General features: G+C 47.6%; 3 protein-coding genes across 8 annotated transcripts; 1 reads left to right on the top strand and 2 right to left on the bottom strand.

The window, feature by feature from the left end:
- Window positions 1-6,967: 6,967 nt before the first annotated feature.
- Tfcp2 (transcription factor CP2) lies at window positions 6,968-51,589 on the bottom strand. Of its 2 annotated transcripts, none has more exons than XM_028874562.2 (15): window positions 50,928-51,589; window positions 31,676-31,827; window positions 31,141-31,217; window positions 28,998-29,103; window positions 27,282-27,388; window positions 25,457-25,609; window positions 23,895-24,005; window positions 23,485-23,573; window positions 20,330-20,378; window positions 19,662-19,755; window positions 18,843-18,933; window positions 15,681-15,814; window positions 15,130-15,272; window positions 9,515-9,566; window positions 6,968-7,876 (listed from the first exon to the last, which is right to left on the bottom strand). In XM_028874562.2, exons 1-15 carry the CDS (start codon window positions 51,047-51,049, stop codon window positions 7,839-7,841), a joined length of 1,518 nt encoding a protein of 505 aa, XP_028730395.1. In that variant the 5' UTR covers window positions 51,050-51,589; the 3' UTR covers window positions 6,968-7,838. The 2 variants fall into 2 exon arrangements, with proteins under 2 accessions (XP_028730395.1, XP_028730396.1); XM_028874563.2 differs by having other exon boundaries at window positions 6,968-7,873.
- A 25,777-nt stretch (window positions 51,590-77,366) lies between these two features.
- Window positions 77,367-97,982, bottom strand: Pou6f1 (POU class 6 homeobox 1). Of its 4 annotated transcripts, none has more exons than XM_028874557.2 (11): window positions 97,729-97,982; window positions 92,697-92,853; window positions 90,254-90,449; window positions 87,632-87,753; window positions 86,248-86,473; window positions 85,456-85,718; window positions 84,757-84,885; window positions 83,909-84,112; window positions 80,910-81,051; window positions 80,002-80,170; window positions 77,368-79,299 (listed from the first exon to the last, which is right to left on the bottom strand). In XM_028874557.2, the coding sequence occupies exons 2-11, from the start codon at window positions 92,742-92,744 to the stop codon at window positions 78,954-78,956; spliced, it is 1,845 nt and encodes a 614-aa protein (XP_028730390.1). In that variant the 5' UTR covers window positions 92,745-92,853; window positions 97,729-97,982; the 3' UTR covers window positions 77,368-78,953. The 4 variants fall into 4 exon arrangements, with proteins under 4 accessions (XP_028730393.1, XP_028730390.1, XP_028730392.1 ...); XM_028874559.2 differs by having other exon boundaries at window positions 92,697-92,789; XM_028874560.2 differs by lacking the exon at window positions 97,729-97,982 and having other exon boundaries at window positions 77,367-79,299; window positions 86,248-86,376; window positions 87,632-87,748; window positions 92,697-93,320.
- Window positions 97,983-111,792: 13,810 nt separating this feature from the next.
- On the top strand, window positions 111,793-116,650 carry Dazap2 (DAZ associated protein 2). Of its 2 annotated transcripts, none has more exons than XM_028874552.2 (4): window positions 111,793-111,910; window positions 113,149-113,267; window positions 113,833-114,001; window positions 115,256-116,650. In XM_028874552.2, exons 1-4 carry the CDS (start codon window positions 111,898-111,900, stop codon window positions 115,576-115,578), a joined length of 624 nt encoding a protein of 207 aa, XP_028730385.1. In that variant the 5' UTR covers window positions 111,793-111,897; the 3' UTR covers window positions 115,579-116,650. The 2 variants fall into 2 exon arrangements, with proteins under 2 accessions (XP_028730385.1, XP_028730382.1); XM_028874549.2 differs by having other exon boundaries at window positions 111,799-111,910; window positions 113,833-114,078.
- The last annotated feature ends 491 nt before the right edge of the window (window positions 116,651-117,141 follow it).

The raw sequence follows: 117,141 nt of genomic DNA, 5'->3' as shown, positions 1-117,141 counted from the left end.
CTGTAGACCAGGCTGGCCTCGAACTCACAGAGGATCCGTCTGCCCCCACCCCCCACCCCCACCCCCGCATGCTGGGATTAAAGGCATGTGCCTCCTTGTCTGCCGATTTCTCCGTGTTCTTAATTCTTTGCAGCTCATCTTTAGAATGGGCACGATAAGGACCAAGAAGTTATTTGGGACTTGTCAGTGACTTATAGCTTCCTTTCTTACCGTTTCTCCGTTGACACAAGGCAAGGTCTAGGTCCATCCTGGGGTTCCGCCTCCCATAATCTCATCCTATCTCCGGCTACTCTCCTCTCTTCATACTTCGCTTCGATAAACTGGCTTTTCCTGTAGCCCCTTCAATAGTCACGCTTCTACCTCGAGCTTTTAGCTTCAGCGGTCTTATGCCAACCAGCCATATGCTGGTTCATTGGTAACTATTCAAATATCTCCATATTAGAGCTTGCTCTCGCGCGCGCGCGCGTGCTCTCTCTCATACACACACACCATCCACACCGTTTTTGTTTTGAATAAGGTCTGTATAGCTCAAGATGGCTTTGAACTTTTCTTTTTTCTTTTTTTCCTTTCTTTCTTCTCAAGTCAGGGTTTCTCTCTGTAACAGCCCTGGTTGTCCTGGAACTCACTCTTTAGACCAGGCTGGCCTCGAACTCACAGAGATCTGCCTGCCTCTGCCTCCCAAGTGCTGGGATTAAAGGTTATGCGCTACCACTGCCAGAATCAGCTTTGAATTCTTAGTGCTCCTGCTTCATCTTCTTGAGCACTGGAATCATAGCCATAATTTGAAACAACTGCTTCTCCTGGGCTCTTTCTCTTACTGCTCTGGCATTTCTACTGATTGAGTTTGTTATTTTTTAGTCTTCCATCACATGACTAGATGCCACAAGACTAAGCAGTTCTTTGTGTCCTTTATTCCCAATACCAAGGTGGTTTTTTTTTTTTTTGTAAGATTTATTATGTATACAGCATGTATTCTTGCAAGCCAGAAGAGGGCGCCAGATCTCATTACAGGTGGTTGTGAACCACCATGTGGTTGCTGGGAATTGAACTCAGGACCTCTGGAAGAGCAGTCAGTGCTCTTAACCTCTGAGCCATCTCTCCAGCCCCCCAATACCAAGTTTTAAAATATCTGGTTCTGTGATGTTTAGGAGCACAGTATATATTTATTGGCTCCACGGATGGATGGCAGGATGTAGGTGTGTGTGGTGGTTCTAAATCCTAGTGCATTCTTCCTGTAGCCAAGAAACTATGAAACCAGCTCTACTGTCTCCCAAGCCATCTCCCTTTTGGAACTCAGAAGTTAAGTGGCTTTGGAAAAGTGCTGTGGATTCTAATATTCTTCCCCAGGTGACATGGGAGACTTAAGTTGTCTAGGAGACAACAGCCCAGGGGAAAACAGCAGACCATGGAAAAGCATCTTTAGGATCGCATGCACTGATCATCTACCTGTCAGAACTTCAGAGGAGACATGATGAAAACCATGAGATTTTCATCTCATGCCTGGAGATGAACCTGTGTGCTCGACTCTGAACAAGCTTCTCTATCTTAACACCCACATGGTGGTTACAAGCACCTGAAACTTCCAGTTCCAGGGCATTGAATACCTCTGGCCTCTGCAGGCACCTGCACTCATGTGCATACCCACATGCATGTGATTGTGTACCTGTGTGTGCACACACATCTATACATAATTAGAAATAATAAAAATAAATCTTAAAACACACACACACTACACAGAGAAACCCTGTCTCGAAAAAACAAAAAACAAAAAAACAAAACAAACAAACAAAAAAAAAACACAAACAAACAAACCACACACACACACACACACACACACACACACACACACACACACAATTGGGTGGCGGTAGTGCACACCTTTTATCCCAGCACTCACAAGGCAGACACAGGTGGATCTCTGAGTTCGAGGTCAGCCTGATTCACAGAGTGAGTTCCAGGACAGTCAGGGCTACACAGAGAAACCATCTCGAAAAATGGAGAAGAAAACAAAAGAACAAAAGCCCCCAAATATCGGGCTGGGAGTGGTGCTACACGTCGTTTAATCCCAGCAGAGGCAGATTTCTGTGAGTTTGAGGCCAGCCTGGTCTACATAGTGAGTCCCGAGCCAGCCACAGCTATAGAGTGGGACCCTAAATGAATGAATGAATGAATGAATGAATGAATGAATGAATAAAATAACCACCATTTACATGAAAGAAGGGCTGGGGAGATAGCTGTCAGTGAAGTGTTTGCATTGCCATTATGCCCAGCTAAATCGTTTCTTAGTCATTTACGTGAGGAAACATTCTCTTTTAAAAAAAATATTTTTCAGATTTTTTTTTTTTTTTTAAAGATTTATTTATTTATTTATTATGTATACAGTGTTCTGCCTTCGTCCCTGCAGGTCAGAAGAGGGCACCAGATCTCATTACAGATGGTTGTGAGCCACCATGTGGTTGCTGGAAATTGAACTCAGGACCTCTGGAAGAGCAGTCGGTGCTCTTGACCTCTGAGCCATCTCTCCAGCCCCCAAGATTGTTTTTAAGGATTTTATGTTTCTGGGTTTGCCAGCACGTATGCACACACAGAGGTCAGAAGAGGTCATGGGACCCTGAAGCTAGAGTTATAGATGGTTATGGTCTGTTGTGTGAGTGCTGGAAACCAAACCCCAGTCCTCTGTAAGCACAGCAAGTGCTCTTAACCATTGAACCCCCTTCCCAGCCTGACAAGGGAGTCAGACCCCCAGAGTTGGAGTTGGACAGCTGAAAGCCACCAAGTGGGTGCTGGAGGAGCAGCGAATGCTCGCCACCGAGCCAACCCTGCTGTCCCTGGGTAAACAGTCTTATTGGGTCATAAAAATCAGACAATCTTAATACTGACAATCAGTACACTTAGTGACAGTGATGGGCAGTTTGTGTCAACTTGACACAAGCTGGAGTCATCAGAGGAGAGAACCTCAAAACTGAGGAAATGACTCCATACGATCAGGATGCAGGCAAGCCTGTAGGGAATGTTCTTAATTAGCGATCGATGGGGGAGGGCCCAGCCCATGGTGGGTGGTGCCATCCCTGGGCTGGTGGTCCTGGGTTCTAAAAGAAAGCAGGCTGAGCAAGCCATGGGGAACAAGCCAGTAAGCAGCACCCTCCATGGCCTCTGCATCAGCTCCTGCCTCCAGGTTCCTGCCCTGTGTGAGTTCCTGTCCTGACTTCCTTCATGGATGAACAGTGATGCTGAAGTGTAAACAACGTAAACCCTCTCCTCCCCAGTTTGCTTTTGGTCGTGGTGTTTCCTCACAGCAACAGTGACCCTAAGAGAGTGACTAACAATTCTTAAAGAGCCCTGTAATGACCCTCTTCTCCCTTTTATTTCCCAGTAAGTCCCATTTAACTATTATGTTTCTATACATGTATTTCTACAAGGATCCCATTCTATTCCGGGGGAAATAGACAACAGTAAGTCAAACAGGGTATTTCATTTTTCACATGCTCTCTTTTGAATGGGATGGTTAAACTTTAATATCTATATCAATCATCAGTCACATAAACATAAAGTCCCACTTTTCTTTAAAAGCAGGGGCTCACTAGAGCACAGGATGACCTCAAACACTAGCTGCATTTGAGCTTTTTGCCTTTCTGCCTCCATCCCCAAGTGCTGGGATAACAGGTATGCCTGCCGGATTATATGTGATGCCAGGGATTGAACCAGAGCTTCCTGGATTCTCTATTTTATGTAGAAGCCACCATCAAATCTTGCTTCCAGAATATATCTGAGATATGTGGAAAATGTATGAGGAAATCTTTCCAAATGTATTTAACTTAAATGGCATCCTGAGAATCTGCTCTTTAAAAAACAAAAACACAAACAAACAGAAAACCCAACAACCCACTCAGAAATAGGGGCAGTTTACTTAGAAGGAAAAGAGGTACCTTCAAGAAGAGAGGTGGGTTAGTGAGCCAGGAAGACAGGTCCTCAGGAGCACAGAGAATTCACTTCACAAAATAATGCAGAACTATCAATTCTGGTATAGACAGATGTTCAAGACACGTTAAATACTAAAACTAAATCACAGTTTATTAGCATCTCTGAGATTTATATATGTGCATAAATGTGTTGAAAATTTTCTTGCAATTTTTAATTTTTTTTTTTTAAATTTTGAGACAAGGTCTCTGTGTTGGCTCGAATGGGAATGGTCTCCATAGGCACCTACGTTTGAATGTCTGGTCCCCAGTAGTGTGGCCTCGTTGGGTGGGTGTGGCCTTGAAGGAGGTGTGTCACTGTGTGGGTTTTGAGGTTTCAAAGCCCACATCATTCCCAGTTGGCTCTCTCTCAATGCTTCCTGCTTGTGGATCAGAGAAAGCTCTGAACTGTGGCCCCAGCCCCATGTCTGCCTGTCTGCCGCCATGCTCCCTGCCATGACGGGCATAGAAAACCTTCTGGAACTGTGAGCCCCCAAATTAAAGGCTTTCTTTTACAAGTTATCCTGGTCATGATTGTTTTGTCATGACGATTAAAATAAAAATTAAGACGGTCTCATCATGCAGCCTTGTGCCTGTTTCCTGAGTGTTGGGATGAGGAAACCACCCCAGTCAATGACTACTTCTTTACAGTAGGATGAGGAGAAAAGAAAAAGTTATAACCTTATTATCCATACTTATAATAATTTTACAATGGAAAAGCCAATTAAAATTGTTCATTGAACTGAAAAGGTCAGTCATGGAATGTATTTTGTGAGCAATCACAATGGTCTATCACTAAGCAGTTACCCAGCAAAGGTACAGCAAATACCTTGGAAGAGGGATTCAAAAGAAGCCCAAGGGGGCTTCTGTTATTTTAAAGATCTGAGCCAGATGAGACACAAGTGAGGAACCCCAGAATCTGGGCAGAAGAGATAGAGGGTCAATGCAAGTTTCAGGCCCTTCCTAGTCTACAATTGCAATTCCAGGCTGTCCTAGCCTTAAAAAACAAAACCAAAATCTAACAATAGTATATACATTCACTTCTATCATTTTGAAGACTACTCCAATAAGAAGTAACTTCAAACAAAAATTAGGAAATATAAATTATGACTAATGTTAACAGAATTGTTATGTATCATTTATACTTCACAAGAACATGAGAGTCACACATTTGGAGAAACCTTAAGTCACCAACTGATCCAAATCCAGGCATGGCGTCACACATCTTCAGTGTGAGGCTGAGGTACAAGTTCGGGATCAGCCTGGGCTGTGTATCGAGTGCCAACCAGGGCAACAAAAGACCTTGTCTCCCACAAGTCACCCACCTAGTCAGCTCTTCCATTCACCATCCAGACAGGGTGGGATGGTAGCCCACAGCAGTTTATGAGGACAGAAGCAGCTGTACAGGCTGGGAACCCACCCCCATGACACAACTGGAAATATCACCTCAAAACGGGATAATGGGTACCACGCACCAGGAAAGTGAAGCTGTTTGCATCTGTGCCGGTCCTTTCCAGGGTTCAAGGTTTTAAACTTGTTTCAAACCAAAAGAAATTAGAAACCACATTACAGGTTTATTTTAATGAACATCAACAACAACAAAAAAACTGTATATATAAAAAAAAGTAAGCTTTATCAAATGCTTCAAAAACACACATAAATTCAAACCCAATACAGAATCTTTTAACATTGTCTTTGTTCATCTCAACAAAATCTGAGGACATTTCTGGATAAAACTTTATATGTGGCCAGGTGGTGATGACACACACCTTAATCCCAGCACTCGGGAGGCAGAGCCAGGCGGATCTCTGTATTTGAGGCCAGCCTGGTCTACAGAGCGAGATCCAGGACAGCCAGGGCTACACAGAGAAACCCTGTCTCAAAAAACAAACAAACCAAACAAAAACCCAAACATTACATGTGAAAAAAGAAGTCCCATAATGCTTTACAATTCTGCACATGCACACAGACATACAGTCATTTGGAAGGCAGAACACAGACACAGCATGAGTTTCAACGGGAAAAGAATGTATTTTCTGTAAAGCTTAAAAGCATAAAGAACACACTGTGCCAAAATGAGACGGGAGGGTAAGGTGGGGTTGGAGTAACTCCCTTACACACAGTGTGAGAACATCATCCAAGAGCAGTGAGCTCTGGCAGTGAGGGCTCCAGCTCTCCACCTCCAGCTGTGTTTGAGCTTCAAGGTGACACTGAGCGGGCATTGGTTTGGTTTGTAGGTTTCCATTATCATTACTTATGGTGATATTTTATTTGTATGTTAATAAATAAAGTTGTCTGGGGATCAGAGCTAAGAGCAAGCCATTTAGCAGAAGTCCGGCGGTGGTGGCACACGCCCTTAATCCAATCACATGGCGGGCAAAGTCTCTGTGTGTTCAAGGACACAGCCAGCATGGTTAACCCCAGTACCAACCGTAGAGACCTGGAGGTCTGTATAGACAGGAAGTGATGAAGAAGTCATGTGGTTGGGTTTAGAACCAATGGGAAGGCAGAACAGAAGGCAATAAAAAGAGAGGACACAGGAAGAAGGTCTCTCTCAGGGGAGCGAGTGGTAAGATGAGGCGGTCTTAGCTCTTGGCTGCTGCTCCATCTCTGGGCTTTTAACTCTGTATTTGGCCTGTGTTTCTTATTGAATACGACCATCTAGAATTTCATCTACAGTTACTTAGGTCATGTTCTTCCTCCTTCGATAGCTAGTTTATCCGTCTCCAGCAGAGCCCCAGAGAAGTGATGAGTGGCATTTGGTGGTATGAGACATCGAGGAATAAGGGCCCAACAGCGCCACTGCCTGCTGGCTGCTTGTCCTCAGGCAAGCTACACCACCACCTTGTCTGCATTTCCTTATCTTCAGTTGGGGTCACTCTCTCCCCTAATTATTATGGGTTTATTAAGGGAATGAAAACAAGAGGCTTCATCTACAGAATTTATCACTCTGCCTACCCCAATAAATATTATCCAAATATTCAGTTGTGGTATTGCAGGCTAACCAAAACATAAGATCCCGAGACGCTGTCTTAACAGAAAAGGGAAGGGCCTGCTGGAGGTCAGCTGGGGGGAGCTTGCCTAGCACACGTGAGGCTCCGGGTTCAAGTCCAGTCCTGTAGAAACAGGCAAGGTGGCGAATGCCTATAACCACAGCACTTGGGAGGTAGAGGCAGGAACATAAAACCCCATCTCAAAACAACAAAAAAAAATCTGTATTTCTCATGAAGAAGTTGTCAAAAAAAAAAAAAAAAAGAACAAAGCAGAGGTGACCACATGCTTGAGACAAACGAGCCTGATGACACTGTCTTATGGATACAGACGCTCACTTTCACATTAGAAAAATGGCAGGGGGTGGTGATGCATGCCAGCACTCGGTGGCAGAGGCAGGCGGATCTCTGTGAGTTCAAGGCCAGCCTGGTCTACAGAGAGAGTTCCAGGACAACCCGGGCTACACAGAGAAACCCTGTTTCAAAAAACAAAACAAAATGGAAAAACAAAAACAAAAACAAAAACCAAACCAAAAGAAAGGACACCGGCAAGAGCTCTCTGTCACAGGATTAACGTCCCACCACTCCGCTGACGCTCTGCCCTCTGCACTCCCTAGCGATGGGAGTTCACACTGGTCTCCAACAGGGGCCAGCACTGAGCTTCAGACTTCAGACTGCGGCTGAACTCCGTGTCTGGCAGGATCTGAGGGTGCCACACAGCTTGGGCCAATACAGGGGCTGGGATTCCACTCCAGGGCCTGGTCGTCCATCACGCCCCCTCCAACATTCACATAGCCGGGTTCCAGAAGACCTTCAGTCTCCAGTCATGACCCCTTCAAGGGCAGCCATCAAGCGGAAGGAAGCAGCAGCCAGCAAGTGTGGAAGGCTCCTCCTACTTCAGAATGACGTGATAGCCATCACTGCCTTCTGCTGTAAAAAGACGGAGAGAGAAGGAGTGATCTTTGTTGTTGTTGTATTTGTTTTCATGAGACAGGGTTTCTGTGTAGCCTTGGCTGTCCTGGAACTAACTATGTAGATGAGGCTGGCCTCAAACTCACAGAGATCTCCCTGCCTTTCCTTCTGAGTGCTGGGATTCAGCATTATTGATTTTCAGTATTTCCACCTCAGATTGGGCCTCTCAGGATGGGGCCTCACCGTAAATCAGTAAGGATGGCAATAGAACAACACACCTTGATCTCCTCATTTGCTAAGGGAGGGTGCAAGGCAACGGTGGCGTGGCCAGGGTGCTCCCCCCCCCATAGGTCAGGAAGCCACTTCACACACAGAGAGCCATGTCAGTAATGATGCCGCTCTCAGATGCTCTTCCCATCTCCCTTCTCAAGAGGGAGAATACCCCCGGGAGTGATGTGAGTTAGGAGGTTTGCTAGTCTGAAGCCAGCCTGCATTTCATAGAGACCATATTAAAAAAAAAAAAAAAACAGTCTCCACATTTTACCTCAAAAAGGTAAAACATTAAAGATCTTTTCGTTGTTCAGGAACTGGGATCCATCCCAAGGCCTTGTGTATGCTAAGCATATATCCACCCAAGTTAAAACCCACAGTCTGGAAAATCTTTAAAATTCCTTACAAAGGGGGCTGGGGAGTTAACAACCTAGTAAACTGCTTAAACTTAACTTGACAATAAAAACAATGTTAAAAATGTCCGGCACTGATGGTGGTGAGTGATTCTAATCAGAGTGTTAGGAAGGATAAAAACTTGAGTCCCACTGGCCAGTCAGTCTAACCTTCTTGGCAAGTTCTAGGTCAATGAGAGAGCTTGCATCAAAACAAACAAAACCAAAAACCTCAATGGAGCTGTAAAGGTGGCTCAGTGGTTAGGGACACTTGTTGACCTGGGTTCAGTTCCCAGCACCCACATGGCAGCCAGCTCACAATAGCTTTGAACTCCAGTTCTGACCAACACAGCCCCCCTGCTTGCACATGGTACACACTAGATACACTCAGGCACACACACGTGTGTGCACACAAAATAAATAACGTTTTAAGGGGTCGGCTAGAGAGATATCTCAGTGGTGAAAAGCCCTGGCCGATCTTCTAGATGAACACAGCTCAATCCCCAGCACCCATTTAGCAGCTCACAACACTTGGGACTCATCCCGGGTATCTGAGGCCCTTTTCTGGCCTTTCATGTGGTGCACAGATATACATGCAGGCAAAACAGCTATACACATAAAAATAAAACTTTAAATGTAATTTTAATAGATTTATATTAAAGTAGAAAAATAAATTTAAAAAGGTGGATAGTGCCTAAGTAACAGTACCTGAGACTGTCCTCTGGCCTCTACACATACATGTGGATACACCCAGATGCATGCACTCTCTTATAAAGATATTTACTTTGAGTTGGCAATAAGGTTCAGTGGGGTAAGGGTACTTGCTGCCGAATCAAATGACCTGAGTTTGGCTCCCAGAACCCACAAGGTGGAAGGACAGAACCAACTTCTGCAGGTTGTCTTATGACCTGTGTGTGCCACTGCACAAAATAACCCACCTCACAGACACACGAACAGACAAGAAGTGTTAAAGTATGTTCTACTATTTTATTACCTTTCATTGTGTCCAGAATAAAACAGGCTTCTTCCTGGAAGTTCTGTATCATCTGTAAAAAGCAACAAGATTTGTGATCATGCTGGGCAGTGGCGGCACACGCCTTTAATCCCAGCACTCGCGAGGCAGAGGCAGGCGGATCTCTGTGAATTCGAGGCCAGCCTGGGCTACAGAGTGAGATCCAGGACAGGCACCAAAACTACACAGAGAAACCCTGTCTTGAAAAGACAAAACAAACAAACAAACAAATAAGCAAAAACCCAAAACAAAGAAAAAAAGATTTGTGGTCATTAACACCCTGGTGTGCAGGGTTTATTTTGAATATGAGGCTTTTCATGACACTGTACTGAAGTAGAGATTAAGCTCTTGTTTCTTCTGAATAGTGTAAGAATTCTATGTTTACAACTAAGATCGTGGACAGTGTGAGAATAACACTGCAGCTCTAGTTAGCTTAGTTCAAAGGCATCTATTAGTCAGCAGGCTTCAAATTAAAGAGTCCATAAGTTCTGTAAGCCAGAACAACTAACGCTGAATAGTACCTTAATATCGCTTACTTTGGAAGGCTTTGGCAACATCTGAAACAAACTCAATAATTTTTCAAAATAGACTAGTTTGTAAAATTATAATTTATTTTAAACTAAAATAACTTTACTAGGGCCTTCCTTCCAAAACAACAGTAAAAGAAACAAAGCATTTTGGAAAATGTGGTGCTTAACACGTCATGATAAAAAAAAAAATAAATAAATGTACTTAACTTCCACCTCCAATTAGACCACTTTCTGTTCCACAGCCTTGAAGAAAGGCGAAGAGCATCCCATGAGCAACCCAGGGCAGCAACTGCCACAAATAAGCTCTATCAGCTGACCATGGACGCCTCAGAAGGGTTTGGGGAGCATGACCAAAGGAGCCAGATTTTTTTTTAATTATTATTTTACATGTTTGACTGTTTTACCTGCATGCTCGACTGTGACCACATGCATGCCTAGTGCCTGCAGAGGTCAGAAGAAGGTACTGGATCTCCTGGAGCTGCAGCTGCAGGAGGTTGCGAGCTGACATCTGAGTGCCTGGAACTGAACTTAGGTTCTCTCAAAGAGCAACCAGCAAGCTCTCTAAACCACTGAGCCTTCTCTGCAGCCTCTGTCCAGACTCCACCTTTAAAACCGATGGAGTGCTGAGTTTCATCAGCTCTCTGATGACGTACTGCGGTCAACACAGGTCCCAGGAGGTGAAAATGAACCCCTACGGGAGGATCACAAATTCCAGGGCTGCTTGGGCTAGAGAGCGAGGCTGTCTGAAAAGTAAAAGGAGGGCGGGCGAGAGCTCCGAGAGTGTGCACGCCAGGCATGCCCGTCCTGGGCTCTAGGCTCAAACCTAGCATTTCAAAGACAAAATCAAAGACAGGCCTTTCTTTTTCTTTCTTTCTTTCTTCTTCTTTTTTTTTTTTTCCTGAGACAGGGTTTCTCTGTGTATCCCTGGCTGTTCTGAAATTTACTCTGTAGACCAGGCTGGCTGCAAACTCTAAGATCTGCCCGCCTCTGCATCCAGAGAACTGGGATTAGAGGCTAAAACACTTCTTTCTAATTTCTGTGTTCCTCCCAACCATACCACACAGAGGGTTTGTCTACATGAGAGACTCCTCACTCCATGACAAAATGTGGCTAGGCCCAGCTTTATATAGGTAACCACAGCTGCTGAGAGAGCTCAAGAGTGTAAGAGCCTTGTCATAAAGTCTGGGGTTTTGAACAAGTTCCTCCTGAGGGCCATCTAGAACAGTAGTTGTAAAAGTGGAGCATGCACTTCCTTGGGTGAACCCCAAGACTTTGTCAGAGGTACAAAGACATGAACAGGCCCATATAGAGGACCTGACTACCAGATCTCCAACTTCCATATACCTTTCTCAGACCTCTACATTTGAGTGTCATGATGTCTAACTTGAGTGACCCAATCACAGTTGTCAAAACATGGATGACCTGAAGCAACATTATTATGTAATTTCTGGTACATAATATAGACGGTCAAAAATAAAACAAATTCAGTGATTCTGTTATAGCAAACCCCCATCCATTCCTGCCACTAGAAGTCCAAAGCACTATCCATTGTGTAACAGAGTCACCTCTCCATCCATCCCAATGTATCAATTTAGGAAAATCAAGTTCACAGTGCTTCCATCAGGGCAGGAAGTGGGACGGAACTGATGCTGAATTGTGTGCCATCTTCACAGTTGGGGGCAGCACTCAACTGCAGATGAATTACCCATGTCCGACTAGTATGGCGAAGGGATTGAGTGACTCCATCCATTTCTCTAATAGATGCCTAGGGGCTGGGATGAGGCCTAGCTGGTACAGTAATGGTCTATCAGGCAGTAAGCCCTAGGTTTGGCCCCAGCACTGCATAAACTAAGCATGCTCGTGCGTGCTGTAATCATAATCACAGCACTTGAAGATGGAGGGAGGAGGACCAGGAGTTCAGGATCATTCCAAAGTGCACAGTGAGTCTGAAGCTGGCCTGCCATGAGATCCCACCTTAAAAAAACTAAACCAGAAACTAACCACACCCACACAAGAGATGCAGGTCTAATTTCTTTTCTTCTCCTCTTTCGAAGTTTTAAGGATTAAGTCTAGTGCCTTCTGCATGCTAAGCATGTTTTACCTCTGAGCTGTACCTCAACCCTTTAACTTGATGTTTCATAAATACCAACTTGTTATTTTTGATCATCTCTGTGTGATAATTCTATTCAGAAGAAATAAGTTTTCAACTTTTCCTGGAACTCACTTGGTAGACCAGGCTGGCCTCGAACTCACAAAGATCCGCCTGTCTCTGCCTCCCGAGTGCTGGGATTAAAGGCGTGCGCCACCACCGCCCGGCAAGTTTTCAACTTTTATTGAAGCAAGTTATTTGGCTGAAACAAATTTTTGCTTCAAGGAAGTACAGGACAAACAATGGGATTTTCAAGCATAAAATGTAAATTTAAAAACAATGGGAGGGGCTAGAGAGTGGTCACAGGTGCTTGCTGCTCTCCAGAGGACTCAGGTTCAGTTCCTACCACTACCAGACAGCTCACAACCACCTGTGACCACAGCTCCAGAGGCTCTGACACCCTCTTCTGACCTCCACTTGTACACGTACACACACACACACACACACACACACACACACACACACACACACACACACCATTTAAAAAACAAGAACAAAGACAACTCTGTGGGAGCCAGGCTAGGACACACTTATAATCCCAGCACTTGGGAAGCACAGCCAGGAGGATCAGAAGTTCAAGATCATCCTTAGCTATACAAGGGGGTTTAAGGCTAGCCTTACCACAAAGACCCTATCTCAAAAAATGTAAAGCCAATGAAGACAGGCAAGGGGCCGGAGAGACGTTAAGTCAGCGGTAAAATACTTGCTGTGCACTGTAAGGACCGGAGTTTGGACTCCTAGCACCACATGAAAAGCTGAGCACAGTGGCATGTGCCAGTAATCCAGCAGATCCTGGAGCTCAGTGGCCAGCCTAGTGGAATTGGTAAGCTTCCAATTCAGCGAGAGACCTTGTCTAAAACCTAAGGGAGAGAGCGGCTGAGGAAAATGCTCAAACTCAACCTCTGGTCTCTACAAGCATATGCATGGGTGGGGCCACACCTGCATGCACATGCATGTGACTGACAGACAGACAGACACACACACACACACACACACACACACACACACGCATGCACAGAGCATACTTGTATTTTTTTAAATGAATAATTGTATTAAATCATTTAAAATTTTTTTTTTTTTTTTTTTTTTTGGTTTTTCGAGACAGGGTTTCTCTGTGTAGCTTTGCGCCTTTCCTGGAACTCACTTGGTAGCCCAGGCTAGCCTCGAACTCACAAAGATCCACCTGCCTCTGCCTCCCGAGTGCTGGGATTAAAGGCGTGCGCCACCACCGCCCGGCTAAAAAAATTTTTATGACTATGAATGCTTGCCTGCCATGTACATCTATGCATCATGTGCCTGCCTGGTACCCGTGGGGATCAGAAAAGTATGTCAGATACCCTGGGATTGGAGTTTTGAATAGCTGTGGCCCACCATGTGGGTTCTGGGAATCAAACCCAGGTCCTCTGGAAGAGCAGCCAGTGCTCTAACCACTGAGCCGTCTCTCCAGCTCCTAAATCACTCTTGTAATTTTGATTTCAGTTCCAGTACTGGGAAAAAACCAAGATTTGTATTTAGGCTAAAAAGAATGTAACCAGAATAATATCAATCTTTCTTTTGCTCTCCCTCAGGTTGGCACTAAACTGGCCAGGGATGGCACTACTACCTTCCAGATGTTGAATTATAAGCATCAGCTCTCCCTGCTTAAGCATTCTGTGTGTGGGGGTGGAAGGTGTGCCAGCATGCACATGTGGAAGCCAGTGGTTAACATCTGCTGTCTTCCTAAATTGCTTTTCATCTTTTTGGGACAGTCTTTCACTAAACCTGGAGCTCACCATCTGAGTAGACCGGTCAGTAATCTCCAGAGAACTTCCTGTCTCTGCCTCCTTAGTGTTGGGATTACAGGTACACGCTGCCATGACTGGCTTTTTACAAGGGTAGTGGGATCCTAATTCAGGTCCTTAGATCTGCACAGCAAGCTCTTTACAACTGAGCCATACCATCTCATTGTAAAATGGTGTGGCGTGTGTGTGTGTGTGTGTGTGTGTGTGTGTGTGTGTGTGTGTGTGTCTAGGAATGACAATTTTTACATTTTTTATGCAAGTAACAAATTACCATTGTTCAAACTTTTTTAAATTGACCTAAAAAATGTGCAAAGGATAGTTGTGTGTGTGCAAGCATGAGATGTTTGTGTTTGTGCGGTATGTTGGTATATATGCACATGTGTATGAGTACACAATCACACAGAGAGGTCAAACTCCAGTATCAGGTGGCCTCTGTCACTGCCCACCTTACTTTTTGTCTAAAGCAGGTATGGAGCTCACTTCCCGACCTGGCCGCAGCAGCTAGGTTGGCAGAGTGCAAGCACAGTGACCCTCCTGTGCTGGGGCTGCAGGCATGGGGGACCATAACCATCTCTAAAACCAAACCACACCACACCACGGTGCTGGCGTCCGACTCTGGTCCTCACGCCTGTGCAGCAAACACTCCTCATGGCGGAGCCACCTTGCCGTCACCAGTTTTGGGTTTTCATTTTTTTTCCCTTGGGGCGGGGTGGGTGACGACACCATCTCATGTAGACCAAGTGGGCCTTGAGATGAACTTGAATTCATGATTTTCCTGCCTCCAATTCTCCTTGTGCTGGGGCTACAGGGGTGTGTCACCACCCCCAACCTTATACATAATTTTTAAAAATTAAGAGGTGTAAGCAAACAACAAAATCTAAGCCAGACATAGTGTTTCATGCCAATACTGTCAGAAACCCAGGATGCAGAGGCAGGAGGATCATGTAAACCCATAAGTTCAGGGTCCATCAGGCCAAAATAGCAAGACCACATCCGTTAAAATTTTTTACAAAGAATTAAAATTAAAAACCTAAGCCTCTCTGTAGAAAATGGAGTCCAGCTCTGGCAGAGTGCTCCTGGCCTTTCCACGTGCCCTAACAAACCCTGGATGTAATTCAACAGGACTGAGAAACCGACCTCATCACTGATGAGCACATGGATTCCTGTTGGCCCTTGCTTGTAAATCTGGCTGATCTGGTGAGGAGAAATGCTGAAAAGCTGAGCAATTTTTTCTGTTAATTCAGCAGCTGTCAGTTCTTCGAGATAGATAGCGTGGTATACTGCAAAAGGAAGCACAGTGGTCAGTGCACAGGCCATCTGCATTTGCAGGTAACCTGCTCATTTTCCAGAGACTCTCAAATCACAAAGCCTGGCTTCAGATCCTGCCTCAGCTACCCTTTGCCAATGTGACCTGGGAAAAGTTACTCAACAAACCTAGCCATTCCCTCTTCTAAAGACTGGAGAGGAGAAAACCTATAGCACTGTGGACATTACTAGCTTTAAGAACTTAAGCATACAAAAAGTACTGGGACTAGCATGTGGCACAGATTTAAGAGCTCAACAAATGTGGGCAATTGCCATGACTTCTAGAACTAATGCTGAACTGGTCTAAACTCCCATCACACCTGCCCATGAGTTATTGCTTCCCCTTTCTTCCTACCTGTCCTGGGCTGCCCAGAACAACCTACCGAAGAAAGTACCATCCGAATCTCCGTCTTCCTGCTTCTGCTGTGGCTGTGGCTGCGGCTGCTGCTGCTGCTGCTGCTCCCTCAACTGTAACGATTCCTGACAGACATAAATGGTTAGCCTTGGACGCACCATCCTATGTGGGGAAGAAAAGGGACTGTCAGCTTTACAGTGTTTTCCCATGGTAAGCACACCCACAGTAGGGTCTGAGCCCCTACATCACTGTAGAGAGCAGAGATGAACTCAATGCAACTTGTTTCCTTATCTCTTGGTGGTGGGCTTTGTTTTTTAGGCTCCTTGGTTCCAACAGGAGGCGCCATTTAAGCTTCTAAACTCTGCTTTCCCAAGAAGTTAGGTGTGGGGATGGGACTGTTGGCCGGGCACGCTTCAGGCCCTGGGTTCTGTTCCCAGCACTGAAAGGGGAAGGGGCAGGAGTAGTAGGAGAGAGGGGAAGAGAACCCTAGTGCTAGCTTAGACATGGCAATTCAGGGGCCTCATTCTCCCAAGATGTCGTCACTAAACCCTGACTCTGACTGTTGCTCCTTTAAAGGACCATGTAGCTTCTGGAGTCAATGGAGTCTGGGAGCTTTGGAGTTATGGCTAGAAATATTTAACATGCAAGAGTCGCTGTTTTATAAAAGGGTCAGGTTCTAGAAATGCTGTTTACTTAAAAATACTATATATGGTGGGCGAGATGGCCCAGTTGGTAAAGGCTCTTGCCAGCTGATTTTATTTCCTGGGACTCCCATGGTGGAAGGAGAGAACTGCCTCCTGCAAGTTGTCCTCTGACCTCCACAGGACCCCAGACACCTCCTCCCCTGCCACATACATGAACCTAAGAAGGGGGGGGGGGAAGAAGGAAACACTGGCACAGTGAAGTGGGTGATCTGCTCTCCATCAGTGCGTGCCCCCAGCAGCCTACTCTCTCCCGGTCTGCTTCCTCCCTAGGGGCTTCTTCGTCTGGTCACCCCATTGTTTCCATTCTGAAATACCCCTAAGAGAACGCCCTTACAAATAAAGGACCTATTACTAACTTTTAAATTCTTACGTCTATTACCTATCATTATATTTGATTTGTGGCGCCAGAGATTGAGCCCAGGGCTTCGCACATGGGAGGCAAAGGCTTCTCCACTGAGCTACATCCCCAGCCTTTGAAAGATCTCCTTCTTCCTTAGGTCACTAACCCTCGGATTCTAGCCACTAAGTCATCTCTCCAACCCATCCTTCAATTTAAAAAAAAAAAAAAAAAGCAAAGCTATTTGTGTGTGTGTGTGTGTGTGTGTGTGTGTGTGTGTGCCTGTATGCCCACAGAAGCCAGAAAAGGGTTTCATCAGATCTCCTGGAGCTGGAGTTCTAGGTAACTGTGAACCAAACACGGGTTCTCTAGAAGAGCAGAAAGCACTATCAACTCTGAGCCATCTCTCCAGCCCTTAATCCTTGAATTTTTATCTATCTCTGTGGTAGTTTGAAAGAAAATGGCCCCAAAGGGCGGTGCGGCGCTGTGAGGAGGTGGCCTTGCTGGAGGAAGTGTGTCACTGTGGGGTGGGCTCTGAGGTCTCTTGCTCAAGCTTCTCTCACTGTGTCACTGAGACCACTTCCTGTCGCCTGCAAGCCGGAGGACTCTCAGCTCCGTCTCCAGCACCACGTCTGCTGCACATGGGCTGCTCCCTTCTATGACGACGGACTGAACCTCTGACACTGTAAGCGAGCTACCCCAATTAAATGTTTTCCTTTAAAAGGGTTGCCATGGTCATGGTGTCCCTTCACAGCAACTGAAACCCTAAGATACTTTAAGTTTTCCAATAATGCCAAGGTGGTAGCACACTCCTGTAACTTCAGCATCAGGAGATAAAGAAAGGAAGACCAGGAATTCAAAGCTTTATCTTCAGCTACATACACAGTTTAAGGCCAATCTGAGATATAATGAGACCATCTCTCACAAACAAGATTTCCTAAGACTGCCGTCAACTCAATGCAGTACGTGTGAGGTATAAATACAAATCTTTCACAATTGATTCAGTGCTGTTGTCGTATATCTTATTTTCCTCCTATCAATTACTATTACTAAGCCAAACATGGTAACACATGCCTGTAATTCCAGCACTTAGGTGGGTGGGGCTGGAAGTTCTGAGTCCAAGGGTAGGTTACACAGCAAATTCAATTCCAGCCTGGGCTATGTAGCCAGACTCTGTCTCAAAACAAAACAAAAACATTTAAAAACAAAAATAAAACAACCCCCCAACACACACACACAAACTCAAAAAGGATTACAATTATTCTTTTTTGTTGTTGTTTTTTCAAGACAGGGTCTCAGTACATAGCTGGTCTGGAACTTGAAAACACACACACACACACATATACACACACACACACACACACACACACACACCCCCTCCCTCCACAGAGTGTCTTTTCTGACTACATCAGGGTATTCTATAGACCACAAACTTGATTTATTTTGTGTTTGTTTTGTTTTGTTGAGACAGAGTCTCTGGTAGTCCAAGTTAACCTTGAAGCTACTACAAAATCAAGAATAGCCTTGAACTCTAGATCTTCCTACCTCAGCCTCCTTGGTGCCAGGATTAAGAGCTGAGCCATACCCAGTTTGTCTGTCTGGTTCCTTCAAAGCTCTTAGCATCATCTAAAATACTTACTGTTTTTCTTTATGGGTACACTGTCACCAACGTACCTCCAGAGCCTACACAAGTACCTATCTTACCATAAAGACAGTAACCGTTTACCCGATGAGAGGTGCTGGAAACAAGAACTGACTATCACAAGGAGTTCTTGGGATTAAATGTAAGAAATGATGTTTTTCATTTGTGTTTATTTGGTATGTAGTGGGATTTGTTTTTAAATCAAGTGTTTTTTTTTTAAACCAAAACATTAATTTAGCATGCACACACGCTGTGTGTACATCTGTGTGTGTGTAGTGGGGGCCCATATCAGAGTCCCTGTGGGGTGGAGGCCAAAGACAACTTCTGAGAGCTGACACTTCGCTTTACCACGTACCTTCAATTCACTGGCCCACGGCTAGATTCTGTTTTAATGTTTTGACAAGATATATTTATCTGTGCAGAGTATTGTGAAAAACTCAGGATATAAATACATCTGAAATTCAATCTCACTGGTATCTTAACCATGGGTATCTTGAAAGCACGTACCGGCCTTTTAATGCATTGAAAAGTCTGATCCCATCTGCAGGGCCGCAGATTTGGATCACATCATCTCTAGTTAGTTTCAGCAAATCTGCCCCTGGAATAAACAGGGGGGAAAAAAGGTTAATGATAAAGGCAAAATCTCTTCTGTAAGAGATTTTTAAATCTGGGCTCTACTCTGAGGACACCTCACCAGCAGTCTGTTACAGTCTTTAGAACAGACAGAGCCCTGTGCCTTGGCCTCTGCTTCATCTTCTGTCTCAATTCTCATGCAATTAACTTCTCCACTTAACCTACGCTTTCATCAGATGGAGGGTGCTGAGCGGGCCAGCTGCTTTTCCTGTGAAACACCCTTCCAGGCTGACAGACTCACAGCAGCTGCTCCCAGTTTCACTCAGACACTCCTGCTGTAGTACTGATCTAGCAGGTTCCATCCTGACGGAATCTTTCTTCTGCACAGACGAAGAAAGGTTCTCACCAGTACATCTCATCAACTGCACGTTCCTACCCAGAGCACACAGAGGCTGCATAAACCGGACTGTACAAGTAATACGGACAGTCTGCCTGTGAATGTCCCTTGGAACACACATTTTAAAGTGCTATATAGAATAAACATTTTCAGACTAAAAACTGTTTCTCTCTAGGAGTCTCCCAGTAGGATTATAGACAGCTGAAAGTCTGAGGTGTTTGATGAAATTCATTTTATTAAAAAAAGACTGAGACACCTCCCCCGCCACACACACCCATATAGACGTCAATCAAGAGGCCCTACGAGGCACATGAACCCCCCATGCTGGAGAAGGCGAAAGGAAAAACTAATCTAACCTGAGAAGTTGGTGAAGAGCCTTGTGAATGTGGAAAACCGGTTTCGATGCAACCACTGCTGGGCTTCCTGAGGCGTGGTCGTGGGCAAGAGGTTCTGAAAGAGAGCGAATTCTTTTGTATCTCAATAGTCTACCTGCTACCTCATTAGATAACAACCAACTCTTCTGCACCCTACACCACACAGGAATGTCCGGGAACTGTTTCTATCACACAGGCTCTTCTCCAACCACGAGAGATACTTCACTATCAGCCTGTAAGCTCTTCACAGTCGAGGGATCCTGTGGTGGCAGCCATTTCAGAAATCACACAGCTCACACTGGACCAGCCCGGGCAACACAATGAGCGAGCTCCACAGAAAGAGAAGCTGCAGCAGCCAGGTAGGGCGGTGCAACCTGCAACCCCAGCACTTGAGAGGCTGAGGCAGGACGACTACTCTGCGTCCTAAGCCAGTCTGGGCTGCATAGTTAGTTCAAGGCCAGCCTGTGATGCACAGTCAAAGTCTGGCTAATAACAAGCAAACAAAGAAAACAGCTTTCAGGGTCCTCTTGTCTCTATTTTGTTTCCAGTCCCTCGTACAACTTCAGTAAGGAAGGGAATGAATGAGTGACAGAATCAGTCACCACAACAGTAGTACACACACGAACAACTGACATTGGCTTTAGACTTACGTCAGTGACTGGAGGGGGTGGCTCTGGCTGATGGTTTGGAGAGCCATTTCTAAGGAGAGATATTGAGATGAAAGGATGAGTCCACGGTACGCTCTGGTCTATTACCGCCCGCTTCAGTGTGGAGAGCTAAAAGATTCTCTACTTTATCTGCAAACACGCTCTCAGAGTGCTTCGGGTGTGAGTGTGTGCTGACTAACTCAGACATGTCAGAGGAGGGAGACTATGACACTGAAACATCTTTATGACTGAGGACCTAGGGAAAATATCAGAATTTCAGTAAACAGAAACCGACAGATTAAATGATGGCATAACAACTATCTGTGAGGAGCTAGGAATATAGTTAGCAGTGAAGCGTCTGCCTAGGAGGCGTAAGGCTGAGTCCAAAAGAGGAAAAACAGCACCGGGACACCAAGTCCTAGTACTTTACCGCTGTAAGCACGCGTCACTCCATGTTAAACAGACCGACAGCCACACACAACACAGAAGAGTCAGAAGAAAATATACACTGGACTGGGCATGGTAGTCCACACCTTTAATCCCAGCACTCAGGAGGCAGAGGCAGGTGGATCTCTATGAGTTCAAGGCCAGCTTGGTTTACAGACCGAGTTCCAGGTCAGCCAAAGCTAAGTGAGACCCTGCTCAAAAACAAAAACAAACAAACAAACAAAAAAACTGCACTACCTCAGCTCTGAAAAAAATTCTTTTTGTGAGCTGCCATGCGGATGCTGAGAACTGAACTGGGTCCTCTGGAAGAGTAGCCAGTGCTCCGACTGCTGAGCCAGCTCTCCAGTCCCTATTTATTAGTTTTTAAATTTTGGTTAATTGTTGCTGTGTGTGTACAATGCTGTGGTGTGCAGGTGAGAGGTCAACTCTGTAGGGTCAGTTCTCCTTCCATCTTTACACGGGCCTATCCTGCTGACCCAGGTCATTTCAGATCTACTTACTTTGTCTGTCTGTCTATGGTGATATTTTATTTGTACTGAAATGTCATTTTATTTGTATGTTAATAAATAAAGTTGCCTGGGGGTCAGAGCTAATAGCAAGCCATAGCAGAAATCTGGCAGTGATAGCACATGCCCTTAATCCCGATCATATGACAGGTAGATCTCTGTATGTTCAAGGCATTGGAGACACATGCCTTTAATCTCAATACCAACCATAGAGACCTGGAGGTCTGTATGGACAGGCAGTGATGAGGAGGTCATGTGGTTGGGTTTACAACCAATTAGAGGGCAGAATAGAAAGTCAATAAAAGGACACACACAGGAAGTAGGCCTCTTGCTGAGGGGAAGGATGACAGCGAAGGGTAAGAAAGGGTTTTTAGCTCTTAGCTATTGCTCTGACCTCTTGGGCTTTTAACTCTGCAATTGGCTCTGTGTTTCTTATTTAATAAGACTGTTCATCTACAGTCTATCTATCTATCTATCTATCTATCTATCTAATCTTATCTTATCTATCATCCATCCATCTATCTGTAAATGTGTGTATGTCTGTGAAAGTATATTCAAAGATTCATGTCAGTGTGTATACCTATGTGGAGTCCAGAAGAGAGCACTGGATTCCTTGGAGCTGGATTACAGGAGTCTGTGAGATGTCTGGTTGATTTCATGGGTGCAGGTATGCAAGCTGTGGCTCACAACTGGGAAGCCAGCACTCTTACCCACTGGACTGTATCTCCAGCTCCCCAATCCATTACTGGTTAAAGTTGATTCAAAATTAGTTCTATTTTGTTTTTTGTTTTTTGGGGTTTGGTTTTTCAAGTCAAGGTTTCTCTGTGTAGCTTTGTGCCCTTCCTGGAACTAACTCTGTAGCCCAGGCTGGCCTCGAACTCACAGAGATCCCCCTGGCTCTGCCTCCCAGTGCTGGGATTAAGGGTGTGCGCCACTACCGCCCAGCTAGTTTTAATTTGTTATTCAACATTTATCTCCACATTTTTGGTTTTCCTTATAGTTTCTTTTGCTTAATGTTTATTTTCTTTATGAGAGAAAAAGTTGAGGAAAAAACCCTTAAACTGCAGATATTTTAAATTGCCTCTAAGTGGACGGCATCGTCCCCCTAAGGATAATAAGAAAACCCTTTATTTCAAGAGCTCCTCTGGGCCAGATGTAGTGGAGCAAGCCTTTAGTCAGCTACCTGAGAGGCTGAGGCAGGAGGATTGCTTGGCTCCAGGAGTTCAAGGCCAGCTTAGAAACACAGCTAAGACCCCCCCCCACACACACACACAAACAAACAAAGAGAAACATGGTATAGTAATGGCAATTCATGCCTGTAACCCCGGGATTCGGGAGTCTGGCAGCAGAACTGCTGTGAACTCAGGGCTAGCCTGGCTATGTAACAATTCAAAGCCTGCCTGGAATGCACAGCAAGACCCTGTTCTGAACAAACGACCACCCCCTTCTCTTCTTTATTTCTGTCGTAGTTGAAAACTTTAACCTTGATGTTCAAACTTAACAATGACATCGGGGTTATAGACAGATGTATTACTTTTATAACTAATACCAACAAAGGTATTAGTTCTTAACTGTTACTTTTCAAATATTTGAGCTACTTTTTAAATCTTTTAAGAAGTAGGTTGAACACAGTATAAACAAATCCAACTGAAACATCACAGCCAAACAGTTTGCTCCTTCTTTTATGTGCTTCTTAATTGTGATACCGAAGATCAAACCTAAGGCCTAATGCACTACTATTGAGTTATACCTCAGGCCTCACAAGGATTCTTAACAAGAAAAAAAAATGTCCATACAACCGTGTTTTGAGTTCCCAGGCCACTCTCTGGGGCAAGCGTGAAAAGGAAGTGTAATAACCACAAGACAAACAAAACAGTCAACAAGAAACCAAAACTATCAGTTTCATCACAAAATTCTCCCACAGAAGACACCATGTGATGCTACCTGAAACCATGTGATGCTACCTGATACCATCTGATGCTACCTGACACCATCTGATGCTACCTGACACTGTGTGAGGGTAAAGGTTCTTAGATAAATCTCCATCTTTTTTCAGGAGAGTGCAAACCTCAACCAGTACAAAAACTGGTCAAAGGCTGACCAAATGGAAGCACTTACTAATCTGGAAAGAACTTGTTGATGGAAATATAATCAAAGAATATGCATTTAGTACAAACACAATCCAATTGCATTTCCTAGACTTACCCTTCCCCAAGAAAGAAACTGCTATGGGAACTGTTGAAGCCAGGCGATGGGGAATTGTTGACATAGGTGATCTCAGGCCATGGGGAACACTAAAAACAAAGGAGAACTTAGGGAACGAGAAAGCATGTTCTGTCACCTCTAAGACACTCGCTGTACTAGCATATCTTCATTAGTCAAGAAAATATGCTCAGGACCAAGTTTAGACTAGGCTGGAAAGGAATATAGACATACGTATATTTCTTAAATTTGCTTTTTCTTTTGGGAATGACATGGGGATGGAGATGTAGTTCAGTAATAGAGAGCTTGCCTAACTAACATACACAAGGCCCAGGTCTGATCCCAAGCACCACAGAATGAATGAATGAATGAATGAATGGGAGTACAAATTATGAACTGGGAAATCCTTTCACCTCTGTGAGAATGGTTGTCTCATAGGAAGGTTGGTATTTCTCTTTTTCATGGGGTGTTCGTTTCTCCATTTTCTCTCTGTCTGTTTTTTGTTTTCTGTCGGCACCTTTAGGCTGAAATGAGAAACAGGCTGCTTTAAATTCAAGTACTCACACTTGGACCCAGAAATATTACTTTAAAACACTTATTCACACATAAAACACATGTGTATACATTAATGTAAAGACTGGGTGCATCACCCTCACTGTCTGAAAATAGATGTTTAAATGTTTGATGCAGTTGGAAAGATTGACAGATAGAAAGACCACTACAGTACACACCTAACTGGAAAAAAAAAAAAATCAAGTCTCAAAACCACCCCTACAGTATACTCCCACTTACGTTTCATAGGAAGAAAAATGTATGTGTGCAGGTTCACTGAAGAACAGAAGGGACCAGAAGCATGCATTACAAGTGACCACAACCATGACCTCTAGAATCGGGAAGAGTAACTACAGCAGAGCAAACCAGGGCAATCACAGCCCACTGACTCCCCACTGCCCTGCACCTCCCTGCTTCCTTCTTGGGTTCTGAGACAGAAACTTGCTATGTTCCCCTAGTTTATCTGACCTTGATACACAGCCCAGGTTGGTGCTGATCTTCAAGCAATCTTGCCTTAGGCTCTTAAGTGCGAAGAATAAAGGCCTGAGCCACCACACTTGCCCTGAATTTCTTGCAATGAGAATTTATTTATCCATGTGATAAAAACAAAGACTGAGCAGAGAGTGGTGACACACGCCGACAGTCCCAGTACTTGGAAGCAGAAGCAGAATTTATCGGAGTTCAAGGTCATCCTTGGCTACTTAGCAAATCTGAGGCCACTCTAGGCTTCCTCAAAACCTATTTCTGCCTCATGACTGCCTCAAAACAACAAAAATAATAAATAAGTAGAAACACAAACTATTAATGGACCCAAATCAGTCATTTTGCATGATTTCTGAGGTACAGAAAAGCTTACAAGTCAACAGGCTTTAATGAGAACCCGGTTGTGCCTGCAGCCTGCTTTATAAGTTCTTGTTACTGCCCGCCAATCCCCATGTAAACAACCTTAAGTGACAACCAGAGGTTGTCTAAGCATCTAGCTCAGACAATTTGTAGTTTTGTTTTTAAAATTTATTTATTATGTATACAGTGTTCTGCCTGCAGACTAGAAGAGGGCACCAGATCTCATTACTGATGGTTGTGAGCCGCCATGTGGTTGCTGGGAATTGAACTCAGGACCTCTGGAAGAGCAACCAGTGCTCTTAACCCCTGAGCCATCTCTCCAGCCCCAATTTGTAGTTTTAAAAACACACAAGCTGACTTACTACCTGGACACCTCCTGTTAAAATGGAATGATAAAGAGGTTTTAGGTGGATGTGGTGGCACACACCTTTAATCCCAGCATAGGCAGGCAGATCTCTGTGAGTTCGAGAACAGCCAGGTCTACAAAGTGAGTTCCAGGACAGCCAGGGAACCCTGTCTCGAACCACCCCCAACTCCCTCAAAAAGGAGGTTTTTAAGGCCAGTGCATGGCCCGGGATACCTTGAAGACTTTGATCTGGCAGCTGGCAGAGTGCAAGTGCTCAGTGTACTCCCCATTCTCGTTCTCCTTGAAGGTATCAATTTGTACTCGGAAAGGCACCCCCTTCTCTCCGCCATGCTTCCTCATCGTGAACTCCGTGCTAATGCAGTGCACCTGGAGAGAAGTGACACCCAGGCTTCAGTGCCACACCAGCCACACCGGCCAGCGCCACCACCACACCAGGCAGCTAACAGAGGCAAACCCTTCAATAGGCATTTATCAATACATACTAAATTCTTTTCATTTCTCACAGGCTAATGGAGGAAATTAGAAACATATTAGTAATTCACAAATGTGAGCAAGTAAATTTACAGGCCTAATGCCATCAAAGACCCTGCGTCCAAAAAACAAACAAAATGGCTGCTTGAGGGACTTTCCAATGGCTGGGAAACAGTAAATACAAAAATCAGATGGAATGGGGACACCTGGCTGGTTACTGCTGCAGTCTAAGGCTGCAGTTGATAAGTGTAGCTCTGTCTAGCCGGCCACGCACTAGCTTGGATTAGTTGTGGACTCGCTCTAAGCCTCAGACTATTCCTGGGGCTACAGAGATGGCTCAGCCATTGAGAACACACACTATTCTTACAGAGGATCCAAGTTCAGTTCCCAACACCCACATCAGGTGGCTCACAACTGCCCATAACTCAAGCTCTAGTGAGATTAAATGCCTCTGGCCTCTGCGGACACCTGTACTCATGCACAAATCCACACTCAAACACACATAAACATAATCTAAAAATAATAAAAATATTTTATTTATATTCACTTTATAAATATTAAAGTTAAAATGAAATATTTCAAAGACTATTCCTGTTCCAAAGGACTATTATTCAAAGTCTTAAAAGACCGTTTACAAAGTACTAACATAGTGACAACCTCAACTCTAAGTACTTAATGAATTATTGGTTGAAATTATTACAATTAAAAGAATTCTGAGGAATTCACCCAAAGGACATAATCACATATGCAAATCAAACTTCATGTACATTAAAAACAACTAAGGATAACAATAAAAAGAGAACAGTTTACCTGTTACATAACTGTTTGGCAAATTATCTATGATCAGGAAAGGTATATTATGTAGACAACAGCAGACATTCCAGAGAGATGTAAGTAAATGGAGTTCATAAACTTAGAAGGAACAGTGAAAAAATTCTTCCTGTTGAGCTGCCTGAGCCCGACTGGCTGGAACCCTGAGAAACAGCTGCAGCTCGGTGGATGAATGCGTGCTTTGCACGCAGAAGGCCGCAGCACGCAGAAGGCCGCAGCACGCAGAAGGCCGCAGGCTCAGTCCCCAGCACGCATGCTCTTGCACAGGTGCACACACACAACTCACACGCAAACAAGATTCTTCTGTTTGTTTGTTCTAAGGTGGGTCTTTCTGGGTAGCCCTGGCTGTCCTGGTATCAATATGTAGACTAGGCTAGCCTCAAATTCATAGAGATCTGCCAGTGCTGGAATCAGAGGCGTGCACCACCATGTCTTAGTCTTTATTTTTGTTGCTGCTAGTTTATTGTTTGAGACACCAGCTCACATACCTCAGACTGCCTTGAACTCACTCTGTAACTCTGATCTTCCTGCTTTTACTACGCAAGTGCTAAGAGCAGAGGTGTGTACTACCACACAAGTTGATGGGGTGCAGGGGATCAAATCCAGGACCTCATGCATGCAGCAAGCACTCTACCAAATGAGCTACATCTCCAGCCCTGATAGGTTTTAGTCTTTAAAAACACACTAGCAGTAACAGGTGCTCTCCCTAACTGTAATGGCAACTGGGATGCCTTACCTGAATAAACACAGATGTCCTCTTTGCTGGGTCCCACAGGAACTCCACTGTATTTAGCTGGGTAGGATTGGCCCTGGGATCAATTATACCCACAGACATTGGGATATCTGAGAAATACAACAGGAATCACTGAACAACTCTGAGGGATCCTTGTTCTTTTTTGTTTGTTTGTTTGTTTGATTTTGATTTTTCCAGACAGGGTTTCTCTGTGTAGCCCTGGCTGTCCTGGATCTCACTCTGTAGACCAGGCTGGCCTCGAACTCGCAGAGATCGGCCTGGCTCTGCCTCCCGAGTGCTGGGATCAAAGGTGTGCGCCACCACCGCCTGGCTTGTTTTTTTTTGTTTGTTTGTTTGTTTGTTTTTTTAAAGATTTTATTTTTTTTTATTATGTATACAGCATATGACAGCCGGCCAGAAGAGGGCACCAGATCTCATTACAGATGGTTGTGAGCTGCCATGTGGTTGCTGGGAATTGAACTCAGGACCTCTGGAAGAGCAGTCAGTGCTCTTAACCGCTGAGCCATCTCTCCAGCCCTGTTTTTGTTTTTAAGGTGAGGGTCTCAGTGTATTGCCTGGACTCCAGCAACTCTGCCTCCACCTCTTGAGCAGCTGGGACTATAGGCATGAGCTACCAATGCCTACGACTACTGTGGTTTTATGTAAGAAAGCAACTTATAGGAAGTCTACATACTAACGCTAATAGGAAAATTATGAAACTTTTTGAGACACAATCCTCCTGCTTCTACCTCTTGAGGACTGGACCAGAAAATTATAAATATTGTCAAATACAGACAGTACTTAAATGCTACTGGTAAAAAGCATGACAGGCATTTCTCAAAAAAAGATTAAAAATAGAACTGGCATATGGCCTAACACTCCCACTTCTTAATGAAAACAGAAGTCTGAGTGTGGTGGCTCATATCAGCAGTCTGCACTCAAAAGACAGTCAGGAGGACCACCATGAGCTAGCTCAAGGCCAGCCTGGGCTACAGAGTGAGATCTTGTTTCAGACAAACAAGAAACCAAGGCAGAGGCTCAAACACATATTATCATGTCCACGTGCACAGGAGCATTGCTCAAAAGAGCCCGACCATAAACGTTATCCGTGTCCCTCACAGGTGGGGAGTGAACAGAACGTCGTGGACACTGGATAAGCAAAGAAACTCTGACATATGCTACAACATGGGTGAATCTTGAAAGGCTACTGCCAACTCACAGAAGCCAGTTACAAAGGACAAATACCCCCATGGGGTGCCGGGAGCAGACCGTGACAGGGCAGCAGAGTGGCTAGCGGCATGGGGAAAAACAGGATGAAGAGCTACTACGTAAGAGTACAGATTTCAGTCTCATAAGACAAAAAAAGTTCTGCAAGCAGATAATAGTGATAATTAGACAAAGTAAATGCACTTAATGTTATTCAACAGTCTGTCTAAAATGGAAAAAGTGAAATTATATACTACATATGAATACTTATTTTATATTACTACAGTTCAAAGCAAAAGCACTTTGAAACAACGCACAAGCTGCTTTGGAACTCGGTGTTCATGTCCTGCTTCAACCCTGATGTCATCTTACAAGTGATCTTCTCATGCTTGGCAGTCCTCACTTCAGGGTCCCCGCTGGCTTAGCCACGGAAGCACACAATCAGGGGAGTCAAGCTGCAGACCCAGCTCCACTCAGTCGGACGGTTCCGAGCAGCAGCTTCTCCTGACTCACCTATGTCAAGAATCCTGTCCCCGGGCCGGTTCCACCTCCAGCCTTCCAGTTGCTGGTGCTCGGTGTACTGCAGGCGTCTGTCGTGGAACACCACCCGGAATATGCTCTAGAGGAAGGACAGTGTCAGTCCACAGGAGTCTAGGAAACCAGTTCAGACAAAGGAGAACTAGCAGAGTTCATGCTAGCTGGCTTCTACACACAATCTAAACTCTTCTGTGTGAACCTCAGGAGCTCTCCCGCACAGCCTTTGTATGAGTGTGGGGTGGGTGTGCGCATGGGCATTTGTGGACGTACCACAGGAATCAAGGCAGCAGACAGAGTGAGGGAGACGCCTCTCTCCTTCCACCCAGGACTCACAGTCAGGGTGGCAGGCTGGGCAGCACGTGCTTTTAGCCAATGAGCCATCTCTAGCCCTGGCATCAGATTCTGGATCCTCCTCCTTCCTCAGCCTCCCAAGCGCTGGGATCACACATCATTTTTACAGTTAGCTGAGAATATACTTGAGCTGCTGTCGGACTCCTAAGTGAAGCTGAGAGGCTCTCACTAGGTAGCCTAGCCTGGTCTCCAGCTCACTACACAGCCGGCTCCAGCCTTGAACAGTCTCCAACCACTGTGCCACCATAACCACCATGGGAAGTACTTTTTCTTCTTTGTGAGTCTTAAATTTCCTTCTTTATTTCCTTAGTGGGGGAGTGTATGCACACACACCAGAGTCCTTACACCAAGTAGGTGTGGAGGACGGAATTCAAGTTGCCTACCCCTGGCAGCAAGAGCTTCCGCCTGCTGAGCCATCCTGCCAACCTAATCCTCGGGTCTGTACGACACATACGAGGACCCACTTGCCAATCCTAAACACAACCTGTAAATACCGAGGGTCTTAAGGCTACTCCCGGCAACTTTCCTGTTATTCTGACTTTGTGGGGGTAACTACCACCCTCCCCCATACTTTTAAAGTGGCTGATGAACTCCTGTACCAAGTTTGCTGTGAGTTCTCCAAATCCTTACCACCAGTCCACAAAGCAAACGCTATTCATCAACGGGAGCTGTTGGGTTCTGGTTCTGCTATAGATCTTTATTTAGATCTTAGACAGATCTTTATTTATTTATTTATTTATCTTTATTTAGATCGTATATAGATCTTTAGACAGAGCATGCACCATCTCCTGCAGTGGGTAGGCACTCCTAGACAACCCATCCATCCCATTTACTGAAGTCAGCATCCTTGTCGCACTGTTGGACACACTGTTGGCTCCTGGGCTGCCCTTATCTTCAGGTCAGACTGCACAGGTCAGAAGTGAGAACTCTGAGCCCTTTTCCGTGGTGACCCCAGTAAACTGCTGCGGACTCAGCTCACATCCGGGATGCAACAAGACGAAAGGAGAGGCATTGACAGCAGTTTCTGCTTTCCCTGTTATAAGCCCGGGTAGCCAAAGAACCAGAAACCTAACCCTTAAGGAACAGCTGGGGGTGCATGTAGCTCAGTGGCAGAGATCTGCTCAACATACAATAGGCTCTGGCTTCGATCCCCAGCACCACATACACACAAAATTATCATTAAAATTAAAATCCTTAGGGAGCTGATTTCTACCACCCAAAACAACTCCACTAGGAAGCTGTCCTGACAAGGACTGGCAAGTCTTCCGCAACTCTGAGAAACCCATGAAGCCCAGCAAGATGGCTGAGCAGGTAAGACGGACAACCCTGAATTCAAACCCTGGAACCCACGTGGTAGGAAGAGAAAACTGACTCCCTCAAGATGTCCTCTGACCTCCACACTCAGACTGTGGCATGTGTACACACGCACAGCCACACAGTTACTTAATTAAAAACTCCATGTGAACAGCAAGGCTTAATCTGACCCTGAAGATTCTCAGTTTATCTCTCAGTCTGACAAAAAGGTATCTTCGAGCCCTGCCTGTAAGGATCTGAAAGAATATGAAACGGAAAGAAAAGGACTAACAGCTATCTATGATTGATGGCACATTCCCGGAATCCCAGCATTACCCTCTGCTAAGCTGGGGCAGGATCCAGGATTCAGGCCAGCCTAGAATAGATAACGAGACTTTGCCAAGAAAACAAGCACAGGAAAAACTGAAAGGAGCAGCGAAAGCTTTGATGTGGAAGAACAGGTTGCTTGTTTTACCTTCACCAACTTGCCATTGATTTCTGGAAGTTCTCCAAGTTTCCTATTGTCTAACATTCGGATTTCATAAGACTGTCCTAGAAGAAAATTACAAATTACACCTATCACAATTCACTTATCCAGACGCAGGGAAAAAGAACACAGTTGCCGAATGTACAAATAACACTATTAGTACCAAACAGTGGCTGGCACTGTGCCGGCACTTTCCTACCCTATTACACGTAACAGACACAACTTTCTGAGTTATCATCAACCCCATTTTTACCAATAAGGAAAGTAAAACACAAAGTCAAAGCAACCTGTCCACGGCTGGGTAGAGTAATACTAATAATTCTAGTTATAGTTATAGAGTGATAACCAAGGGTCATGAACTGGAAATGGGCAGACAGACAAAATGAGTCGGTGACACCATCTCATAAGGCTCTAGAGTGACAGGTCACACTACACAGGTCTACCCTCTGTCACCTAAGTATCTACAGTCACACGTCCTAGGCCCAGCAGTCTCCACTGTCCGGGAAGTGAGAAAACATCTGACCTTGGTTGAGATAGGTCAGGGTTTCATCGTGGAGTTTCACCGCTGGAGAGGTGGCCGCGCACAGCACATACTGAAAAGGCAGGATTTCATTCTCGTTGTCGAGAGGCAAACTTGACTCTTCTTGCTTAAAAATGGGCAACGCAAGGACATCACTAAAATAAAACAAACGACTTCTATTAATATCTGATAAAGATACAAAAGCAGATTCACTCAACTTAATAAAAGAATTAGCCACAGAAGTCTTTGAAAAGCCATGAACACTATTTTTTTTTTTTGGTTTTTCGAGACAAGGTTTCTCTGTGTAGCTTTGCGTCTTTCCTGGAACTTGCTTTTGAGACCAGGCTGGCCTCAAACTCACAGAGATCCGCCTGGCTCTGCCTCCCGAGTGCTGGGATTAAAGGCGTGCGCCAACACTGCCCGGCGCCATGAACACTATTTACTTGGTGAAACTTTGTCCAAACCACCTCCAACATTACTGTGACATCCTCCGACCAAGAACGTAATTAATGACAACATCCTCTGATAGCACATGCATGTCAAGCCTGTGTTACAGGACTCACAGAAAATGCAAGTCTAGGGTGTCTGAGCCAGGGGTTAGCAATGGGCAGTCTCCCCAAAGCTGTGTGTTTGCCCCTCATGTGGTGACACTGAGACAGCAGAATTGTTGGAAATGAACCAAACACAAGGCTGAGGGGGCTGCACGCTAAGAGAGACGCAGAGTCCTGTGGAGCCCAGTTCCTGACAGCATGGCGTTTTATAAGGGCCTTCTCTAACTCCGTGTGTGATGCTACCTGCCAAGTACCCCTAAACAGAGCAGAGCAGGTGCCAATACCTGGCTGGCCAATCCCCGAACAGTGCACTAAGTAAAGTTGTTCTTTATTCACTATCCAGCACTGGGTACTGTTTAAGCAACACTCCGAGATGCATTTGGTCTCAAAAGCAACTACAGTAATAAACACATGAGCTAATCTACGCTAAGGACTTTGTAGTATGAATTACTAAATGGTCTTTTAATAAAAAACCCCAAACCAAATATTGGGGTGGATGCTGAAAGATCAGAGAGACAAAGGAACAAGCCACCTCTTACTTCTAGGACTCCTCAGCCTGAAAAGGTCTTCAGTTCCTGTCTCCTCATGCCTTATATAACTTTCTCTGCCCAGTCATCATTTCCTGTCTCAACCTTCCTAATGCTAGGATTAAAGGGGTGTGACTTCCAAATACTGGGATTAAAGGTGTGTGCCACCACTGCCTGGCTTGTTTCTCTCCTAGACTGAAATCATCTCATCTAGTCCAGGGTGGCTTTGAACTCAAGAGATCCAGACAGATCTCGGCCTCCCGAGTGCTAGGATTAAAGGTGTATGCCATCACTGCCTGGCTTCTTTGTTTAATCTAGTGGTTTGTTCTGTCCTCTGATCTTCAGGCAAATTTTATTAGGGTACACAATATATCACTACAGGACTTAAACAACTTGTTTCTGCTGTTTTGTCTGTTTGGTTTTGGTTTTTCAAGACAGTCCTGGATGACCTGGATCTCACTCTGTAGACCAGGCTGGCCTGGAACTCACAGGATGTGCACCACCACCACCCAGCTTTGTTTTGTTTTTTGATTTTATGTGTATGGGTGTTTTAACTAGTGTGCATTGCATGTTTGGCGTCTGTCGAGGCCAGAAGAGGGTCTAAGATCCCCTGGAACTAGAGTTACATCCTTGAAGTCCTGACATTATTATCTTTACCTTTCACTGTCACACCCAGCTACAATATCTATAATTCCTTAAAAGTCACAAGAAAGTCTGCTTATGCCTATCTCAGCTACCAGGATGCTGAGGCACATCTGTGAGTTCATGGCCAGCTTGGCCTACACTGTAGATACTATCTCAAAACAGATCAAGAACAAATACATATTTTGTACATACACACAAAAGAAATATTTTGGAAACCATAAAATAATAAAATAGATGTAAACAATCAGCAAAATCTTTCTCTCACAAACTTTAACCTTAGATATTGTGGGTATTACTCTGAATCTTGATGAACAGTCACTCTAGTTTGTGTTTTAAATGTTTTTTTTTTTTTTTTTTTTTTTTGGTTTTTCAAGACAAGGTTTCTCTGTGTAGCCTTGCGTCTTTCTTGAACTCACTCTGTAGCCCAGGCTGGCCTCAAACTCACAGAGATCCACCTGCCTCTGCCTCCCAAGTGCTGGGATTAAAGGTGTGCGCTACCACTGCCCGGCTTAAGTGTTCTTAGAATCTACCAAATCATAGTGCATTTCCAATTATCTGAAGACAAATCATAAAACTCTCAAAATAAAATGTATTTCAATTTCCTCTGAAGAATATGTACACACCAGAACACCAAGATTTAAATGAACAAGAACTCGGGCTGTAGAAATGGCTCAGAGGTTAAGAGCACTGGCTCCTCTTCCAGAGGTCCTGAGTTCAATTCCCAGCACCCACATGGTGGGTCACAGCCATCTACAATGAGATCTGGCACCCTCTTCTGGCATGAAGGCATACATGCAGACAGACCACTGTATGCATAATAAATATTTTTTTAAAAAATGAATGAGACCTCAAAATCTACCAGTGGAAATGTACAATGATACAACTTTAGAAAAAGGAGGGGAAAACTTAAGGAGTTTGAACAGAGACACCCTACACACCGTCATGGGATCCCTAAAGAATGATTAGTCAGGGAGTCTACGGAGGCCCCCAAAACACCACAGGCTACTGACATTGCTCTTCATTGCCCATAACTAGATGATGAGACCCTGCTGCTGAAGACACCACACATTTTCACTGAACGATACAGAAACATCAATCTGGAACTGGTCACAAAGCTCCCGGCCCGCTTTCATGGGGCTGGAAGGTGCTATGTGGCCGCTGGGGAGAAAAGTTATCAGTCGTCTTCCTGTCAGCCCTGGACCTGCCCAGGAAGATGTGCCCAGTGGTGGAATGACGGCATGCAGGTGATGGTGGCAACCAAGTGCTTTCTGACTAGATGGGACAGCTGCTCCACAGGAGGGAAGTCACACCTGTGCTGTGCGTCTGTCTGGTCGGAAGCCTAGGAGTGAGGTGGTCACAGGCCCTCGGGGAACCTCCTATTGCTGTTCTGCTAAATGGCCATGCAGTCAAACTGCTTTCTAAGTATTGTATTTATAGTCATAGATCTGTGCTGCAATCACCCTTTGTCACTGAAGCTTTTTACAGCAGGCAACAGTCAATACAGAAGAAAGTCACAACTGGTCAAAGCGCTGAGAATCAGTGACTGTACTCACTAAACAGGACATTCATACAAACCCCCATCCCCAGGCTCAGGACATATCACAGGAGGCAGAAAAACATGTAAGAGACACAAAGAAGTGCTCTGAAATGCTGTCTTCTGGACATGACATGGCTGTTGCCCTCATGAGATCCACAGCAGCTGTGGTTAGCGTGAGACTCAGATGAGATCAGGCCAGTCAAGACTCCAGCACGCATGGGGAGGTGCACAGGGCCAGGGCTGGCTGAGGAGCTACCCTGCCGGCTCAGAAAGAGGGCAAGACATCTGTATTTGGGGGTGTGGCCATGCTCTAGCAGATGATCCCACAGTTCATGTGCACACAGGCAGAACTATCCAGACTCACTGAGGAAAAAAAAGGATGCGAGTTGGGGAAGTGGGGAGAGAAATGGAGGTGACCATGATCAAAATACACTGTATACATGTATAAAATTGACAAGGGGGGGAGAGAAGGAAGAGAAGAAAGAATTTAAGGGGCTGGAGGGATGACTTAGCAGTTAAGGACAGTTAAGGACACTGGCTGCTCTTGCAGAGGACCAGGGTTTAATTGACACCACCCACACAGTGACTCACAACTTTCTGTAACTCCAGTTGCAGGAGATCCAATGCCTTCTTCTGACCTCCGTAGGTGCCAGGCACAACACGTGGAACACATACATGCATGCAAACATCCATATACATAAACTAAAAAATAATTATTTTTATTTTAAAAAAATTGAGAGTAAGAAGGGAAATTGGCAGAGGTATAAATGATAAATTTCATGTTAAGGGCCCCAAAACAGGGTTCTCTGAGTATATGGTGCTTATTATCTTAAGTTTACTTTGTTATGTATTTGAAGTTTTCTATGATAAATATTTTTTGTAAATAAGAAAAATCATAGTCAAGTATGGTGGTGGTGGTGCATACTTTTAATCTCGGCACTCAGAGGGCTGGCCTTGACCTCCAGGTCTATAGTTCCAGGCCAGCCAAGGCTAGACAGTGAGACCCTGTTTCAGAAAACAAACAAAAAACCTACCCCAAAGCCGGGCGGTGGTGGCGCACGCCTTTAATCCCAGCACTCGGGAGGCAGAGCCAGGCGGATCTCTGTGAGTTCGAGGCCAGCCTGGGCTACCAAGTGAGTTCTAGGAAAGGCGCAAAGCTACACAGAGAAACCCTGTCTCAAAAAAACAAACAGACAAACAAAAAAAAACCCTATCCCAAAACAACAACAACAACAACAAAACCTTTGGAGAAAGGGGATGGTACTGAAGAATTTAAATACTTGATCTTTTTGTTTGTCTACATTAAAAAAATATTTATTTATTCTATATATATGTGCAACAGATGTACACCTGGAACCCTCAGATACCAGAAGAGGATGTGAGATCCCCTGGAGATGAAGTTACAGGAATTTTTGCATTTGTTTTTAAGAGTGTTTATTATGTAACCTAGGCTGGCCTTTATCTAGAGATCTTCCTACCTTCATTTCCAGAGTGCTGGGATTACAAGTGTGTGCCTAGCTCAAAAAGTACATCTTTTGTCTGTGGAGTTTTCTTTTCTTAATGTTTTTTGTGCACATGTGTGCGTATGAGGTGGGTCTGTCCTGAGAGGAGGGTGTGCACTTGTGGAAGCAGGCCAGAGAAGGTCGGGGTCCTGCTCTCTCACTCTCAGCCTTATCCCCTTGAGAAAGACATCATACTGAACCTAGCTAGGCTGGTGGCTACCAGCCTAACAAGCCTGTCCCCATCCCTCACACACCCTGGGGTCACAAGCAAGCACATAACCACGCCCAGCTTAAGAGGGAAGAGACAGCTGGAGACAGAGCTCCATGCAGAGCAGGGCGTCTGTGAGGCTCTGCCTTGACCCACAGCACCGCAGGAGAGAAACGACATGATAAAACGCCAGATTCACACGTGCCACGCTCACGAAACGCAGTCTGCTGTATTGAAAGGCAGAATCTCCTACGTAACCCAAGCTGGCCCTGGTCTAGAGATCCTCTTGCCTCCACCTCCGAGAGCTGGGACAGAGCCCAGCGTCAGCACACCAGTTTTCATGAAAGTTGCCGGTAGCTAAGAAGTACTGAGAAGAACAGACATGGAAGGCGCTCCCTCTTCCTCAGGCCTGTAACTGTACGTATTCTGTCCAAATGGATGCAGTTAGAAGAGGAAAGTGAGGCTGGAGAGAACGCTCAGTGGTTAAGAGGACCAGCTGCTTGGACTGGATTCCCAGCACACCCATGGTGGCTCACAACCATCTCCAACTCCAGTCCTAGGAATCCAATACCTTTTCTGGCCCCCACTGGCACCAGGTACACACACAGGGCATACATATATGCCGGCAAAACACTCATACATGTAAAATAAAAATAAATAATACTTTTCAAAAAAAAAAAAAAAAAAAGAGTGGAGAAGCCCAGTGTGATGGTGCACAGCTCTAACCCAGCACTAGGAGGCTGAAGGAAGAGGACCGTGAACTCAGAGCCAGTCTGGGCTGTAGGAGACCTAATGAGAATGAGCATGTAAGGTGGGGAATCTCTGCTTCCTAGGCATATCAGTCAGAGAAAAACACTCTTGCTCCCTGGAGACTATTTCAAACCATAGAAGTATGGAGTTTTCTAGAAAAGAACTCTGTCACAATTCTCAAGATCAGCTACAACAAACACTGTAGAAAACAGAAAGCAAGGTGAGAAAAGGCATTGGGAGACTTTACTCTGACAAACAGTCACCTCTGCTGATTTCTGTGAAAGATTAATGAAGAGTACCAGGAATCGAGGTAAATTGGATTCTGACATAGCAACAGCTCAACCCTCATTAATGCAGGTTGGTATTGTCTTTCTCCAAGCTCAGTGCCTAGGTAGGCTAACATACAACAACAGGCCCTGGTCCCCACTGTGTGGCACCCCACATAAGTCTCCATGACTAAGCAAAGATCTGTCATTTAAGGCTGAGATTCTAAAATTACCAAAGCAGTACAGCTGCCCCAAATATGTCTACATTTACACACACAGACACAGACACAGACACACAGACACACAGACACAGACACACACACACACACACACACACACACACACACACACACACACACACACACTGCACGTCTGAGGGAGAAAGGACAACTTTCTGGAGTCTGTTCTCTCCTCCATCATGTGGTTTCCAGGGACACAACTCGGGTTATTAGACTTAGCAGTGAGCGCCTGTACCTACTGAGCAACCCTTCCAGCCCTTCATCAGAGATTTTACATTCTAGAGTTACCTATGTTTTTCTATACTACAAGTCTTTATTGCTGGAGCAAAAGAACATCCAGTTTCACAATCCTAGAGATGCAGACTAAAGATCCCTGGTAAACACAGTCCAAGGCCCCTACTTCTTTTTTTTTTTTTTTTTTAGTTTTATTTATTTATGTATTTTCTTTTTTAGGTATGAGTGCTCTATCTGCATGTATGCCTGCATGCCAGAAGAGGGCACCAGATCCCATTATAGATAGTTGTGAGCCATCATGTAGTTGCTGGGAATTGAACTCAGTAACTCTGAAAGGGCAGCCAGTACTCTTAAACAAAATGCATTCAAAATAAAACCAATTTGGAAGTATAAAAGCCAGTGTACTGGCTAGCTTTATGTCAATTTGACACAAGCTAGAGTCATCAGTGGGGAGGGAACCTCAATTGAAAAAAAGGCTCCATTAGATCAGGCTGCAGGCAAGCCTGTAGGGCATGTGGTGGTGACATCCCTGGGCTGGTGGTCCTGGGTTCTGTAAGAAAGCAGGCTGAGTAAGCCATGGGAAGCAAGCCAGTAAGCAGCATCCTCCATGGCCTCTGCATCAGCTCCTGCCTCCAGGATCCTGCCCTGCTTAAGTTCCTTCTCCGACTTCCTTTGATGATGTGGAAGCCAAATAAACCCTTTCCTCCCCAGGTTGCTTTGGTCATGGTGTTTCCTCACAGCAATGGTAGCCCTGACTAAGACACCAGCTCTTGTCACATACTCACACACATGACATGAAAGCAGGATTAGCTGGAAAGAGGGGAAAGATCAGTGGGAGTACAAGAGAGCAATGCAGGGTGAAAATTATCAAAATGAGCATGTCAGAAGAAAACCTATTACGTATAACTAATATATGCTAAAGCCAGGGGAAAGTCTGCTCTGTTCTCAAGGGTAAGCTGATTACAAATTAGGAAAAGCCATTCTGGTAGACTCTCTGTAGTTTCTGCCAATGTGTAAGTAAGCATTTTATTACATTATCAAATTGCTTCATTCATTTAATCATTTCAGTGAAGCTATGTGAAGTGATGACTTCTATGTTGTGATAGTTTGAATGTATTTGGCCCCCATAATCTCATAGGGAGTGGCACTATTAGGAGGTGTGGCTTTGTTGGAGTGGGGATAACCTTGTTAGAGGAAGTGTGTCACTGTGGGGGCGGGCTTTGAGGTTTCCTATGCTCAGGACACCACCCAGTGTCTCAGTTGACTTCCTGTTGCCTGCAAGACGTAGGACTTTCAGCTCCGTCTCCAGCACCTCTTCCGCCTGCATGCTGCCATGCTCCCCGTTAAGATGATAATGGACTGAACCTCTGAACTGTAAGCAGGCCCCCTCAATTAAACGTTTTCCTTTACAAGAGTTGCCATGGTCATGGTGTCTCTTCACAACAGTAGAAACCCTAAGACTCACGTGTGCTTAGTAAATATTACTGATGGGATTTTATACTTCTGTTTCAATTCTGCAGAATCAGTGCTATATATACTGTTGTCAGTTTGGCATATCATTTTCTGTTTGTTCTTTGTTTTTTGAGACCATCTTTCTACACAGCCCAGCCTGTCCTGGAACTCACAGAGATCCACCTGCCTTTGCCTCCCGAGTGCTGAGATTAAAGGTGTCTGCCACTATGCCTCGCCAATTTGGCCTATCTTTAATCAAACATAAGGTATAGAAAGTTCAATTGTTAAAGGATGAGATGGGTGCTGGAAATGTGGATCAGCTGGTCGAGTGCTTCTCCAGCATGCACGAGACCCTGTGTTTGGTCTGTAGCGTAAACTAGGCATGGCAGAACATTCCTATAGCCTACACTTAAGAGGGAAAGGCAGGAAGACCAGACGTTCAGGCAGCCTAGTGAAATGGCTCAGCAGACAGAAGCACTTGTCATCAAACACACATACACACAAATAAATAAATAAATGTTAAAAAATATATAGTAGTTCGGATCATCCTCTACTACACAGTGAGCTCATGGCCAGTCTGGGATACAAGAGACCCTGCCTTGAAAAACCAAAAGAAAAAGAAGGAAAAGGAAGGAAGGAAGAAAGAAAGAAAGAAACATAGGTACTGCCTTGGAGTACAAGGGATGAACAAAGCACTCTAATCAAGCAGGCGTTGCTATCCTATTGTCTGACAAAACAGACTTCAACCTAAACTAATCAAAAGAGACCACGAGGGACACTCCACTCCACTCAGGGACAGTTAGCCAAGAAGACATCACTATCCAAAACACATGTACACCTAATCTCATGAAAAATGTTAACATCAATCCATTAATAGTTGATTTCAATACTCCACTCTCTCCAATAGACAGGTCATTTGGACAGAAAGGAAAGAAGAAACATCAGAAATAAATGACATCAGACTTCAAATGAACTTAACAGAATACAAGAATACACATTCTATTCAGCAGCACATGGAAGCTTTTCTAAAACAGACCGCATTCTGGGACACAAAACAAATCTTCCCAAATTCAAAAAGACTGAAATCACTCCCTGTATCCTATCTGACCACAGTGCAATCCAACTTAAAATTGGCAGCAAAAAAAAAAAAAAAAAAAAAAAATCCTCTCGGGGGCTGGAGAGATGGCTCAGAGGTTAAGAGCACTGACTGCTCTTCCAGAGGTCCTGAGTTCAATTCCCAGCAACCACATGGTGGCTCACAACCATCTGTAGTGAGATCTGGTGCCCTCTTCTGGCCAGCTGTCATATATGCTGTATACACAATAAAAATAAATAAATAAATAAAATCTTAAAAAAAAAAAAGAAAAAAATCCTCTCATAAATATGCAAATTCATGGAGATTAAACAACTCATTACTAAATTACGAGTGGGTCAAAGGAATCAAGAAAGAAAAAAACTCCCTGGAACTAACTGAAGATGAAAACAAAGACATCCTGCAGACAGTCCTCCATGAGAAATCCATTCTACACGCCCACATTACACAAACCAGAAAGAGTACAGATAAATAGCTTAATGATGAAACTCAAAAAAAAAAAAAAAAAAACTGGAAAAACAAGAACAAAACAAATTCAAACCCAGTTGGTGGCAAGAAATAATATCAGAGCAGAAATCAACAAAACAGAAACAAAGAAAACAATGCAAAGAATCAGCCAATTGTAGAAACCAAGAAGTCAACAACCTAAACAGACCCATAACAAATGGGGAGATTGAAATAGTGAAAAAACCTTCCAACTATGAAAAAAAAAAAAGTTGAGGGTCAGATGGATTCATAGCAGAATTCTGTAAGATAGTCAAAGATCTACAGTCAGTCCTTCTTCAACTATTAAAATAAAGAAGAAAGGAAGGAAACAGAAGGAGCACTCCCAAACTCCTACTGTGTCAGACTGATCCTCAACCAGGGAAAGATGCAACAGAAAAAGAGAAAACTATAGGCGAATAGCCCTGATGAACACAGACTCAAAAATACATAATAAAATACTTCCAAACAGAATATATCAAAAAGATTATACACCATGACCAAGTAGGCTTTACGCCTGAAATGCAGGGATGGTTCAACATATACAAGTCAATAAATGCAATAAACCACATTCATAGACCTAAAGACAAAACTCACATGATCATTTCAAGAGATGCAGAAAAAGCCCTTTATAAAATCCAGCATACCTTGATAATAAAGGTCCTAGAGAATGTAGGGCTTAGAGGAAACATACTTCAAAATAATAAAAGCTACATACAAGGAACCCACAGCCAACATCATCCTAAATCAGTGGTTCTCAGCCTTCCTAATGCTGCAAACCTTTAATATAGTTCCTCATGTTGTGGTGACCCACAACCATAAAATTATTTCATTACTACTTCATAACTGTAATTTTTCTACTATTATGAATTGTAATGTAAATATCTGATATAGAACCCCAAGGGGGTCTTGAACCATTGTCCTAAATAAAGCCAAACTTGCTTGAAGTAATCCCACTGAAGTCAGAACAAGACAGACAGACAGATACCCACTATTCCCATTCCTTTTCAACCGTTGAAAGCTCTAGCTGGAGTAGTCAGACAAGAGAAGTAACTAAAGCATACAAACATGGAAAGAAGTAGTCAACTACCCCTACTTGCAGGTGATATGATGCTATAGCGATCCCAAAAACTCTACTAGGACTTCTAGGAACAATAAACACATTCAGGAACGTGGCAGGCTACAGAATCAACTTGCACAAATTGACAACTTTACTAAACACCAACAATAAACATACAGAGAAGGAGAACATGGACATGTTCCCATTCACAAGAGCCTCAAAGAAAATGGAGTATCTAGGAATAAATCTAACCAAGAAAGGAAGGACCTCTACAGTGAAAACTTTAAACCTCTGAAGAAAGAGATAAAGACACTAGAAAATGGGAAAACATTCCATGCTCATGGATCAACACTGTGAAAATGACCATTCTACCAGAAGCTATTTACAGATTCAATGTAATCCCAATCAAAACCCCCATCTTCACAGAAAAAGAAAACAAAAACAAAAAAACTATCCTAAAATTCATATGGGACCAGAAGACCCCAGACAGCCAAAACCATCCTGAACAAAAAGAATGATGCTCAAGGGAACACAATTCCAGGTCTTGAGATCCATCACAGAGCCACAGTAATAAAAACAGCATATCATGGCACAAAAACAGACACAGACCAACGAGACAAAATCGAAGACCCCAACATCAAACATCACATCAGCTACTTCATTAGATGGTGATGCCAAAACCATACGCTGGAGAAACGAACGCGTCTTCAACAAATGGTGTCGGGAAAGCTGGTTGTTCGCAAGTAGAAGAATGAAATTAGACCTGTACCCATCACCTTGCACAAAAACTAACTCCAACTGGATCAAAACCCCACACATCCAACACTGGAACTGCTAGAATGAACAAACCATGTGCCTGCATCTCCTAGTCCCACATGACACAGGTGTCGGAAAGGACTTCCTGAATAGGACTCCACTTGCCTAAGAATTAGTGACAGCTGACAAGTGGGACTTCATGAAACTAAGAAGCTTCTGCACAATGAAAGAAACAATCAGCTTGGGCTGGGGAGACGGCTCAACACTGGCTGCTTTTTCAGAGAACCTGGGTTCAATTCCCAGCATCCACGTGGCGGCTCACAACCATCTGTAACTTCCATGAGGAAAACATGACACCAACCTCTGACCTCCACCTGCATTTACACAGGCACGTTAGTCAGGTCCCAGTGATTCTGGGGTAGGGAGTGCTTTGAGGCAGCTGTACCGGCTTTTTCATGTGCATGCTGGGGATGCACACTCAGATGCTCCTGTGCAGCACAGGCCTGTAAAGCAGAATCCACTAGGCAGCTCCCCAGCCCTGAAAATGCATTTCAGATAGTAGTATGGTCCTAAAGATTTTTCCAAAACGGAAATAGGAAAAAAAAAGTCAGAAGAAAACCAAATTTAAGCACATCCCAAAAAGTCTGATTAGCTTATTTGAAAAAAAAAAAAAAGGACTTATAAAAGATAAGCCTTAAAGATGGTGTGTATGTGTGTGCCTATGTTGTACTGGTTGTATTGCTATGTGGTCTGATGACCCAAGTGATAACACCTTCTATTCCAGATTTCCAAAAAATCAAGCTTGAACCTTCTCATGTCCTCCTTAGGTTGGACAGGTTTGAGACTTCTGATCCCTGGATAGCTAGGGTCTGCAACTTTATCCAACACCAAAGTGGTTCTAGAAAACAGATTTTTAGCCTTAAAAGTCTCGGAGGGAGCTGGGCAGTGGTGGAGCACGCCTTTAATCCCAGCACTCGGGAGGCCGTCTCAGTGGGGGAAATTACCACAGGAGGGAGAGGAGTGTGGCTAAAGCCCCAGGCACTGAGAGTCCATTAGCCAGTGAGTCCAGGCCCTGGCCACCCAGTCTAAGGACCTGAATCCATCCTGGAACCCACATGGTGGAAGACCAGGACCAGTTCCTCAAAGTTGTCCCCTGACCTCTACAAGTGCCATAGCATGTGCACACACACACTCACACACAAATAAATTGGGGGGGGGAGGGGCTCCAACACAAGAAACCATATTTGGTGTGAAGACTATCAACATAGAAATAATATTCTTTTTTATATAAAAGGGTGCTATCTCCTCCCAGGTGTAGCAGATAGAAGTGAGTTTACTTCAGCTGCGGTTAATCATATGCTTCTATGAAATATACAGGTTTTTCCCTTGTATGGCGTGTCCTTGTGATTAGACACCTTATTCATAGGATTCTTTTTAACTCTCAGAGTATAAATTGCCTGATGCTTTAAATTAAGTTGCGATTGCTTAAGACTTTAGTCCACCTCATTTATCAGCTCCATTCTCCCAGGTCCCACTGCCTTTAGAGCTGTAAACACTAATCTACACTGTCCTTTCACCTGGATCAGCTAATCAGATGCTTCTGATAGATGCCTCATTGCCCAGCCTTTGACTAGCCTTTCAGCCTTCCAAGGCTCTGACAACTGACGCCCCAGTTTCAGCTGGAAGTAGTTACAGAAAAGAGTACATCATCCCTGTTTCCTTAACATGCTGAAAATGTTAAGTCAAAGGCAAATTCCCTTTGGGAGAAACCTGTTGTTTTTATGCCAATCATTCTGAAATAATCCTAGACAACTTAGCAAAACTAAAATAAAACCTATTGGATAGAAAGGAACAGAGGAGCCACGCTGGCAACTGGTACCTGAATCCTTTTGATTGGTCCCCTTGGCTAACCACCTTGCTCACGCCTTAGCAGGACAACTGGTCCTTCTTTTCCTCCTGCTCTTCATAAGGCCTTGCATCCTGAATGCTTTAGTTAAACTTGTTCATTCTAAAGTTAATTCAGTTAAGTCCATGGTCCTAAGGACCCAGTGCAATCCCTTTTACTCAGAAATAGATAATCAAGGATTTGAATAATGTACAAAGACGAGGGAATAAAAGAAGGAACCAGACTGAAGCCAATTTGAACAAAACTTCCATCTTGAATAGGGGCCAGATAAAGCTTAAGTCCTAAGACCTCCCCAGACCTCTCTGGGTAAGTGATGTCACTGACATCCTGGTTGGCAAGTGGAAACATGAATGGTGGGCAAGCTTGCTCCCGGTTGTGTGGGGCACAGTATGGTGATACTTTATTTGTGCTAAAATGTGATTTTATTTGTATGTTAATAAAGTTGCCTAGGGATCAGAGCTAAGAGCAAGACATTAAGCAGAAGTCTGGTAGTGGTAGCACATGCCCTTAATCCAATCACATGGCAGGTAGAGTCTCTATGTGTTCAAGGACACAGTCAGCATGGTGACACACGCCTTTAATCCCAGAACCAACCATAAAGACTTGGAGGTCTGTATAGACAGGCAATGATAAGGAAGTCATGTGGTTGGGTTTAGAACCAATGAGAAGGTAGAACAGAAAGGCAATAAAAAGACAGGACACAGGAAGAAGGTCTCTCTCTCAGGGGAAGGACGGCAGTGAGTGGTAAGATAAGGCGGTCTTAGCTCTTGGCTACTGCTCCATCTCTGGGCTTTTAACTCTTTATTTGGCCCTGTGTTTCTTATTTAATAAGACTGCTTAGAATTACATCTACATTTGGTGCCCACGTAGCAAGAATTCATTAAAAACCGTTGGTATATCATCTGTAAAATTTCATAAGTCTTCCTAAATGTTTGTTTCTGCTCTTCTCTAAAGACATTTAACACTATTGGTCTTCTTGTAGTCCCAGTTCAATTAAATATAAAGCTGGCTTTGGAGTTGGAGAATGGCTCTCTCCTTCTTTAAAACCAAGCATGATGTTAAAAGGAAAATGCAAACTCCCTGTATCATGCCAGAAGAAAGAGCCGTCTTCTGATATGGAACAGGAGAAAACAAACAAACAACAACAAAAAATTTAAGGGACTATTCTATTACTACTAATCTCAATTTTTTGATTCTATTCTGATTCTTTAAACTTTTCTTAAAGTTTGAATTTTATATCAAAATTTACAAGATTTATACACACACACACACACACACACACATATATATATATATATATATATATATATAAAACTTTGTTAAGATATTAATGGTCATATAGAGTACTAACTAATTCTAGAAAAAAGGCTTCAATTAGCTGCCTATACATGTCTTTGTGTTGTGTCTTTATCAGTTTTCTGAAGGAAATCATGACCAGGCCTAACATCAAATTTGAAGTCTCCAGGGAGAAGATGGGGTCCCACAACAACAACTCCATGTGGACAATAATAATACCACTAAGCTGACAAACATCATCTACAGATTAGCTTTGGCCTACAAACTGCTCAGAGCAATTTTGAGATGGCTAGCTGAGATGATCCAGTTTCAAAGACTACTTGAATAAGGACTTGAGATAAGCCCTGAACTTTGGCATTATGCACAGACTGGAAAACAAGGGATATAGCTACTTTTCCTAGAATTTGACAATTAACGCAAAATTCTTCTTTTCAGAATAAAGATGCCTTCACACATATCCAGCAGGAAGCAATTTTAAGAATACGACACCCACATTCCCAAAGAGGTAGTATGGGGTGGGTGGTTTTTTTGGTCTTTTAAAGGGTTTGGGGTCTGGGATAATTTTCATTGTTTACAAGGGTTGGTTACAAGATGTTGTTAAGGGTCAGAAAAAGGGATAAGCAAAGGAGATTAGATTTATTTAAGGTTCTTATTAAAAAAAAAAAAAAGATAGGGGTAGAGCGCTTGCCTAGCAAACGCAAGGCCCTGGGTTTGGTCCTCAACTCTGAAAAAAAAAAAAAGATATATAGAAATGACAGAATAGAGGGTAGATTATTGAATCTACTTGGAAAAATAAAGAGAAGATATAGATACGATAAAAATAAAAAGATATATTATTGAATCTACATTTAAAAGACAATTACTAGTTTTAAATACATTGGATTTGTATAAATAACTTGTATATTGTATAAATTATATATATATTGAGATTGATATTGTTAGAAAATGCTATACATATATTTCTAATCTTGTTCAAGATATTGTACTTATACTGCTCATTTAACAATGTAATGCAATTTGCTAATCCTTGAATGTTATTATTACCAACTATTAGGATATAAAGAAATGAAAGTTAGTAGTTAGACATTACAATCGAACTTATAGTCATATTAGGAATGTTTTCAAGATTGAGCAGAGATGTTTTAGATAGACAGGTCATCTTCAAACCCTTCAGAGATCTATAGAATATGGTATTTAAAATGTTTTAATAACTTACAAATCTTTTCTTTTTTTTATGACTATGAGGCATGTTGGCTTCTGGCAGTACCAATCTACTTCAGAGAAAAATTGGGCACTGAAGAAACTGCATATGGAGTTAACTTTCATTGTAGCAAAGGTTAGCCACTGGACAACAAAGTATCCTCAACAGGACAAAATGGACAGACAGGACACGAAACAAAGGACTAACAATTCTTGCCAAGACAAGTGTGGTTGTGGCTTTAACAAAAGGCATCTTCTGAGGCCAAGACAATATGGCACCATCCCTGAAGTGGCCTTTACAATCCAGAAAAGATACAGTGCCCCTTTCTTTGAAGGCAGCTGAACTGGCAGTGGACCGATGGCTTCTGGTGTGCAGTGAAACAGCAGCTGAAACAGTTATTCTTGAAAGAGTAACTAAGCTGACAGAATCTAACCTCTCAATGGTAGACTGGCATTTAATAGAAGGATGTGGAGAAGAATGGGATGCTGAGATGAAGCCACACACACACAAGCCAAGAAGAATGGACAGCTGAATTAAAAAAAAAAAAAATCAACGATTTCCAGAATTTAAAATTCTGAATCATGACATGACACTACTGGAATTCAGGTGTTTCTGGTACATGGACTGCTCTCACCCAATGTGAGGTTGAACTGTTGACCTTGTGTACATCCTACTTCACAAATGAGTCTGTCAGATATGCTAAGCCTATAGGCTGAAGATGATGCTCCAACACTGAGGAGAAACCTCAGGTGACTGCCCAGGCAGCTGGCTGTTTCTATCAATTCACTTTTTTTTGAAAGCCACTTGCATGCACTTCCTGTTTTTATTTTTTTTAGGTAATATTATTTCCTTCTTGTGTTTCTGAGGGAGTTTAAGATTAGTTATAGTTGAAGATTAGATAGTTATAGTTAAAGATTAGATAGTTATAGTTTTCCTTGTTAAGAAAATTTTAGAAATGAAACTCACTAAAGACGTGTAAGTGTATGTATAATAAATTTGAAAGACATAAGATAGTTCTGTTAAGTCATGCTATTGGTGTTTCCATAGAACCTGGAACCTGGACATTCTGAAAGATGCTGAGTTCTGTGGGAAGTCTGTCAGAGAAAGCTAAGTAGTTTCTTCCCTTCAGGTCCTACTGGAGCTGATCAGTCTAACCCAGCACGGTTATTCACATCCCCAAGCTGCCATTGCCAAATACTGTTTTGTAAAACACAGAGTGGAAAGTGCTGCTCACAGCAGTCACCCCAGTTTCCACAGGACAGCTGCCACACTTCTTCTCTGCTTCTGTGCTGGGGTTCACCTCCTCCAGAAAGACCTCTGTTCAGCCCACAGCACTCTCTCCTCTGGTACCACTGCTGCAGCGTTCTGCCTGTGTGGAAGGCTGATGAAGAATGACTGCTGCTAGGGCATTGGAAAGTCAGCTCAGTGCTTAAGAGCAATGGGTGTTCTTCCAGAGGCACCGGGTTCAGTTCCCAGCAATGGGTGTTCTTCCAGAGGCACCAGGTTCAGTTCCCAGCAATGGGTGTTCTTCCAGAGGCACCAGGTTCAGTTCCCAGCAATGGGTGTTCTTGCAGAGGGACCAGGTTCAGTTCCCAGCAAAGGGGGTTCTTGCAGAGGCACCAGGTTCAGTTCCCAGCAATGGGTGTTCTTCCAGAGGCACCAGGTTCAGTTCCCAGCAATGGGTGTTCATGAAGAGGGACCAGGTTCAGTTCCCAGCAATGGGTGTTCTTCCAGAGGGACCAGGTTCAGTTCCCAGCAATGGGTGTTCTTCCAGAGGCACCAGGTTCAGTTCCCAGCAATGGGTGTTCTTCCAGAGGCACCAGGTTCAGTTCCCAGCAATGGGTGTTCTTCCAGAGGGACCAGGTTCAGTTCCCAGCACCCACATGGTTTGCAACAGTCTGTGATTCCAGTTCTAGGGAATTTGATGACTTCTGACCTCTTCAAACTCATGTACACATGGTGCACACACACATAAAAAAAATTTAAATATTTTTATTTAAAATTTAAATTATTAAAAAAACTATTGCACAGCAAAATGGCTTTGCATCAATAATCCTAGAAGACAGCAGACATGCTTTGGTTATTGTTCTGTATGTAAGGTTAAGCATGAGGGTCATATAGACTTGTAGCTACTCACTTGCAGCTAAACTGACTTGAATAAATTCCATGGGAGGAATGATTCAGGAAAAAAAAAAAAGATAGTTCTGTTAGTAATATAAGTTAGGATAGAAAGTCAATCAGGTACATTTTGGACTTACCAAAATAGGATAGATAATGGAATTATTTTCTCTGAATTTGTCAAATGCAAATGGACTAGACATTGTTTAGGTATTTATTGCTTGTATATATTGTATATAGTTCTTATATTAGTTATAACTTTTTTCCTTTTTTCCTTTTTATTAGAATAGAAGGGGAAAATACAGTGATACTTTATTTGTGCTGAAATGTGATTTTATTTGTATGTTAATAAATAAAGTTGCCTGGAGATCAGAGGTAAGAGCAAGCCATTTAGCAGAAGTCAGGTGGTGGTAGCAGCACAGGCCCCTAATCCAATCACATGGCAGGCAAAATCTTTGTGTGTTCAAGGACACAGCCAGCATGGTGACACACACCTTTAATCCCAGTACCAACCATAGAGACCTGGAGGTCTGTATAGACAGGCAGTGACAAAGAAGTCATGTGGTTGGGTTTAGAACCAATGGGAAGGCAGAACAGAAGGCAATAAAAAGAGAGGACACAGGAAGAAGGTCTCTCTCAGGGGAGCGAGTGGTAAGATAAGGCGGTCTTAGCTCTTGGCTACTGTTCCATCTCTGGGCTTTTAACTCTGTATTTGGCTCTGTGTTTCCTATTTAAACGACCGTTTAGAATTTCATCTACACCACTCCTCTACCCCACCTTCCCTGACAATGAGCTCAATACACAGGTGTCTAGAAACATCTAGAAGTTATCTTTGCCACATTTTTTTTGAGACAGGATTTCATGTAGCCCATGCTGTCCTTGCTGTGTAGCCAAGGATGGCCTTGAACTCCTGATTCCCCGAGTGCCAGGGTGCGGGTATTTCAGACCTACACTAATACACATGGCTTTCTTTGTCACTTTTTAAAAACTTCGCAGCTCAAGTTTCTAAAGACAGAACCCCTGGAAGAGAAGCCTTATAACAAGTGTGTCGTAAGAGACGGCTATGTGTGGACCTCTTGGCCAAGTAGTCAACTTAAGCCTCAGTTCCCAACTCTCCTACTTCCCAGACACCCCTCACTTGCTCAATGTAGTAACCCCTTCCTCACGTGAATCCAAGCATACACGCACATACACATACAGCCAGTGCCCAAGCCTCCCACCATCTGGATGCTGATCAGGAGGCATTCCGTCTCCTTCCAAGGGCCCCGCAGAGATGACACTTCCTACAGTCTTTTTCCAGCTCTCCCACACCTCTCACTACTCAAACCAACAGGAGAAAAAGAAAAAAGTGTCTCCCCCCCCCCCGCCTCCCCCACTTCCAAGCCTTTGTTATTCAGAAGGTAAGGACGGTGTGAGGAAAACAGCACCCACCTCATGCTATAAGCACCAGCACCCAGTTCCTGGCCGATGCCGGACAGGCTCGCATCAAAGTCCTGCACCAGCCCCGACTCAATCACTTCATCCGCCAGCGGCAGCTTCAGAGCCCAGGCCATCCCGGCTCCTTCCTCGCCCTGGACAAAGGCACGGAGCGTAACTCTACCCGGCAGGGGCGCCGCCGGAGCCGGGTCCCTGGCGCGCCGCACCAGAACCCCAAGCCTGAGCTGCAGGCTGCACCCCGGCTGCTCCTCGGGTGCCCCGGCGGCAAAACCCCCTCCGGTTCGGCTCTCGGGAGCGTGAGGCGCCCCCCGGGTCTCAACTCCTCCGGACTTGCCAGAGCTCAGCCCCGGGGCTGCCGAGCTCCCCGAGCCGCTCCGCGCGCGCCCTCCACTCCGCCTCTCCGCCGAGACGCGCTGCACGCCAACTGCTCGGAGCGTCCCCTCCGCTCCCTTCCACCGAAAGCTCCACCCTCGGGGGGGCGGGACCCGCACTTTCCCCTCAGGCCTCGCTTCCGGTCAGTCAGATCACTTCCGGCCAGCGGTTCTGCGGGAGTCGGCCCGGAGAGCAACGCCCAGGTTCCCGCGGCGCCGTCCCCACGCCCCGCGGAGCCCCCACGACCGCCGGGAAGCCTGGACGGAGAAAGTTCGGCGCAGACTCCAAGCGCAAGCCCCACCCCACCCCACCCCAACCAATCACGGCGCTCTCTTCCGCCCGAGGGTGACGTCACCTTGCCTCCCACCAATGAAGAGGAGACCGGCTCGGCCCCCGCAGCGCTGATAGGCTATGGGCGCGAAGGTTCTCCGCCCCCGAGGCAGTGGGCGGCCTCCGTGCCCAGGTGTGAACCGGCGGCGTCGCGCGCACCTCGGAATCGTGGCGTGGGTTCCAGCTTTACCTCGTCGGCTTCCAGCCCTGGAGGGATTTTCTGCCCCCAGTGCTGCGTCTTGAACTTTCTCCACTTACTGCCCCTTATCGTCACCCTTCTCCCTAAAGCCTTCGAGCAGGAGACTGGGAAATGTGGTTTTTTTCGTTCTGGGTTTGGTTGTTTGGTTGATGTTTTGATACAGGGACTCTACGTCGCTTCGACTGGCCTGGAACTCAGAGATCCGCAGTCTCTGCCTACCGAGTGCTAGTATGAAAAGCATGGGCCCCCATGCTCCGCTTTTTTTTTAAGGTTATGGTGGAGGAATTTGGGGGAAAGATCTGCAGAGCAAAGTCAGGGCTGGCGTCTTTATAGTTCGATAACTTCGGAATAGTCTCACAGAGATTGAATTTACTTAATTGTAAATAAATTAACCATAGCCAGGTATGGTGGGTGGCTCATGCCTTTGATCCCAGTACTCTAGAGACAGAGGCAGGCTGATCTCCTGATTTCCAGGCAAGCCAGGGCTACATAGTGAAGACCCTGGAGCAGGTGAATGAAATGGTACCAGCTCCACCTTGCTCTTTTGAGGATTAAGTAATTACGACCATTTTTATTAAGCATTGGCTATATACCTGTGTGCTATGAACAGTTTTACTTTACTAGAAACCCTCAAGACAGGGTTGTAATTAGAACGCTAATAGGGTGTGGTGGTGCGCTCCTACAACCCTAGCACTCAGTAGGCTGAGGCAGGAGGATTACCACAAGTTCAAGCCAGTCTGGCTTACATAGCAAGTTCCAGGACAGCAGGTCTACTTAGTGTGTTAAAACAAATTCTAAAGGTAAATGGTACTTACTTTACCCATCAGAAAACAGGCTGAGGGTCAGGACTAAATTGTCAAGATAAACCTGACTCACTGGAAGATATTGCCTATATGTGAAAGTGCACTTCAATGTTGTAATTCATCTGAACATTTTTACAGTCTGCTTTGACTTACATTTTTGTATAAAACTACTTCTCCCACTGGATTTCTACCTCCAAAAATCGAGGAAATTACTTAGTGTGGTAGCCCACACCTTTAATCCCAAAATTCAGGAGGCAAATGCAGGAGAATATGAGTTTGAGGCCAGCCTAGTCTACAAGGGCTACTAAACTCAGTGTTAAAAAGAATAGGTAAAAGGCCAAGCCTGGTAGCACATGCCTATAGTTCTAGCACTTGAGAAAATGAGGCATAAGGATCATGAGCACTTGCAAGGCCAGCCTGGGCTATATAGGCAGCTGGTGGCTAGGCTGCACTATAGAGTGAGACTCTATCTCAAAAAAGAAAAAAGAAAGGAAAGAAAATGGGGGAGTGGCTGGAGAGATGGCTAAGAGGTTACGAGCAAAAACTGCTCAAAACCTTGTGTGACTCCAGGCGAAGAGTGATCCAATCCCATTGACTACTGGTGGTGTTCACATGCACATATCCCCCCCCCATTCATGGATAAAAATAAAATTTTAAGAGGACATGGAGTGATGGCTCAGTGGTCAAGAACACTGGCCACTCTTCCAAGGACCCAGGTTCAATCTCCAGCGCCAACCAATATGACTGCTTACAGCAGTCTATAACTCCAATCCCACGAGATCCAACATCCTGTCTGGCCTCCTGAGGGCACCAGGAACACACATAGTACACATATACACATGCAGGCAAAACATCCATACACATAAAATACATTAAAAACAAACATTTTAAAAAGGGAACAGGTATTGACCTTGCTCTTCACCCATTGCCATGGTTGAAAACTTATGCGCATACCTCGGAGTTAGGGTCCTCTGGTGGACGGGTTTTCCGGTGCAAGGGCATCTTGGCAATTGGGAGCCAAGGAATACCAAAAAGTCACACTACGCAACAGACTTCACACAAGAGATTTATTGGGGAGAAACACAGAATGTCGGCTGCCTCTGAGTGGGAACAGAAATAACGGGACTGGGCAAGGGGGCGGGCTTTTATGAGGTCTTTGGAGCATGCACAGTGAGCTAGTGGAAAAGGACAGCGTGGGTGTAAATATTGCTTGCCTTTACTTGTGAGTCATGGGGGTGGGGGTTGCCAAGTCTCGGTTTTGGGGACAGGCCAGGGGCAGGGAAGTTTTCCAATAGCCTGTTAACCTACATTCCACACTTCTTAGTTTACTGTTGATAACTAATCAGGGCTCAGGAAAGAGGGCAATATGTTATCATTAGACTACTTCCTGCTGTGTGGCAGCATCAAAGTCCTTGAGGCAAGCTTGATCTTTACTGTTAGAGCGTAATGGGGGTTGAGGGCCCCTGATTCTGTAGGTAGGGGCTGATAATCCTGTAATAACAACCGATTAAAGGTTTGGTTAGAAGTTTTTTTAATTTGTCGTTGAGGAGATCTAGATAAGACGTTTATAAGACAGGGAACAGGTTAGTAGGAGTAGGAAAAGGAGAAGGGGAGGTAAGAAACATCATCCATATTGGAACATCAGTGAGCCACCAGCCAGAGGCATCGAGCTGTTCCTTATGACTCCAGATCTGTCTGGAGTGTTGGGTCTTGTTTTTTGCTACACTCTCTTGATTGACACAGAAGTAACATTCCTCCCTAAGGAGAAGGCCACCCTTCTCCAACGTTAGAAGATCTAATCCTCACCACTTCCGTAGCACTATGGTGGCTCGTGAGTCTATTTGGTCCTAGAGGGTAAGGATGGTCTGAGCCACTGGTTGGAGGTCCTAGATGAAATTGTGAACCGGCAAGGGTTCTTTACTGGGTATCACCCCTAATTTAGGGAAGAGAACAACAGGGTACAAGTCTTAGACCATCCTGCAGGTAGGCAGCAGCAAATTTGAGTTCCGTGGATGGCGGAGGCATTGTGAACATTCAGAGGTATGGGCTGGATGGTGGTGCTGAGGGCTGGGGTATTGCTACAGTCTGAAGAATCCAGTGTGCCCATAAAATGAATCCCTGAGGAGTGAAAGCAGTCTGCGATACTGAAGAGAGGGATGTGGGAAAGATACGGGGTGGCAGTGATAATTGGTTCAGAGCAGTTAATGAGCAGCGAGGTAAGAAAGTCTAATAGGCTAATGGGCGAGGCCACAAATGCCAGCCGTGACTTTGACCCAGGAGGGACACAAAACCAGCATTCTCCAAGGTGGCCAGGCAGAGTGTTATTTAGTAGCTGATATTCAGAAGTTAAGGTCTGAATCGAGATGGAATGACCGTGGGGACAGAGAGGTGGGATCAGTGTCATCCAAGAGGGGAGCCGTTAGAGGGGTAAGAAGCTTTGGTGAATGCTGGATCACAGCTTCTATTTTTTTTCTATACCTAGGTGTTGGGGGAGGGGTGTTCTCTTTGTATCTTGACCATGCTTGTAGTCCACTTCCTGAACAGGTCAAAGCAGTTTGCCAATGACACCTCCCATCTGGTGTCCCGTGGGTCTTGCATGTAGTGGTGGATTGCTCCTGTATGTAAAGATGAGAAAGGGGAGTTAGGACGACCGAGATTTGTCTCATGGTGTTTGCAGGACAAATATGGGCAACATCCATAAGTTTCTGGCCATTTCGTAAGTAATATTCCCTTTGGTCATAGAGAAAACAGGCATGGGGGTAAGCCCCAGTGAAGGAGAGCTGGGTTGGCCTTTGACAGCCTGAGATAAAGCAATCTCCCAACCCTTGTAGGGTGGGCTGTTGGTCAGAGGTAGAGGGGTCTTTGCGACATTAAACACCTAGTATGTAAGAGCTACCCCAGACAGCTATAAATAAGAAATAGAGGAGGAGAGAGCAAGTTTAGATATAAGAGATTTTCAGATCATTTGTTTGTATGGTGGCAGGTGTTACCATATGAGAGAATTTGAAAATTGAGCATGCAAATTGTGGTCATTGGGCTGTACTGAGGTCAGCATGTTTGTAGTATCAGAGCAAGCCTTTAATAAAATCTGAGTCTGTGGAGGAAGAGAGAAAGGGTCGGAAAACGAACTCCATGGAAGGGAGTTTCTATAAAAGCTCCAAGTGGGAGCTGAGAGACAAGAAAAGCACCCAGGAGGGCAGAGAGAAGCTGTGAGACTTCCAGAGGGAGCCAAGAGGCAGGAGGGACAAGGTGGAAGAGGCCCAGAAGCTTAAGGAAGCTGCAGGACTTAGCAGTCAGCTCCTGGGGGAGCAGGCAGGGAGACAGGGAGGGTTCTGGTAAGGGGAAGGGAGCAAGCATCATAGTATCTAGACAGTGCCCCATGTGGTGGGGCGATGCCCGTGTGGTGGGTGCTCTGGAGAGCATGGCAGGCTCCAGGAGCCAGAGAGACAACACACTTGTGCTGTGGGATGTTCTGTATGCTGTGAATGTGCTGCTCTGATTGGTTGATAAATAAAAAGCTGATTGGCTGGCTGCCAGGCAGGAAGTATAGGCAGGATAAACGGACAAGGAGAATTCTGGGAACAAGAAGGCTGAATCGGGAGATGCCAGCCCACTGACTAGGGAGCAGCATGTAATGGCACAAGGTAAAGCCACGGAACATGTGGGGACATATAGATTAACAAAAATGGACTGGGTTTAAGTGTAAGTGTAGCTAGAGTTTTCCTGCCTGGCCCACAGTCAGGACAAATCTCTCTCACCCGCCAGTCCCACAGCCATTCAGACCCAACCGAGTAAACACACAGAGACTTATATTGCTTATAAGCTGTATGGCCATGGCAGGCTTCTTGCTATCTAGTTCTTCTATCTTAAATTAACCCATTTCTATTAGTCTATAAGTTGCCATGTGGTTTGTGGCTTACCAGTACCTTACATCTCACTTGTCATGGCGACAACTGGCAGCGTCTCTCTGCCTCACCCTTCCACTTCCCCCAGTTCTCCTTTCTCCTTGTCCCGCCTATACTTTCTGCCTGGCTACTGGCCAATCCGTGTTTTATTTATTAACCAATCAGAGCAATACATTTAACATACAGAACATCCCACAGCATGTAAGAGCTAGTCAGTGGTAGGCCTGAGCTAATGGCCGAGCAGTTTTAATTAATATAAGCTTCTGAATGGTTATTTTATAAGTAGCTGCAGGGTCTGTGGGGCTGGGCAGGACCAGAGAAAACTTCAGCTACACACTTACTGAGTAGGTGAGGTGGAGGGAAGAAGTGGCCGAAGAGGCAGACTCTAGAACGTGGAACCAAATGTGGTGGGTGGCAGAAGGCAGAGAAATGAACGATCCGTACATACCTTGGGAGTGCCATACAGTACATACAGTAGCTCGAGTCGGATCAGAGCTTGGCTCAGAGCAGCCAAGTGCCTTTGCTAGTTGAAAGGCCCAGGTACAAGCTTTTAGTTCAACCTGTTGATCAGTGATTTGGGTTGGCGGAGGGAAGAGGGGGACCCAATGAAGTTTACAACAAGGCTTGGCAATAGGCACAAGGAGGGATTGTGTGAGGAGCCAAGGAGCACCTCACATAGGAGGTGAGCAAGAAAGGAAGAAGAGGGGATCCAAGAATGTAAGAAGCCAGCCACCCCAGGAAGGTTAGAATCTTGTCCTCGGTGGTAGGGACTGTGAGTGACTGGATCAGGCATTTGCTGTCTAGGGTAATGGCCTAAGGGTGGACAGCTGGATCTGAGAGGGTGAGACCCCATGTCCCCGACCAGGCAGGAGGTTTAGCAGAGTAGAAGTGTCAGCCTGACTAGTTTGTAGGGACGGACCAGAGAAGATCATCTATATTGTATAAGCTTGGATTTAGGAAGAGACAGAATAAATCAGAGGCCCAAGCCTGGTCTAAATAGATGTGAGCTGTCCTGGAACCCCAAGGCAGGACAGTCCACATGACTTGGATAGAAAGGTGAGTGTCTGGGTTGGTCCAAGTAAAGGCAAAGATATTTTGTGATTGGGAATCAAGAGGTGTTGATGTAACCAACCGTCTTATTAAATAAGAAACACAGAAACAATGTAAAAGAGAAAGCCGAGAGGTCAGAGCTCAGAGCTAAATCTCACCCTTCCTTCTGCTGTCCCAGCTTCGCGAAAAAAGAGACCTACTTCCTGTCGGTTCGTTTTTTTATAGTATGTTGTTCTGCCTTCTCATTGGTTGTAAACCCAAACACATAACTGCCTCGTCACTGTCTGAATGTACAGCCCCCTAGGTCTTAAAGGTATATGTCTCCAATGCTGGCTGTATCCCTGAACACACAGAGATCTTATGGGGTGTGCCACCACCGCCACACTCTTGCTATGGCACTAATAGCTCTGACCCCCAGACAACTTTATTTATTAACATACAATCAAAATAATAATTCTGTACAATTAGATTACCACCACAAAGAGGGATGGAAAAGAAGGCATCCCTCTGAGGGGATGGTGGAGAGGAGAGCACAGGGGTGGGGTACTGTGGGGTGAAGGGGAACCACTGCAGAGCTACGAGACCCTAAACCAAGCAGCGGGTTCCACTGGCTTTTTAACCCACGAGTATGGAAGTGTCAAAGGGGGAGAAGGTGGGGTGCAAAAGGTTTGGTTTTGTTTTTTGTTTGTTTTTTTCGAGACAGGGTTTCTCTGTGTAGCTTTGGAACCTGTCCTGGAATTCACTCTGTTGCCCAGGCTGGTCTTGAACTCACAGAGATCCACCTGCCTCTGCCTCCCGAGTGCTGGGATTAAAGGTGTGCACCACCACTGCCCAGCACAAAAGGTTTTTTCTTACGAGGTCAGAGATAAGAGGTCTACGTCCCCGAGACTTTGGAGGGAGAGTGGATATTGGGCCTGGGTGATGTCACTGGTAGGGTTTTGTAGCTGGATGATGAGGGGGGCGTGATGTCGGTTTATAGGGGGGTTTGGGTGTCCCATACTCAGGGCTCCACCTGGGAGGCCACTAAAGGATATGACTGATCAATTGGTATGGGGAAGGAGGAGAAAGGGAGCAGCTTTGAGCTCGGAGTCAAGTGGATGGGGGAGAAGGAAATAGAGGCTCCCACTTTGTCCTTTTCCAGCAAGAGGATGTGTTGTTGTTTGTTTTTGGTCTTTTTGGTTTTTGTTGTTGTTGTTTTGGTGTGGTTTTTTTTTTTCTCTTTTGCTCTTTGCTCCCAAATAAATCGCACACAGAGGCTTATTCTTAATTATAAATGTCCAGCCTTAGCTTGGCTTGTTGCTTGCTAGCTTTCCTTAACTTAAATTATCCTGTCTAACTTTTGCCTCTGGGCTTTTCCCATTCTCTTACTTCTGTAAATCTTACTCTTTCTCCATGGCTGGCTGTGTAGCTGGGTGGCTGGCCCCTGCGTCCTCCTCCTTCTCTGGCTAGTTCCTCTCTTTTCCTAGATTTCTCCTCTTGATCCTCTCTGCCTGCCAGTCCTGCCTATCCTTTCTCCTGCCTCACTATTGGCTGTTCAGCTCTTTATTAGACCATCAGGTGTTTCACACAGGCACGGTAACACAGCTTCACAGAGTTGAGCAAATGCAACATAAACAAATGTAACACACCTTAAAATAATATTCTACAACAAGCATGTGGCATATTGGTACCACTAGAAAGAAGTGGGTAAGGGGAATGCCCCTAAAGATACAACTGAGTGGTGGGGTTTGTTGAGGTTGGTAAGGCTTTCCCCTCCCCTGATAAGAGGGGAACTAGAAGGAGAGGTGGATCCCCAAACTGTCAGGACCAAGTAAATCCAGAAGGGAAAAGATGGGTCGCCCAAATACCCTAATAAGTACCTGGGGCTTCCCGTTAGAGGTGACAGTGGCCAGGCCAGGGGAGCTTCGTTCCCAGAATGGTGTCATGCCACATGGTTCCTTCAAGATGACCTATATATAGATTTTTAGCTATCAACCCCTGTGTTACAAGTTTTACATTAACCCTTTTGTTACGGATTTTACAGATTTTTAACCATACCAGAATATTTACACATCTGGAAGTACATGTAATGGTTTTACAAATCTTAAGATGCATGCCTGGGCAAAAGTTTTAGAGACTTAAACCAAAGCCAGAAAGAGTATGAGGTGAGCAGCAGTGGTCCCCAAGGGAATCGTCTGACCTTCCGTCCTGCACTGCTCTCCATTCTCTGTCACGTAGTCAGGTGACCCACCTGACGTGGGACAGAGATTTTGGAGGAAACTTTAAACAAGCACACTTGGGTCAAGAGGACAGAGAGCCAGAACCCAACTCTAGAGCCAGCTTTTCATTGAAGTGGAACACAACAATGTAATATTACCCATACCTAAAAAACACCCAAGTCCCTATAAAACTGAGTCCAGTAACCTGAGAACAAAGAAGGCTTAGAGAAAGTTTTTGAGCCCTGGGTATAGAGGACCCTGCAGGAGGGAGTGAAAAGAGGCACCAGCCCACCAGGTGTGTGTGTGTGTGTGTGTGTGTGTGTGTGTGTGGAGAGAGAGAGAGAGAGAGAGAGAGAGAGAGAGAGAGAGAGAGAGTGTGTGTGTGTGTGTGTGTGTGTGTGTGTAGTGTGTGCTCGCCACAGCTGGCCTGCACCCTTGCTCTCTCCTTCACCTGCCCTGTCAAGCTCCCAGCTCCCACATCTGCAGATCCATCAATAGGAACTTAAAAAGACAGACCCTTCACACAGCTGGGTGGGGGCAGAGCAGACAAAAACAAACAGGGTTTGGAATGGAGATGAGAGAAAGCCTGAACATAGGGAATCTCTTTCCATTTCCCAATTGCTCCCAGTAGTCGTAAAGTGCTGAACAATATTAGGATCTGGGGTGCCATTTGGCAGCCATTTGGATTAGTTATCTAAGGGATATTGAGACCAGATTTAATTGCAAAAGCAAATAAATTTGGGGCCCTTTAGGTCAGTGCCAGGAGGAGGTGTAGAGGTTTTTTTTTTTTTTCTAAATGGCATCCCAAGGGAGAATGGGAGGGTATGGATGACGCTGTCCCCATGGATAAGAGAGACAGAGATTGAAGTCTGCAGCTGAGCATGTCCTAAAGACTCAGAGTAGACCAAGAAAGGACCAGCCAATAAGTGGGTTTTCACCATATTAATGAGGGTTAGGGTTAATAGTCCAAGGAGATGTGGTGCCTGGCGCTGGGGCTTTCAACAAAGCAAGGAGGCAAAAAAGGGGGGCCGGGGGAGGGGGAATGAGCTCAGGAGTGAAGTCTCATCCACAGGAAAGGATTGGGGACAGGGATGGTGAAGAGGGCCAGCTGCAGCATTAAAGACAGTAGTTTGGGGGTACCTCTGCCGCCAAGAGTACCAGAGGAGTGCTGGATACCCAGCTCCCACTCCTTAGGACTCAGAAAAGCGTTTCCACCAACCAAGAGGGGAACTGACCGAGCTGCTGCTGGTGGATGAGGTGCCAAGTGATAGGTGAGCTGGAAGGCGAGGTGGACTGGAGATGAAGGACAAGAGGGGGCGCAGGCACCTGGAGAGCATGTCCAAGTCACAGAGCCAATGAAAGAGTTTTCTGGCACAAGGGTATCTTGGCAACTGGGAACCAAAGAATACCACAAAGTCACACCACACAACAAGCCTCACACAAGAGATTTATTGGGCAAAAACACAAAATGGTGGCTGCCTCTGAGTGAGAACAGAGACAGCAGCAGGTTTGGGTGGAGGGGAAGGCTTTTATAGGCCTTTGGAGCATACACAGTGGAGCTAGTGGAAAAGGACAGGTGGCGAGAAAGTATTGCTTGGCTGTTAATCCTGAGTCACGGGAGCGAGGATTTCCAAGTCCCAGGTTTGGAGATAGGCCAGGGGCAGGGTGATTTTCCACTAGCCCGTTACCCTACACTTAGTCTGGCCAGAATGTTTGAAGAAACCAAAAGTACTGCCAGCTCTTCCTATTCCAACTGAGGAGATAGAAATTTCACCTGCTTACTTCCCAACCAGACCCACGGGAGGTGCGGGAGAGACCGGGAGAGACAGCCTCTTTCAGAAGGGGAGCTCAGAGGCTAGCTCTACTACACCTGGTCCCTTCTTTCCCCACCACACAAGGAGCAGCTCCACATATGGATAACGCCCACAGAGGCAGGTGTCATCTGAGGCTGCAGGAGCAACCCTGTTCCCCCCCCCCCAAGAGAAGTATCATCGACACATTCCATCTACAGGCAAGGAGACGTGGAGGGGAGCTTATGTTCCCTTCTCTTCCAGTGACTCGTATAATTGGAAGACCCGAAACCCTCCCTTCTCTCTGAAAAGCCACCGGCCCTTATCGGTCTGTGGGAAACTGTCTTTTGCACTCACCAACCACCCTGAGATGACTGTCAGCCACTCCAGGCCACCTTGTTGCCAGCTGAGGAGTGAGACAGGATCCAGGAAACAGGCTCAGGGGCAGTGCAGAGGGATCGATGTTGGACGGTGAAGCCCAGGTAGAACAAACCTTCTCACCCGCCTGGCCAATTGGAATACCAACATCAGTGGAAGTAGAGGGGCTTTGAGCACCTTTCTCCAGATACTATTTGGGGGGCTACATGCAGCAGCCAGAAAACCCACAATCTGTCCAAAGTGAGTCAGGTTATTCAGGGACCTAATGAATTGTCCGCTGGGCTTCTGGAAAGGCTGTGTGAGGTATACCAGGTATTTACCCCCATAGACCCAGAGGCACCCCCAAATCAGCAAGTCAGCAATATTGCCTTGTCATGCAGTTGGCCCCAGATACAAGGAGAAAGCTCCAGAAGTTAGAGTGGCCTGAGGGGATGAATGGGCTCAGGAATTTGTAACAGCCGAGATTCAGCTGAAGACAGACAGGGAAAGAAAATGCTCTTGGGGAAACAGACTGGAGAGTAAATGGGCAGACAGACCAGGAGAAAGGGAAAGATCAATGTGCCTGTTATAAGCAGAAGGGTCACTGGAAGTAACGAATGCCCTAATGGAAGGGGGGAAGGAGAGCCACCTGTTTTCTAGATAACTGAAAACCGACAAGGCCAGGGCTCCATACAGCTTATCCCCTGGGATCCCAGGATGACAGCAAAGACTGGAGGCAAATGTGTTAGCTTCCTGAGAGATACCTGAGCAGTCCACCCTGTCTTGACAGAACCTCTCAGACTCTTTACTTCTAAAAATACACTGGGACCGTGGATTAGAAGAGCAGTTGAATGTTTAAGTGCTGCTTAGTGGGCCATACCAGCAGGAGCATGGGAGACAGTGGTGTTGAGTGTGATTTGAACTGTGGGGGCTCACTCAAGAGGTTTCAGAGGAGAAGAATATTAATATGTGGCCTAGAGATAATTTTGTGATATTTTGGTAAAGAATGTGGCTGCTTTTTGCCCATGTCCAAAGAGTCTGCCAAAGGCTAAAGTGAAAATTTTTGGTCAATTCCATTGGTAGATGAAATCTCAAAACAGCCTAGTACAGACTCTGTCGTGTGGTTATTAGTGGTACCTCTAATGAAGATATATAATAAAAAGGAGCAAGCTGAGCAAGGAAAAACACAAGATATACAATTTGAGGAGAAAAGGAACACCAGGAAGTAGAATAGAGTTAAGTCCTGTGTTCAAAGAGATAAACAGAATAAGAAATGGAATAAAGGAAATTGATGACCTCAGGGCAAGATCCCACCCAGCTAAGTTTCCAACTTGTAAAAAGGAATTAAAGAACAGCTTAGGTCCAGGTGTGGTGGTGCAGGCCTTTAATCTCAGCACTCAGGAGGCAAAGGCAGGCAGATCTCAGTGAGTTTGAGGCCAGCCTGGTCTACAGATCCAGTTTCAGTATAGCTAAGCTTATGCAGTGAAGGAAGCCATGGAAAACAGAACGCTGGTGAAGATGTAATTGAAAGATCTCTGAGTTCAAGGCCAGATGGGTGTACAGGGCAAGTTCAAGAACAGCCATGCCTAGGCAGTGAAGGTAACTATCAAGAGGAGAAAGGCAGTGGAGGCAGCCATGCCTAGGTAGTGAAGGTAACTGTCAAGAGGAGAAAGGCAGTGGAGATGTAACCAAACAAGTGGGTCATGTGCCAGCCCCAGCAAGCAGCAGACCTCGGCAGCTTTGGCCATGTGGTTCTGGCTTTAGAGTTAAAGATAGAAGAAAGAGGTTATGGATTTTGCTCCCAAGACTAAAGAAAGTCACTGAGGCCAGGCAGATGTCAGGGGTGTCCCTGAATGCAGGCCTAGAAAGGCCATTGTGTGAAGCTGTAAAAGAGAAGCCTGGATTGCCTAGGAGACCCCAAGATGTTAGAGATGCCAAAGTCATGGGATATCTGCCCAGGAGAGCTGCTAACAGGGAGTGGAACCAGCTCAAGAGAAAGAAGTGTGTTGCAGTCAACAAAGCTGACAGGAGCTGGAGTCTGAAGAGCGCTTTAACCTCAGACATGGAGACAAACAGTTTGGACTTTGCCCAGCTGGTTTTCAGTCTTGCTTTGGTCCAGTGTTTCCACACTATGCTCCCTTCCCTTTGTTTTGGAATGGTAATGTGTATCCTGTGCCATTATATGTTGTAAGTAGGTGATCTGCTTTTTTATTTTAATTTTACAGGGGATTATAGTTAAGAAATTGCATGAATCTCAGAAGAAATTTTGAACTTTAAATTTTTAAATAAGTTTGAAGCTGTTATAGACTATGGGAACTTTTGAAGTTGGGCTGAATACATTTTTGCATTATGATATGGCTACAAGGCTTTGGGAGCCAGGGAGTGAAATGAGGGTTTGAAAGAAAATGGCCCCTAAAGGGAGGTGTGGCTTTGTTGGAGTAGGTGTGGCCTTGATGGAAGAAGTGTGTCACTGTGGGGTGGACCTTGAGGTCTCCTAAGCTCGAGCTATGCCCAGTGAGTCAGTTCACTTTCTGTTGCCTGCATATCAATATGTAGAATTCTCAGCCAGGCGGTGGTGGCGCACGCCTTTAATCCCAGCACTCGGGAGGCAGAGGCAGGTGGATCTCTGTGAGTTCGAGGCCAGCCTGGGCTACCAAGTGAGTTCCAGGAAAGGCAAAAAGCTACACAGAGAAACCCTGTCTGGAAAAACCAAAAAAAAAACCAAAAAAAAAAAAAAAAAAAAGATGTAGAATTCTCAACTCCTTCTCTAGCGCCATGTCTGCCTGCATGCTGCCAAGTCCCACCATGAGAATAATGGACTAAACCTCATTTAACTAAATGCCACCTAATTAAACGTTTTCTTTTGTAAGAGCTGCTGTGGTCAGCTGGGCGGTGGTGGTGCGTGCCTTTAATCCCAGTACTTGGGAGGCAGAGCCAGGTGAATTTCTGTGACTTCAAGGCCAGCCTGGGCTACAGAGCCAGATCAGGACAGGCACCAAAACTACACAGAGGCCGGGCGGTGGTGGCGCACGCCTTTAATCCCAGCACTCGGGAGGCAGAGCCAGGCGGATCTTTGTGAGTTCGAGGCCAGCCTGGGCTACCAAGTGAGTTCCAGGAAAAGGCGCAAAGCTACACAGAGAAACCCTGTCTTGAAAAAACAAAAAAACAAAACAAAACAAAACAAAACTACACAGAGAAACCCTGTCTCGGAAAAAAAAAAAAAAAAAGAGTTGCCGTGGTCATAGTGTCTCTTCACCACAATAGAAACCCTGACTAAGACATCCTTGCTGGTAAAAGAAGGCAACAAACTGATTTCAAGGTGAGGATTGCTCCTGATGGCCTCACACTCTGCCCTGCTTCTAGATTAAACTCCAGTCTGTTTCCACAGATCCTCAGCCCTCAACCCTGCCATTCTCCTGACAGACAATGAGCCCGTAAAACCCCCGGGCATGACTGCCTTGAGGTGACTTCCTCAATCTAGTTCATCTGACTTGATCCTGCATGGTATCCCGTTGGCAACACCAGATAAGGTATTGTTTACAGACGGGAGCAGTTTCGTCCAAGATGGAGTCGGGTATGCAGGGGCAGCAGTGGTGACCCAAGATAAGATTATCCGGGCACAGTCTTTGAGCAGGGGAGCCTCAGCTCAGTGAGCTGAACTTCTGACTGAAGCGCTCTGCTTGGGAAAGACAAGGCTATCAGCATATACACTGATAGTCCATATGCTTTCACCATGGCTCCTATTCATGGGGCTCTACACAGGAAAGGGGATTGCTAACCTCAGCAGGGAAAGAAATGAAAAACAAATCTTACCCCTATTGGGGGCTATCTAGTTACCTAAGAGGCTGGCCAATGTCCATTGCAAAGGACACCAGAAGGGGCATTCCCCTGAAGCCAGAGGCAACAGAGCAGCTGGCGTGGCCATCTAGGGAGGGGCCCTCGACTAGTGGAGCCTCTCCAAGTCTTGGTAGCCTCGGGTTTACTGAACCATCTGGAATGCACCCCACTGACACTGACCGGACAGAACAGGAAGTGACCACAAGATGAAGAGGGATGGCGGACACTTCCAAGTGGCAGACCCGTCTCATGGGTCTGGGAAGATGCCTGGTTTGGGGTCTCCACCATCCACCCACCTAGGGGACGACAAAAACTGCTGAACTCCTCAGACCCAGGTATTATGTTCCAAATTTGGAGAGACTGGTTAAAGACACGATCTCTAGATGTGCCGCTGTGCTCAGGTAAACCCCAACGGGGGCAGGAAAAGTCCCTCAGGGGATCTGGGCTGGAGGGAATGGACCTGGGGAGCACTGAACATCAGACTTCACTGAAATCAGGCCTACTGTTTCGGGCTATAATTACCTTTTGGTGTCTGTGCACATCTTCTCAGGATGGGTGGAAGCCTACCCACCTGCACAAAGAACACTCCCATCGTTACCAAAACAACAACAACAACAACAAAAAAAAAACTTCTTCAGAAATTAATCCCCAAGCCTTAGGGTCTGACAATTGCCTGGCCTTCATGGTCAAAGTATTTCAAAATTTGGCAAAAATGTTAAATATTAATTGGAAATTGCATTGTGCATATAGGTCACAGAGTTCTGGTCATGTAGAAAGGAAGGGTAAAATTGGTAAAATTAAAAGATCGACTCCATTGTTCCCAAACTCTGAGATATCCCCCAACAGAAATGTCTACTCACCCCTGTGGTGGTATTGTTTTCCCCAAAATATTGTGTGCACCCAAATAAACTTATTTGGGGTCAGAGAACAGGACAGCCACAATATTAAACATAGAGGATAGGCAGTGGTAGCACACACATTTAATCCCAGCATTCCAGAGGCAGAAATCCCTCTGGATCTCTGTGAGTTCAAAACCACATTGGAAACAGCCAGGCATGGTGACTCACACCTTTAATCCCAAGAAGTGAGCCTTTAATCCCAGGGAGTGATGGCAAAACCAGAAAGATATATAAGGCATGGAGACCAGAAACTAGAAGCATTTGGCTGGTTAAGCTTTCATGCTTTCCAGCAGCAGTTCAGCTGAGATTCATTTGGATATGAGGACACAGAGGCATCTAGTCTGTGGAAACAGGATCAGCTGAGGAATTGGCAAAGTGAGGTAGCTGTGGCTTGTTCTGCTTCTCTGATCTTCCAGCATTCATCCCAATATCTGGCCTCAGGTTTGATTTTATTAATAAGACCTTTTAAAATTCCTGCTACACACACCCTTATCAAGTCCTCACAGGCTTTGCAGGGAGCTTGCCAAGCCATTAACTGGACCATGAAGGAACTCTGCCATCTCCCACCTCCAACACCCCCCTCAACACACACACACACACACACACACACACACACACACACACACACACACACACACACCAATTCCAGTTGGGAGACTTGGTTTAGATAAAAAGGATTCCAGCCTGGACCTGGACCTGGAACCTGTCTGGAAGGGACCCTACACAGACATCCTTACCATCCAACTGATGACAAACAAGGTGTGCCATCCCTTGGATTCATCACTCCCAGCTAACACAAACCATGGAGGACGATGACCAAAGAACCACCACCAGAACCTCCGACCCCCTAAAGACAAACGCAGACATCGTGTTTCTTTTCTCCCTCCTCCCTGGGGGATGGGCCTATAAACCCCATAGACCTGAAATTAGGACTTGGGAACTGAGAAAGATTCTCTTTAACATAACTTCAGACGACCAAACCGCTTTTCCAGGTGGACCTTTGTGCCCTCTTGACTGTGCCTCTCAGAGGGCTAGGAAGAAAAGGGTGTGTGTGAGAGGGTCAGTTGTGGTACTGTTTTCCTGGAAAAGGGGGCTTCAAAACCTCCAGCTCTTTGCCTGTCCTGTGAATGGTCCATCCCCTTTCAAGGAAGCTGACAGTATCATTGTGAAGCCATGGGTTGTTAAACAGAGTCCTCCTGGGGACACAAAGGTCCCTATATCCAGAAAGAAGGGGAAAGACTACTTTCAATCTGTGGCCCTGGAACATGTAACCCTATGATCATTAAAATTAGGGTGTGCCCTGGGGCTGATACCCACTATTGGCTCACAAGGAGAACCTGGGGAATCGGTTCATATGCCTCTAGGAGAGACCTGGGTGACAAATTCACCGCACAAAAGAAACACCTACCCAGGGAAAATAGACCAACTGGTCCCAATAGGAACCTCTATCTGCTGGTCCCGATGGAAATGAAACCCAGTCCTGACTCCTTAGCCTACAAGATGCCCCTGTTTCCCAACTCCATATGGGAAGGCACCTAAGACCACCCTAACCCCAAATCAAGTTGAAACCAGTGGGAAAGTTACATCAGCTAATGGAGTCATCAGAGGAGAATTCTGAGTGCTTGTGAGAAAACTCCAAGAAAACAAAATTAGAGTCTTATGACTTCACTTTCTTCAAAAACACAGAACTGTTCTTGGAATGTGTTTCCATGCTCCTTCCAGGTGTAGTGGATGGGAGTGAGTTGACTTCAGCTGTTGGCAGTCATGTCTCTACGGAAAAACATGTTTTTGCCATGTGTGGTAGTATGAAAGAAAATGCCCCCCAAAGGGAATGGCACTAATGGGAGGTGTGATCTTGTTGGAGGAAGTGTGTCACTGTGGAGGCGGGCTTTGAGGTCTCATATATGCTCAAGACATGCCCAGCAAGACCGACCACTTCCTGCATATCAAGCTGCAGCCAGCACCACGTCTGCCTGCACGCTGCCATGCTCCGCACCATGATGATAACGGACTGAGCCTCTGAAAATGTAAGCCACACCAATGACATGTTCTCTTTAGAAGAGTTGCTGTGGTCACGGTGTCTCCTCACAGCAATAGAAACCCTAACCAAGACACCACATGTGGCTTGGCCTTGTGATTGAACACCTTAATTATGTGATTTTTAACCCTCAGAGTATAAATTGCCTGATGCTCTGAATAAAGGTGGCTCTTTTGTGAGGCTTTAGCCAGTTTTTAGGCCCTGTTCTCCCAGGTTTACGATGCCAACTGGAGCAGTAAACACCCAACTACTCTGAACCCTGATCTAGGTAGGATAAGACTGTTGGCTGTCTACACCCCAAACCCCCATACTACATAGGAGTTAAATTAAACCAGAGACTTACCCCTTCAAGAAATTCAGCAGGCTGTGATTGGCATCAGTCCAGGGTAACCCTGGGAGATCTCCAAGGAAAAGGCATTTGCACAGTCTCCTCTAAATCTGACTTAGCGACCCCCTCCCACCAAGAGTTGTAGTAACAGCTAGCGACTCACCAGCACCGAGGACTGGCTGTTCTACCATGCTCCTGAGACCACCTGGCGGGCCGGCACCAATGGACTCACTACACGTGCCTCCTCAGATCAGTGTGAGGGCCACGCGCCCTCTGTGTATTTGTGCACATTGTTCCCCAGGTACGTTTAGAGAGGAGCAGAAGGCAGGCCACACCTCAGCCTAGACTCAGGACTAGTCAGGACCATAAGATGGCCCCATCTTGATCCCACTCTCAGTAGGGGCCAGGAGAGCCGGGTCAGCCACGGTTCACACCTCTGCCGTCCTCATAGGAGATAAAAAACTTCAGATAACTCAGTGCCCAAGCAGGTCTGGGCGCTGGACACTGGAGAATTCCATCTTCAGATTAGAAAACCGGGTAGATGTCTTGGCTGAGGTGGTCTTTCTTAGAAAACCAAAGGAGCTTAGGTCTCCTCTTCGTGAAACAGAGAGACTGACTGGTATGGCACGGGGGAAACCTGCTCTTTCTATGCCAACCAGTCTGGTGTCATTAAAGAGACCCTTGCCACGGTCAGAAACCACGTAAAGGCGAGAGGAAAGAGAGACGTGGCTCTGCTAACCGTCCCTACGTTCCTGGTTGCCTTGGCTGACCCTGGGCTTTACCATCACCAGCCCCTTAACCCTCCTCCTCTTGCCCTTAACTGTGGGCCCTTGTACCCTTCACTGCATGGCTGCTATGTTTACAAAAATCAACTGGATAAAACTCTTAATCCTAGAGGACAAGATAGTCATCTTCTCCCGAAGGAGTCCACAGTTTGACTCATGCCCCCAGAACCAGCGGGGAGTGTGACAAGGACCGTGGTTTGACTATGGTGACTATTTTGGTACCTCGGATGAACTTTGTCTTGCTGAGTACAGTGCCAGTAACTGCAAGGGGGAACTTACGAAAAACAGTCCCGGGAGGAAAAACCGCTCACGGGTATGGGCTGTCTGGAATGGTCAGCCCGACCCTGTCTCTTTTTGCTAATTGCATATTTGGGCCTTTGTAACTACCTGCTTAGCTTACAATTTCAGAAAGGGAACCTTGGGGATTTTTCAGACAGGATGCCATGTTCTTGCTTAAGTATGGACCCTGAGAAAGGCGTGGATCCTGAGTACCCAAATGTAGTCACCAGCTAGCTGGAATAAAGACTTTCAGTTGGGTCATAGACTGTGTTTGAGTGGTCTTCTTTACTGGGTGCCCAGCAACAGTACAGTGCAGCTCCCTGACTGTTCCAGCAGGGCTTTGCCTAGAGTGATGCCCACTGCCGGTAGGTAGTCTAGCCCTAGAAATTCCATAAGCAAATAATAGTAACAACAGTTGTAGCATGAATCTTAAAAGTTCTTATTAATGAAAATAAAGCCCAGAGCCAGTTATTGGGGTGAATGCTAGAAGATCAGAGAAGCAGAACAAGCCACAGCCACCTCACCTTGCCGATTCCTCAGCTGACCCTGTTTCCTCAGACTGGAAGCCTCTGAGTCCTCATCCAGAATGAATCTCAGCTGAACTGTTTGTTGAAATCCTAAAAGCTTAACCAGCTCTAGTTCCTGGTTTTCACACCTTATTTACCTTTCTGCTTCCTGCCATCACTTCCTGGGATTAAAGGCTCTTGTTACCACATCTAGCTGTTTCTAGTGTGGCTTTGAACTCACAGAGATCCGGATGGATCTCTGCCTCCAGAAGGCTAGGATTAAAGGCGTGAGTGCCACCATTTTCTGGTCTCTATGTCTGTCTAGTGGCTGTTCTGTTCTCTGACCCCAGATAAATTTATTAGGGTGCACGATATATTGGGGAATACAATATTACCACAAACAGTCTCATGTGTTCTGAGCCCTTCCTAAGTATTGACCTAATGGCTTTAAAGTATTATCTCATCTTCACCACCCTCCATAAAAAAGTTAGCATTAAATTCATTTCATAGACAAGGCAATTCAGGCTTAGGAAATTAAATGACGAGGGCTAGTGTATTATTCAGGGGTTCTAAAGGAACAGATGACTTGAATATGCACAGTAAAAAGGAATTTATTAGACTGACTTACATGAGAAAGTTAGAGAAGTCCAACGATGGCTTTCTCACACCAAAGAGGCAGAGAACCCAGTCGCTGCCCTCTCCATAGGCTGGAGCCTCAGTGGTCCTCCCCTGGCACTGTGGATGCCTGAAGGATTCCTGGGGAACTGCTGACTGCCAGGCCACATGGGAAGCCTAAAACTGCTGGTTCCCATGTCAGCGAAATCAGCAGCAGCAACAGCAGTAGATGAACTCATCCCAGGCAAGAGCGAAGGCTTTCTCTCTCCATGTCCTTTAAAATGGCTCTCCCACTGGATGGCGGTGGCGCACGCCTTTAATCCCAGCACTCGGGAAGCAGAGCCAGGCAGATCTCTGTGAGTTTGAGGCCAGCCCAGTCTGGATCTACAGAGCGAGATCCAGGACAGGCACCAAAACTACATAGAGAAACGCTGTCTTGAAAGACCTAAAACAAACAAACAAACAACAACAACAATAACAAAACAACAACAACTAAGCACCCCAGCCTGTGAGACGGAGCACTGGATGCTTGCTGCCAGCCTGATTTCTATCTGGGAACCCAGAGTGTAAGGAGAGAGCCGACTCATACAAGCCGGCCTCCACATATACACCATAGCATGCACATGTGCACACACACACTTACACATGAAAATACATCTAACCTTTATTAATTTTTTAAAAAGACTTATAGACCTGAACTAATGGGAGTTCATGGACTCTGGACCGACAGCTAGGGAGCCTTCGCAGGACCGACCTAGGCCCTCTACATATGGACGACAGTTGTGTAGCTTAGTCTGTTTGTGGGATCCCTAGCAGTGGGATGGCACCTGTCCCTGGCACATGAGCTGGCTTTTTGGAACCTATTCCCCATGCAGGGATGCCTCACCCAGCCTTGATGCAGGGGGAAGAACTTGGTCCTGCCTCAAAGTGATATGCCATGCTTTGTTGACTCCCATGGGAGGCCTGCACCGTTCTGAACAGAGGAGGAGTAGATGGAGGGAGGGAATGGGAAGAGAGGAGGGAGGGGAAACTGGTTGGTATGTAAAATAAACGAAAAAATTTAATAAAAAGGATTTATAGATTTTATATGCTTGAGTGTTTTGCCTGCATGTATGTCTGTGTATCATGTGTATGGCTTGTGCCCACAGAGGTCAGAAGAGGTGTCAGATCCCCTGGAACTGGAGTTACAGACAGTTGTGAGTCACCATGTGGGTGCTGGGGACCCAATCCAGGTCTTCTGCAAGAGCAGCCAGTGCTCTTAACCACTGAGCCCCCAGATTGGGTTCTCAGCACTCACATAATGGAACTGTCTATAACTCCAGTTCCAGGAGATCTGATGCTCTCTTCTGACCTCTGAGGGCACCAGGCACACATTTGGTAATATAGGCATGCAGGCAGAACACTCAAGCACATAAAATAAAATACATAAATATTGAAAATATTTCATGAATGCCAGACACCGTGAGGCACACCTTTAATGCCAGCACTCAAAAGGCAGAGGCAGGTGGATCTCTGTGAGTCTGAGGCCAGACTAGTCTATAGTGAACAAATCCTAGTACTTGGGAGGCAGAAGCAGATGTATCTTTGAGTTTGACACTAACCTGGTCTACATAGTGAGCTCTAGGTCAGCCAGGGTTTCAGAGTGAAACTCTATCTCAAAAAAAAATTTTTTTAAAGAAAAATCTTTTTAAAATATATAAATCTTTAAAAAAAGACTTATTGGCCGGGCGGTGGTGGCGCACGCCTTTAATCCCAGCACTCGGGAGGCAGAGGCAGGCGGATCTCTGTGAGTTCGAGGCCAGCTTGGGCTACCAAGTGAGTTCCAGGAAAGGCGCAAAGCTACACAGAGAAACCCTGTCTCGAAAGAAAAAAAAAAAAAAAAAAAAAAAAAAAAAAAGACTTATTGGATGAAGCTGTTTTCTCATCCATAGAAGGCAATGGATTTCCCAAACCAGAAATACCGCTAGCGCTTTAGAAGAGAGAGCTCTGCCATATTCAGGGACATGATGGAACTTGATCCTCGGCAGAATATTTAGAGAAAGATAGACATGTATTTCTTGGAAATGTCTGAGCCTAAATTTGAATTTTGAAGTACAATTAAGATTCACAAGGGTATTCCTGTTCATAATCCTCAAACAAACCGAGATGGCAAAAAGAATTCCCGAGCACTGGCCCATCCTATGGAACACAGCCTGCTCTGAGACCCAGTCCAGGTCCACCGCCGCCTTACAGGCTCCCCTCCCCCCCTTCCCACTGCAGCTAGAGTGAAGTTAGACCTCCAGGGTTGGAGACAGGGGTCCCAGGGGCCCAACACCCTAGAAATTCAGCAATAGGTACCATCAGGCCAAATTTCTGAACCCATTAATTCAACCTATAAAAGCATAGTTCCTGTCGAACATAATAAATACAATAACAAAAGGTCCTAATCCACTTTTATGGACTGTGGTGAAATTGAGAATGATTGTGAGTCTCATAGGTGAGTGCCTATCTCAAACCTCTTCCCCAAAAGAAATGTTCTGTGAAGGGTTTGTTTCCCTAGCTCAGGTCCTGAAAGTGGACACTTCTTAAATGTAAGATATCATCCTCTGTCCAGAGTGAGGTGTTGGTTAAACACACAAAAAAGCTGTAGAGATAGCCCAGGTTCAAGTCCCGATTCTGCCACTCGGAAACCAAGTGACTGTAAGCACCTTAATCCTCCCCGAACCTTGATCCCAGCTGTCAAGGGACTCTGATGGCAGTTCTTAATGCATGACGTTATCGTGAGGACCAGCTGAGACAATGAACGTTGCAAATTTAGAAGAAAGCGTAGCACATAGTGATGGGTGAAGCTTAGCCCTAACTGACAGAAGGAATACCTTGTACCTAGCTGTCTTATCGACACCTTGAGACAATTCAGTCATCTCAGACTTAAGGACTCAGGCTTCGTGGATCCCAACCTTTGTGTCCTCCAGGCTTCCCTTCTCAGTCAATTATTCTGGTCAATCAGCATTTCTGGGTGTCTAGGCCAACCCCTGCGCTTTCCTCCAGCTACGGAAAGATCTAACCCCAGGAGACCCTTTCAGGACCGACCCAGCCTTCACTCTCCCCAGCTCTCCAAGGCAGCCTCTCAGGCCTGGTGAGTTCTCAGCACCTTGTGGCTGAAGAAGAACTAATTGGAAGTTCCTACCGCCCCACAGATCCAAACCATCTTGGCTTTCTCTCTTCTCCAGTCGCCAAACCAGCCACTTCTCCAACGCATTAAAAAATAAAAAATAAAAATTAAAAATTCCCCTTCAAAACCATCTGCAGAACAATGACCTTCTCAAGTGTGGGAATAAAACTGCAGTCTTGTACATATCTACCCCCCTTTCTCTAAAGTCTAAAATCTTCCTGGGCCAACTGCCAGAAACCACTCTGAACTGGCCTGAGCCAGTGCCCCCAGCTCCCAGGAGCCTCCTGATGCGGTCTGTCTCTGCTCAGACTCTGTTCACTCCCAAGTTTCACAGTCCAAAGCTTCAGGGCTAAGTAGAGTCCTTGTGCCTGCATTCCCAAAGCCAGGGTCTCAGACTTCATTGTTTCCTTGAAGGCAAAGGGAGGAAGCACGTTTACTTTTCCATGTGGCGATTATCAAGGTTATCAAACACCTGCCTTGTGCTGGACCACTTTACTGATCCCACAACCTGTGTGGCTAGTTAGTACTAAATATCAGGGTTTGAGATCAATGCTAGCGTAATGCTGGTGCCCTATTGTTTTCAGGGTTCTGCAAAATTCCTCTCAGCCCAAGCCTTGGGTTAGAATCTTTGACATCCATTAACCCCTTGCGCTTAGGCAGGGAGTTGGAAAATGATCTAGAACTCAATGTAAAGGGGCTATCTCGTTCTTGCCGGTTTAGAGCACACAGTTCAGACTCATCCACACCAGCAGGTGGGGTGAGGGCAGCGAGGGAGATGGTATAAATACTGTTCCTAGGAGATGGACGGGTCAAGAGACACCCTCTCAGCAGCTGGACTCCCCTAGCTTTAAACTCAGAGGTCTGTCCTGAACATTTGCAGGCTGCGGAAAAGAGTACAAAATAAGACCCATGTTTTAATAAAGAGCTGTATAAATGAAGCTATTATTACTGTTATGATTAAGTCATGAGGGTAGAGAGCCCTTTAAAAAGATGTCTGAGGGAGCATGTTTCCCTCTACCACATGGCATTCCATGTAAAGACTTGCATCTATGAGGAAGAGGCCCTCACTGGATAGACTCCAGGCCTGCCAGCTCCTTCCAGGTAGACCCCCTGATTAAAAGTTTCTCAAGATGGGGGATTTCTGGGCTATAAGAACCCCCTCCCGCCCTGTCTGTGCCAGCGCCTGTCTCTGGGAAGAAGAGAGGCTCAAAAGCAGCCTCAGCAAAGGATGCTGGGACCCCAAGTACCAGAACAGTTTAGGAGAAAAAGGGCATGCCCCTAGCCCTGCACACACACACCCAGCCCCAGAGGGGAGAGTCTAGGCTTGGGAGGCCCAAGCAGGGTCACCTGAAGTGGGAACCAGGCGCTGATCAGCACCCTCTGCGGGTGCTCTGGGCAGGCCTTCAGCAGCAAAGGCAGCTCTGAAGCAGCCTTGGCCTCTGGCCCTGGTTCTCTCGCGTTTGGGAAGTAACAAGGCGGAGTCATACAAAAGAAAAAATACTGTTTATTCACACAACTGCTCAAGTGCTTCTCCGGTTCTAATCCACAGCCATGCTGGGAGACCATCGGGACTTCAAGGCCGGATTCTGGCCCAGGAGGCAGGGAGGGAACCCTGGGCATCGGAAGGTGACTGGATTTTCAAGAACACAAACACATCAGGGTTTCTCATTCCAAACTCAAGTACGTTTACAGTTCATGTGACTAGTTTCTTCTCTGGACTTTGCTTGGATAAAATGCCATCGTTAGCGCAGGGTCAAAGGGCCCAGCTGATGCAGTGGGCCATAGAAAGTCCTAGTTTGCCGTCACTTAAAACTAACCAACCATACAGTTAACCGATTTCTGCCCATTCTATCTTTCAGGGCAAAACAAAACAAAACAAAACAAAAAAGCCATTGGGCACGGGCTTAAGTCCTGGAAGGTGCTTTCAAAATAAAACTACTAATTCTTTTTTAGAGCCCAATGCCACCCAACCTCCAACAATAACAAAAACTGCCTTGTAGATTAGTGGCCCAGATTGGGGGAGCAGAGGCAGAGTTCATAGACCAAAGTGAACTATAGTTTGGGTACACTTTATGCATACCTTGCACCCCCACCCCCTTTGAGAGATCCAGCCTGTAAACATCCGGGCTCTCATTCGTACTGTTCTTCTGAATGACCAATGTGTCTTCCCTACGCAGGCAAAAATGGTTTAATCTAGCATGGCACAGCCAGGCTTAATTTAGATCAGTGATTGGCAATTTTTTTGTTGTTTCCTGTCATGCCACAGAACAGATGGTATCCTCTTTTATGTCCACAGCATGGCCACACTTCATATTACATGCTACCCACACGCAAAAAAGCACTCCTGAGTGGAGGTTTTGAGCAAGAAAAGCTGCATGTAATTCCTCCACTGAGTCACTTTGATAAGCTTTGATAAACTCATACAGTGCCCCTTCCGACCGCCCATCTCATGGAAGCAGGTTGACAAACACAATCTAGGACACAGAGCTTCTTCCTCTGGGGACAGTCTGTCCTGGTAGGCGAGCCAGGAAAGCTGCCCACCTGTCTCCTTATTCCCAACAGACTCCAGCAGGTTTGGTTGATTCGATGCAGTGAAGTGTGTGTGTGTGTGTGTGTGTGTGTGTGTGTGTGTGTGTTGATTCAGCACACAACTCTCCCCATCTCCCTGTCAGAGCTACCAGGAGGTCCTCCACACAGCCACTGCCGGACCCAAGAGGGACTAGCAGTCATCAGGAAAGGAAGCAGAGTGTCAGAGAGGAAGCTAGGCCCCGGCGTCCGCTGTGACCGGGAGTGTCTTTGTTTGACTATCACCTCCTCAAGCAGATCACACGAGGTACAGGGTGGGCATCAGCTGGAGAGCAGGCTCTGTAAGGCTGAGAGCAGAGAAGAGCCAGGCACGGTGGTACACGACTGTCACCCCAGCACTTGGGATGTGGAGACAGGAGGATCAGGAGTTCAGGGTCATCCTCAACCACAGTTTGAAGTCAGCCTGGGCTAAGTGAGATCCTATCTCAAAAAAAAAAAAAAAAAAAAAAACCCAGCAAACCAAAAAGTAGTGAAATGGTCAACCCCTGCCTGTCAGGGACAGTCTACACGGCAAGTCTGGGGTCAGTCGGGCAAACATCTTAGCTCTTTCCTGCATTCCTGAAGCCAAATACTGATTTTTCCCCCCTCAGTGCTAGAAACTGAATCTGGAGCCTTTGCACATGCTAAGTTCTCTATTGCTGAGCTGCATTCCCTGGCCGACACACTGAAGTGAGAGGGCTGGCCAGCCTCCCTGTGGCCGGAAGCTCACTCAGTGACTTGGATATGACGCCAACCTCAGTGTGCCTTCACCGACAGGGCCAAAGTCCATGCCGACCTGGGGCCCTCTGGGCTCAGGAGCATTGCAGGGTGTGGGGGGGGGAGTGGGGAAGGGGGGGAGTGGGGATGGGGGGATAGGAGTTGCTCACACACAGACTCAGTCCTCAATCGGACAGAGTGAGAGGAATCCAACATCCAAGACTTAAAGTTACAGAGGAAACTCGAGGTAAGTCCGCCTCGGCGAGATCTTCCTGGACCACCATCTTTCAGGATGCTGTCCCCCTCCAGACTTCCGGCCCTTGCTGTCTGGCTTACCGTTCAGTTTGCTCCTTTAAAGAGACTTCAGTCCTGGACTGAGATGGGTATGCGCATAAGGGAGAGGGAGAAAGCCAGTATCCGTGCCCCCTGCAGCTGCCTGCGGAAGTGGAACTGTCCCCAGGCTGAGAGCTCTCTTTTGTTGGGGGACAGCCACGGATGGACGAAGGTCAGATTAAAACCTGGGCAGATGGCCTTATTTACTAAATTCCAGACCTACAACAGACCCAAGACTCTCCAGGACGGGAGAGTTCGCTGTTGCCCCCTTCCAACTTGGCTTGCAGAGGAAAAGGTTCTGCTTCGTGCAAACCCGCCATCCCCAGGACCCTGGGAGGGACCTCGCGGCACCTGACCTCACAGCTTCGGGGACCTTCTGCCCTTGAGGTCAAGGCAGACAGAGAGTCACACGTCTCTGAATTTCATCTCCTTGGTCCTTTAAAGGGTTCGATGCGCCCGCGTACAAAGTAAAGGAGGGCAGTGTGAGGCTGGGATCTCCCTGGGTGAGCTGTCACACTGGGACAACCACAGAGGAGCCAAGGGCAAGGGGTGGCGAGTGCCACCCAAAACAAGAGCTAATGCACAGTGGTCCCCAAGAGTTGCTACAGCCCTGTCCCAAAGGCAGAGCCTTTCTGGTTCCCAACCAGAATTCACCCTTCAGAAACCATGTTGGCAAAGTGCTTTTCGAAAGGACATCACAAATCCCCTCCTTCCATGTGCCCAGCCCAGAGCCGAGGTCTCTCATGCAGCCCCTTGGGCCTCCCCAGGGTGTGACATATGTGGGCGGAAGAGTCAGGCATTGACACACATGCACAGGTGAGGTCTCATGACCCAGGGCAAGCACAGCTGCGCACAGCTGCGCACAGCTGCGCACAGCTGCACACAGGGACTGTCACTGCAGCCACGACAGCCGGCAGCTGAGGGGAGAGTAGAAAGTGCTGGAACAAGGGCCGAGACGAAGCCCTAAGGGATCTGAAAGACGTTCAGCTTGCTGGTGTTTTTGAGCGTCTGGCGCCGATTACAGAACCAGACCCGCACCACCTCACGGTCATAGTTGAGCTCCTTAGCGATCTCGGTGATCTCCTGGCCGGTGGGCAGGGGGTTCTTCTCAAAGTAGGCGTTGAGAGCCTCTATGGCCTGCGGTGTGAAGGAGGTACGCCGCTTGCGCTTCTTGGAGGGCTCGCCGCCCACAAACTCCATCAGATTCTGCTGGCCTTCCTGGTTCCGGAGCTCGGCCTCATTCAACCACTTCTCCAGAACTGGCTTCAGTTTCTGGGCACTCTTGGGTGTGATGTCCAACTTCTCAAACCTGGAGAAGGAGCAGAGACCTTGCAGCTACCTCTTCTCTTTTGAACATTTATTTACTCACGGGGGAAGCTCCCCTCCTACTCAGCGTCCCCACCCTCCGGGCCCCTCAAAGCCCAGATTCCTCAGACTTTCCATCTCCCAGGCCTCAAGAAGACGACGGCGCCCACAGTCTCCGCTAGGCAGGTGAATGACAAGTGTGCTCTAACTTGACATGAACTTTCCCCCCAAATGACTTCCGTCCTCTGAGGAGCCATCGTGAGTGGCCTCCAGAGAGGAGGGCCACATTCCTCTCACTGTGCTCCCATGGAAGCATCAGAACAAAGCCTGCTGCACCTTCAAGCTGAGCTGACGGGCAGGCCTGGGAGGCAAGACAGCCAAGAGCATGCCAGGAGCACGCCGGAATATTGCCTAGCCCGGGGCCAAGACAGACCACGTTCATAAGTGGTAATCCTTTCCTGCTAGGATTCATCATTAGCCTCCCTCGGGTGAGCTGCTAAATACTCAGGATCGGAGTCTAACTTGAGAAGGCCTGGTTCACTCTCTGGCTACTCCAAGTGTCCATGCGCCCCACAGGACAGGCTTCCTTATCTGGAAGGGGGCAGCGTGAGGGAAATGTGGAAAGGGACCGGATGCCCAGATTCCCAGGAGAGCCGGCTATGGCGCGGAGCAGGCCTTGGCTTTATCCTGGGGTAGTCACGCTTACCGGCAGATGGCCGACTGGCTGTAGGCCGGACCTTCTGTGGCAGTCAAAGCCTGGCCCACCTGGGTCTGCGTAAGACCTAGGGAGAGCCGCCGGATCTTAAAATTCTTGGCAAACTCCCGGATCTCCTCTAAGTTGATCCCGTCCTCATCCAGGCTTGGAGTGTGAGGCTCTAGGTCAGAGGGAAGGACCAGAGAGGAGCGCATGGAGACGAGACTCATCACTGCTCCTCCGGTGTGGTAAAAGGGACGAGGGCACTTATCCAAAGACCCCCATCACTGTGTCCCCCCAGACAAGCAGGACTTGTAGGAAAAGGCTCTAGACTGACCACCTGGGATAGTCTGTTTTTAAATTCTCCCAGGACTAACCTCTGACCCTCTCCCATGCTCTCTACTCTGGGCCAGGCATACCTGTCGGCCATCTATATTCCTCAGAACTGGCTGAGGGACCACACTGAGCCAGCCAGTGGCACACTGTGACCAGACAGACGGCTAAGCGGCCTCCACTTCCAACATGCCCATAGACACCCCAACAGGAAAGGGAATAAGAAAGCCATCTCTTGGTAGAAGACAAGAGACTCAGTGGTAAAGACGCTTGCCACTAAGCCTGAGGACCTGAGTTCAATCCCCAGGACCCACATGCACACTGTGGTTGCTCCTGTCCCACCCCTAACCCCAAACAAATAAATGAATGTAAAAGAAAATTGAAAGTTACTATCTTTCCATTCGGGCCTCTACCCTTTCCTTTTGGACACCGGGGAATGTGTGGATGTATTTAAGACAGGCTCTCACTAGGCTGGCCTTCAACTCCTGGGCTCAAAAACTCCTCTGGTCCCAGCCTCCTGAGTAGCTGGGGCTAGAGGTGTGTGCCAGGCACCCCAGATCCCCATGCCCCCTCTAAGAATCACTTACTTGATACCAACTGACTGACAGTTGGGGTCTCTGAGCAGGTGATGGGGATGGGAGCCGAAGCCGATGGCTTAATGCCTGGGGCCGGGCTGGTGACGACCATGGCAGGCTGGGCGACTGCTGGTGTTGGCTGGATAGGCTGCACCTATGAGAAGAGACACAAACCTCAGGACGCTTACCCACCTCAGGGGTCACAATCCCCGGAGGGAACAGCACCCGGACAGACATGGTCATGGAATTCTTACCTACCCAGGCACTCCCACCTGGCCATCAAAAAGCAGAACTAGCCGGGGGGCAGGCAGGGGCAGTGGTGGCGCACGCCTTTAATCCCAGCACTTGGGAGGCAGAGCCAGGCAGATCTCTGTGAGTTCGAGGCCAGCCTGGTCTACAGAGCGAGATCCAGGACAGGCACCAAAACTACACAGAGAAACCCTGTCTCGGAAAAACCACAAAACAACAACAACAACAACAACAACAAAAGCAGAACTAGAAGTTGCCTATAACATTCACAAGAAGTGGGTTTGACCTCTCTCTGTGTCCAAGGGTGACCCTGAATTTATAATCCTCCTGCCTCCACCTCCTACTAGTATGTATCACCACACCTGTCTTGATTCTTACTTTTTCTCTCATGTGTCTGTGTTATGTGTGTATACGTCGGCACATGTGTGGGTATACATGTGTGCCATATGAGTGTGGTGGCCAGAGGTTGACGACCAGGATTCCACCTCACTCAGCAAAGCAGTCTCTCTCAGATGAGCCCAGAACTCACTGGTGTGACTGGCTGGTGTGGCTACCAGCCTGCTTCTGGGATCCTCTGCCTTCTGAGTGCTGGAATTACACATGGGCTTCCACACTCACCCAACATTTACCTGAGCGCTGGGGATCCAAACTCCAGTCCTCAGATACGCACAACAAGCATATCCTATCCACCTACCCAGCCCGGTTTTTACTTTATATATGACACATAATGTTGCAATGTTAATTAAAGTTATATATCTTATTTATGATCAGGAAAAACTACAAATATCTGGAATTAGCATTATTAGTATGATTTTAAAACAAAAACAGCCAGGTGTGGTGCACACCTTTAATCCCAGCACTTGGGAGGCAGAGGCAGGTGGATCTCTGTGAGTTCAAGGCCAGCCTGGTCTACAGAGCGAGTTCCAGATAGCCAGGGCTACACGAAGAAACCCTGTCTCAAAAACAAACAAACAAAAACAAAAACAAACAAACAAAAACAAAAACCCATAAGCTTTTTAGGAAATGCGGGTTTTCCTGGATTTTCAGTCCCTTGGATTCTGCCTCCTGCCAACTCTCAAACCTGTCTCGTAGCCCCCAGGACCTGGCTTCAGTCTTTCCCTGGAATGACCGGGGACAAGAAAACTGTACAACGATGCTGTGCTGGGCATGACAAGACCCTGGGTTCAGTCCCCAGCACCACAGATAAAAAAAGGAAAAACACAAGCTGCCTACCACCAACAGGTCACAGCGTCCAAGCATCACGACAGATCCTTGACTCCACCTAGGTTGGGGGGAGGGGCTCTAAGATGCACCTCTGTCGGCCACTGAAAGCCCGGCAGCAGCTCCCTCTATAACAACCATCAGAAGCTGACTGTATATCAGAGTGTCGGTTCCTTGATGTAATATTCATAAACCTCTGAAGAGATGTTTTTCGTTTGTTTAATTTTTGTTTTTGTGTTTTGAGAAAGCATCCCATAACCCAAGCTGGAACTGAACTCCCTACATAGCCCAGGCTGGCCGAGATTACAGATGTGCACCATCCCACACGACAGAAGCAGGAATTCTTCTTTTTTTTAACTTATTTATGTGCATCGGTGTTTTGCCTGTGTGTATATCTGTATGAGGGTGATGGGTACCCTGGAACTGGAGTTACCAACAGTTGTGAGCTGCCATTGGGGTGCTGGGAATTGAACCTGGGTCCTCTGGAAGAGCAGCTAGTGCTCTTAACTGCTGAGCCATCTCTCTAGCCCCCAAACTTGAGTCTCTCTCTCTCTCTCTCTCTTTTTTTTTTTTTCTTGTTTTGTTTTTTGAGACAGGGTTTCCCTGTGTAGCCCTGGTTGTCCTGGAACTTGCTCTGTAGACCAGGCTGGCCTTGAACTCAGGAATTTACCTGCTTCTGCCTCCTGAGTGTTGGGATTAAAGGTGTGCGCCACCACCACCCTGCAGAAGTAGGAATTTTGATAACCACTGTCTTATAGCTGAGGCTAAGGGGTCATTTAGAAGCTTCTTGGAAGCAACATATAGTATTAGACAATCACCACCTAAACGTCATCTGGGAACTCAGCATATCCATGGGTCTCATTTCAGATCTACTGGAAAAGAAACTCAGCCCTGCTGAGCCCTGCAGGAGACCCCAGTGCACAGGTCTAAGAACCACGCGCTGGCTACCACACTTGTCCCGGTTCCCAGGGACAGCACACACTACATCCAGCTCATCCTTCCTCTCTGGAGCTATCCTGACCCCAGTCAGTCAGTCATTTGTGGGGTACCTCAGCCCCTTGGTCATGCCTCCCTCACAGTCTTTTGAATGCTGACCTGTAAATACCCGCAAGACTGAGCTACCTGGGTACCAAGCAATCCCAGTCATCTCTGCATCCTTAGCATTTGGAATACAACGGGCACTCAAAATCTCTTCTAGAATGGAAACACGAGTTAAGGTGCCTGGTGCGTGGTGGTGGGGTACAGAGTTCGCCCCCCAGGGTTTTCTTTAGCAGTTTGTTCGCCCAAAGGATGATCAGTGCCCAATATGCTTTGCTCACTTATTTCCCGCCTTCTCTGACCTCTGTGGGCACAGACACATGTTGTGGTATGTGGTGGGCTGAGAATGGGTGCTGTTTCCCTGGGCAGGGTGTGTGTGAACTCATGTAAGCCTTCTGCTGGTGGGGGGGCTCCTCCCTTGTTCTCCCGGAAGTTTCTGAGGGAAGTAGCCATGCTAGACAGCATCGCCTTCCCATGCCCACTCACACCCCCAGCCCTGGTACCTCACTCTTAGCAGGGGACTCCGGTGTGTTTGGCTTCCGGACAGCCATAGGTTGAGGCAGGGGGCTGCTGGCTAGGGTTGCGATCACCTGGCCCTGGGCATTCAACAAGAGTTGGGGAGTCACGGCTTGGACCTGCAGGCTCTGTGCTGGTGCTGGTGTGGCCACACTAGCCGAGTTCACTACCCATGGAAGTGCGCCAATAACCTGGGAGAAAATAAAGCATGGTCCCCGCATATGAGGTGTGTGTGGGGGGGGTGGGTGCATCCAGGACCCCCAATTCAAATCCCCACAGTTGCAGGCAAAGAGACTAACTTGAGGAACTGTAAGCATTCTGGCCTCCGCTTCCTTAGCAGAGTAAAGGACTCACAGCCCAGGGGTTCTTTGCTCTGTCCCTGGAGCTGTGGTGGGCCAGGTGAAGGCTTTTCTGTGTATCAGAGAACCGGAAGCTAGCTCTTTGCTAGTCTGCCACATTTTAACTGCGCAGTTTAGTATTTCTGAATTTCGCCCTTCTCTCTCATAAAACAAAAGATCCCCTGATAGGTCTGTACCTCCAAACCAAGTGAGATAATATGTGAGAAAGCTCCTAGCGCGAGGCTGGCCCACAAAGCGGGAAGGTATGTGAATAAAACCTCCCAACTAGAATTAACACTGCCGGGGCAGAGTTGGCGCCGACACCCCCCCCCTCCGCCCCCGGATGCATGCCAGCAGAGAGCTGCTGCAGAAGTTATAAGCAGCAGCCCGATACCCTACTTGAGTTTCTCTGACAGGACTCAAGGCCAAGTCCTCACCCCTACCTAGCCAGCTGCCCCACGACCACCACCCCCTCAGCCCGGGCTTTGAACACTTGCCTGTCCCTGAGCATTGGTGAGGATCTGACTGCTGATCCCCGGCATGCTGGGAATGGCATTGGTAATGACTGGAGCTGTCGTGAGGGAGCCCAGGATCTGGGTCTGTCCCCCGAGGGAGGCAGCACTGATCTGTGGGTAGAGGAAGAGCCTTGCTCAGAGGCCAAGAGGTGGAAAGCCCAGAGAGAGGCAAGGGGGGCTGAGGGCATTGAGTGGTGAGTGTGGGCTGCAGGACCATGTCCACTGGCTGAATATTCGAGGCTAGGGGGCAAGTACAGGGGACAGCCGGGGAGGGGCACAGCCCCAGAACAGTGACGCCTGCTACTTTTTCCAGCTAAGTCTGAGAGGGTAGATGGCCAGACTTAGAGGGACAAACGTGCTCCAAGTCATGCCTGACATCTCTACTCCCAAACCAAGAGCCACATGGGATAGATGCCAGCATGAAGCTGTGATGCTCCTGTGCATCCCACCCCCAAGACTGGTCCAGTGGTTCCTGTTAGGAGCATCTCCCCAGCCGTCGCTTGCTTTAGTCTGGGTAGGGCAGCTTGACAGGTGTAAGGAGACCTCAGAGGGAGCCCATCTTTGCTGATGTGTCGGAAATGGCTGTTTTCAAGGGGCTGGTCCTCCACTGTGGGGGAGGTTCCACCCCTGGCCCAAGCTGTGATCCATCCCGTGGAGCCCTGGGTGAGGGCAGCGGCTTACGATCCCCGGGCTAAACGCGAAGCCTGCTGGCTGGACGGTGATCTGCGGGGTGGCGTCCACTGGCTTTGGGGTGGGGGCGGCGGCGGCAGTGGCGGCGGCGGGCTGCGGGAGTATGGCAGGCGTGGTCTGTAGCAGCGGCGGCGGCGGGGTCTGGAACAGCGTCTGGGGCTGAGCTGGTGGCCGGGGCTGGGCGGGCGAGGAGGCCTGGACAGGTGGGGCAGCTTGTACAGGTGTCGGGAGGGCGGTGCTCAGCACGGCAGCTGCTACGGAGCAAGGCAGAGACAGAGGTGGCTCAAGCGCCTAGCCACGACCCGGCACGGCTCCAGTCCCAAGGGATCTGGCACAAAAGTGGCAGGGCACTGGGGGCAGTGGGCGTGGGGCGGCTGCGATTCCCTGGATGCCTGAAGGGCCGGCACACGCCAGCATCTCTCATCCTCCCCCCTCCCTTGGGCCAGCAGCAGACATGTAGGTTCGAGAAAACAGACGCCGCCGACTCTTCTTGCGGTCTCCTTCTGGCTGGTCATGGGGTGGATGCTGGTGGGGGGAGGGGGGGCAGTCTCGAGCAGCGGGCGGAAGGAAGGCAGGCCTGCTGGCCAGCCTGGTGTCCTGGCCTAGAGTCCCGAGCAGGTGCAGCGGCTCTGTGGCTGGGTGCTTATGACACTGGATCCAGAATCCAGGGCTGTGGCCCCGGGTGGGCTGCAGGTTCTGAGTCCGACATGGTAAGTACTGGTGCAGGGGTGGCAGTGTAGGGTGGTGGGGGCCTGGTGCAGTCCTGGGGAGAGCTGCCGTTACCTTGGAGCCCAGCTAAAGGCGGCTTGAAGACTGCCCCGGTAGGAGAAGCCGCGGCCAGTCCGGGGAGGGCAGCCACGGCTGCTGTAGGGATTGTCCACACGGCCAGCCCCTGCTGCCCAGACACTTGACCTGAAATACTGATGGGGATAAGAAGAGGTTGAGTAACCGCCCCTGCCGGAACCACAACTCCTGTCAGAACTGTGGCTAAGTTTTCCTGAGTCAAGACCTGCAAAAGCAAACGAGATTTCAAAAAGAAAAGAAAAAAATAAAAAAAAGAAAAAAATCAACATCCGCAGCGCAAACGAGGGGTCTCTCGGACCCCGCTGAGCACAAACAAGCATTCTGAGGGCAGTGGGTCAAAGGCCGGAGGAAAGCAGGCTGAGGGCCCGGCTGAGGGCCTAACCCCGTGGGTGGGTGTCTGGGTCAGACTAGCTGTCTGCAGAGAAGCTGCCCAGGAAAAGGCCCGGCCCTGGAGGGTGCACAGGCCTCCTCCACCCCATACTCTGCTGCCTCTCAAACCTTCCCCGGGATGCATTTGTATGTACAGTGTTTGTTCTTTTTTATTATTTCTTTTATTTTCTGAGATTATAATACAAACACACCATTTCTCCTTCCTTTTTCCTCCCTCCAAAGTCTCCAATATGCCCCTCCTTATTCTCTTTTTTCATTAATTGCTGATATATATCATATATATCGTGTGTGTGTGTGTGTGTGTGTGTGTGTGTGTGTACACATTCCTAAGTCCCTAGGTGAAACTAGTCCAGTCTGTGTAACTTGTATGTGTGTTTTCAGAGCCGGCCCTTTGGTGTGTCCACTGTTTTGTGGTCAGGGGACAGAGATCAGAAGCTGCTGCCAAGTGCTCAAGGGCCCACAGAGGCCTCCGAGAATCTCTAGTAAAGGGCACCCTGACCGGAAGCCTTGGAGGTCAGTGTACGAGCAGAGGTCGCCCAGGCTCTGCTGGCCTGCGGGATTCTACAGGCAGCTTTTCATCGGTTGGGCAGTTTTATAACTTAACTGAAGACTGGACAATTCATTAACTCTTCAAGGCATTAACTCTTCTGCTGGGTGTTGTGGGGTGGGGGTGGGGGGGTGGGGGCTGACAAGGGTGCTTACTCATCCCATCGTTAGATAGGCACAAACTCTCTCAGGAAAGAGTTAACACCAGCCCTCTCTGGACCCAGGGAAGATGTCCGGCAACCGCACATTCTCCTTCCTGATGGGCCTGATCTGGGGCAGGGGCAGCCTAGGGATACCTAGTGGGAGATTCCCTCCCTCAAGCCACAGCCTCTTTCCTGCCCTGCCTCACGAAGTTCCCAAGCCCATGGCCACCCTGTGCTTGCTCCTGCCCACTGCCCTCTGTCCGGCTCCCGGACGTGGCCCTTACCTGGGGGGCAGCTTGAACAGCCAGCGGCGTCAGGGTCTGTGATGCTTGAGGCTGACTTGGGGCTTGGCTGAAGGTGGCGATGGCTGGGGCAGGACTTGGAGGGATCCCGGGGAGAGACTTCACTTCACGTGGCATTGAGAGAGAAAGCAGGACGGGAGTGAGACTGATGCGGGAGAGTACAGCATCTCTGCAAACCCACGCTGTACTTCTGCATATAGTCTAGGGCCAGCTGCTTGCCTTCCCTGGCCCATGGGGCAGCTTCCCAAATGTGGCCAGTAATGACTAGGAGGCTGGAGAGCCCCAGACCAGACCCGGAACGTGGGTACTCTCTTCCCACATCTAGTGGAAGGGAATGCCTGGCTCTGCTCATTATTTCCTGGCTCTGTAGGACACTGGTCTGTCACATAGCATCCAGGAGCCTGAAGCAAATGTATGCCAGGGAGGGAAAAGCTAGATCTGAGAGCAAAAAGCAGTCGTCCTGGGCTTAGCCAGCAACCGACCTGTTTCTTAGCCCATTCAAGCCAATTTTTTAGACACTTGGGGAAGGGGCAAGTTCCTGAAAACTGGACAGGCATATCATAGTCACACTGTAGGGTGACACTTAGCCTTCCCCACTCTTCTGTAAAGTCTTTAGTCAAAAAAGGCAGTTTCCATGAGTTTCCAAAAGAATGTTCCATGAACTGCAATTTTTCACCTCTTCTTGCTTGGCCAATTCAGGAATTGGGGTGCTCTGCCAGGAAACCTCATCACAGCCACACAACAGGGAGATTAAAAACCATCATTTCACAAGCCAGATAATAATATGAATCTAAGGCTGGGGATACAGCATGATGGTAGACTGCTTGCCTGGTTCAATTCCTGGCACTGAAAAATAATAGATAGATGATAGATAGATAGATAGATAGATAGATAGATAGATAGATAGATAGACAGATATGATATAATATGATAGATAGATGATAGATGGATGATAGATAGGTAGATAGATAGATGATTGATGATAGATAGATAGATAGATAGATAGATAGATAGACAGACAGACAGATGGCCAAAAAAGCAAGCAAACAAACAAATGAATAAATAATGAAAAGTAGAATCTAGTTATTGGGTGATGGATGTTGGACGTATCAGTGGTTTTTTGTTTGTTTCTTTGTTTTTGAGACAGGGTTTCTCTGTGTAGTCCTGGCTGTCCTGGAACTCACTATGTAGACCAGGCTGGCCTTGAACTCAGAGATCCACCTGCCTCTGCCTCCTAAGCTCTGGGACTATAGGTGTGTGCTACCACCATCTGGCAGGGCTTCTTACTACGCCCTAGCTGGGCACACATTTTCAGGCCCAGGCCTGAATTGGAATGTCAGGAATAGAGAACTGTAATCAATCAATCTCTCTCCTCTCCCCAACCCCACGTTAAAGCGCCTTTGGAACCCAGTGCCCAGCAGAGTGGGCTACCCTGTCAGGTGACCTTCGGGCCTGACCAGCTCTGCAGTGCCAGCCTATGCTTTTCTGTGTTTGGGGGATTTTGTTTTGCTTTGTAATCACCTTAACCTAAGCATGTAACTGTTCCCGGAACCTAACGATAACACCCAGACAGTTGAAAGGACTGGAGACACACGTATGACACAGGCCTTACAAGCCAGAAAAAGACAAGCAAGTGTCAGGGTTCTCTCTCCCATGAAGGGAAGTGGGGCTGTCGACTGTCGGGAAAACCCAGGGCAGTCAGGATGATCTGAACACAGGAAAAGGGAAAAGCACTCTGTTGGACAAAAAGTAATGCAACATAAGAAAACAAAAGAAAACAGGGACGTGGGGCTGGCAAAGCGGCTCGGCACGTGGGCGCTCTCGCCAACAAGTCGAACCCGAGCACCATCTGCAGATCCACCTGGAAGCTGGAGAGAACCAACTTTGTATGTTGTTCTATGGCCTCCACATGTGTGCATGGTGTGTGCGCGCGCGCGTGTGTGTGTGTGTGTGTGTGTGTGTGTGTGTGTGTGTGTGTGCACATAAATAATAAATAAATCAATGAAAAGAAGCAACAAAAATGGGCTTGTGACAGGGAGAAGAGCCTACCGGAGAGAAAGGAAACACTGATTTTTATTAGAGCCAAAGCTGGACCGTAGACAGCAGTGTGATTCCTGCCTCTAATCCTAGTGTGCAGGAGGCTGAGGCAGAAGAATAGAGAATTGAAAATGAGTTCATGACCAGCCTGGGCTATACACTACCTAGCAAGACAAAGCCAGACTTGGCAGCACGCCGAGGTTGGAAGTGCAGGCCTGTAATCGGCTCCCAGATCTCCCAGCTCTGCCACAAATGGGATTGAGTTGGAAACCTGGTGGGGTCCTGAGGCCAGTCTCTCCTACACTGACTTGACAGTCTGGTGTGGACCTAGGACCCTCTCTAGGCCGAACATGCCAATCTTCAGCCTGGGCCGTCTCAGTTCAGGCATGGGTGAGACTGCAAGGAACCCAACTCCAGATACAAGAAGGGCAGGGTATTCCTGGAAACTGGCCAGAAGTATGGACTGTCGCCAGAGGCTGCCAAGTGGGCCGGAAGACAAGACCCCAATGCCCCCTGGGCATCAGGGACACGTGGGAGCAGTAGTGGATTAGAGCAATAGCCTCATACCAGTTGCTTCTGCAGAACGGTCTGGGTCGTGCGGCCCAGCTTCACCACCAGGTTCACTGGCTTCAGTAGAGCCTCCACTCGGGGGGCCATCAGCGGCCACACTCTCCAGTCCTTTGTTCTCCTCCTCAGCTGGGAGCTGAGCGTCCACTCCGACTTCCAACACTCGGATGGTCTCATGGCCTGACATCACAATGACCTGCAAGTAGAGGATGCGGAACAGTGCCAGGGAGAGGGGCCGGAGCTCTGGGTATGACCAGGAGAGGGATGGGGGATTCAGGACGCAGCTCTTATCCGGACAATAGGGCACTCTGAGAAAGCCTGCATTTGGGCCAAGCTACTGTCCCTGATTCCTACCAAGGAGCTGCTAGAAGCAATCAGATCCTGGAGGCAGGAAGAAAAGTCCCACAGAGCCAAACCGTCAGGGTGGGCAAGGCAGGAAAACTAGCTACAGGAGGTATTTCTGTTTGCTCCCCATCTCGGACTTAGCTCAGGAAGTGGAAAACGTTTCGTTCCTCGAGCTTGCAAGAGCATCATCCTCTTGGATATTGAGATATGAGTTCTCTCCATAATGGAGGATGGAGACCCAGAAGAGATCTGTCCTAACTTCCCCTAGAGACCACCTGACGGCTCCCGGGGTGGGGGGTGGGGGAAGTGAGTGCGCCACAGGATTCAGCAACTTGGGATTATTTTCTTCATTAATGGTGTGTGTGTGTGTGTGTGTGTGTGTGTGTGTGTGTGTGTGTGTGTGTGAATACACACATGCCACAGTACTCATACACCTTTCAGGAATTCTCTCCTTTCACCTTGCTGAGGTGGGGTCTCTTCCTCCTGCCAGGCTGGGGACTTGCTTCAGCTTCCAGAGGGTTCTCTCGTCTCACGGGAGGAGGTTTGAGATTGCTGATCCACACCACCACCTCCAGCTTTCTTATGTGGGCCCTGGGGCTCTAACTCGGGCTGTCTTATGCTGCAAATGCTTTACCCACGGAGGCATCTCTCCAACCCTGAGTAACTTCTAAACTCGGGATACCAGATGTCCCCTGCAGGCTAATTTCCCCAAAGAAGGGTCAAGAACCCCCAAAATGCAGTTTTTCCTGCCTCACCCTGACCTGTTCAAGGTCCCCATGGTCTCGTTTCCACAGGTGAGGGCACCTCCCATGAGCCCCTGCTCAAACGTCCTGCACAAAGTTCTTTATACCACCACTGAAATGTGCCATCCTGGCCCAACTGGGGCTGGGCAGCAGTGGCACACACCTTTAATCCCAGCTCTCGGGAGGCAGACCCAGGCAGATCTCTGTGAGTTCGAGGCCAGCCTGGTCTATAGAGTGAGATCCAGGACAGGCACCAAAACAACACAGAGAAACCCTGTCTTGAAAAACCAAAAAAAAAAAAATCCCAACTGGGGGTTGGGGACTTAGCTCAGTTGTAGAGTGCTTGCCTAGCAAGCGCAAGGCCCTGGGTTCGATCCTCAGCTCCAGGGATGGGGGAAGAGTACCAATTGAACCCCACACATGAAAAAGCTTTGTGTCAGCCATCAACAGTGCCTGGAACAACATTGTACCCTGAAAACTGGCTGCGGCCATAGACTGTGCCAGAACAGGCACTGGGGGACCCATCAAGAAGAATGAAGGTAAACCAAAGCAGGTTCCTTTGGCAGACTCAATTTTGACCTCCGAGGGATTTCACTACAATTACATTTCAAGGGATGCTGATTTGCTTTCTTCTTTTAAGGTGTAAGTAGTCATTTCAGAAATGACAGAAAATATATAGAAGCATAAAAAAGCATTAAAAAATCACCTTTTCGCCGGGCGGTGGTGGCGCACGCCTTTAATCCCAGCACTCGGGAGGCAGAGCCAGGCGGATCTCTGTGAGTTCGAGGCCAGCCTGGGCTACCAAGTGAGTCCCAGGAAAGGCGCAAAGCTACACAGAGAAACCCTGTCTTGAAAAAACCAAAAAAAAAAAAAAAATCACCTTTTCAAACATGTATAGGTATTTGTACACTTCAACAGGTTTTTGAGATCTTAGTTTTTATTTTATGTGTATGGGTGTTTTGCTTGCATGTATGCATGCATGCATACATCATGCATGTAGTGCCCTCAGAGGCCAGAAGAGGGCATGGGATCCTCTGGAACTGGAGTTACAGATGGTTGTGAGCTGTCATGTGGGTGCTGGGAATCAGGCCCACGTACTCTGGAAGAGTACTCTCAATGCTTTCAACTGCAGAGTCATCTCTCCGGCCCCCAGTGAAGCTTAATTTTAATTTTGAAGTTCCAACTTAAAGTCCCAGACTCAGCCCCTGGGAAACCCTAGCTGACACTGCCTTTGGGCAGGTGGAGTGATCATAAATTTCAACGAGAGACAGACGATGAGAGGCACCGTTACGTCTTTCTCCCTTGACCTCAGTCCGTGACCCTCGCCACCCCCACTTCTTACTCCTGAAAGATACCTGCTCATTCACAGTCAGAGATGAGTCAGAGCCAGCTCCAGGATCCATGGTCACTGCAGCGTGGGGTGGGTGCCAGCCCACACCTAGTGCATCCTGGGTAAGACAGGAGCAGGAAAGCAAAGGCTGGTGGGACACAGCGTTGGAATTTCCGGACTATCTAGAAAAGTCAGAAACAGAATGGCAGGGGAAGAGGCCAAGCGCTCCCAAGAACACAGAAAAGAAAACAAAGGAAGACAATACGCCTTCTGAAGACTCTCTCTCTCTCTCTCTCTCTCTCTCTCTCTCTCTCTCTCTCTCTCATATCCCAGGACAAGCCACACCCAGGGAGACCCAGAAGATCTGTGTTTAGGAAGGCAAAGGACAGAGAGGGTGGGCACCTGTCTCTGGGGCCCCCTAGTCCAAGGGGTGACGGCACACCCAGAAGAGCCCAAAGTGGAGCTAAGAGACACTCAGAACCTTAGGCAGAGGTTGAGAGGGGTCTGGACATCAGTGTTTCCCTGGGCAGGCCTCCTGAGGAGACAGTAGAGAGAATTTAACCCGAAGCTCTCACACTCCAGAGCTAGTCTTAAAAATGCCACTTCCGAGCCGGGCGGTGGTGGCGCACGCCTTTAATCCCAGCACTCGGGAGGCAGAGGCAGGCGGATCTCTCTGAGTTCGAGGCCAGCCTGGGCTATCAAGTGAGTTCCAGGAAAGGCGCAAAGCTACACAGAGAAACCCTGTCTCGAAAAACCAAAAAAAAAAAAAATGCCACTTCCTAGACCTCTTCCAACAGGCCTTGAAGCCTCTGATTCAGTGGCGGATTCCACAGAATCCGCAGCGATGGCCCAAGGACCATGTTGCCCTGTACACAGGAGGCAATATGTTTCCACTGGTGGCATGGCCCGCCAGGAGCAGGAAGCAAGAGTGGGTGAACCCCATGTGAGGACAGGCTGTCTGGCTGGAGCCATTTTTTTTTTTTTAAAGTAGGCAAACAGGTTAGACATTTGTGTAGGAGAAAAGGTAATTGACATTTAGTTTGGGTACCTGCTGTGGGATGAGTGTTTTATGTGACACTAACTGACACGTTACTCATCTCGACTCTGGGGATCGGCGGCTGTTAATGTCACCACGTCACACTTGAGGAAACCCAGAGCACTGTTCCCTACCCTTACCTTTCTTTTCTTTTCCTTTCTTTACTTTTTTCTCCTGTAAGATTTTTGCCTTTTTTTTTGTCATCCTGGGGACTGAATCCAGGGCCGTGAGTCTACTAGTCAAGTGTTCTACCACCGAGCTATAGCCGAAGCCCCACAGCCTTTTACACGCTGAGGTAAAGTTCTGCTGTGGTCTGAATGTTTGCATCCCCTCTCATCTGCTGGACTCTGAAGCCCCGAGGTGACAGAGGAAGAGGTGGGCGTGTCCAGGAGGAGATGAGGAGATCAGGAAGGCAGTCTTCCCAGCCAGACGCCCCTTGTCTCTGAGGAAACAGGTGCACTAGACAACTTGACCTCAGCCTTCCCGGCCCCCAGCACTACCAGCAGTGAACTTCTGTTGCTTACCAGCTACCTGATTGATGATATTTTGTTGTAGCAGCCCCAACAAATATAAATTCACATGGCAGAGAACTGGTGAGTTTAATCTTTTTATTGTAACATTCACCTCCCTTTCTGTGATGCCGGGGATTGAACTCAAGGCTTGGTGTGCACTAGCCAGTGCCCATCACTGGGCCGCATCCCCAGTACCCACTTCAATAATTTTATTTATATTTTCAGAGAGATTCTCACTAGGTAGCCTTAGCTGGACTGGAACTCACTATGTAGACCAGGCTAGCCTAAAACTTCAGAGCGCCACTTGTCTCTGACTCCTGAGTGCTGGGATTAAAGGCGTGGCCACCACTGTAATGGTTTTTGAAGTGTACATTTCAGTGGAATTCCGTACATTCACGATGTTGTGCAACCATCGGTACTTCTAGTTCAAGAACATTCTGAATGACCTAAAAGGGAATTTTACATCCATGGTAGAAACGCTGCTGGCCCTGCCCCTCCCAGCCTGTGGAAACACTTACCTGCTCTCTCTAAGGATTTTCCTACTTTGGATTTATAGGCAGTAGCGAGCTGCCATATCGCTGCTGGGAATGGAATGTGGGTCCTCTGTTAGAGCATCAGGTGCTCTCAACTATTGGGGCATCTCTCCAGCCCCATGGTAACCACTACATTCTCATGCTATTATGTCCAACTTTCAATTGGTAACATTTATGTAAGGCATTTACAATAGGGCCTAGCATGCAGACACCATGAGTGTTACTACTGTTGTTTGGTTTGTTGTCGAGACAAGGTTGCATGGATTCCAGGCTGGCCTGGAATCCCCTATGTAGCTGAAGATGACCTTGAACTTCTTGTTCTCCTGCCTCCCAGTCCCTAGTGCTGGGGTTACAGGGACACTTAGTTAATGGGGCCTTCGGACTGGAACCCAAGGTTCCATGTACGCTAGGCAACTGTCCCAACTGAGTTACAACCCCAGTTCTATTATTGCTATTATGTTAACTGAAATAAAACATGTATACCAAATGTTTCAAATCGTAAAGTATTATGAAATGTAAATGATTACTATTATGATTTTATTTACTTGTTTACTTACGGGACAGGAAGTTGGACCCAGGGTGCCGTGCGTGCTAAGCATGTGCTCTACCACTGAGTTACAGACCAAGTGTTAGTGTTACAATGGCATAGTAATTAAGTCTGGGAGGGGAAATACGATTTTCTCTTTTCTTTTCTTCTGTCTGTCTGTCTCTCTCTTTCTCTCTCACTTTCTTTGGAGACAAAGTCTCTCTGGATAGCCCTAGCTGTCCTGGAACTCACTATGTAGGCCAGGCTGGCCTTGAACTCACAGAGGTCAGCTTGCCTCTGCCTCTCCAGTGCTGGGATTAAAGGTGTGCGCCAGCACATCCAGTTTTGTTTTGTTTTTTTTTTTTCCTTGAAGCAGAGAACCGTTAGGAAACAAATTTTCTTTTCTTTCTTATTTCTTAAATTTTCAGTCCTGGCTTTGAATTTGCCCTTGTACATGCCAGGTAAGTGCTGCGCCACTGAGCGCTACACGAAGCACCAATTTCTTCCACTTTGTGGTATGTATTTTCTCCTTATTAGGGTGTGTGTGCAGGCATGTGTGTCTATGTGTGCATGTTCAAGTGTGTCTATGTGTGTGTGTGCTTTTGAGCGTGTGTATGTGATTTGTACAGATGCAATACTCTCTACTGTATTTCCAGACTTTCTTTTCTTAAATTGTTTGCTTGGGTTTTTGTTGTTGTTTTTTGTTTGTTTGTTTGTTTTAAAGACAGGGTGTCTCTCTATATAGCCCTGACTGTCCTGAAACAGTCATAGACCAGGCTGGCCTCAAACTCAGAGATCCGCCTGCCTCTGCCTCTCGAGTGCTGGGACGAAGGGGACTAAAGGTGTGGCCACCGCCTGGCTTCTCTGTTCCTTTGCTGTTGCTACTGATTTCTCTTCTCTTTGACATTTATTTCTTAGTTTGTGTCTGTACATCTATGAATGCCAGTGCCCGAGTGCCGTGGTACACACACACACACACACACACACACACACACACACACACACGCCACGGCTTCTCCGCTGCTACCACGTGAGGTTCGGGGCTCGAACACTCAGTGGCAGGCTTGGCAGCCAAGGTCTTCACCTGCTGAGCCATCTAGCCAGCGCCCCCTTTCTGGTTTGTATTCGAGGTTGGTGTTTGGTTTGGGGCTTTTGTTTGTGTTTAGTTTTTGAGACAGTCTCACTATGCGAATCTTTGATTCTCCTGCTGCTGGGATTACAGCTGTGTACCACAACCTCACTTTTCTCAGGTGCCGGGCAGTGCCTCAAGGAAGAAAAGAGAAAATCAGCGTCTTCCCCCCCCCCACCGCCCGGCTCCCCATTATTATTTGATTGTTTTTGTGTTTATGATCCGTTTGCTCACTCCAGGACAGGTGGGGCTTTGTCTTAGTGTGGCGCTTGCTGGTTATTTCTATAGAATCAATGAAGGAATGAATGCAGTTCTAATGCACATATGTAAAGAGGTCTCGGGTCACAGAAACATCACCCTGAGCACCAACTTCAATCAAAACGGAACACATGCCACTATACCCAGAGCGCCTTTTGCCAGTCAGTGTTGACTGTCGGAGATCACCAAAGTGACAGGAGGAGGTACACACACACACACACACACACACACACACACACACACACACACACACGGAATTGAGGATCAACCATCTACTTTACGAACAAGGAATTAGAAAGAGCAAAAAGGCTCCAGCTTCTTCTCCCTCTCGGCTAGGAGCTTCCTGTGTTTGGCCTAGCGAGGCTTCTTGACAAGCTTTTATTTCCTCCCGGCCTCAGAGACTATTCTGTAAAGGTTTTAGGCTTCCCATGCCAGCCGAGGGGGCGATCTCAGCGCTCAAGTGGGTTAGAAGCCACTCTGGAGATCCCTCGGCCTTGCCAGGTGTAAATGTCCCGGGAGGACACACGGGGCCCGTTTTATGACATTATTAATACTAATGCTGTCATTAAATATTTATGAAGTGCTCACGCTCTGGTCGACGGTGACCCTCCTACCACTCCCCCATCCTTCCAGCCACAGCGAGGTGTCTACCCCGGAGTCCCACCAACCCTTTCCGGGAGCAGTGTTGACAGGTCGCCGGGGAACCCGAGCGTCCGGGTCTCCAGGGCTCTGCGTGCCTCCTCCCCGACCCCACCCGGGCTCTAGGGCAGGGCGTCCACCTGGCGGCCGCCCCTCCACGGGTGTCCGCGGGGGACGGGGGGACCAGGGCGCGGCCCGGGGTCTGCGGCCCCAGGTGGGCAGCGCGCGGCCGTCCGCTCCCACAGCGCCCGCCTCCCGGGCCGCAGCCCGCCGCCCCGGCCCCGCGCCTTTTTCCTCTCTTTATCATAAATATATAAATTATGCTAATTACGGGCATTGCATATTAACCAAATCCGAAACCTCCCCTGCCCGGCCCCCTCCCCCTCCGTGCAAAGCCCTCCCCGCCCCGGACCCCGCTACTCACCGGGAGCCCGAAGCCCAGCCTCCCGCTCCCCGGCTGCCCAGCGGCCACCGACTAGACACTCATCTCCCAGCCCGGGCCAGGGGGCCGCGGCCCAGGCGGCCGCCCGCAGACAAAGAAGCCGCCGGAGCGCCTCGCTCGGCCCGGCTCGCTCGGCCCGGAGCCACTCGGGACCCGCCGCCCCCCGGGCCCCCCGCCGGGGCTGGCAGAGCCGAGCGGCGGTGGGTTGCGGGCCACGCGCGGGCCGGGACGCCGGGGGCGGGGGCGGCCAGGTGCAGTCCCCTCCTCGCCCCCTCCTCCCTCCTCCCCCCCCTTTCCCTCCTTCTGCTACTTGGATTTTTTTAGCTGCTGCGTCATGAGCATAATTTATGCAAACCGCTTTGCCGCATGCTGCACCTCCCGCGCCAGCCGCCGGGGGCGGCGGTCAGGAAAGGGAGGGGGGGGGGGTCTGGGGAGCCGCGGACCGCGCGTGGGGGTGGGGAGGAGCCCTAGGGGACCCCCCAGGCCCCGCCGGGACCGGGACCCAGGGCCTGTGGGGCCGCTTGACTCAGCCCTCCCGGAGAGTAGGACTCGAGTGTCCATCGGTGACCCCCTGTCACCTCCCCTTCAGCCGAGGATTGGGGCGGTGAGGACTGGGACTCTCCCGGTCGCCCACTGCCCTTCTCGACGGCGAACCTCAAGTTCGCGTCTGTCTCCAGCCTCGGGGAGGGACGGGAACGCGGACGACGCTCAGGCTCCGCGGCGCAGGGCCTCGGGAGCAGCGGTGCCCTCGTGGCACAGGCCGGAGGGGACCGGGGTCCCGAACGCTCCGCGCCGCTGCTCACCTTCCCACCTTCGTGGAGGGGCGGGGTCCTGCCCACAGCCAGCCGGCTGGTCGAGAACAAGAAGGTGTGAAAAGAAAGACAAAGTTTGGTGTGACCGGGAAAAAGAAGTCACTGTGTCGGTGGTCGCTGTGGTGGGGAGGGTTGGAAGGGAAGGGACGGTTTTAGAGGCTGATTGGGGGACCGGGAAGGAAGGTTGGGGAGGTAATGGACAGCGAGGAGAAGGAAGAGCAGAGGGAAGAGAGAGAATGAGAGAGGAGGAGACGGGGAGGTTTATGAATCCAGAGGTGCATTCCCCTCACCCTCAGCCACGTTTCCGTGGTCCTGGAGGCAGATGATGCAGGAGCAGCATTAGGAGAAAGAGAGTGGAGAGTCGAGAGCCCTAGCCAGACAGTCCCTTAGACCCCAGTGGAAGGAAGCATAGCCTAGGAGAGGAGAGGGGAGCAGTACCGGGTGGTTTGGTGGTTTGGCCAGCGGCTACACTCCAGGTTGCCTGGATCTCCCTGGCCACCAGTGGCTCTGCTCTCTGAAGTTGGCAGCGGAGCTGGGCCTGTCGCTGTTTTCCTGGGGCCACCGAGGAGGCACTGCTGAGGCTTACTAAATGGGCAGGAGCCAGAAAGCTCGGGGTTTCATCCCAGCTCCTCCAGTGGCAGTCCCGGCAAGGAATGAAGCTAATGAAGCTTAGTTATAAGAGCCGGGCACCATCCCAACCTGTAGGACCAGCTACTGGAGAAGCTGAAAATGGAGTGAGCCTGTGAATTAGGAACCAGGATGGACAGCAAAGTCACACACACACACACACACACACACACACACACACACACACACACACTGTACACATGCATACACACACACTGTACACATGCATACACACACACTGTACACATGCATACACACACCACACACTGTACACATGCATACACACACCACACACATACCCACACTCACACACTGCACGCACACACCCAAGAACACCACACACACACACACACACACACACACACACACACACACACACCTCAGAAAAAGAAAGGCTGGGGATGTATGTAGCTCTGTTGGTACAGTGCTTGCCTATATGAACAAAGTTCTGGGGGTCAGTCTCCAGCTACAAATTAAGCTGTGGGTGGTAGTATGTGCGTATAATCCCAGCACTCAGGAATTTGAGGCCAGTCTGGTTACCTGTGAGTTCCCAGGCCAGCCTGGGCCAGTGAGAAGATTGTGCTTTAAATAAAAGAGGGTAGGGGGTGGGAGGAGGCTGGTAAGATGGCTTTAGTGGCCGAGAGTGCCTGCTGCTCTTTCCGAGTTCAGATCCCAGCACCGACAGAGGGTGCGTCACAACCACCTGGAACTCCAGCTCAAGGGGACCTGACACCTTCTCCTAGTGGGTGCTAGCACATACTTGAAACACATACAAATACGTAAATAAAAATAAATCCTCTTTCAGAAGCATAATTAATTACAACTATGGTCTCAGCATTAAATTTCAAGAGGTGGGGACGTTGAAGATCATGACGGACTCAGGACCCAGGATCCTACTTCTCAGGCAGTAACCTCACATGGTGGCAGGGGATTAGGAAACATTCTGGGGTGCACCGACGATCTACTCACCTTCCAAACGTGTTGTCTCCAAATACCATCACCCGTGGCTTTGGATTTCAGCGTCTGGATGGGACTAGAGAAGTAACCGTCTGCATGGAGCAAGCTAGAGCACAGGAAGTGATGGAAGAATTGCCCAAAAGGAGGTTTGAAAGATAGATGGGGCCCACGTGAGGCAGGGGTCGCACATCTTGGATTCTTTCTAATTAATTGGACCTGGGGGACGGGCGGGTCTGGCAAACCCTTTTGAGGATTTATTTCCTTCAAGAATCCTTTATAAGTCCAAATGCCACATTGTTGTAAAAGGACTTTTGCTTTAATTACATCACTGTCCCAGTAACTTTGTATATAATTTGTAGTTTGTAGATCACTTATTGTTTCTTTTGTTTATTGCATTTACTCAGAGAGAGGAGAGAGAGAGAGAGGAGAGAGAGAGAGGGAGAGAGAAAGAGAGAGAGAGAGAGAGAGAGAGAGAGAGAGAGAGGCGTCAGGATGCTCTGTTGGAGGGCAAAGGACAACTTATAGGAGTTGGCTCTCTCCTTCAACCGTGTGGGTGGATTCTGGGGAATCACTCTCCAGCAGGGAACCTAGCATCAAGCACCTTTACCCCCTGAGCCTTTTGCCAGCACCTCTGTTTCTTGAACATGTATATGGTTTGCCTAAAAGATAGATAACAAGGACTTCCCCTCCTCCTCCTCCTCCTCCTCCTCCTCCTCCTCCTCCTCCTCCTCCTCCTCCTCCTCCTCCTCTCCTACAGGCACTGGACCTGTGAAAGGTGCAGTGGACAGCGAGAGCCTTCTTTGGCATGGTGCCTAGAAAGCCCCTGGACTCTTAGCAGATAGACCTCAGGTTCCCACCTTCTGCGACTTGTGAATTAACCCGGTTTCAAGTCGTGTTAAACAGGTCATAGAACAGCCAAGTTCTGCCAGGACCCATGAATGCACTCTAACGCTTCCCCTGCGGGCATGGGCAACTTCCCCCTCCCCTTTCTCACCACCGGGTTGAGGGTACCCACTAGGGCAGCTGAGGGGGTGTGAGCTGAAGGTGGACATAGCAGTGACTCAGGTCACCAGGGAGAAGGGTCAGTCTCACAGGTCAGACTGAAGCCCTGTGAGGGGAACGGCCCATGGAGGAATCCATGCTGTTGAGAATGTGAGGCTGCCTTAAGGTGAAGAGCCAGAATTTCAGAAACCATGCATGAGGCAAGGGGTACAGCCAGAGCATGCTCCATTTTTTATACCCTCCTGAAATGCATACACAGTGTCTTCTATTTAATTTTAGCATGTGAGATGTAAAGCTACATGGCTGTCGCCGTCTCTGACAGATCTCCCTACAGTTCAAAGGGTAAATATGCTGTGGGTTTTTTTTTTTAAGTTTTTGTACAGTAACAAGGTGAGGAACATTTTAGCTCATAAATTATTTACCAGACCTCACAGGCATAATGGGCTGTGTGCATATTCATCAGGCAATCATCCATTATTCATAAGAAGTTCCCTTCAACTGTTGGAAGAAAATGAGGTTGTTGGTTGAAATGTGGAAGAAATGTGGGCTTTTTTTGTCCTTCCTCTCTCTTCTCTGATAAGTCTCTACATTTCCACTAGAACATAATATTAGAGGGAAAAATACTATGCCTGACCCGCAGATGTACAAGCAGAGGGAAGGAGTGGAGCCGGAAGTGAGTTGGCAGAATCCAGCAGCATCCCTTGCTGCCTCCTATTCTCACGGGCATGATGCTCCAGGAACAGCCAGAGTACTTGCTCCCTTTTTGTTGGGGCAAGGAGGGAAACAGGGTTTTATTGCATAACTCAGGCTGCCCTGGAACATTCTATGTAGAGCAGACTGGCCTCAAACTTGTGACATTCATCCTGCCTCAACCTCATGATCCGGGAAGTCACAGGTGTGCACCATCTTGCCTCACTTGAGATACCTTTTCATGCAACAAAAGAACTATTTCAACAAAACTTTGAAGAGCTGCTACTGATAACAGACACTATTTACATTCTGCTGCTGAAGAAGTATCTGTTAGTGAGCAGGACCAGCCTGGTCTACACAGGCTAGCCAGGGCTACATAGTGAGGCTCTGTTAAAATAATAAAAATTAAAATAATTAAAAAAAAAACAGTTGCAGGCCAAGGCAGGCAGATCTCTATGAATTCAAGGCCAGCCTAGTCTACAAAGCAAGTTCCAGGCCAGCCAAGGCTACATAGTGAGACTTGGTCTCAAAACAAATAGACAAATAGTATTTGTTGAAGGAAAAACAAGCCAGGCATGGTGGTGCACACCTTTAATCCCAGTACTAAGGAGGCAGAAGCAGGTGGATCTCTGAGTTCCAGGTCAGTCTGATCTACAAAGTGAGTTCCAGGGCAGCTAGCGCTGTTACATAGAGAAACCCTGTCTTGAAAAACTAAAAAGAGAGAGAGAAAAGAAAAGCAAGGGATTTAGGAGAGATGTCTTAGCTATTAAGACATCTTGTATTGCTCTTGTAGAGGACCTGAGTTGATTCCCAGTGTACATGTGGGATGCTCACAACTACCTGTAACTTCAGCTCCGGGGGATCCAACACTCTGGCCAGATGGACACACACTCCCAGTTTTAGACAAAAATTTAAAAAGGGAGCTAGACAGATCATTAAGTGGTTAATAGCACTTATTGCTCTTTCAGAGGACATGGATTCAATCCCCAGCACTCACTTCAGGCCGCTTATAATTGCTTGTAACTCCAGTCCCAAGAGATCTGATGCCCTCTTCTGGCCTCCATGGGTACTGCATGCATGTGGTACACACGAGGGCACACACACATGCACACAAATAAAACTAAAATTAAAGTAACAAGCAAACCAACTACAAAGAAAAAAGAAGAATTTGCTGAAGCCAGTCCTGACAGGGCCTGGTGGGGTAGGTCTGTAATCCCATGTAATCCCAGCTGGTACATGGTTTGAGACAGGAAGACTGAAATTCAAGACTGTTTCCAAAAAAAAAAAAGTGTGTGTGTGCGTGTGCGTGCGCATGTGCACGCGTGTGCATGTGCGTGCGTGCGTGCGTGAATGTGTGTGTGTGTGCGTGTTCGTGCGTGTTCGTGCATGTGCGTGTGTGTGTGTGCGTGTGCGTGTGTGTGATTTGCTGAGCTGGGGAGGTGGCAGTGGTAGAACACTTGCATAGCATTCAGGACTCTCCAAATTCAACTCTCAGTGCTGCCAAAACAAAACACAGAGCCTGGAGCCACTTCTCTCTCTTTTTTTCCCTTCCTTTCTTTTTTTGAGACAGGGTCACACTGCGCAGCTCTGGCTGTCCTGGAACTCACTGTGTAGAGCAGGCTGGCCCCAAACTCACAGAGATCCGCCTGCCTCTGTGCCACCAGCCTGTCAGGGTCACACGTTTTCAATCTCAGGACTCAGGGGGCTAATACAGGGGGCTAGCCTGGGTTACATAGGGAAACGGTTTTTTAAAAAAAGAAAGCCAGTGAGATGACTGTGTGCATGAAGACATTAACAAACATAACAAAGCACATCAATCTTATTGTCCCTTTTGTCCGATCCTCACAGACGTCCCTGGGGTAAATATAATGTTCAGTACGAGAAGACTGGGATGGGGACAAAGTGGAGTTAGTGAGAAGCAGGAGGACCAGATCACGGACTGGACCATTTCCTTCCTTACCTCGTGTGCTTCAAATCCTGTCTTCCTAAGTCCTCAGAATGATTGGGAAAAAAAAAGAAAGAAAAAAAGAAAAAAGCTACTATCTCCATAGCAGAAGCATTTCGTGATATTGTGTTTTCCACAAACTGGATTTTACTTAATTATTCATTTATTGTTTTTTTATTTGTTTGTTTGTTTGAGACAGGGTTTCTTTGTGTAGCCCTGGCTGTCCTGGACCTCACTCTATAGCCCAGGCTGGACTCAAACTCAAAGATCCACCTGCCTCTGCCTCCTGAGAGCTGGGATTAATGGTGTGCAGCCTGGCTGATTTTATTTATTATGTGCGTTTTCTTTTGTTCCTCTTCCAGGTCAGTGGCTGCTCCTCCAGATTTATTTTTACCGGGCTGGAGGTGGCTCAGTGGTTAGAGCAGCTGTTGCTCTAGCAGAGGACCTGGGTTCGATTTCCAGCGCCAACATGGCAGCTCACAACCACCTGTAACTCTAGTCCCAGGAGAAGCAGTGCCCTCTCCAGGCCTCATGGTACGTGTGTACGTGCACTACATGTGTGCCTAGCTCTCTTAGAGACCAGAACGGGGCGCTGGTCCCCAGAAACTGGCAACAAGTGCTCTTACCTACTGGTCATCCCTCCAGGCCTTGTTCTTTTTTCTCTGTGCAACAACCCTGGCTGTCCTGGAACTCACCTGTAGACCAGGCTGGCCTCGAACTCAAAGAGATCTGCCTGGCTCTGCCTCTGCCTCTGCTGGGATTAAAAGCATGCACCACCATGCCTGGCAAGGCCTTGTTCTTAAAAACTTTAAAAAAAACAAAAACTTTTATTTATTCCTGGGGGTTTCTGTGACAGGGGAGAGGTACTAGTGACCTTGTAGGAGTGTGAAATTGTCTAGGGCAGGAGTGTTCCGAAAGTCTCCACTCTGTCCAGGCTCCTGGGCAGATTGAGAAGCAGAGTGAGTAGCAAGTTCTGTTCTTCTGAGTGCTGTAGGTAACTCTGGAACACACACCACACACCACACACACACACACCACACCACATACATACATCCCCCACAGACCACATCCCCCCACCACCACATAGAACACACACACTACAGACACACATACACACACACACCACACATACATCCCCCACAGACTACATCCCCCCACCACACAGAACACACACTACAGACACACACACACATACCACACACCACACACATATATCCCCCACAGACCACATCCCCCCACCACACAGAACACACACTACAGACATGCACACACACACACACACACACACACACACACACATCCCCCACAGACCACATCCCCCCTACCACACAGAACACACACTACAGACATACACACACTACACACACACACACACACACACACACACTCACATACACCACTGCTGTGGGATGGTCTGTATGTCAAATTGCTCTGACTGGTCAATAAATAAAACACTGATTGGCCAGTGGCTAGGCAGGAAGTATAGGCAGGACTACCAGAGAGGAGAAAAGAAAGAACAGGAAGGCAGAAGGAGTCACTGCCAGCCGCTGCCATGACAAGCAGCATGTAAAGACGCCAGTAAGCCACCAGCCACGTGGCAAGGTATAGATTTATGGAAATGGATTAATTTAAGCTATAAGAACAGTTAGCAAGAAGCCTGCCACAGCCATACAGTTTGTAAGCAATATAAGTCTCTGTGTTTACTTGGTTGGGTCTGAGCGGCTGTGGGACTGGTGGGTGACAAAGATTTGTCCTGGCTGTGGACAAGGCAGGAAAACTCTAGCTACACACCACCCTTCAAAGAATAAAGTCAAGCCGGGCGGTGGTGGCCCACGCCTTTAATCCCAGCACTCGGGAGGCAGAGGCAGGCGGATCTCTGTGGCCAGCCTGGGCTACCAAGTGAGTTCCAGGAAAGGCACCAAAGCTACACAGAGAAACCCTGTCTTGAAAAACAACAACAACAACAACAAAAAAAAAAAAAAAAAAAAAAAAAAAAAGAATAAAGTCAAATCTCCAAACCAGCAAACCTCAATATACATCAAGATCACTCAGTTTAACTTGCTTTTTTAAATAAGTCTTAAATATTCTAATACAAGGGAGCTGAGATTTCAGACAGAAAATACTGACTAAAAGCAATAAAGAAGCAGCCTGCTCCAGGCAGGCCCCGCCCGGCTGCCCAGTGGCAGTGCAGTTGGCACTTTAACTTTACGGTGCATTTCGGGCCGGTACCATTTCTAAAATGTCTGTGGGGACTGAAGAGAAGGCCCCTTTCCCACCATATATCTTGTAATAGCTGTTCCCTTCATTACACAAAGGCCAGCCAGAGTGTTGAGAAGACTCCCCAAAGAGCCTGCTGGATGCTTCCCAGAGCTCTGGCCTTCCTTTGGTCTGAGAAATAGGAGACTGTTTTATTCTCTGCCACACTAGGATGAACACAACATGCTGTAGGTGTTCAATAAAGGTACACTGAAAAGAGAGAGAGAGACAGAGAGACAGAGACAGAGAGAGCTCAAATCAGACTGAGACCAGGAGGGCCAGCAGGAGGAGTCCCTGTGCAGTCTGCTTGGTACTGCTGTAACAAAGAGCCCGAGACTGGATAATTTATAGCGGAGTTGGTTTGGTTCTGGTTGTCAGGGTACAAACACATGGTGGTTATGCTTGGTTTGGGGTCCATTGGCTGCCTCACAACCAGAAAGGGGACCGGCTACCTTCAGAAGGGGACAAGCATGTCAGTGGCCTCACTTTGTAACGCCTCACCCTCGCCCTGCCCCTAACAGTCCCGACACTGGCTGACACGAGGGACCAAACCTCCAGCACTCAGCTTGTGAGGACAAACCGTCACTTCAGCACGCTCATATCATATTTACTCATCTCTAGAGCAGCATAATTGCACTGATTTATGCCATGATTTTCCTTTCAGGATCTGTCTACTCCAAGGTACATTAGAAGAGTTCATTAGCAATCATCTTTGGCTTCTCCCTCCTCTTCATTTCAATATTATTACTGCCCCCTGCCCCCCACCAAGATCACACTGCATAGCCCTGTTGGGCCCAGAACTCTCTTTGTAGACTAGGCTGGCCTCAAACTCACAGACATCCTCCTGCCTCTGCCTTCATTCCTTCATTGGTTCTACAAAATACCCAGCAAATGCCATACCTGGAAGAGCCCAGACAACATGCCTCCTGTCCTGGAGTACCTGGAGCAAATAGACCATAAACATGAAAACAAGTCAGATTACACCAGAAAGATAGACAGATCCATCAATCGATCGAGAGAGATCATGGAGGGAGGGATAAAGAGAGGAAGGGAGGACAGGCTGATTTTTGTTTTTCATCCACAGAGTCTGCCTTCCGAGTGCTGTGCTTAAAGATACGCCCACTATATCCAGTCACTGATATTTTAAAGTTGCTTGAGATGTTGTAGAATATTATTTTAAGATGCGGTACATTTGTTTATGCTGTGAAACATTTAATGACGCAAAGATGTGTTGCATTCTTTTATGTTGCATTTGGTTAACTCTGTGAAGCTGTGTTATTTTGCCTGTGTAAAACACCTGATGGTCTGATAAAGAGGTGAACAGCCAATAGAGAGGCAGGAGGAAGGATAGACAGGGCTGGCAGGCAGAGAGAATAAATAGAAGGAGAAATCTGGGAGAAAAAGAAGAAAGAGCAAGAGAACAAGGAGAGGAGGATGCTAGGGGCCAGCCACCCAGCCACCCAGCCACCCAGCCACCCAGCCACCCAGCCAGGCATGGAGTAAGAATTAAAGTAAAATTATAGAAATAAGAAAAGGAAAAAGCCCAGAGGCAAAAGATAGACGAGATAATTTAAAGTTAAGAAAAGCTAGCCGGGCAGTGGTGGCACATGCCTTTAATCCCAGCACTCGGGAGGCAGAGGCAGGCGGATCTCTATGAGTTCTAGGCCAGCCTGGTCTCCAAAGCAAGTTCCAGGAAAGGCACAAAGCTACACAGAGAAACCCTGTCTCAAAAAACAAACAAACAAAAAAATACACACAAAAAAAAAAAAAAAACAGAAAAGAAAGAAAAAAGAAAAGCTGGCAAGAAACAAGCCAAGCAAAGTCTGAACATTCACAAGTAATAGTAAGCCTCCATGAGATTTATCTGGGAGCTGGTTGGTGGGGCCCCCTTAAGAGCAAAAACAACCAACAACGACATTGAGGATTTTATATATTTAAATATGTAATATATATTTGTGCTTTATTACATATTATATATATAATTTTATATAATAAAAATATATATTAATTATATATATGTGCTTTGATAAACTCCACTCCCTAATTCCTTCCTGATAATTCCTCCCTTATCCACCCCCACGATTCCCTTCCAATTTCATTGCTCTTTTTTCATTATTTGTTTTTTAAAGATTATTTCACTTTTATATGTGTGTGTTTTGTCTGTGTGTCTGTATGTGCACCGTGTGCACACCTGGTGCTCTCAGGGTGTCAAGGCCCTTAGGACAGAATGCGTTGTCTTCACCTGGGCTCTGACCTGGGCTCTGCATGGCCTGGCTGTGCATGGCCTGGCTCCTGTTTCCTCGTCAGCTTCATCTCTTACCATTGCCGAGCGGTCCTTACTTCTGTGATCTGGCCATACTGCCCCATTTTCATGCCCCCCACGCTGAGTGTATTTTTTTGTTCGTTTGTTTGTTTTGTTTTTTGTTTTTTTCAAGACTGAGTTTCACTGTGTATCTTTGGAGTCCTGGAACTCTTGCTATAGACCAGGCTGGCCTCCAATTTACAGAGATCAGTGTGCCTCTGCCTCCTGAGTGCAGGGACTAAAGGCGTGCCGCCACCGCTGCCGCCGCCGCTGCCGCCGCCGCCACCGATGCTCTCCCTTTCCCAGGGACCCTCTTCACTTGTTTAGTGGCTGTGTACTCCTTGGATTTCATCTCAGGCATCACTCCCCTACCCCAGCCCCCGGAAACCTTCCCTGACCAAGCAGACGAGAGCAGGCACTTCATCTACCTGCTTCCCTCGCGTGGCAGATGGTCCACATGTTGTCTCTAATCACTGTACTATGAGTATCTGGGCTTTTCCTGGCTGTAAGTTCCAAAAAGTTGGGGGACTCTGCCTACCTCTTCACTATTGTTTCTCTAGTGTCTCCCACAGGACCTGACACAGTAGGCATTCAATAAATATTTGCTATGTTAATGTAAGAGTGTTTGGGACAGGGCTGTAGTGGTGCACTTTAATCCCAGCACTTGGGAGGCTGAGGCAGGCAGAACTCTGAGTTCAAGGCCAGCCTGGTCTACCGAGTGAGTTCCAGGACAGCCAGGTCTACACAGAGAAACGCTGTGTTGGAAAAAATAAATAAATGAAAAAGTGTAGTAGGGCAGGCCCATAGGGTCAAGGAAATTGGTTCAAACCAGTTGTCAAGGCATGCACATAACGTACTTCCTTATGAGCCAACCTGGAATCTGCCTGAGGGCCTAGCTACAGGCGCTGTCAGAGTTCCTGATCGTGCCCAGCCAATGAGGGACAACCACAAAATGCCACCAGATTGGGATACAACTTGGGTGCTGGGAGGAGGGTCTGTAATGCCTTCCCTGTTATCGAATAAATGAGTTTGCTGTTTGCCTTCAACTGACTCCCAGTGTCTGTCATTGACACCGCCGCCCTTCTCACCCCTCCCCCCAAGGGAGCCATTATTCCCACAACAAAAAGAAAAAGTGTTTGATAAGTGAGCAAACACCTCGGTTGAAGAGTAAGAACATGGGGCCAAGCGGTGGTGGTGCATGCCTTTTATCCCAGCACTCTGGAGGCAGAGGCAGGTGGATCTCTGAGTTTGAGGCCAGCCTGGTCTACAAAGTGAGTTTCAGGAAGGCTGCAAAACTACACAGACAAACCCTGTCTTGGAAAAAACAAGGCAAAAAGAAGAAAGAAAGAAATGAAAGAAAGAGAGAGAGAGAGAGAGAGAGAAAGGAAGGAAGGAAGGAAGGAAGGAAGGAAAGAAAGAAAGAAAGAAAGAAAGAAAGAAAGAAAGAAAGAAAGAAAGAAAGAAAGAAAGAAAGAAAGAAAGAAAGAAAGAAAGAAAGAAAGAAAGAGAAAGAAAGAAAGAGAAAGAAAGAAAGAAAGAAAGAAAGAAAGAGAACGTGGAAGCTGTACCATAGTGGTGCATACCTTAGTCCCAGCACTTGGGAGGCAGAGGCAGGTAGATCTCGGAGTTCAAGTCCAGCTTGATCAACAGAGTGTTCCAGGACAGCCAAGGCTACACAGAGAAACCCTGTCTTGAAAAAACAAAAACAAAAAAAAGAGAAAGAATATGGATGCTCCCTTCTATTCAAGAAAGTAGCCAGATGTCCCTGGCTCCACCTGGTGGAGACAGCGGTCATCTGCAGCTCATTTGCCCGCACGCCCTCATCTCCAAGGCTCACGCTAAGGGAAGGACGGATCGACCTAAGAGCGCCCGGATATCAAATTAGCCCTTTCTTCATAAACCGCTGGTCATGGGAAGGACCACCCTGTAGCAACATCTGAATTTTTATTTGTTGTTGTTTCTATTTATTTTATTATGTGTATGGGTGTGAAAAGATATACCAAGGAAGTGTAAATATCATGGGCTTTATGATACTAATTTAAACTGAATCAAATTTATAACACACTTAAAGGGAAATTTAAAAAATGCCTAAAAGAATTCCAAAACAGCCTTTAGAGCAACCCAGTCAGGGGCGGCACTGCCTGTTGATAGGAAAACAAAGTGGAAATACCGACCCAGAGTCTGGGAGTCTGGACATAAAACCTGAGTCTGTAACCTGTCTCTCCTTAGATCAGTTTTTTCGATTATTTATGTATGTGTCTGTGTGAATATATGACACTCATATGCATCCGACAGAGTCCAGAAGATGTGGGATCCGAACATGATAAGGGCCTCTGGAGGAGCAAAAAGTGCTCTTAGCCGCTGAGCCTTCTCTCCAGCACCCAGGGATCAATGTTATTGGAGAATCAGGGATGCTAAAATAAGCTAAGCTCGCCCAGGGCTGCTGTGCGGAATGGAAGAAGCTGCATTTACAGGATGCCATGCTGACTGTAACAGTTACCGGAGACAAAAGCGAGGGATTACTGTGCAGATGTGAGTAGGGGTCTTCTCAGTGTTTGATTAATAAGGATTCTTTTGGGGCGCTGGGTGGTCGTGGGGGTTCCAGACAGGGTTTCTCTGTGAGCCCGGGCTGTCTTGGAACTCGCTCTGTTGACCAGGCTGGCCTTGAACTCACAGAGATCCGCCTGGCTCTGCCTCCCGGGGTTAAAGGCGAGCGCCACCACCGCCGGCAGCGGTTTCTCAGGACACTTGCAGGGTCTTCTCCAAGGTCCCTCTCCTCAGCAGCTTTCTGCCTACTTCCACCACCACAGAGGACATAAACTACACACAGCGCTGGGTCGGCCCCTTCCTCGCTGGCTCCGTGAGCGCGCTAGCCTGACAGTGGCTCAGCAGACAGTCTGGAATGAGGAAACGGGAAGCTGCATCGCTGCCCGTGAGAAAGCACTCAGAACGTCTGCAGGGGAAGGAGGACAGGTCACACCAGAGGCGGTGCCGAGGCCGGGGTGCGGGTGCGGGGTGCTGGCTGCGTGCGCAACCCTTCCTCCGACGTACGTGCGCACAGCTCGCCTGGGCCGGGTCGAGCCGTGTGCTCGCCGTCCACGGGGACGCGGGACAGGCTCAGGCTGGAGGCTTGGCCCTCGTCCTCCGGGAAACTCGGAACGTAGGGGCCTGTGTCCCCGCGGGCAGGGCAGGGCCAGCTCGGCGCTCGGGAGTGGAGGTGCCCCAGGGCCAGGACAGCGCCCCGAGAAGGCACGGCCATGGAATCGGCTTCCCGGAGGGCGTGGCTACGCAGGGGAGGGCGTGGCTACGCAGGAGAGGGCTGGGCCACGCGTGGGGAGGGCGTGGCCACGCGGGGAGGGCGTGGCCGCGCGCGCCCTCCCCCAGCAGCCACTGGCGGCCTGGCCAGGGGCGGGGCTTCCGGCGGCGGCGCGCTCGGGCGCCGACTGACGCAGCGCGGACGGGCGCGTCACGTGACACGGAAGTGACTCCGAACAGGAAGAGGACGGGGGAAAAAAAATAACCGTCCGCGACGCCGAGTGGGAGCGGGACCCGCGGCCACCATGAACAGCAAAGGCAAGGCCGGGGAGCGGCGGGGAGCGGCGCGGGGAGGCGGGCTGGCCCCGGGGCGGGCGGGTCCGCGGCGGGGGCGGCGGGCTGGGCCGCGCTTCTCTCCGGAGGGCCCGGAGCGAGGCCGCACCCGACGTGGCCGCTGCCTCCTCCCCGCCCAGCCCACAGCCGCTCGGGCCGCGGCCCCCGTACCCTCCGTGGCGCGGTTTACCGCCGCGGGCTCGTGTGTGTGTGAGTGTGTGTGAGTGTGTGAGTGTGAGTGTGTGTGTGTGTGTGTGTGTGAACTGGGGGGGGGCTCTCCCGTGACGGGCACCCGCCGGGGCGAATGGGGAGCCAGAGCCGGGGCTTGGGTGGGCCAATGGCGGGCCGGCGGAGGCGGGGCGCCGCGCTTCGGAACAACAAGGCTCGGCCGCCGAGCTTAACCAGTGAGGTCCCGGCCCCGTGCCCGGCCCCGGCCCCGCCGCCCGGCCCCGGCCCCGGCCCTGCCGCCCGGCCCGGGAGGTCCCTTGCCCGCCTCCCTGGGCCGTTTCGGCCCCCCACCCCCCGGCGGGACCCGGATGTCTGACCGCCCCTGTGCTCCAGCCAGTGGCTGTCAGGACACGGTCGCTCCTACACCCCGCCCGCCGCCCTTGGCGCGGTTAACTTCCATTCACTCACGCTTTCTGGGAAGTCGACCTTGACTAAGGAACCTGTGAGGTAAAACACTCGGGGCGATGGCTGGGGCCCGCGGAGTCTGCACTGGTGACACCCCCCACCCCCTCCCACCCCGGCCTGTAGGAGACGGCCCAGAGTAGGAGTCCCCCTGAGGTGCCAGCAGCCCAGAGCCTCAGGACCGGGTCCCCAGACCCGTCCCTCCTCGCTGGGGAGGGAACATGGCCAAGTTAGGCTTGATTCCGCCCTCGGTGTGCTGGCGGGAGCAGCGCCTTTTCCGCCCGGTCGGAACCCAGGAGGGCCAGACAGCCCTTATTTCCTTGGCTCCGAGAAATCCGGCCCTGTAGGGCCGTCTGTCTGTAGACCCCTGCCCCGATTGGGGGCCCTGTTTACAGATTTGTTCTATATTATTTAAGTGTGTGCCTGTGGGGGGGTACGTGAGTGTGAGTGCAGGCGCTCACAGAGGCGGGGGCCAGAGTTGAAAGGAGGCTGTGAGTGTCGTAAGTGGGTGCTGGGAAGAGCAGCACTGAGCCGTCTCTCCTGCCTGCCACCCCCCCTTCCAGTTTGACAGACAGCACCCCCTTGTATTCCAGGTCAATATCCAACACAGCCTACCTACCCTGTGCAGCCTCCTGGGAATCCAGTGTACCCTCAGACCTTACATCTTCCCCAGGCTCCGCCCTACACTGATGCTCCGCCTGCGTACTCAGAGGTACTGCCACTTGCTGGAGTTTTAACTAGTTGACAACACTCTTGGACCCCCTTGTCAGTCTTTAAACCTGACTCCACAAACAGGAGGATGTCTGAAACACAAGTTGGTAATTAATATTGGAGTTGGGTGTGTTATCTGCTTATGTTACTTGACACACGCTGAAGTGAAGCTGAGTTTGGGTCCCTTGAGCCCGCTGTGGCAGCAGATGACCCACGAGACCATTGTATGCCCGTGACTGTAACATATACTGTGTAACCTACACAAACAACTGCAAATGGGCCCCGCATGGTGGCACAGGCGGGTAGTCCCAGCACTTGGGAGGCTGAGGCAGGAAGACCCTGACTTCAGGGCTGGGGGTGTAGCTGGTTTGGTGGGGTGCTTGCTTAGCATGCACTAGGCCCTGGATTTGATCCCCAGCACTGTGTGGACTGGGTTTGGTGGCATGGGCTTGCCATTCCACCAGTCAGGAGTTCAAGGTCACCCTCCACTGCGTAGTTGGAAGGTACAGGAGATGGTTTCAACGGGATTTGGTAAAATAACATTCTGTCTTCTCTGCTTCCTGTAGCTCTATCGTCCAAGCTTTGTTCATCCAGGGGCTGCCACAGTCCCCACCATGTCCGCTGCCTTTCCTGGCGCCTCTCTCTATCTGCCAATGGCCCAGTCTGTGGCTGTCGGGCCCTTAGGCTCCACAATCCCCATGGCTTACTATCCGGTTGGTCCCATCTATCCACCTGGCTCAGCCGTGCTGGTGGATGGAGGGTACGATGCAGGTGCCAGATTTGGAGCTGGCGCTACCGCTGGCAACATTCCTGTGAGTATGGCCTAACTGGGAGCTCAGCCCTTGTGTACTTGGACTTTTTGAAATCTTCCTTCTCCCGCCGTCCCTGGAGAGTGGTGGTCAGGGTTGGCACAGCAGCTGCCATCTCCTAGGCAGATAGTGGGTGAGGGCAGAACTGTGGGGCCGATCAGGGCATCAGACACATCCTTTGGTTTTGAGATCAGTCTCTCATTTGTTTTCTTGCCTTATTAAGATACTGCTAGCTAGCCGGGTGGTGGTGGTGGCGGCACGCACCTTTAATCCTACCAGGTGGATCTCTGAGTTCAAGGCTAGCCTGGTCTACAGAGCAAATTCCAGGACAGCCAGCACAGAGAAACCCCATCTTCAAAAACCAAACAAACAAACCCTGCTAGCTCCTTTTCCATTGCTGTGGGCACAGTGAAGGCACAGGACTCCTTACTGAGTCCATACATACTTAATATCTGCCACAAGGGTGAAATCGATTTATTAGGAACCCGGGTGATTCAAAAGGCAGAATCAAAGCCCTAGTAAGTGGATACTAGTTACCAGGTCCTCCTGCTCACGCTCCAGTGTATGTGGCTTGTAGTTAGCTGGTTCTAGCAAAGGCCGTCTTCTCAGGACCACATCCTAGGTGGGGTCGTGTCACCAGTGACTCTTCAGTATTACAGTGTTGTTGAGGTGTAACCCAGTGGTAGAGCACATGCTCAGATGACAGCCTGCTCTCTCCCTCTCCCGGATGGCCCTCAAGAGAGCCTGTGGGCTGCTTTTGGCCATTTTGGAAATGTGGGATGGAGTGGTTCTCCCCTGAGAAGGACAGGTCTGGCTCTCAGGCTGCCTCTTAGGGCAGGAACCCTCTGGTGAGTGACAGGCTCCTTTCCTGTCTGTGTCTGGAGTCAGAGATGGTGACTTGCTCCAGAACTCAAGCTGTCGCAGAATTAGCTCCTTAAAATGCCGGTTGCTCAGTGTGGTGGCACATGCCTGTCATCCCACAGTGGGAGGCTAAGGCAGGGGTCAGCCTGGGCTACAGAGCAAGAAGCAGGCAAGTCAGGGTTGCACACGGAGACCCTGGGTCAGCCCACCCTACCCCCTGCAAAAAAAGGGGGGCCAGTTGGCACACTGCCACCCTCTGGGCATCTGTTTCCCCTGTGCCCCTTTCCTGTGCCCACTGTACCCTGTGCTTGTCTTCTAGCCCCCGCCTCCTGGATGCCCTCCCAACGCTGCCCAGCTCGCAGTCATGCAGGGAGCCAACGTCCTTGTAACTCAGCGCAAGGGAAACTTCTTCATGGGTGGCTCAGATGGCGGCTACACCATCTGGTGAAGAACCGTGGCCACTCCTGTGCCGGGAAAGACATCACATACCTTCAGCACTTCTCACAATGTAACTGCTTTAGTCATATTAACCTGAAGTTGCAGTTTAGACACATGTTTTTGGGGTGTCTTTCTGGTGTCCAAACTTTGAGGCACTTTTCAAATTTAATAAAGAACCATGTAAGGGTAGCAGTCCCTCCCTAAAGCATTTTGAGGTAGGGAGGCATCCATTCTTCAAATGAATGTGAGTGAAGCAGCCTGAGGCTCTTCGTTAATTCCTCTGGAGTAATACTGTACCATACTGGTCTTCGCTTTTAGTAATAAAACATCAAATTAGGTTTGGAGGGAACTTTGATCTTCCTAAGAATTAAAGTTGCCAAATTATTCTGATTGGTCTTTAATCTCCTTTAAGTCTTTGATTTATAGTAGTTGTTAAATGAACCGCACTAGCTGTCTGCCTTTTCCTTCCCAGTACCTGCCCACCGGCCCGCCCTGTCCTTGGTCTTCCGTCCCTCCCATAAGTCTCCATCGAATCAGTGGTGCAGGACAGAAAGCCAGTCACTCACCCCTTCTCGCCCCACACCTGTCCCACTTGCCATTTTTAACTTGTCTTTCATAAGGATCCTCTGAAGCCCCCTGTGCCCTGAGCACAGACCCCATTTCTTTGGGTTTTGTATAGCTCCAGGAGAAGGTGAGGTACCTTTAAGACCTGCCTCATAGACCGACTCTGCATCACCACGAACCCAGACTTCCTGTGGTACCAGAACCTGAACTTAAACAGTGCTCAGTGCAAACTGTCCCAGAAAAGTTTCTTTAAAAGTGACGGGCAGAGGAGATGCATATCACAAGCTTGGATTTAAAGCCAAATTAAGGGCGTTTCAGATCAAAACCTGGTTTTCATTTTCTGAGTGTCTAATGCAGCCACGCAGGTTCCCAGAAGTTTCCTGTGAGGGGTTAGTTAGTTGGGTCACGTGAATGCCTCGCTATGAAATGACTTGAGTCCAGTGAGATCTCATTAGGATTAATATTTCAGGGATCCTTAATATTTTGATTTGTTTTCCGAGATTGGATTTTATTTTATCTGATATTTCAGTTCATCTAAATCTTGTGTTCTGTACATGTGATGTTTGACTGTACCATTGACTGTCATGGAGTTCAGCGTTGTCTGTCTCTCTACACTGTGGTGCACTTAACTTGTGGATTTTTTATACTAAAAATGTAGAATAAAGACTATTTTGAAGATTTGAATAAAGTGACGAAGTTGCATTACACCGCACTCCAGGCATTCTTTACTTAGCATGTGTTCACATGTCTTCATATGTCAGGTCTTCATATCCCACCCAGGAACCAGCCTAGGTGCTGCTGGTGCTCTATTTCAGTGGTGTCTGTGAAGTGAATGGAGATGTGCAAGGCTGGGTTTCAGGTGCGACTGTTCTCATGAGCTCCATTCGAGGGACTCTGGGATTCCAAACATAAACTTAGAAATCAAAGAGCCATGCTGGTCATGTTGGCACTTGACTTTAATCCCAGTACTGAGGAGGCAGAGCCAGGTGGCCCCTGTGAGCTCGAAAGCCACCCTGGTCTACACAGCTCTCTCTTGCTCTCAAGTTTTCATCAAGGAGAGTATCTTAGTGTAGCAATCTGTACACTTCAGGGTAATTTCCCCATAGTAGCTCCAGAGTTGTGTGTGAAGAAATAGGAAGACAAGCTAGCCAGTCTAGAGACTGAGGAAAGGTCTGCTATAGTTTTTGTCAGCCTGGGGTAACT

The sequence above is a fragment of the Peromyscus leucopus genome, chromosome 20 (genome assembly GCF_004664715.2).
Source record: "Peromyscus leucopus breed LL Stock chromosome 20, UCI_PerLeu_2.1, whole genome shotgun sequence".
NCBI lineage: Eukaryota > Metazoa > Chordata > Mammalia > Rodentia > Cricetidae > Peromyscus > Peromyscus leucopus.
The sequence above is the reverse complement of the archived record's forward strand: the minus strand, read 5'-3'. Positions and strand labels throughout refer to the sequence as shown.

What these genes read in the sequence shown, in the direction of transcription:
- Pou6f1 (XM_028874557.2), bottom strand. Translation starts at nt 92,744, where the DNA reads ATGGATCCTGGAGCTGGCTCTGACTCATCTCTGACTGTGAATGAGCAG. An exon ending in GCCTTTAGCTGGGCTCCAAG is followed by an intron (nt 85,719 to 86,247) that starts GTAACGGCAGCT and finishes CTTGCTCCGTAG; the next exon opens with CAGCTGCCGTGCTGAGCACC. An exon ending in TGTCAGTCAGTTGGTATCAA is followed by an intron (nt 80,171 to 80,909) that starts GTAAGTGATTCT and finishes CCTCTGACCTAG; the next exon opens with AGCCTCACACTCCAAGCCTG.
- Tfcp2 (XM_028874562.2), bottom strand. Translation starts at nt 51,049, where the DNA reads ATGGCCTGGGCTCTGAAGCTGCCGCTGGCGGATGAAGTGATTGAGTCG. An exon ending in TCAATGGCAAGTTGGTGAAG is followed by an intron (nt 29,104 to 31,140) that starts GTAAAACAAGCA and finishes TCCTTCCTCTAG; the next exon opens with AGCATATTCCGGGTGGTGTT. An exon ending in GGACAGGATTCTTGACATAG is followed by an intron (nt 27,389 to 28,997) that starts GTGAGTCAGGAG and finishes TGTATTTCTCAG; the next exon opens with ATATCCCAATGTCTGTGGGT.
- Dazap2 (XM_028874552.2), top strand. An exon ending in CTCCGCCTGCGTACTCAGAG is followed by an intron (nt 113,268 to 113,832) that starts GTACTGCCACTT and finishes TGCTTCCTGTAG; the next exon opens with CTCTATCGTCCAAGCTTTGT. An exon ending in TGGTCCCATCTATCCACCTG is followed by an intron (nt 114,002 to 115,255) that starts GCTCAGCCGTGC and finishes CTTGTCTTCTAG; the next exon opens with CCCCCGCCTCCTGGATGCCC.